This window comes from Pristiophorus japonicus, chromosome 20 (assembly GCF_044704955.1).
Source record: "Pristiophorus japonicus isolate sPriJap1 chromosome 20, sPriJap1.hap1, whole genome shotgun sequence".
Classification (NCBI taxonomy): Eukaryota; Metazoa; Chordata; class Chondrichthyes; family Pristiophoridae; genus Pristiophorus; species Pristiophorus japonicus.
In genome coordinates, this window is record NC_091996.1 from 33,947,831 (window position 1) to 34,082,443 (window position 134,613).

A 134,613-nucleotide genomic window follows, 5' to 3' on the forward strand; every position below is an offset into this window, starting at 1 on the left:
CAGCATGAACTCCTTGTTAGCCCTGTCGCACTGCGAGCCGTAGTGGTGCGCGGCCGCCTTCAGCACGGCCGACGACACGCTCACCTCTGGCACGTTCAGTTGCTGCAGCGACGGCAGATCGCTCGCCGCCATGGCCGGCAACTCCCTCCCCGCCGAGCTCAGGGCCTCTCGCCGACGACTTAGCCCGAGGCCCAAAATGTCAGCGGAAGGTCAAGTTAAGATGTCACCAACCGCCATCCTAACTTGACTTGGTCCCGTCCCCTTCAATCATAATTGGTCAATTTCGGCGCGTCGATGCACTGTGCCTGCCGGTGATTGGACAAGCGGACAGTCAATAACTCTTTTGAGTTTATCTGTGAAAACATAAAAACATTAAACGGTGCCACCCGACCTGGGTGACACTCCAGACATTTACAAGGCCCATTTTTTTTCCCCCTTTTTTGTGTTTTTTTTTTTGTGTTTTTCTTTTTTTGGTTTTTTTTTTTTGGGCACTAAAATCACAATTTTTCCCCAGTGCCCCCTATAAAAGGGAAGGGGACACTAAAAGCACCGGCAATTAAAACAAATTAACTTTAAAACGTAAAATCAAATTAAAATTTGGTTGCCGGGCGTGATGATGCACTCCAGTCCCTCCGGTGCCCACCTCTCGCGGAAGGCCGCGAGCGTACCGGTGGACACCGCGTGCTCCATCTCCAAGGACACCCTGGACCGGATGTAAGAGCGGAAGAGAGGCAGGCAGTCAGGTTGAACGACCCCCTCGACCGCCCGCTGCCTGGACCGGCTGATGGCACCCTTGGCCGTGCCCAGGAGCAGTCCTACGAGGAGGCCCTCGGACCTACCCGCTCCCCTCCGCACAGGGTGCCCAAAGATCAGGAGAGTGGGACTGAAGTGCAGCCAGAATTTCAGGAGCAGCCCCTTCAAATAGTGGAACAGGGGCTGCAACCTTGTGCATTCAATAAAAACATGGAACACGGACTCCTCCAGACCGCAGAAATTGCAGGCGGCCTGGGAGTCCGTGAACCGGCTTAAAAATTTGTTGCACGGCACTGCTCCGTGCACCACCCTCCAGGCCAAGTCCCCGATGAATAGTGGGAGGACCCCTGCGTAGAGTGAGCGGACAGTCAATATCAGCTTGGTTGCCTCGCAGCCGAGCTAATTTTCAATATCAAATTTGTTTTAACTTCCACCTTCAGCTTTCGTTTTATTTGAATATATGTGTGCGTTTAAAATATTAATTGCGCGTAAATACTGAGAAGTTTTTTTTGCGCAGGGTGGTGGGGAGTCAAAGGGCGTTGCCAGGGTGACATTATTGTGTCTTGAGGTGGGCCTGGGGCCTCGGGCTCTGTTTGTGTGTGTGTGTGTGTGTGAGAGAGAGAGAGCGAGCGAGCGCGACCATGGATTACACGGGCAGCAGATACGACGGGGACTACCACAATGGCAGGTAGGCAAATGGCCTGGCTTGAAATGTCCGCTTTATTTGCGAGCAACGAGACGCGCTGGGGCCGGAGGGAGAGGGAGAGGGAGAGACATCATCGACAGCCTCAAGTGCAGAGACAGGCCGTTATTTAAACACAAAGTCCTGCCACTACGCCGCAACATCCCAACACAACACTTCAGAAAGCAAAAAAAATAAAAGATTTGCATTTATGTAACACCTTTCACGACCACCGGACGTCTGTCCCAAAGCGCTTTACAGCCAATGAAGTACTTCCATGAAGTGTAGTCGCTAACATCTATTAACATTAAAGCCTGAAGTTTAATTTGTTTCCTGTAACATATAATAGAAAATAGGTGCAGGCCATTCGGCCCTTCGAGCCTGCAATATTGTTATGTAACTGGACTTGTGTATATACTCTGTACAGCCACCAGAGCGCTCATTCCCCAGGGTCCCCAAGGGATCCCATAATCCCTTGGGAGCAAGTCACAGGTTGGAGAGGCACTCTGGAGACCTGCAATAAAAGACTAAGGTCACACATTACTTTGAGCTCGCAGTGTTCAGTCTGACTCTTTCACTACAAATAAGATCATGGCTGATCATGCAATTTCAGTACCCCTTTCCTGCCTTCTCTCCATACCCCTTGAGCCCTTTAGTCATAAGGGCCACATCTAACTCCCCTTTGAATATATCTAACGAACTGGCCTCAACAACTTTCTGTGGTAGAGAATTCCACAGATTCACAATTCTCCAAGTGAAGAAGTTTCTCCTCATCTCGGTCCTAGATGGCTTACCCCTTATCCTTAGACTGTGACCCCTGGTTCTTGACTTCCCCAACATCGGGAACATTCTTCCTGCATCAAACCTGTTTAATTAACATTAAAACCTGAAGCTTAATTTGTTCCCTGTAATATAATAATCTATTGTACTTTACAAATTGATTATAAAATGCTATCTTTAAATTATTTTCTGAATAAAACATCCACAGAGCCTTATAATGATCTTTTAGTTTATATTTAAAAATACTCTTAGATTTATTCTCCTTCCCTTTTTTAAAAAAAAGAGCATTCCTTTGCAGAATCATAAATCTAGCCAAACTGAACATTAAATTAATTGCCGCTCCGCTAGACTCGGGCAGACACTCTTGCAATCCCCATCTCAAAATTGAGTCCCACCGGATTCCTATTCTTGCTCTTTCGGTCCCCACCTAGCAAGAAAACCTCACACAACTGTCAAATAGTACTTAAAATACTTTAACTACGGACATAACACCAGCAAATGGGACAGAGTCTCATCCTGCGTCCCACACACTGGGCAAGTTGCCACCTCTACTCGCCCAATCTTACATAAGACTATTATGGTAAAAATCCAATTTGAAATCCAGTTCAATCCACTCTGGATATTTAAAATTCGCTCACACTCCCTTCCAAATCCTGTTGAAGTCCAGTTGTAGATATATATTCTGCCAAAACTCCTGACCAGCAGATGTCTTAAATCTCCATTCTCTAAATACCCCATAGAAATCTCGAGTATTACAGTTGTCAAATTGGACCAAATCCTCCCTTTTCTCCAGCAGAAAGCATGGAAAAGTGGGACTCATTATCCCTCCTTTTGGAGATTTGCGTATTTATTTCTTCCATCCAATCCTGTGGCATTGCCCTCACAATCTTCTCAATCATGATCTTAATTGCTTTTCCCTCTATCTCCTGATCCTCCTCCAAAACCATAACTACCGCTTCCGGCAACCAACCTGGAAGTACCTCATATAATACATCTTTCACATATATAATATCAGCTTTTATAAAAGCTTGATCAAATAATACCTCTCCTTCAATGTTGATCGACCTGTTCAAAAATAAGAGCTGTTCTTAAATTCCTCAGCACCTTTGGGCATAAACTGCACACTTTTAAAAAATTGGGCCCAAGTGTCTACAATCCCTTTATAAAACCTAGGGAGAAGTTTAATCGATTTCAAAAACATATTGTTGTATTCCATATAAAATATTCCCTGTCCTCCTATCCCACTTAATTTAAAAAAAAATGCTGGAAACAACTCTTTCAAAAACTTCTATTTGACTTCTGAAGAAATCTCTTCACCCATTTAATTCTAAAGGATTTGTTCTTCAAATCAATATCTGGGAAATTGTATCCTCCCTGATTTCGCTGTCCAATGATGGTATTGTAAGCAACCAAGGCTGGTTTCCCTTCCCATAAAAACTTTACACAAGCCTCTCGGATAGACTTTTCCACCCACTCACGAATATCCTCCACAGTTAATAAGTACCATAGTTTAGATAGCAGGAGAGCTGACACCCTTCCTTGCACTTTCAACCACTTTTTTTCCCGTCTTCTCAAAAGATTTTTAATTTTCATAACCGTTGGTTCCCAATTTAGTCGATCCACTTCATCCCTATCCTTCTTGCATCCCATATGCACCCCTAGCACTTCTAAATCCTCCTCCACCATCTTAAAAGGGCTTTCCTCCAACCACTCCCTCATACTCCTTCCCACAACCAGGCATTGGGACTTAAAATAATTTACTCTGGCTCCTGAAACTCTACAATACTCCTCCACTACTCCCATAGCTTTCCTCACTGAGTCCGCATCTCTCAACGTTAAGGTTGTATCATCTGCATATTGGTGTATCACCGACCCCTGCCCGGAACTGGGAACCGCAATCCCGACTACGCCTTGTTCCTTTCGCATCATGTAACCTAATGATTCTGTTACCAATGTGTACAACAATGGGGACAGGGGACAACCCTGTCTCACTGATCTCTGTATTGGAAAATACTTGGATAAAAAACCATTACATTTAACACAGCTAAATGTGTTTGAATAAAAAATCCTTATTCACTCAATGAAATTTTCCCCAAAACCAAATGCTTCCAAAACCATCAATAAAAACTCATGAGACTCTATCAAAGGCTTTCTCTTGATCCATCTTTAGCACATAAGCTTCCCTCCCACTCTCTTCCATGAACTCTATCGCATCTCGGATTGAGACCACAGAGTCAGCGATGTCCCGGCCTATGACTCCATAGGACTGAGAGGCGAAACTATCTGCGGCATCACCTCCTTCATACGATTTGCCATAACCCTCGCCAAGATCTTATAATCCACATTTAATAATGTGATAGGCCTCCAATTCTTCAGATCCCTTCTATCCCCTTTATTTTTATAAGCTAAGCTTATGATACCTCTCCTCACAGATGGGGCCAGGCTTCCCTCAGTTTTAATTTCCTTAAAAACCTCTTAAGACCAATGGACTTAAAATCTCTAAAAATTCTTTATAAAGTTCTGCACTTAGTCCATCAGACTATGGGCTTCCCCCCGCCCCCTTCATTCCACTTATTGATACTTTTATTTCTGCTAATCCTATTTCTTTGTCACACATGCTTTGCTCATCCTCCATTAAATCCTCTTTAATAAAAGCACTAACCTTCTCCATCGCCAATTTGGAAATGTCTTCTTTTGTATATAACTCTTGATAAAAGCTACTAGCCTCCTCCATAATCACCCCACTTTCATTAATGATCTTTCCCCAACCATCAACTCTCCAATTAATGATAACCTTTGTCACAACTTCTCATGCTCTAGAAAATATCTAGTGCGTCTTTCTCCCTCCAATGCATCTTTAGCCTTTGCGCGGAGAATGGCTCCTTGCATTTTTCAGCTTGCAATAATTCCCACTCTTCCTTTAAAACCTTCCACTTAGTCTCTGCTCCCTTATCCCCTCCATCAGCTGCTTTACAGATATCGGTAAACCTTCTGTTTATATTCTCTTCTTGATGCCAGTTAGCTGTTGCTCTTTCTGCCCCATAACGTACCGAAAAAACTTTTACCTAATATTTGAAATTGTTCCACCAAATTCTTTTTTTCTTTCAAGAATAAAGGTTCCTTCTGAGCATTCTTTATTTTATTTAAAATCCCTTCTTTTAAAAGCAATTTCTTTCGGGTACTGATTGTTTAAAATTCACACGCTTGGACCGATCTTAACTCTGCTGTTCCTAATTTTAAGAACCAAAGCTGAGTGGTCACTAAAAAATACTTTTTTATAATAAATCTCCATCACCTCAGAACTTAACCCTTCCCGCACGAACATAAAATATATTCGGCTCGGTTTTAAAACATCACTCGCACAACCTCTTCTGGAGAACTCTTTTAATGGAGTTCCGACCCCTCCATAAGTCAAATTTAAATTTATAATTTTTACAATCATCTCTTTGGAGTTATCATCCATTAAGGTCATCTGGACTGAAATGTCCATCCGAGATAAAAAAATACATTAAAATCCCCCGCTATATAAGGATTTTTTCTGCCTCTGCCACTTCTGTGAATAGCCACCGAAAAAACTCACAACACTTGCAATGGTCATTCGGCGCATAGATATTAAAGAGATCACAATTCAATGCATCCATTTGTACCTTTAGCTGTAAAAATCTTCCCTCAGTGTCCTCGTCCACCAATGCAATGCTCTCTTATGGACAAACTCACTAAAACAGCCACGCCTCTATGGTTATTATTTGCGAAACTTGCAAACACTTCTCCCTTCCAATCCTTCCAAACTCTTTCTAGGATCTCCTCATCATATAGATGTGCAAATAGATGTTAACAAATATGATGTGATTGGGATTACAGAGACGTGGCTCCAGGATGATCAGGGCTGGGAACTCAACATCCAGGGGTATTCAACATTCAGGAAGGATAGAATAAAAGGAAAAGGAGGTGGGTAGCATTGCTGGTTAAAGAGGAGATTAATGCAATAGTTAGGAAAGACATTAGCTTGGACGATGTGGAATCTATATGGGTAGAGCTGCAGAACACCAAAGGGCAAAAAACATTAGTGGGAGTTGTGTACAGACCTCCAAACAGTAGTAGTGATGTTGGGGAGGGCATCAAACAGGAAATTAGGAGTGCATGCAATAAAGGTGCAGCAGTTATAATGGGTGACTTTAATATGCACATAGATTGGGCTAGCCAAATTGGAAGCAATATGGTGGAGGAGGATTTCCTGGAGTGCATAAGGGATGGTTTTCTAGACCAGTATGTCGAGGAACCAACTAGGGGGGAGGCCATCTTAGACTGGGTGTTGTGTAATGAGAGAGGACTAATTAGCAATCTCATTGTGCGAGGCCCCTTGGGGAAGAGTGACCATAATATGGTGGAATTCTGCATTAGGATGGAGAATGAAACAGTTAATTCAGAGACCATGGTCCAGAACTTAAAGAAGGGTAACTTTGAAGGTATGAGGCGTGAATTGGCTAGGATAGATTGGCGAATGATACTTAAGGGGTTGACTGTGGATGGGCAATGGCAGACATTTAGAGACCGCATGGATGAATTACAACAATTGTACATTCCTGTCTGGCGTAAAAATAAAAAAGGGAAGGTGGCTCAACCGTGGCTATCAAGGGAAATCAGGGATAGTATTAAAGCCAAGGAAGTGGCATACAAATTGGCCAGAAATAGCAGCGATCCTGGGGACTGGGAGAAATTTAGAACTCAGCAGAGGAGGACAAAGGGTTTGATTAGGGCAGGGAAAATGGAGTACGAGAAGAAGCTTGCAGGGAACATTAAGGCGGATTGCAAAAGTTTTTATAGGTATGTAAAGAGAAAAAGGTTAGTAAAGACAAACGTGGGTCCCCTGCAGTCAGAATCAGGGGAAGTCATAACGGGGAACAAAGAAATGGCAGACCAATTGAACAAGTACTTTGGTTCGATATTCACTAAGGAGGACACAAACAACCTTCCGGATATAAAAGGGGTCAGAGGGTCTAGTAAGGAGGAGGAACTGAGGGAAATCTTTATTAGTCGGGAAATTGTGTTGGGGAAATTGATGGGATTGAAGGCCGATAAATCCCCAGGGCCTGATGGACTGTATCCCAGAGTACTTAAGGAGGTGGCCTTGGAAATAGCGGATGCATTGACAGTCATTTTCCAACATTCCATTGACTCTGGATCAGTTCCTATGGAGTGGAGGGTAGCCAATGTAACCCCACTTTTTAAAAAAGGAGGGAGAGAGAAAACAGGGAATTATAGACCGGTCAGCCTGACCTCAGTAGTGGGTAAAATGATGGAATCAATTATTAAGGATGTCATAGCAGCGCATTTGGAAAATGGTGACATGATAGGTCCAAGTCAGCATGGATTTGTGAAAGGGAAATCATGCTTGACAAATCTGCTGGAATTTTTTGAGGATGTTTCCAGTAAAGTGGACAAAGGAGAACCAGTTGATGTGGTATATTTGGACTTTCAGAAGGCTTTCGACAAGGTCCCACACAAGAGATTAATGTGCAAAGTTAAAGCACATGGGATTGGGGGTAGTTTGCTGATGTGGATTGAGAACTGGTTGTCAGACAGGAAGCAAAGAGTAGGAGTAAATGGGTACTTTTCAGAATGGCAGGCAGTGACTAGTGGGGTACCGCAAGGTTCTGTGCTGGGGCCCCAGCTGTTTACATTGTACATTAATGATTTAGACGAGGGGATTAAATGTAGTATCTCCAAATTTGCGGATGACACTAAGTTGGGTGGCAGTGTGAGCTGCGTGGAGGATGCTATGAGGCTGCAGAGTGACTTGGATAGGTTAGGTGAGTGGGCAAATGCATGGCAGATGAAGTATAATGTGGATAAATGTGAGGTTATCCACTTTGGTGGTAAAAACAGAGAGACAGACTATTATCTGAATGGTGACAGATTAGGAAAAGGGAAGGTGCAACGAGACCTGGGTGTCATGGTACATCAGTCATTGAAGGTTGGCATGCAGGTACAGCAGGCGGTTAAGAAAGCAAATGGCATGTTGGCCTTCATAGCGAGGGAATTTGAGTACAGGGGCAGGGAGGTGTTGCTGCAGTTGTACAGGGCCTTGGTGAGGCCACACCTGGAGTATTGTGTACAGTTTTGGTCTCCTAACTTGAGGAAGGACATTCTTGCTATTGAGGGAGTGCAGCGAAGATTCACCAGACTGATTCCCAGGATGGTGGGACTGACCTATCAAGAAAGACTGGATCAACTGGGCTTGTATTCACTGGAGTTCAGAAGAACGAGAGGGGACCTCATAGAAACGTTTAAAATTCTGACGGGTTTAGACAGGTTAGATGCAGGAAGAATGTTCCCGATGTTGGGGAAGTCCAGAACCAGGGGTCACAGTCTAAGGATAAGGGGTAAGCCATTTAGGACCGAGATGAGGAGAGACTTCTTCACCCAGAGAGTGGTGAACCTGTGGAATTCTCTACCACAGAGAGTAGTTGAGGCCAATTCACTAAATATATTCAAAAGGGAGTTAGATGAAGTCCTTACTACTCGGGGGATCAAGGGGTATGGCGAGAAAGCAGGAAGGGGGTACTGAAGTTTCATGTTCAGCCATGAACTCATTAAATGGCGGTGCAGGCTAGAAGGGCTGAATGGCCTGCTCCTGCACCTATTTTCTATGTTTCTATCCCAAAAGGTTTCATGCAGACACAACAGGTCAGTGCCTTTAAAACACTTCAACTACTGCAATTTCTTCTCCCCCCTCAGTCCGTTCACATTAACCGAGACCAATGTAATCATTGCTCCTATTAAAAGAAAGGTGCCTGATAATACCCCCATCATTATTACATTTCTGGCTCTTCCCTCCTCCCGTGCTCCTTCCTAACCTTTTGGGCAGCTGTTGCTTTCTCATGCGGCCTCTGGCTCTTTTTCACCTCCTGTTTGAACTTCAGTCTCTTCCTTACATTAAATTTAGGCCCCGGAACTGCCCCTTCTCCCTCCTTCTGCCCCTCACTCTTTCCCTTTCCACATGATGCTCCCCACCACTTAATTCCATGTCTCCTTCCTCCTCTGACTTCTCACTCTCTAGCTCTTCAGTAATCTCCCATCCCTGTTCCCCGTCAGATACAAAATCTCCCTTAGAGAGTCCTCCTACTAACCTGGTTTCTCCAACAGTGCCACTCCCTTTGGCCTCACCTCCACCGCTGACCCTTGCTCCCCGTTTCTTCTCTCTCTGGGACAATGGTGCGTCTCCACCTATCTTGCTCCCTTTTGGAGTCTTTGTCTCCCCGCTCCCATCCTGCTGCCCCTTTAAGGCTCCTGCCTCTTGCACCCTCTCCTGGTCTTGCCTCCTCCTGCTTCTCAAGATGTACAACTCCCCATCTCTCTTTGGAGCACTTACACTTACCCCACACCTGCCTCTGCTCCCCCCATGGACACCTGAAGGAGAGCCATATTATGGCTCGACCCTGTCCCTGATCAGTGATGTCCTCCGCTGACTTTGTCCTTTTTCACCATACTTGGTGTGTTTTCCACCATCTCTATCCTGTTTACTGCTCCGCAATTTTCTGCCTCTTGCTCTCTTTACTCATTCCGTTCGGCGGCTGTGTCCTCTGCCTGCTCTGTTCTTCTGGCCACTCCACTCACACTTCCTGCTCCTTCTCCTAGCTCCTCGTCGCTCAAGGAGCTTCCTTCTGCCTTACACTCACAGCGGGTGGGGCCTTTGTGACAAACCGCACAGCTCTCTGCCTTGCAGTTCCAAGCAATGTGTCCAGACTTGCCACAGTTATAACAGTACAGATCTGGACAGCTTCTTACTAGATGGTTTTGTCCAATACAGTAATAGCAAACCTTCACCTGGTTATCATGCAGAACCTGGAAGTACTGCACTCCTTCAATTGTCTTGAATTTCATACTGTAGGGTAATGACTTCACCCCCCTCTGGGAATCGCACTTTTACATAACTGGTTCCGTCAGCTACCCGTGTTCCAGGATCGTATCTCCTCTTTATTACTGAGCAAAGTTTAATGTCCCATGAGTTCAATTTTTTTATTAGCACATCGTTCTGAACATAAACCGGCAGGTTTAAGAATGAAACCACCATCTCTTCGGAATACAACAAAGATACATTCAAGAACTTATCATCAAACTTCAGGCTCAGTAAAAGTCTTTCCACCTCCTCTCGCCATTGACCGTCACTTCGAATCCAACATTCGGCTTTGGTCGGTAAGCAAAGCAACTTCCCTCACCGCAGTCCTCATGTACTGCCTGTATCATATCCCAAGCTCACATTTCCTTATTCTGGCAGTGAACCACCACTGTGTTTTCTTTTCCAAACCTCCTGGGGTCCCGGCCCAAATCTTTGGGCCTTTTATTTTCCCTTCTCAAGACATTCTCTCCCCTGGTTAAATTCATATTGGGAGCATTATCCTCTGTGGGGCCTCTCAGCAGCCATCTGGCCAATGTCTATGAGCCAAAAAGGCCCTAAAATTTGAAAAAAAAAAATCCACCATCAACTTTTTACAAACTCACTCCAGCTCCTGCAGTAATCAGCAGTACCTGCTCGCTCCTAGCCCCTCCCACCTAGAGAGTGCTACCCACTGAGCCACAGCTGACACTCCAATTAGTCCTTGATCAGTTGTAGCCCACTAATTTCCTGCCCATCTCAGAAGGAAAATAGTTAGTTTACATTCCTTTGGCATAACAAACAAATGTTCAGGCATTGAAAGAATTAATGATTGTGCTTGTGTCCCAACTATTTTAAATAAAACTATAAATTAAGTGCCCCCCCTTAAAAGGGGGCACTAGAACCGACAAATTCACAAAATAAACTTTGGACATTAAACAAATCAAATTAAAACTTTATTGCCGGGGGTGATGATGCACTTCATGTGCTTGTGGTTCCAGCACTGCATACTTGCTTCCTCCTGTTCCTCATTAGAATATTCCCCAGAATATCATATAAGCAAAGTTCATGTCATACAGCCCAGCATACTTTTTTGATTGGATCAAGTGTCATTCATAAAAAAGCAACACATGAAAACAAATCACTGTTAAATGAATGATGCTAGTATGAAGGCAAGTAGGAAAATTACCAATAAGTGGAAATCTACCAACAAATAATTGGCAAGAAGGAGAAAGTGAAGAAATTAAATCACTCAAAATATGTTTTGAAACTGCTTTCAGCTGCCATCTTGCTTTGTCAGTACCTGTGAATATAGTAGTAAAAATAAGTTTTCTATCATTGCAAACACATAAAACATCTTTCAGCTTACAGATTAAATCATCCATGCCTTGTTGGAAATCCACCCTATAGATTTTACCCTCAGGGCTTCCCTCTCGTCAGGCTGCAGCTCCAGTTTTACTCCTTTCAAACAGCTTGCTGTGTGATGATATTTATCTGAATTTCATGCATGAATGACCATTCAGACCTTTGCGCATTCACAAACTCCGTACACAGCAAAAGGCTAGACTTGCTGCACATAATTCCATTTTATGTGATTAAAATGTTAAATAGAATGCACATGCTTTAAAATGCTTGTAAGACACCCCTTCATCTACTAGTTTAAAATAAATGGGCTAAAGCCTTTCTTAAACAGATTAATGCCTCCGTCATATTAGCTAAATGTCATGCAAATGCATTAAGTGTTGATACTCAAATCCCAACAACAGTAATCTCTCGGCTAATATTTTCTAAACTTGTAGAATAAATGCATTATACGCACGTATTGTTGTTAAATGCTGATCCCAAATCAATGCTCTGCAAGGCTTAATTATAGCATTGCTTCACAAAATATATATTAATGCAAACTCTTGAAAATACAAGTTAAAAAGAATTAGAATGAGTTGTCTTGAAGCACTGTTTTCACAACATTACTGAACTGTTGCTCAATCCCACTGCAGCAAATAAGAAACCATCTTGATTATATAGCCAGCACATAGCTGAGAGTGAGTTCAAGCCTGTCGCATTTTAGGAGGTTCAGATGTAATTAATTATAAACCACAAAAAATAAATCGAGTGATTTATACAGTCACTTGAACCCAGAGAGTTTATTACAGCCCTGCACAAGTCTCCACCCTTTTTTTAGTAGCATGCAGATTTCTTCACACTTTCTCATTCACTTTTACTAGTGAAGTTCTTGCATGCTGACGTTAACACCGTTCAACAATACAGGTCATGCTCAATAAAAATTATTAGTGCAATACCTACTTTCTGCCATGAAGGGCCCGAGATTGCTCTTCTAATGAAAGCCAGGAGAATGCCTATTTTTGTCCATGGGTAATGACTTGCGAAGTTGCAGTGCGTGGAGCTTTGAAGCATGATTTCTGAGAATACAATTTTGTTTGCAGTTTGTTACTTACCAAGAAAAACAGATGTGTTTTTGTTTTCTGGTAAAAGAGGAATTTCACCCTCTAGATGTCATTAGCACTATTTAAAAATGCTGCACAGTAAATTACTATTTCTCAATTGCACCAGAGACATCTACTGATGAAAACTATGTCTACACCGATCTTTCACCCACTGTATAAAATAAAGGGCATTACAAAAGCTAGTGATGTGTTAGATTTGAATCTTGCTGACAATCTTTTTCCTTATTTTCTATGTTTGTGAACGTGGTAAATTTTGGTAACATGAAAAGAATATTTGAACTTGGGACTGACCTTTTGTGGTTGACCTTTCCGTGATATCCCTCAATCCCCTCTTTCCCTAGAAACATATCCAGTTGTCTCTTGAATCCACACACTTTTTCTTCAAAGACCTTATTGGCAACTAATCCCAAATATATCTTGGCCTTTGTGTGGAATAGTTCTGTCTGAATTCACTATTTTCTCTTCTTGATTTTTAAAGCACATCACCTAGCTTAGGATTCACTGATGAAGCACAACGTACTAGGATGTGTTGTGTATGATATGGAATCAACATAATTAAAAAGGTCAACATTTTATTTGGCAATAAGAATTGGGTTGACAAAGAATCCACTGAAAGGAGTGCATCTGTCTGGGGTGCATATTTCATCCTTTTAATGTTTCTGATAGTGAGTAAAAATCCAGTGTAAACAATTTATTGTCAGCTCCCACTTATTGGGGTGGATTTTGCGGTCAGCGGTAAACGAACGGCACCAGTCCATAGACTTTCTATGGGATTTGTACTGAAGTTCCTGTTCAAAAAATGCAGCATTTTCAACAGGGCATCTGGGACCTGTGTGAACAGAGCAAGCAACTATGTATCTCCTTAACCAGTCAGATTGGAGAATCGTTAATAAGCAATGTAGAGACTGAACCAGGAATTGCCAGTTAGAATATTGAATTCAATGCCAAATCAGGTACATAAAGCAAAATAAAGAGAGGGAAAGAAAGATTGAATTAAGAGACAGTAAGAAAATCTTTTTAAAATCTCCAACCATAATTTAAAATCTGTAGGAATGAGACTCCACACTTGTAAAAGTTAATTTTCAGTGCCAAAGAGGTTGTTTGGCAATAATGAAGACTTACCACACTGTTGTACACTGGAATGGACAAGGCCTAACTTTTTCTGGTGAGTTTAGTCCGTATCTATGAGGCAAGTACAGGAACTTCACGACGTTCAATGTATTTGAATGGTGACTCAGACAGTGAAATACCATTCTCGTGCAGTTTTTGGAGGAGCAGGGCATCTCGACCAATTTCTTGATTTCCGTGTGTGGTTGCCAGAAGTTGGTGTCTCAAATCCACGTAAATAACAGTGAGCACTGTTAGCCTGGATAATTCAGACCAAATATTTTTGATATTTTGATAATAGTGTTTAAAATAATTTTCCATTTATTTAACTTTTCACATACACAACCTTTTGTGTTCATCAAAGAAAGGGATGTCAGAATGCTAGGGCTGATGTAACTTAGCCAGATGAACATTAATGGAAATTAACAATGGCCTGGAATTTTGAAACATTTACTGCCATTTTTATGTCGCTTTCTGGGTGGGTGAGTGAAGAAAATATGGCGGGGAGTCATTCTGCCAGATGCTGAATACACCCTTATTTGGGCAGGCATATTCAAATTAAACATTAATGACAGAATATGTTATCTGATACATTAACACCTTAATAAGACTGCCCAGTAGGAATGCAGAGTTTTTAAATGCACTCTGGTCATGGAGATTTTTTTAAAGGATTTAAAAAAAAAATATTAATTTTCTGTGACCAGCATAGGAATCTCCACCCTCTCCTGTCCACCACCTGATACTGGCACCCTGGTGGGGACAGAAGTGCCACCAGGAGCTGGCCTGAATTATTAGAATCAACCTGACCTCACAAGGTCTGTTGGGGTTAGGGCAGAATCTGAAAATACTAGCCAATGTGCCTCAACCCCAACTCAGAAAGCACCCCCTTCTTCACCAGTGCACATTTTCCATAATTCACACCTAAACGTTTTAGCCCTTGCTTGATATAAGGAGCCCGTAGGAAGTTGTGGGCAGGTTTGTACTGTGAGCCCACACCCACTAGAAACAGGGCTGAGACTGCGTCACAGGAGTTTTACAGCTTTGGAAAAAAGACTTCCAATCCATTCGTTTGGGATGGATTCAAACACAGAGGTGAAAGGAGAGTATATATTGTGGGGGGCGGCGAGGGGAGGATATTTAACTGGCAACTATTTTTGTAGAAAACAATTGAATCAAATGTCCTCTGATTAAAGGGGGGTACGGGACACATAGAAACATAGAAAATAGGTGCAGGAGTAGGCCATTCGGCCCTTCGAGCCTGCACCACCATTCAATAAGATCATGGCTGATCATCAACTCAGTACCCCTTTCCTGCTTTCTCTCTATACCCCTTGATCCCTTTAGCACACCAAAGACTTTCAAACAAGTGCCCCCATGTTTTTTTTGGGGGGGGGGTTTAGGGCACTAAAAACACAAATTATACAAGTGCCCCTGGTTAAAAGGTGGTGGAGGGGGGCACTAAAACCAGCACAATAAACAAATTAAACTTTAGACATTTAAAATCAAATTAAGATTGGTTGCCGTGGGTGATGATGCACTCCAGTCCCTCCGGTGCCCACCTCTCGCGGAAGGCCGCGAGCGTACTGGTGGCCGCCGCGTGCTCCATCTCCAGGGATACCCTGGCTCAGATGTAACCGCGGAAGAGAGGCAGGCAGTCAGGCTGAATGACCGCCCGCTGCCTGGACCGGCTGATGGCCCCCATAATTTTCCTGCCCGGGATCGAACCGGGGACCTTTAGCGTGCAAAGCGAACGTGATAATCGCTGCACTAATGAAACCTCCGGCAATAGGTTTCTGGCAGGAACCAACTGGCTTCAGTTATGCCCCTGCCTGCCCGTGGCAGAATGAGGCTGCAGTGATTTTAACGAACAGGCCTCATTAACATGATGCTGGCCACCTATCTGCCTGTTGGTCTGAGTAAATTTGGGCAGCCTTTGGCTGCCCGCTGGCACTCGGTGGTTTCCAGAGTGGAGTCTCAGAGTAAGGAAGGAGGGTGTGCAGGGCAGGGGAGGCCTAAGCGTTCCTTGTGGGACTTGGAGGATCACTCCTGCTTCTCTTGGCTCCACAAAAGGCCTCTTCTGTTTCTGATCGTCCTCTGACCAGAGTTTATCTGGTGGGAAGCTAGGTGTTGGTGTTCGGAGGGACCTGGGTGTCCTTGTACACTAATCACTGAAAGTTAACATGCAGGTACAGCAAGCAATTAAGAAAGCAAATGGTATGTTGGCCTTTATTACGAGGATTTGAGTATAAGAGTAAAGACGCCTTACTGCAATTATATAGGGCCCTGGTGAGACAGCACCTGGACTACTGTGTGCAGTTTTGGTCTCCTTACCTCAGGAAGGATATACTTGCCATTGAGGGAGTGCAACGAAGGTTTACCAGACTGATTCCTGGGATGGGGGGATTGTCTTATGAGGAGAGATTGAGTAGACTAAGGCTATGTTCTCCAGAGTTTAGAAGAATGAGAGGTGATTTCATTGAAACATACAAAATTCTTACAGGGCTTGACAGGGTAGATGCAGGGAGGATGTTTCCTCTGGCTGAGGAGTCCACAACCAGGGGTCACAGTCTCAGAATAAGGGGTCAGCCATTTAGGACTGAGATGAGGAGAAACTTCTTCACCCAGAGGGTGGTGAATCTTTGGAACTCTCTACCCCAGAGGGCTGTGGAGGCTCAGTCGTTGAGTATATTCAAGACAGAGATCGATGGATTTTTGGATATGAAGGGAATCAAGGGATATGGGGATTGTGGGGGAAAGGGGAGTTGAGGTAGAGGATCAGCTGACGATACAAAGATGGGAGGAAAAGCAATGTGTGAGGAGGACACAAAATCTGCAAAAGGACATAGACAGGCTAAGTGAGTGGGCAAAAATTTGGCAGATGGAGTATAATGTTGGAAAGTGTGAGGTCATGCATTTTGGCAGAAAAAAATCAAAGAGCAAGTTATTATTTAAATGGAGAAAGATTGCCGCAGTACAGCAGAACCTGTGGGTACTTATGCATTAAACACAAAAGGATAGTATGCAGGTACAGCAAGTGATCAGGAAGGCCAATGGAATCTTGGCCTTTATTGCAAAGGGGTTGGAGTATAAAAGGAGGGAAGTCTTGCTACAGCTATACAGGGTATTGGTGAGGCCACACCTGGAATACTGCGTGCAGTTTTGGTTTCCATATTTACGAAAGGATATACTTGCTTTGAAAGCAATTCAGAGAAGGTTTACTACGTTGATTCCGGAGATGAGGGGGGTTGACTTATGAGGAAAGGTTGAGTAGGTTGGGCCTCTACTCATTGGAATTCAGAAGAATGAGAGGTGATCTTATCGAAATGTATAAGATTATGAGGAGGCTTGACAAGGTGGATGCAGAGAGGATGTTTCCACTGATAGGGGAGACTAGAACTAGGGGGCATAATTTCAGATTAAGGGGCCACTCATTTAAAACTGAGATGAGGAGGAATTTCTTTTCTTTGAGGGTTGTAAACCTGTGGAATTCGCTGCCTCAGAGAGCTGTGGAAGCTGGGACATTGAATAAATTTAAGACAGAGATAGACAGTTTCTTAGCCGATAAGGGAATAAGGGGTTATGGGGAGCTGGCGGGGAAGTGGAGCTGAGTCCATGATCAGATCAGCCATGATCTTATTGAATGGTGGAGCAGGCTCAAGGGGCCGTATGGCCTACTCCTGCTCCTATTTCTTATGTTCTTATTTTAACTGCTGCTGGATAGGGTTAAAATCAACCCCATTCATCATGCCAGTGCTTGCAACTCCTTCAGAATCTGCACAAGATCACAGCAGCATTAACTGAAAAAAAAGGCCAACCTATTTTGACCTGACTTTATTGAGAAATGGTTCAGTTTGAATGAATGTGAGACAAGCAACATCACACTGGAAGGAAACTCTGTTATTCTTCTGTCACATTTACTGCCACTTGTTATTGTGAATAGCCAGCCAATAATGATACAACTTTTCTTTATTTCTGCTTTCTGTTTCTTTCTTTACTCTTTGTTTTTCTGTTTTCTCTCAGGATGGAAGGGTTTGGGGTGTATACCCTCCCAACAAAAACAAAATACAAGGGAGGAATGAGAGACGGCATGTTTCATGGCAAAGGAACCTTGTACTTTCCGAATGGAAGCAAATATGTAGGCACCTGGGACAGTGGAGCCGTAATAGAGGTCTGATTTGAATATCTTTAGACAGTACCAGAATATTGTCAATCATTGGGAGTGACAATTATTCAACTTGGTTCACACGCACATTTTACTGTTTGTTAGTCGTACAAATAACATCTTTGTGTGATAAGTAATGTTACACACTTTTATTCTTTCTGATCAGAAATGTCCTCCAGGCAATCTAGCTCTGATTTTAACAGTTCTGCAGTGCTACCAGCCTGCAGATGATACTTATTGATTAGTTACACTTACCTTTTAGGGTAACTACATATTTGCAGATGGATTAGAATATGAAGAAGACTGGAAGTACTGTGATGGTTATGACAGGCGCTTTTACACTGAAATATGTAATGGATTGAAACCAGCAGGTATGTTATAAAAGAGCTTCAAAGGTTACATCATATTTCACAAAGCAAAGAGCAAATAATAAATGACAAATAAGTATTTTTATGTACTAAAATATTACTCTGATAGTTTACTTCTTAATATGTGACTGGAATTACTGGTATTCTATACTGTGATACATAGCTTCTACCTTTCAGTTGCCTCATACCATCTGTACCATGCTCAGCATATTTATTGACCCAAAAGAAAAAACATATTATAAAGAATAACAGTTGTATTGAAGGACTAATTTAGACTTGGGAACATTTTATAAACCACTTAAGCTTTGTTCTCGTGGTTTGTGACATGATTAGACTTGATTGCATTAGTGCTGAACTCACTGCCATCCATCTTTTATCCTATATATGTATACAGTGGATGTTGTTGTAATTTGTTGATATTTCTGCACTTGCCTAAGGTCGTTCCCAGCTCACAAACTTGGATCCTCCAAGAACAATTCCAGATGGATATTATGACTGTGGTGACGGCTTCTATAATCCTTCAACCAGAATAATTATTGATTACAACCGGGAATTTCTTCGTAATGCTGGTAAGTTTCTTAAAAACTCATCTCGCCTGCTCTGCAGATTTGAAATATAAACTGGTCATTTGGTTCTTTTCTTTACTAATAACTCTGTGGCATTCAACATTTTTCTTTAGTCTATTTGACTGGCATCAGTCACTTAATAATTCCCCATACCTGCTTCTCTGTTTCTTGTCACCTCTTCAATGCATAAACACCTGTACATAACCCACATTTTTGTGATAATAGTAAATTTTACACAAAGCGTCACAACATGTCGAGTTTGGAGTCATTTTGACTATTTTACATTGAAACATTACTGAAGTATATTGAATAATAGTAAAGTATATCTAATTATATTTCTGAATGAAAACAATTTCATAAGTCCAGAATTGAACAACTTCTTACTGCAAGTTCAGACAGAATTAACAGTCTTTGTGCTTTAAATATTAATTATTTTTTGGGCCAATAAGATGCATGTTTTTCTCTGACACTTCTGGCTTGTTCATGTACTGAAGTAGCTGCCAGTGTTTCATGTATAATTCTAATTTTGCCTGCACAGAAATTGATGACTTCATTTTGTACATCAAATTGCCTTGAGCTTATTCTCAGTTTATAAAAGTCAAATTCATCACCAGGGGCGTTTTTGAAAAATATATATTACCAACAACCTTCCTTCAAGAAAAAAAAAACACAATTGAGAGGCAGTTGGTATCCAATATGCAGAGGAACTGGGTTCCCTTGAGAGAGATAGTATGGGCCAGAAGGCCAGGGCTGTAAAGGAAGAGTAAGTGAACAGCTGCAGGCAGGAGGAACCGAGGAAGAAGGCTGGGATAAAAGGGACAGACCTAGAGCTACTTCTGTGTAGACATTGCAGGAAGGGACAGGAAACACCAAGGCTTCTGGCCAGGGCTTGAAGCTAGCAAAAGCAGATGGTAGGAAATATTCAGGAAATGCTTTACTCAACTCCAAAGACCAGATAGGTTAGCAGAAAGTGCTGCTGTCTCTCTCTTAGGTCTGGGAGTGGCTTTAAAGGATGCACAGGTTTCTCGGCCTTTAACCCATGTGCTTGAATGTACTCTGTAGAGACGTGTTTTTTTCACTGATAAACAGGGTGTAAAACAGTCCCTCCTTTGGCAATCCTGTGCTTAATTTGTTCTTGACAAGGAAAGAGCAGAATTTTCGAATATGTAGCATCTCCATCACAAATGGAACTCTTCATGTTTATTTCAAATGTAGAATACTAATTTAAGAATGTGACTACTTTTAAGTGCAAGTGAAAGTCTGAAGAATATTCTCATTAAAATACTGAAAGCTCCTAAAAGCTTTATGTGGCGAATAATTAAAGGATGCACAAAGATAATTCTCTAATACTCAGGGGCCATTCTGAGTGTTTGAAATAATTTACAAGCGTTTGTGTGCCCAGATGTTTCAAAGAGTTCCAGATTTCTAGGAGTATGTAATATATTCTTAAATCTTATTTGTGCCCATTTTTTTTTTTTCCACGTGCTTCTTTTCCCCCTTACACAGGCCACATAGTTCGCATGCCAGATATGAGACTCCCTAAGCAAATGCTTTATGCGGAGCTATTTCATGGTAAACGAGCCAAAGGTGGGCAGCGGAAGCGTTACAAGGATACCCTCAAAGCCTCCCTGGTAAAGTGCGACGTCACCACTGACACCTGGGAGACCCTGGCCGAAGACCGCCCGAGGTGGAGAAAGTGCATCCGGGAGGGCGTTGAGCTCTTCGAGTCTCAACGCAAAGAATGTGAAGAGGTCAAGCGTAGACAGCGGAAGGAGCGTGCGGCAAACCAGCCCTACCCACCCCTTCCCTTGCCGAATGTCTGTCCCACCTGTAACAGGGTCTGTGGCTCTCGTATTGGACTGTTCAGCCACCAAAGAACTCACTTTGGGAGTGGAAGCAAGTCTTCCTCGATTCCGAGGGACTGCCTATGATGATGATGATGACTTTATGCATCTTCGTCCCAGAAAGCAGGTGATCTGTGGTTGCTGTCGATACCACCCCATCAACAACAAGAGGCACAGTTCAGGTGGAATGGATTGTGTTATGTCAGCGTTTTACTTACTTCTCCTGAAACTCTCTGTACAAATGGTGTCCCGTCTTGCCAAGGTTAGACAAACTTTATTCGTCTAAAATGGGAAAACGCAAAGAGCATTCAACCATGGAACTTCATCTTATCATTTGAAATAAACTGTTTATACGGCCAGACCTCCCTGACACCCTATCTTATTTTTATTGCAGAAAAGAGACGATTTGTAAAGGACTAGTTTTTGATCTTTATTACTGTAAGGCACTTTAACAATGATTCCTGTTTTGCACCATTTAATTGGGATACTAGTTTTTCTCTAAATTAGTCAAGTGTTAACAGTTCACTTACATCTGGTACTGCATGACTTGGATATTTCTTAGTGTCAATTCCAACACTTATAATCCCACAATAACTGCAAGTGGTATCTGAGAGCCGGATAAGCTATGTTGGTAACCTAAGAGCTGGTTTTCATTTTTCGAATATCGCAGCAAAAACAGGGATGCTATGTTGTTTCTTGCAAGCTTCTGTGTTCAGTCATTCTCTACAGATAAAGTTCCCTCTTCTTGTTTTAAGGCATAAGGTATTGATAGATGGGGAGAAACAGAATGTGAAATAGTGATCACTCCTAGCCGTTTTAAGCTGTCTGAGGCTAGAATATGTCATCATCATCATAGGCAGCCCATCAAGATCGAGGAAGACATGCTTCCACTCTAAAAATGAGTTCTTAGGTGACTGAACAGTCCAATATGGAAATTACAGTCCCTGTCACAGGTGGGACAGACAGTTGTTGAAGGAAAGGGTGGGTGGGACTGGTTTGCCGCATGCTCCTTCTGCTGCCTGCGCTTGGTTTCTGCATGCTCTCGGCGATGAGACTCAAGGTGCTATAACATGTATAGTGCAATGCACAGCCAGCAGACATTGTTAGTTACCCATTGATACCCATAGATACTCTGCATGTGTGCACACATCTTGTCACCCGAGTTATATTGCCACTTTTGCATCAATTTGAGCATGTTAGCCTAACAACATGGCTAGACTTAACAGCACAATGTTGCACAATTAGTGCAATATTATGCTGGTGTCTTATGTGTTATCCCACAGACCCTGGTTGGCAAATAACCCTGGTGCTTATTTACATAAAATGTACCCAACCATAATACTGCAGTCTCTTGTTTTACACCCTCCTCCAGATCGGACCAGTGTTTAATTTTTTTTAAGTGTTCATTTTTACTGACGATAATGAACTTTCGTGGTTGTAGCAGTGTCCAAACTCAGAGAAAGGGGGAATAATTTCCAGATGATAGTGTATGAAATCATAAGTGGTAGTGCTGCAGCACTGCCTCATACAACAACAACTTACATTTATATAGCACTTTTAACATAGTAAAGTGTCCAAAGTGCTTCACAGAAGCGTGATCAAACAAAACCTGACACCGAGCCACACAAGGTGATGATATCCGGACAGGTGACCAAATGCTTGGTCAAAGAAGTTGGTTTAAAGGAGGAGAGAGAGGTGGAGAGGTGGAGAGGTTCAGGGAGGGAATAAGGAATTCTGGGATAGCCACCAATGCTGGAGCGATTAAAATCGGGTATGTGCAAGGGGCCAGAATTGGAGAAGCACAGAGATCTCAGTGGGTTGTAGGGCTGGAGGAGATTAGAGATGGGGAGGGGCGAGGTCATGAAAGGATTTGAAAACAAAATCAGAATTTTTAAATCGAGGCGTTGTCGGACAGGGAGCCACTGTAGGTCAGTGAGCATGAGTGATGGGTGAACAGGACTTTGTGCGAATTAGGATATAGACAGCAGAGCTTTGGATAATCTCAAGTTAATGGAGGGTGGAAGATGGGAGGCCAGTTAGGAGAGCATTGGAATAGTCAAGTCGAGATGTAACAAAGGCATGGATGAGGGCTTCCGCAGCAGATGAGCTGAGGCAGGGGCAGAGATAGGCGATGTTACAGAGGTAGTCTTGGCGATGGAGCAGGTATGGGGTCGGAAGCTCACCTTAGAGTCAAATAAGAACAATCTGGTTTCAGCCTCCAACAGTGACCAGGGGGCGGGATGGAGCTTGTAGCTAGGGTATGTAGTTTGTGGTGCGGTCTTCCCAATATTTAGCTGGAGAAAACTTCTGCTCATTCGGTACTGGATGTCAGAAAAGCAGCGTGATAAATCCGAGGCAGAGGAGGGGTCGAGAGGGGTGGTGGTGGGGTGGAGCCTGATGTGTTTCGATAATGTCGCCAAGGGGCAGCACGTAGATGAGAAAAAGGGGGGTTCCTAGGATAGATGCTTGGTGACTCGAAATGTAACGGTGCAGGAGCAGGTATTCAGGTCTGCTAGTAATAGCAGTGTAGTAATACAAAATATAGCATTAGACATTGAAAATGCATTATATATTGCAGAAGGTACTAAAGGACATATTTTATCTTGTCGCTAATATTAGAGGAAAACGTAGACACGAGCATAAAGGAGGAGCACCATTTTATACTTGTACTTACTTTATCACTAAAATTACTGGACTGAGGGCCTTAACACTTCGGGTCTAAGTATTGGGATATAATATTGTAGTGTTCTCTGCCACTTAAGTCATAAAATGAAATGAAACAGAATGTTTCATGGAAAAGTGAAAGTTTGCTTTTATACTAGTCCAGCCCTTGAACACTGTTCTGGGAAAATTATACATTATAAAGAGTGTGTTTTATGTTGTAATTATATTTTATGATGACATTTAAAGAGCAAATCATACACGATGATTATATTCAAAGTCTTGTTATCAGTTTGAAAAATATATAAAAATACTGACTAATATCTTCCTTTGCAAAGTTAAAATGGTAAGACTGAGATCGTGCCAATGATCAATTCCCAGCCAAATAACAATTTCCAGTTGATTATAGTGTTGTGTTATGTTAAAAAGGGAAAATGTAACTGCTGTTTCAAAGAGTAAATTATATAAAAGGTGAGAATATGCAGAGCAATTGTATCTAAGCATTAATTACCGTATGCAAACAATTGCAGTTAAACTAAATGGTAATTATAGTTAGCTGGTAGCTGGTACAAATGAAACCACAAGCATTAATTGTGCTTTAAAAAGTGATAAAATGTGTTTCTTGAGTTTGACCCAGTGTCACAGGGCGAGGGAGAATAAGAGAAAGTAGTTAGTTTCCATGCAGCTGGCAGGAATCAGCCTGGGCATCTGGGATTTAATTTGGTGGCCACACACCCAGGTAGAGTGTGAAAAGGCTAGTCAAGTGGCTGTTAAGGCCATCGTCACCAATTATGAACAATCAGGGAAGGATTTAAGCCTTGTTCATGACAATAGGCCAGTTCATCTTGTTTCATGGGTTACTACTGAAGAGGTTGCAGCTGCACTGATTCAAATTAGGCATAAAACCTACTGCAATTATCCTACAGGGTTCTGCTGAAGCCAAAATATGTTTATCATCCACTATTATAATACAGTACATGGCTACCCTGAGCAGAATGGTCTATGCAACAAAAAAAATGCATGTTAGCAGATGTAATTGCTGCAACAAGGAGGAGGTGGTTTGACATGATGCCCATTGTAAGTCATAAAATAACAAAGAGTGCATTATTGGAACCTTCCCTGATTGCACATGCAAAAAATACAAATGTTTGGGTCTGAAGGATTGAGTCAATTTAAATCTAATTGCTGCTTGCTGCAGCCTGAACTATACTGGCAAAATTCCATTTTCATCTGACAACTTACAAGAAAATGCCTGTCTGTATTTTCAGATGATGATGAGCATGAATGGATAGTCAGGACCTGTCGGAAGGGTTGGGATGAGATAACTGGATACAGGCCTGAACTGCACCAGCAACAACTACCGAGATACCCCTCGTGATTGGGGCTGCGCTTTGTGGTACCCATGCTAATACCTCACTGTATCCTCATTCCTTTGGTGTTTTGCACTACGTAACGAACCTTACAGAATTTGTTAAATGCTTCTCGCACATCATTCTTCATTTTAAAAGTAACAATTAATTCACAAATTACCTTTTTTAGAGTTATGATTTATTGCATTGGAGAGTCTAAGGAAATAATACTAACTGCAATCTTCCTCAATTCTTTATTTTCCACACGTATTTCATGTAAGATACATGATTCATGCTTTCTTCAATTTCACATTTTTCTGTCCTGATAACTGTATTGAACACAGTTTTGATCTGGCACATACTGATTAGTATATGTCCAAAAAGTAACGTGCAGCAGTGTTCATACTGATGTTACATGTGGCCTTAATGTGCATGTGTGTGTGTATATATAGATATAGATATATAATATCCCCAGCTGAATGCTATGATCGTGACTTTTACCTTCTGAGATTCATGATTGTGGATTGGTTTGGAATATTTTCTTTAAATGCTGTGAATATTTTCCTGGTATTAGTTAAGAATAGCTACTCCGTTTTATAGATACGAATATGAGGTGGAAAGTTTGTTGTGCTTCTGTGGTTTACATAAGTCACATACAACTTGCAGAAGTGTTGGTGGGGGAATGGGAAATATACTCATTACTTTGTAAATTTGAATATTATAACCTCTATGTTAAAGCAGATATACATTTACATCTTTCTACAGTTGCTCAGCTAATTGAATGTTACTGTATTTGTAAATTGTAACTAATTAGTGTAACACCTTCAACAGGCAGGAGCTGATAATCTTTTAGGACTGTTTATTGGAATACACAAGCCTTTTCTAGTCTTGTGTATCCCAACAAAAGGTTATCAAGCTACTTAACATAATGACTCACATTACACCCTTTGTCAGTCTTGAATTTAGTAGCAGCTGTACTAAATTATTTATATTATAAACCTGTTAGTGCTCCATGTCGGTCACAAAAATGGAAGGTTGTTGATTCTTAGGGCAGGAAGTTAATCCTACCTCATCTCATTTTGGAAATAAAAGCAATAAATGGACACTGAAATGTTTCTAGTGTGGTGGTGTCAGTGTGTGTGATTGTATTCCCTCATCCTTGGATTCATCTTAATACTCGAATGCTGCGGGTTCTGTTTTGGTCATTTCCAAAGGAAGAAGCAGGTCGACACTGAAAGGATTCAGTCAACAGTGGGGCCAGTTTTGATTCACTACAGTAATCAAGTGAGCGGCCAGAGTTTCGCCTGTGCTATCTGCCCATTGACACGCAGCGAGCGGCCCGAGCTGCTTTGCAAGCACCAATTGATATCTCCAAGTCATCTTGCTAGTTGGGGAGAGCGGGAAATCAGCCAGCTCCTACAACGTGCTGGCTAACCATATGGAGCTGGAGAAGGGGAGGCGATCCTGGGGAATCACATGCAGGGACTGGCAGCAGGTCAGTGTAGTCTTGTAGGGCCAGAAGGAGCAACATTGTTCCTGGCCTCACAAAAATGAAAGGGATAAAAATGCGACCGTTTTTGGAACAGTCACTTTTACGGACCACTGGCTAGGCTGTTCCATGCCAAGGGAACATGCATGGTGCCGGCATACCCATTGGTCCATGTAAATCACAGTGGACTCTTACACGGGCCTAGAGTTCGATTTTAAATAAGATTCCCGCTTGTTTCAGGCAGAAGCGTGGGATCGATGCGCTCTCGACAATTGAGTCCGGGCTGGCATTGAGCGAGACTCTCTCTTTTTATTTTAAAAAAAATTGCATTTGCCTACCACCCCATTTTCTACCATAAACGGGGGAGGAGGCATTGGACAATGGGTTCCTGTAACCTCTGAGCTGGGGTAGCCGCAATGCCCCTGAGCTATGGGAGGGGGGAAATAAACAGTCAAGGTTATTGCCATCCAGTGATCACTTCTGGAAAAATTGCATTTTGGGATGATGGGTGACCACCGGATTTGGCAAATTGTGATGCCTACCACAGTTACTTAGTCTAATCATTACGCAGGCTGATACATGGAGAATGTCCAAATAAGCAAGGTGTCAGAGATGGACTTTATTTTAAATCACCAGCTTCGTCATCATAGGCAGTCACTCGGAATCGAAGAAGACGTGCTTCCACTTTAAAACTGAGTCCTTAGGTGGCTGAACAGTCCAAAATGAGAACCACAGTCCCTGTCACAGGTGGGACAGATAATCGTTGACAGAAGGGGTGGGTGGGACAGGTTTGCCGCTCGCTCTTTCCACTGCGTGCGCTTGATTTCTGCATGCTCTCGGCGATGAGATCACCAGCTTAGATCCACAGTAATTACAGACTCGAGACTTCAGTGTCTTTCTCTTCTCCCCAGAACAGTGAACCTATATGCACCAGAATGGCTCTACTGGACCTGTGGCAAGAATTACAGTGCTGAGTCGCAAATGCAAACATTTAAGGATCGCATAACAAGTGTATAAGAATTAGGAACAGGAGTAGGCCATCTAGCCCCTCGAGCCTGCTCCGCCATTCAAAAAGATAATGGCTGATCTGGCCGTGGACTCAGCTCCACTTACCCGCCCGCTCCCCATAACCCTTAATTCCCTTATTGGTTAAAAATCTATCTATCTGTGATTTGAATACATTCAATGAGCTAGCCTCAACTGCTTCCTTGGGCAGAGAATTCCACAGATTCACAACCCTCTGGGAGAAGAAATTCCTTCTCAACTCGGTTTTAAATTGGCTCCCCTGTATTTTGAGGCTGTGCCCCCTAGTTCTAGTCTCCCTGACCAGTGGAAACAACCTCTCTGCCTCTATCTTGTCTATCCATTTCATTATTTTAAATGTTTCTATAAGATCACCCCTCATCCTTCTGAGCTCCAACGAGTAAAGACCCAGTTTATTCAATCTATCATCATAAGGTAACCCCCTCATCTCCGGAATCAGCCTAGTGAATCGTCTCTGTATCCCTTCCAAGGCTAGTATAACCTTCCTTCAGTAAGGTGACCAAAACTGCACGCAGTACTCCAGGTGCAGCCTCAACAATACCCTATACAGTTGCAGCAGGACGTCCCTGCTTTTGTACTCCATCCCTCTCACAATGAAGGCCAACATTCCATTCGCCTTCCTGATTACCTACTGCACCCACAAACTAACTTTTTGTGATTCATGCACAAGGACCCCCAGGTCCCTCTGCACTGCAGCATGTTGTAATTTCTCCCCATTCAAATAATATTCCCTTTTACTGTTTTTTTTTTCCCCCAAGGTGGATGACCTCATATTTTCCGACATTGTATTCCATCTGCCAAACCTTAGCCCATTCACTTAACCTATCTAAATCTCTTTGCAGCTTCTCTGTGTCCTCTACACAACCCGCTTTCCCACTAATCTTAGTGTCATCTGCAAATTTTGTTACACTACACTCTGTTCCCTCTTCCAGGTCATCTATGTATATTGTAAACAGTTGTGGTCCCAGCACCAATCCCTGTGGCATACCACTAACCACCGATTTCCAACCTGAAAAGGACCCATTTATCCCGACTCTCTGCTTTCTGTTAGCCAGCCAATTCTCGATCCATGCTAATACATTTCCTCTGACTCCGCGTATCTTTATCTTCTGCAGTAACCTTTTGTGTGGCACCTTATCGAATGCCTTTTGGAAATCTAAATACACCACATCCATCGGTACACCTCTATCCACCAGGGTCGTTATAGCTTCAAAGAATTCCAGTAAATTAGTTAAACATGATTTCCCCTTCATGAATCCATGTTGCGTCTGCTTGATTGCACTATTCCTATCTAGATGTCCCGCTATTTCTTCCTTAATGATAGCTTCAAGCATTTTCCCCACTACAGATGTTAAACTAACCGGCCTATAGTTACCTGCCTTTTGTCTGCCCCCTTTTTTAAACAGAGGCGTTACATTAGCTGCTTTCCAATCCGCTGGTACCTTCCCAGAGTCCAGAGAATTTTGGTCGATTATAACGAATGCATCTGCTATAACGAATGCATCTGCTATAACTTCCGCCATCTCTTTTAATACCCTGGGATGCATTTCATCAGGACCAGGGGACTTGTCTACCTTGAGTCTCATTAGCCTGACCAGCACTACCTCCCTAGTGATAGTGATTGTCTCAAGATCCTCCCTTCCCACATTCCCGTGACCAGCAATTTTTGGTGTGGTTTTTGTGTCTTCCACTGTGAAGACCGAAGCAAAATAATTGTTTAAGGTCTCAGCCATTTCCACATTTCCCATTATTAAATCCCCCTTCTCATCTTCTAAGGGACCAACATTTACTTTAGTCACTCTCTTCCAGGAATGGGGTACTGAAGTAGCATTTTCAGCCATGAACTCATTGAATGGCGGTGCAGGCTCGAAGGACCGAATGGCCTACTCCTGCACCTATTTTCTATGTTTCTATGTTTTATATATCGGTAAAAGCTTTTACTATCTGTTTTTATGTTCTGCATAAGTTTACTTTTGTAATCTATCTTTCCTTTCTTTATTGCTTTCTTAGTCATTCTTTGCTGTCGTTTAAAATGTTCCCAATCTTCTAGTTTCCCACTAATCTTGGCCACCTTATACGCATTGGCTTTTAATTTGATACTCTCCTTTATTTCCTTGGTTATCCCCGGCTGGTTATCCCTTCACTTACCGCCCTTCTTTTTCACTGGAATATATTTTTGTTGAGCACTATAAAAGAGCTCCTTAAAAGTCCTCCACTGTTCCTCAATTGTGCCACCGTTTAGTCTGTGTTCCCAGTCTACTTTAGCTAACTCTGTCCTCATCCCACTGTAGTCCCCTTTGTTTAAGCATAGTACGCGCGTTTGAGACACTACTTCCTCACCCTCAATCTGTATTACAAATTCAACCATGCTGTGATCACTCATTCCGAGAGAATCTTTTACTAGGAGATCGTTTATTATTCCTGTCTCATTACAAAGGACCAGATCTAAGATAGCTTGCTCCCTTGTAGGTTCTGTAACATACTGTTTTAAGAAACAATCCCGTATGTATTCAATGAATTCCTCCTCAAGGCTACCCCGTGCGATTTGATTTGACCAATCGATATGTAGGTTAAAATCCCCCATGATTACTGCCGTTCCTTTTTCACATGCCTCTATTATTCCCTTGATTATTGTCCGCCCCACCATGAAGTTATTATTTGGGGGCCTATAAACTACGCCCACCAGTGACTTTTTTCCCTTACTATCTCTAATTTCCACCCACAATGATTCAACATTTTGTTCATTAGAGCCAATATCATCTCTCACAACTGCCCTGATATCATTCTTTATTAACAGAGCTACCTTACCTCCTTTCCCTTCTTGTTTATCCTTCCAAATTGTCAGTTATCCCTGTATGTTTAATTCCCAGTCTTGGCCACCCTGCAACCACGTTTCTGTAATGGCCACCAAATCATACCCATTTGTAATGATTTGTGCCGTCAACTGATTTACTTTATTTTGAATGCTGCGTGCGTTTAGGTAGAGTGTTTTAATACTAGTTTTTAAACCATGATTTTTAGTTTTGACCCCTCCTGCAGCCCCTTTATATTCATACATATTGTCCCTTCCTATCACCTTGTGGTTTAAATTTAGCCCCGTGCTACTCTGCCCACAGGATATATTTAAAAAATCTGCAGAGGAAAATTATTGATCCAAAACAGTTCCACTCTAGAAACCCTTCATTGTTTCATGAAAAAAAGTATTTTTAGGGATATAATTCATTAGAACTTCTATACATGAATCAGTTTTTAATAGGACTATTAACAGTTCAATGCAATACTGTAAGAATTTAGAAAGAAAGACTTGGATTTATATAGCGCTTTTCACGACCACCAGACCTCTCAAAGCGTTTTACAGCCAATGAAATACTTTTGGAGTGTAGTCACTGTTGTAATATGAGAAACGCGGCAGCCAACTTGCACACAGCAAGCTCCCACAAACAGCAATGCGATAATGACCAGATAATCTGTTTTTATTATGTTGATTTAAGTTCCCTTCTCCTCAAATTATTTGTATAAACTAGGATCTGTTGTTGGAGGATTTATTATGTCAGTAATTGTACATTGTGTAAACAAAACAAAGGGTGCTATTTGTTCCAGATTTGAAATTGCTTCCTGTAATATAATAGAGCTTTAAATCACAGACCTGTGCAATCAATGTAAATACCCTCTGGTTTGAAATCTCTTAATTTCTTTATTTTATGACGTGCAACAAGGATAAATTCTGTAGGAGCTATTTTAAAATACTCGAAGGGTATGTCAATCACATTTATGATTCGGATCTGAATGATCGGAGCCCAAGCTTTCCTAAGGTTTTATGTACGGCTGCCTTGGTTTAGCTCATGCTTAATGTGTGCAGAGCTTTTTTTTTTGCTTCAATTGCACAAAGCATAAGAAGATTGCCATCATTCTCGCAGCCTGATGCAAATCTGCATCCCAGCCAGACCAACTCCATTCATTATAAAGAGTGTGGGTTTTAAAATCTATAGTCACAGCAAATAAACATAGAATGCTAGAAATGGACAGGTCAGGCAGCATCTGCTTGGGTAGGACTGTCCTCAGATCTTCTGATGAAAGGCCCTGGTTGTAACATTAACCGATCTTTCTCTGCCCAAAGCTAACTGACCTGATTTACAGCACCAGAATTCTCAGCTTTTATTTCAATTTACAGCATTCTCCATTTTCCTTTTAACCAAAACAAATATCTGCATAATTTATACTAAAAATAGTTAGTGCTAATTGACTATATTTGCAGCATAACCGGAGTTATAGTTTCTACTTGATCGCTAGGATTCAGATAAAAGTATTGCCCATTGGAAATCAAGTGAAGCGTTCTGGAGAAAAAGTAGAATGATATGTTGTAAAGCATCAATAATGAAAATAAATGTTCTGTCATTTGTGCAGTTTCAGTGTTTGGATCGTTAATTTAACTGAATGGTGGAAAATGAAAGAGAAAAAAATTGCTTGGGTGGCAGGACGAAGAGGATGGCGTGGGTTGGAAAGTTCACTTTTAGTCCAACATTAAATGAACAGTCTTTCAGATGTGAGAGTGCCCTTGATGACCTATATTTATTTGAGTTGACCAAACTTTAATTTTACCTTTTAAACTATAGCAATCAATATAATGATCAATGTTGCTTTATGTGCAAGCACTCTATTTCATATTACAATAATACAAGGTTTAATTACCAATGAAAGGAATGCACCGATCTATATTATAGCTATTCTGCTGTGGCCATTTTGGCTTTTTTGTACTGTGTTACACTTGTGTACAGTGATTTCTGTCTGATACAAGTCCTTGAAAACTACATTTTACTTTGACAAGATGTCAATTGCTGCGAAGGTCTTTTAATATTACACCATCCTCTATATAATTAATTCTGTTACAACCTTTTATAGTTAAGCATCTCCACTTCTATTAATTGATAGAAGCCAACCCATTTCAGGGAATAAATTCTATTAAGAACATAAGACACATAAGAAATAGGAGCAGGAGTAGGCCATTCGGCCCCTTGATCCTGCTCTGCCATTCAATAAGATCATGGCTGACCTGATCTTAGCCTTAACTCCACTTCCCTGCCTGTTCCCTTATTAAACAATGCTTGATAAAGATTCTTAGTCATTGCCAAAAGTTTACAGTCAAAACTATATGAAACATAAGAATTATTGCAACAAACTTAGTTGATTTCTGTCAACTGGTATTATTCATTTGGTGAATCTAATTCTGCCATTGATCGGAATTGTGGATTTGTGGATGACACCAAATTGGGGGTATAGTTAATACTGACGAGGATTGCAACAAAATACCAGAAGACGTTAACCAACTTGCAGAATAGGTGTGTAGATGGCAAACTAATGGTGCATTTTGGTAGGAGGAATAAGGCAGATACCTGCTCTTTGGAAAATAAGAGTCTAAATGAGGTAGAAGAGCAAAGGGATCTAGTGGTACAGATACACAAATCATTAAACGTAGCAACACAGGTTAACAAAGCACGAGGGCTCATTTCTAAAGGAATATGATTCAACAGCAGAGAAGTTATGTTAAACTTATATAGAACCTTGATTAGACCACATTTAGAGTACTGTGAATGGTTCTGATCTCCATATTACAAAAAGGATACAAGAGGCACGAGAGAAAGTGCAAAAAAGATTTACAAGGGTGATACCAGAAATGAGAGAGTACAACTATCGGAAAAGACTGAACAGGCTGAGGCTGTTTTCTCTAGAAAAGAAGACTGAAAGGTGACCTGATAGAGGTCGTTATAATTATGAAAGAGTTCGATAGGGTAGACATAAAGAAGGTGTTTGCACTTGTGGGGGAGTGTAAAACTAGGGGCCATAAATATAAGATGGACACTAATAAATCGGGTAAGAAATTCAGGAGAAACATCTTTACTCAGAGTGGTGAGAATGTAAAACTCGCTGCCATATGGAGTGGTTGAGAAAAATAGCATAGATGAATTTAAGGGGAAGCTTGATAAGTACATGAGGTAAAGGGAATACAAGTACTGTATATGTTGATAGGGTGAAAGGAAGTAACTAGTTGGGAGGAGTTTGGTGTGGAGCATAAACAGCGGCAACAGGCTGAATGGCCTGTTTCTTGCTGTATGTATGTGAAAGTCGAAATTTGATCTGCACCCATAGAAGTGTGATACAGGTGCTGGAGCAGAATATCCTTGAGGTCATTGGCTTTTGAAGTGTGTTTAATATTTGAGCCACAAAAATAACAAATGAGTTATCTTCCATCCCATCTACAATTCTGCTTATGGACCATTTAAGATGCAGTAAGGGGCTTGCTTGTGTGATCTGAATTAACATTTTTGTCATCCATTATTTAAAGGGAGGCACTTGTTAAAGGCAGTGAACTTCTGACCTGTTTAAATTAGTTTTTGGTGCACTCGTGTACCTGCAAATGTCAAAATCCTTCTTCCTTGCTGGAAACTTCCCAAGAATCAGTTATCTTTTGTTACTTGTGTGAAACCTATGCATGTTGGGCATTGTTAAGGTTTTCAGTATTCTCAAATAGTTGAAGTACAAACTACTTCTGCTGCTTTTTCCAATGTAAAAAGGAACTCGAGGCCGGGCAATCTGTCTCCGTTATCCTGGATTGTAGTTGGTGGAGTGCAAGGGTGCACCTTGTAACCACTTCACTGGTTGTACTTGCTCTATTTTTATCTGGGCCTATAGCATGACATTGGGCAGGAGCCCAACGCCTCAGAACAAATATCACTTTAAGCACACTTCTTCTTAGGCAGTCCCTCATATTGAGGATGACTTGCTTCCACATCAAAAAGGGATGGGTTCACAGGTGTTTCAATGAAGGATCTAATATTCTGGATCCCGAACTACATGTTGAAAGCTGGAAGACGCCTGTGCATGGATTTTTTTAACGTGTGGTGGCCGTTGCACACCAGCCACCACACGGGTTTGGCAGAGCTAGGTCTTGGTCCAGTGGCAAGGATTACCCAAGACGACTGGAGACCAGCTCTGCTGCACAGACCTAATGTGCACACATATCGCAGTGTGGGCTGGCCCATGCTGCCCCTGGGCCCTCGCCTCTTCTGGGCCCTGATCACATCGCTGTACAATCTCTCGCCGCTCCTTCGCCCCGACCTTGCTGCTCCTCTGCTGTTTGCCGCCTCTCCTACTGTACCTGCCCACGGGCCAAACAGCGACCTGGATTTTAGAGCCGTCCAATCCAGTCACCCTTCTCCAAGTTGTTGCTCTCCTGCACCAGCTCGCACTGCTCCCTGAAGTGGCCTCCACGCTGCTCCCAGAACGCCACACCTCCGATCCTTTTATCCTTTTACCACTAAAACAAAGAAAGTGGCCCAGTTAACTAACAATGTGTGTAGATGTTAAATGATAATCCCATTCCAATCATTGATTAGACAGTGTCCTATGATGCCCACTGGCTGTGGAAGGCTTCGAGCCAACCGGTGCACGCAAAGCATAATCTCACTCCAAGATCACTCGAACCCGCACTAGGGTTTGGAAGCACAGCAAAGGCTTGGAGCAGCCTTCCCCTGTCATATTCCACATACTTTAGTCACAGTACTGCTGTGACATGTGAGATTAGTTGTTTTTGAATTTGGGAATTCCCACTGAGAATCCCTGCAGCACACAGAAATTTTACATCAGTGGCGCGCTGTCTGCACCCATCCGTACGCCTGGAGTTGGATCCATAGACGAAGGCAGAAGCTACCAAGGAATGTCGGAGAAAACCTGCATCTTGCTGCCGGTACTTCATAGGGAGGCTGCCACAGAGTTTTGCCATTTTGTTGAGCTGAACCTTTAGACATCTCCCACAGGATCTGCTCCACTGGTGGTCGTGAAGGTGGTGACACCACTTGAATTGCTACATGACTGGATCATTCCAAGCCATGTCAAGTGATAGCTGCCAAATACTGCATGTACGGACGGAGCAGAGCTTCGCGGGTAACAACATTTAAAAAGAGCTGGGAAAAGTCCGAACACCAACAATAACAACTTGTATTTATATAGAGCCTTTAAAGTAGTAAAATGTGCCAAGGCGCTTCACAGGAGTGTTATAAGACAAAAAAAAGAAAATTTGATACCGAGCCAGATAGGAAATTATGGCAGATGACCAAAAGCTTGGTCAAAGAGGTAGGTTTTAAGGAGCGTCTTGAAGGAGGAGAGAGAGGTTTGGGAGGGAGTTCCAGAGTTTAGGGCCCAGGCAGCTGAAGGCACGGCCACTGATGGTGCCTAAGGATGCTCAAGAGGGCAGAATTTCAGTAATGCAGATATCTTGGGGGGTTGTGAGGCTGAAGGAGATTACAGAGATAGGGAGGGGTGAGGCCATGGAAGGATTTGTAAACAAGGATGAAAATGTTGAAATCGAGGCATTGCTTAACCACGAGCCAATGAAGGTCAGTGAGCACAGGAGTGATGATGGGTGAGTGGGACTTGGTACGAGTTAAGACACAGGCTGCCGTGTTTTGGATGACCTCAAGTTTACGTAGGGTAGAATGTGGGAGGCCAGCCAGAAGTGCATTGGAGTAGTCAAGTCTAGAGGTAACAAAAGCATGGATGAGGGTTTCAGCAGCAGTTGAGCTGAGGCAGGGGCAGAGACGAGCGATGTTACGGAGGTGGAAATAGGCGGTTATGCTGCGGATATGTGACCGGAAGCTCATTTCAGGATCAAATATGACACCAAGGTTGTGAACAGTCTGGTTCAGCCTCAGACAGATGCTAGGGAGAGGGATGGAGTCAGTGGCTAGGGAACGCAGTTTGTGGTGGGGACCAAAGACAATGGCTCCGGTCTTCACAATATTTAATTGGAGAAATTTTTGCTCATCTAATACTGGATGTCGACCAAGCAGTCTGACAATTTAGAGACAGAGGAGGAGTCAAAAGATGGTGGTGAGGTAGAGCTGGGTGTCGTCAGCGTACATGTGGAAACTGACGCCGTGTTTTCGGATGACATCACCAAGGGGCAACATGTAGATGAGAAACAGGAGGGGCCAAGGATAGATCCTTGGGGGACACCAGAGGTGACGATGCGGGGGCGGGAAGAGAAGCCGTTGCAGGTGATTCTCTGGCTACGATTAGATAGATAAGAATGGAACCAGGCGAGTGCAGTCCCACCCAGCTGGACCATGGTGGAGCGGTGTTGGAGATAGATGGAGTGGTGAACCATGTCAAAGGCTGCAGACAGGTCCAGGAGGACAAGGAGGGATAGTTTACCTTTGTCACAGTCACAAAGGATGTCATTTGTGACTTTGATGAGAGCTGTTTCGGTACTGTGGCAGGAAACCAGATTGAAGGGATTCAAACATGGAGTTCTGGGAAAGATGGGCACGGATTTGGAAGGTGACAACACGTTCAAGGCCTTTGGAGTGGAAAGGGAGGTTGGAGATAAGGCGCTAGCTAGCAAGCACAGTGGGGTCAAAGGTTGGTTTTTTTGAGGAGAGGGGTGATGACAGCAGATTTGAAGGAGTGGGGAACAGTACCTGAGGAGAGAGAACCGTTTACAATGTCGGCTAACATGGGAGCCAGAAAAGGAAGTTGGGTGGTCAGCAGTTTAGTGGGAATAGGATCAAGGGAGCAGGAAGTGGGTCTCATGGACAGGATGAGCATGGAGAGGTCAAGAGGGAAGATCAGAGAGAAACTAGAGAAAGATGTGAGGTCAGGGCTAGGGCGGGGGGCAGCTTCAGAGGCAGTTTGGCCCGGTGGGCTAGGAGAAGGAAGGGAAGAGGCACAGGCAGCTGATCGGACGGTCTCAATCTTTGAGACAAAGAAGTCCATGAGCCCCTCGCACTTGGAGGTGAGTGTGGTGGAGACAAGGGAGAGGGGTTTAAGGAGACAGTTAGCAGTAGAGAATACTAGTCGGGGGTTCTCTTTGCCTTCCAGAATTGTTCTGGAATAGTGAGCAGTTTTGACCGACAAGAGTAGGAACCGATAATATTTTATGTGGTCCAGCCAGATCTGGCGGTGAATGGCTCAACCAGTTGTCCGCCACATCCATTCAAGTCTGCGCCCCTTGGACTTGAGGGAGCGAAGATGAGGGCTGTACCAGGGGAATGGCCAGGGTGAGAGAGACTAATGGTTTTAATAGGGACTAGGCATCAAAGGTGGTGGTGAGGGTGTGGTTGAGCAGATCGGTGGCTACAGAAATATCATGGTGAAAGGAGGGCCAAAGGCTGGACAGTTTTGAGTTGATAAGTGCAGCTGTAAGAGAGTCGGGAGAGAGTTTTGTCCAGGGGTGGACGCAGAAGGAAATAGTGTTGGGTGGGGAAGGGGGATGTTGGTGGAGAGCGATATGAGGAAATGGTCAGAGATGGCCTTTTCTGCAATTAACACGGTCGGAATAACGCAGTGAAGGATCTGAACAGTGATGTCATTGCTCACACAGAGGAATGAATGCCAGAGCCTGAGGAATATAAGCTAAGTGTTCAATGTTTTATTCACGCTTTAATAGAAACATAGAAAATAGGTGCAGGACTAGGCCATTCAGCCCTTCGAGCCTGCACCACATTCAATGTGATCATGGCTGATCATGCAACTTCAGTACCCCATTTCTGCCTTCTCTCCATACCCCCCAATCCCTTTACCCGTAAGGGCCACATCTAACTCCCTCTTGAATATATCCAATGAACTGGCCTCAACAACTTTCTGTGGTAGAGAATTCCACAGGTTCCCCACTCGCTGGGTGAAAAGGTTTCTCCTCATCACGGTCCTATATGGATTACACCTTATCCTTAGACTGTGACCACAGGTTCTGGACTTCCCCAACATCGGGAACATTCTTCCTGCATCCAACCTGTCCAGTCCCGTCATAATTTTATATGTTTCTATGAGATCCCCTCTCATTTCTTCTAAATTCCAGTGATCCAGTCTTTCTTCATATGTCAGTTCTGCCATCCCGGGAATCAGTCTGGTGAACCTTCGCTGCACGCCCTCAATAGCAAGAACGTCCTTCCTCAGATTCGGAGACCAAAACTCAACACAATATTCAAGGTGTGGCCTCAGCAAGACCCTGTACAACTGTAGTAAGCTCTCCCTGCTCCTATACTCAGATCCTCTAGCTATGAAGGCCAGCATGCCATTTGCTTGCTTTACTAATATTTAACTATATGGTAGACTAAGGGGAAAGGGCAAAATCCGAAACATAAGCTTTAAGTAAATGAATGTAACAGACCAAATATACTAAATTGAGCAATAGAAATAACTAATAAAGACCAAACTAAATGCAGCCGAATTGCAATTTAGCATAAAAGGCCAATCAGCACTGAGATAAGTAATAACTGTAAAACAAATAAATCTGGAATAGATAAGGGCAGCACTGGGAGTGTGTTGGGATTGCAGAATGTGGGAATTGGTGGACAGTGAGATTGTCCCGGATGCTCACACATATGAGAAATGTTTATCTCTTGAGTCACCCTGGCTCAGAGTCGTTGAGACTCTCTGACATATAAGGGAGGGGGAGGAATATCTAGATACTTTACTCCCGAACACAATCACACCACATGGAAAGATACAGGTACAGGAAGAGGAGTGTATGACTGACAGTCAGTAGGGTAGGGGGAACCTAGTGGAGGCTGGGAAGGAGGAATGGTAGAAACTGGTCCTGTCAAACAGGTACAATGTACTGGATAGCTGTAGGGATAAAGACGAAGGCTGTGGCAATGTTCCCTCTAATGTTGTGTGGCCCACACGGCTCCTTGAAGGCGCTGCATGGGCGTTGCATTGAAAAGCCGGCTGTGCAGGTTCCCTGGAGCGTTGTGCGGCTATGCAGCTTACAGGGAACATTGGGCTGTGGAGAGGATGGCCAGAACAACAGAATAGAAAGCTGAGCGGGCAAAACTGTGGCAGTTGTAGTTTAGCATGGGGGCAGTGTGAGGAATCCAAGAAAGACAAATCAGAATATTTTCTTAATGGCGGGAGACTAGGAACTGTGGATGAGCAAAGGGATTTGGGTGTCCAGGTACACAAATCACTAAAAACTAGTGCACAGGTACAAAAAGTAAACAGCCAAATGGAATGTCGACCTTTATCTCCAGCAGATTGGAATACAAAGTGAAGGAAGTGATGCTTCAGTTCTAAATAGACTTGATCAGATCCCATCCGGGGTACTGTGTTCCGTTTTGGGAACCGCACCTCAGGAAGAAGGGGTTCAGTGCAGATTCACCAGAAAATTACCAGGGCTTAAGGTGTTAAATTATGAGACCAGGTTGCATAAATTTGGCTTGTATTTCCTTTGAGTTTAGAAGGTTGAGAGTTTATCCAACTCAGATATTTAGAATGCTAAAAAGATTTGATAGAGCAGATACAGATAGAGTAGCTATTTCCGCTGGTACGAGAATCCGGAACAAGGGTGCACAATCTATAGGAAGCACTTTTTCATCCAAAGCGCAGTGGAAATCAGGAACTGTCTCCCCCAAAAGGCTGTGGATGTTGGGTTAATTGAAATTTTCAAGACTGAGATCGACAGATATTTTATTAGGTAAGAGTATCAAAGGATAAGGATCAAAGGCAGGTAAATGGAGTTGAAGTACAGATCATCCATGATCTAATTGAATGGAGGCACAGGCTTGAGAGGCTGATTGGCCTACTCGTGTTCCTATGTAAATACTCACTACCTTGGTAGCAATCACAATGCTTTCATTTTACACCAACCCACTAACCCACTGTTACTTGAAAGAGGAAGGAGAATATACCGATGAGCCCTTGGAGCCGAAGGATATTCTCTACAGTCCTGACCAGTGATCTGCTTAAGACGATCATGAACAAGAGGATATATTGGGGCACATGTCTTCACCAGGATCCTTGTTGAATATACTACTGCCATGTTAAAATAGAGGTTCAGAAGGTTGAACTGATCTGGAGTTTTCTGCAGTATAGCTCTGGTGAGGTCTCCAGGATCAGCGAGGTTTTTTGTATGCTTCACAGCTTTGCAATTGAGAGAGGAGTTAACATGCAGCAGGTGGACAAAGAAGCTCACCCTCAATCATTAGCAGCAGTGCACATTGAGAGTAAGGTGGAAGAAATCACTAGTCAACTCTAGTTGTAACCAGGAAATGTAATGCTCCAGGCTCTAAATGTCAGCACTTTTAGCTCAACTACCAATCATAACCAGGACTTTCCACATCTGCACAAAGCAGTGTCCAAATGGCCACCATACCCATCATTAGCCCTTACATTAGCTTAACTACCATCCTATCATTTACTGCTACCTTATTTTCTCCCATTAGAAATTAACTCTCTGAACAAAGTTGAAAGAAAATATAACCATTGTCTTTCCCTACAAGTAAGCAATGTTTGTTTCATTGACAATATTTCCCCCCCAGTGCATCTCCTTCTGTATGATATATGTCTACTTGAACCTATTCTACTGCTCCAATCTCAGTGTCCTCATCCAGGCTAACATCTCCAGCATTGAAGCACTGACCATACTCAATCAGCTTCGTGGGCAGGCCATATAGTTCGCATGCCAGACACGAGACTCCCAAAGCAAGTGCTCTATGCGGTGTTCCTTCATGGCAAACGAGTCAAAGGTGGGCAGCAGAAACGTTACAAGGACACCCTCATAGCCTCCCTAATAAAGTTCGACATCACCACTGACATCTGGGTGTCCCTGGCCAAAGACTGCCCTAAGTGGAGAAAATGCATCCAGGAGGGCGTTGAGCACTTCGAGTCTCAACGCCGAGAGCGTGGAGAGGTCAAGCGAAGGCAGCGGAAAGAGCGTGTGGCAAACCAGTCCCACCCATCCCTTCCCTCAACGACTATCTGTCCCACCTGTGACAGAGTCTGTGGCTCTCGTATTGGACTGTCCAGTCACCAAAGAACTCACTTCAGAAGTGGAAGCAAGTCTTCCTCGATTCTGAGGGACTGCCTATGATGATGACTGCTCCAAGGTGTTTCGCCAGTGGAAGGGTAAGACGTCTGACTGCTGAATGTCAATAGTTGCATTCCCGAATGGAGATGACCCTGTACCTCCTTACGCCAGGTCATGAGCTAGTCATGCAACTGTTGATACCATGTCCAGTGCCACAGAAAGTGACAAAAAGTGGCCTTAGTGCTCCTGCCTGCTTTCTGCCACCATTTCTTTTGTCATTTGAATGACGTGGCTGGGTGGTAGTGATGTCCGGCATCGTCAAGAGACAGCTGTCCCCTTTGTGCATACTCTTGCATTTGCCCTGCTGCCAAGCACTACCCCAGCATGTTCAATAATCAGCACAAAGCACACTGCTAGCCAGAAATGAGGCATGTGAAGCCTTGCATCAAGGTTCTCTCAATCTGCTCTCCTCGCATTTGTATTTGGACAAGAGAGACCTCTGTACATTAGGAGCCAGAGTCCCAAGCCAGAGGATTCAACTTGGAAACCATGACTGAGGTTAAGCCCTTCTGTCATGGGTCTCCACTGCAAATGTATTTGGAATTGCCCACCTTCATCATCATAGGCAGTCCCTCAGAGTCGAGGATGACTTGCTTCCACTCTAAAAGTGAGTTCTCAGGTGTCTGAGGAGTCTCTGTCAAAGGTGGGGCAGGCAATGGTTGAAGGAAAGGGTGGGTGGGGAGCCTGGTTTGACGCACATTCCTTCCACCATCAATGCTTGGTTTCTGCTTGATCTCGGCAGTGGGACTCGAGGTGTTCAGCGCCCTCCCGGATGCTCTTCCTCCACTTTGGGTGGTCATGGGCCAGGGATTCCCAGGAGTCGGTGGGAATGTTGCTTTGGTAGAGCGCTTGCTTTGGGAGTCTCGTGTCGGACATGCAGATGATGTGGCCTGCCCAACGGAGCTGATCGAGCGTGGGGATGTTGGCCTGAGCAAGAACACTGATGTTGGTGCGTCTATCCTGCTAATGGATTTGCAGGATCTTGCGGAGACAACGCTGGTGGTACTTCTCCAGTGTTTTGAGGTGTCTGCTGTATATAGTCCACGTTTCTGAGCCATATAGGAGGGCGGGTATCACTGCTCTGTAAGTTTAGTGCCGGATTTGAGGTCCTGGTGTTCAAACACTCTCTTCCTCATTCTATGGTGGACTGCAGTTCTTGCTAAGTGGCCATGCACCACTGCACACATGTGGGTGCTGGATTCTTCCACAGTTGCTGTCAGACCTTGCAGGGTGCTGTGCATATTCTCAAATTACTATATGAAGCATTTGAAGCTCTGGTGCTCAGATAGCAGCCTTCCTATGTCAACAGGTCCTATGAGGTACCAATCTTCTGGCTTGACAGCTGAGGAAGGTCTCAAGTGGCATTCCAGTCAGCAGTTATATTATCTGGTCATTTATTTCAGTGCTGTTCTTGGGACCTTGCTGTGCGCAAAGTGGCTGCGGTGTTTCCTACATTACAACAGTGACTACATTTCAAAAGCACTTCATTGGTTGTAAAGCACTTTTGGACATCCTAAGATTACGACAGGCGCCTTGGATACTGTTGGGGGGGATGACTCATCAGGGGAGGGCAGCAGCAGCCAAGTTCATGGCACCGTGGGTGGCTCTGCTGCACAGGAGGGCAGGAAAAAGAATGGGAGAGCTATAGTGATAGGGGATTCAATTGTAAGGGGAATAGATAGACGTTTCTGCGGCCGCAACCGAGACTCCAGGATGGTATGTTGCCTCCTTGGTGCAAGGGTCAAGGATGTCTCGGAGCGGGTGCAGGGCATTCTGAAAAGGGAGGGTGAACAGCCAGTTGTCGTGGTGCATATAGGTACCAACGATATAGGTAAAAAACGGGATGAGGTCCTACAAGACAAATTTAGGGAGCTAGGAGCTAAATTTAAAAAGTAGTACCTCAAAAGTAGTAATCTCAGGATTGCTACCAGTGCCATGTGCGAGTCAGAGTAGGAATCGCAGGATAGCTCAGATGAATACGTGGCTTGAGGAGTGGTGCAGAAGGGAGAGATTCAAATTCCTGGGACATTGGAACCGGTTCTGGGGGAGGTGAGACCACTCTGCACCTGGGCAGGACAGGAACCAATGTCCTAGGGGGAGTGTTTGCTAGTGCAGTTGGGGAAGAGTTAAACAAATATGGCAGGGGGGTGGGAACCTATGCAGGGAGACAGAGGGAAGTAGAATGGGGGCAGAAGCAAAAGATAGAAAAAAGAAAAGTAAAAGTGGAGGGCAGAGAAACCTAAGGCAAAAAGCAAATAGGGCCACATTACAGCAAATTCTAAAGGGGCAAAGTGTGTTAGAAAGACAAGCCTGAAGGCTCTGTGCCTCAATGCGAGAAGTATTCGAATTAACTACGCAGATAGCAGTTAACGGGTATGATGTAATTGGCATCACGGAGACATGGCTCCAGGGTGACCAAGGCTGGGAACTCAACATCCAGGGGTTTTCAACATTTAGGAAGGATAGACAGAAAGGAAAAGGAGGCGGGGTGGCATTGCTGGTTAAAGAGGAAATTAATGCAATAGTAAGAAAGGACATTAGCTTGGATGATGTGGAATCGGTATGGGTGGAGCTACGGAATACCAATGGACAGAAAACGCTAGTGGGAGTTGTGTAAAGACCAGCAAACAAGTAGTAGTAAGGTTGGGGACAGCATCAAACAAGAAATTAGGGATGCATGCAATAAAGGTACAGCAGTTATCATGGGTGACTTCAATCTACATATTGATTGGGCTAACCAAACTGGTAGCGATGCGGTGGAGGATGATTTCCTGAAATGTATTAGGGATGGTTTTCCAGATCAATATGTCGAGGAACCAACTAGGGAGCTGGCCATCCTAGACTGGGTGATGTGTAATGAGAAAGGACTAATTAGCAATCTTGTTGTGTGAGGCTCCTTGGGGAAGAGTGACCATAACATGGTAGAATTCTTTATTAAGATGGAGAGTGACACAGTTAATTCATAGACTAGGTACCAAGAGACCGAGGGTCTAGTGAAAAGGAGGAACTGAAGGATATCCTTATTAGGCGGGAAATTGTGTTAGGGAAATTGATGGGATTGAAGGCTGATAATTCCCCGGGGCCTGATAGTCTGCATCCCAGAGTACTTAAGGAAGTGGCCCTAGAAATAGTGGATGCATTGGTAATCATTTTCCAATAGTCTATCGACTCTGGATCAGTTCCTATGGACTGGAGAGTAGCTAATGTAACACCACTTTTTAAAAAGAGAGGGAGAGAGAAAGCGGGTAATTATAGACCGGTTAGCCTGGCATCAGTAGTGGGGAAAATGTTGAAATCAATTATTAAGGATGAAATAGCAGTGCATTTGGAAAGCAATGACAGGATCAGTCCAAGTCAGCATGGATTTATGAAGGGGAAATCATGCTTGACAAATCTTCTCGAATTTTTTGAGGATGTAACTTAGAGAGTGGACAAGGGAGAACCAGTGGATGTGGTATATTTGGACTTTCAAAGGGCTTTTGACAAGGTCCCACACAAGATTGGTGTGCAAAATCAAAGCATGTGGGGGTAATATACTGACGTGGATAGAGAACTGGTTGGCAGACAGGAAGCAGAGAGTCGGGATAAACGGGTCCTTTTCAGAATGGCAGGCAGTGACTAGTGGAGTGCCGCAGGGCTCAGTGCTGGGATCCCAGCTCTTTACAATATACATCAATGATTTAGATGAAGGAATTGAGTGTAATATCTCCAAGTTTGCAGATGACACTAAACTGGGTGGCGGTGTGAGCTGTGAAGGGGATGCTAAGAGGCTGCATTGTGACTTGGACAGGTTAGGTGAGTGGGCAAGTGCATGGCAGTTGCAGTATAATGTGGATAAATGTGAGGTTATCCACTTTGGGGGCAAAAACGCGAAGACAGAATATTATCTGAATGGCGGCAGATTAGGAAAAGGGAAGGTGCAACGAGACCTGGGTGTCATGGTTCATCAGTCATTGAAAGTTGGCATACAGGTACAGCAGGCGGTGAAGAAGGTAAATGGTATGTTGGCCTTCACAGCTAGGGGATTTGAGTATAGGAGCAGGGAGGTCTTACTGCAGTTGTACAGAGCCTTGGTGAGGCCTCACCTGGAATATTGTGTTCAGTTTTGGTTTCCTAATCTGAGGAAGGACGTTCTTGCTATTGAGCGAGTGCAGTGAAGGTTCAGCAGATTGATTCCCGGGATGGCTGGACTGACATATGAGGAGAGACTGGATCAACTGGGCCTTTATACATTGGAGTTTAGAAGGATGAGAGGGGATCTCATAGAAACATATAAGATTCTGATGGGACGGGACAGATTAGATGCGGCTAGAATGTTCCCGATCTTAGGGAAGTCCAGAACCAGGGGACATAGTCTTAGGATAAGGGATAGGCCATTTAGGACTGAGTTGAGGAGAAACATCTTCACTCAGAGAGTTGTTAACCTGTGGAATTCCCTGCCGCAGAGAGTTGTTGATGCCAGTTCATTGGATATATTCAAAAGGGAGTTAGATATGGCCCTTACGGCTTAGGGGATCAAGGTGTAATGAGAGAAAGCAGGAAAGGGGTACTGAGGGAATGATCAGCCATGATCTTATTGAATGGTGGTGCAGGCTCGAAGGGCCGAATGGCCTCCTTCTGTACCTATTTTCTATGTTTATAAGTCTCTCTTTCTTTACTGCTGCTTCTACTTCTTCCTCTTCACTTGAGCTCAGTATTTCACCGAATGCCCTCAATGCAATCTGACTAGCTAAATCCCCAGTGTGAATGTAGCTCTGTTAGTTGGTACTTGAGCCAGGTGAAATGAGTGTTGCAGGATCCTGCGAGGTGCTGGCTTCTTTCCTGATGCTAGGAGCTGTATCATCATTTTCAGCGACACCAATAGAAGCGGATGAGAAATGTAGTTTAGAATGGTGACAGCAGGAACTTTTTGAACATAGAGTTGACATTGCAATATAGAATGGTTACAGCACAGAAGGAGGCTATTCAGCCCGTTGAGCCCGTGCCGGCTCTCTGCAAGAGCACCTCAGCCAGTCCTGCTCCCCCGCCCTTTCCCCAGAGCCCTGCAAATATTTTTCTGTCAGGTACTTATCCAACTCCCTTTTGAAAGCCACGATTGAGTCTGCCTCCACCATCCTCTCTGGCTGTGCATTCCAGATCCTAACCACTCGCTGCGTAAAATGTTTTTTTCTTACGTCGCCTTTGGTTCTTTTACCAATCGCCTTAAATCTGTGTCCTCTGGTTCTCGACCCTTCGGCCAATGGGAACAGTTTCTCTCTATCTACTCTGTCCAGGCCTCTCATGATTTTGAACACCTCTATCAAATCTCCTCTCAGACTTCTCTGCTCTAAGGAGAACAACCCCAGAAATAGTCGAGTGCATGCCTATAAGTGATTATGAGGAAAATAATAAGCATAGGATAACTAACGCTGATCTGTTTAAGGGCTTGCAATCGCAGGGCCCTCCTCCCATCAAGTCTTTTCTTGCAAGCAGATACAAAGTGTTGAGATGTTGGACATTGACAGAGCACAGAAATAACATCCAATTACTTACCCTGCCCATCCCTGTGTACAAGTCAATTCGGCATACATCATGTTATGTTTAGAATAACTCCACAAGACTGAGTACTGTAAGCTTAAATTGATGTGACCTTAGTCTCTTTAATAAAACTCCAGAGTGCCAAAGCAGCATGGCAAAACACCTGTTATACTCGCTTGCATGAGGTGTGCAGGTGACCCTTGGGCCTCCAACAGCTACGCCCTCTGGTGGCAAGTCTTACACAGTTATAATGTTTACATACATAACACATCATACATCTACATTTTGCTGGAAGCTTGCTTTGTGGGCACAGTGTGACAGTGGTTGCATATTTCAGTGTCAGCTACAACGTTTGTCCCACAGCAATCTGGGCATGAATATGCATGAGTAAAGGAGCTGAAAGATTGTCTGATTGCTTTGCATGTGGCTTCAATCAAGCTGCAGCCGGTTGGGAGGAACATCTGTGCCATGGATGATATATACTTTATATATGTGTCCATATATATGTCCATATACTTTCAGTAAGCACATTTTAGACTTGCCTTGGCTAACCTTCCAAAGGCTGGCAAATGTCTTTCTCATTTGCACAGCATTGACCTTTTCAGCCACTTCCTCCCATGTGGTTCGGGCTGCATCATCACTTCCGGCAACCAAATTTTAATTTGATGTTTTGTCTAAAGCTTAATTTGTTTATTGTGCCGGTTTTAGTGCCCCCCCCCCCCCTTTTAGCCAGGGGACACTTGTATAATTTGTGTTTTTACTGCCCCCAAAAAAAGGGGGGGGCACTTGAAAAGTTTTTGGAGTGTGCCCCCCCTTTAATCAGGGGGCACTGGATTATTAGTTTACAACAAAAATACATGTAGTTCGGGCTGCCGTGTGGCGAGGAGCCTCCTTCTGCCCCAAACCCTCTTTTGCTGCAGTTCAATTACCTCTCTTCAAGGGGAGAAGTTTGAAGATGGACTCTTCTTACCTCTGTCATTAGAGTTCCAAAATGACACTTTGCAACATCACAAAAAGCTGCTTCCTTTTAAATTGCAGCAGCAGCAGCGTTTTAACAGTTGCTGCTGCCCAGGATATCCTGCTCGTTCAATTGATGAGCCCCTGGCCCCAGGCCCAGTCTGGATAGGGAGTTCATCATTCATCTGCAAATAAGCTGGCAGTGCAAAATCAATCATTGAACAAGTTTGCAAGGCTCGCGCATATTGCAAATCAATCCTGACCCCTCTTCACTGGGACCAGAAGATTGTCCCTATAATATTTTGTCCAGGAGGAAGGAATATATGCTTTAAAAGTGGAAATAATGTTACACTGGTTTGTGTCTGCTGCACACCATTAATTTGCTAAAGGATCTAGCTTTTTTTCTGTATTTCTTTTGATCAGTGTGAATTATAACGGATTTATTTCACACAGATTTCTGTAAAGTTTAACCTACTTCCAGAAGTCCAGAACCAGAGGTCACAGTCTAAGGATAAGGGGTAAGCCATATAGGACCGAGATGAGGAGAAACTTTTCACCCAGAGAGTTATGAACCTGTGGAATTCTCTACCATAGAAAATTGTTGAGTCCAGTTCATTGGACATAGTCACAAGGGAATTAGATGTGGCCCTTATGGCTAAAGGGATCAGGGGGTATGGAGAGAAAGCAGGAAAGGGGTACTGAGGTTGCATGATCAGCCATGATCTTATTGAATGGTGATGCAGGCTCAAAGGGCCGAATGGCCTACTCCTGCACTTATTTTCTATGTTTATATGTTTACATCTGTACTTTGAGGTTTGTTACCGTTAATAAGTAACTCAGATTGTGTTGGCATTATTCATGCATCGGTTTGTGTTATACTGATCACACATAAGAAATCGAGTTTATGATCCAGTCAAGACACTTTGCTCCTCTTGTATTGTATATAATTCGTGACATTGGTTGAATTGAAATGATTTGCACTCTCTTTACTCAGCACTTGGAAAATGGGCGTGCTTTATATAATAAACAGAAAAAGGTTTTCTCAGGCTCCTCTGGAGCCCCGACATCACTAGCAGCAAACGACTACACGTGCAAAATCTCAGTTGTTGCTGGAATTGTGACATCCGCCCAGCGATGTGATTGAGCTGGATTTCACAGTGCTGAAAGCACCAGCGTACTACAGAACTACATCTACCTAAAGCATGTCTATGTTTTAAAGCACAAAAAGCCAATATAGCCTTTGCCTGATCCTGTTCACTTTTACACCCATAGTCACTAACACCTCGATTATGTTATTTTGACTCTGCCTTTATCAACACAGGTGCTCGACACCATCAGTCTGAGGAGTTGCCCTATAAGTTAGTTGCCTTGCTGCCATCATCAGCATTCACCATTTGTTCTCCTTGTTGTTGTTTTTTGGAGTTAACAGACTGAGGGGCAGGGTGAAATAATTCATCAATTACCCAGCTAAATCGATGATCAAAGTGAATCCAATCCAGTGTCCAACTGGGATTAATAATATGTTGGTTCTGTGATATCTTCTTTACGACATCACAAACCCACACATACAAGATGGCTCCATGACACAGGAACATGTCAGGTGACATTGTCACCTGATGTTTTTTTTGTATTTACAGCAGCAGTTGTATTTACCTCAGTAGTCCACTAGGTGGCGCTATATTACAGATTCATTATCATGTTTCTGCACACGAGTTTTTCCACTTCAGTTGTTTCAAAGTAGGGAGGCTCCAAGCACAGGTTAGACATTTCCCCACAAGCGTGGGTAGAAAACCAGAGAAACAGTCACCCTGGGCCTGGGGCAGCCTTATGCATCTCCAGTTTAGTGAGATTGACGGAGGCCTATATTCTCAGATCAGGAAGGTGTCTGCTGCAGGTCGACTTTGGGGGAGAAAAGCAAAACTTAAAACACAAATTATATTAGCAGAGGCTTCAATTCATCAAAGTGACAGCACTTCTTTTATTGCAGTTAATCACACAAATAATACATTAACAATGCACAACAATAAAAGTCTAAATGTTACAAAAACTGAAAATTTTAAAAGTGCTTACAGAAGTTTATATTTTACAATAAATACTTGATTAACAGTGTCTTGACATTGTAAAAGTAGCATCCATTTTGTAATGGTAATTGTTGTAAGCCAAGACATGTTTAATCATAACATGCTGAAACAAACAATTTACATTTGGATTAAAAACGCTTTAAACATCTATGTACAAGAACACATTTGACAGGACGTGAGTCTATGCGTCAGCATAATCCATTAACTAGACTGAAACCTCCATTTTCAGGTTACAAAGTTGTACATACAAAGACAGTATGCTTGGAAAGAAGTAAACAATTTTTTTTAAATTAAAACAAAATAATTTTGTCATTGTGCTTCTTTGCTCTAGCCTGGATGGTCCCTGTAAACCTTTACATTTTCATTAACATAGAATGATGAACAGTAAAACCTGTCTGTATGAGGTACGATGATTCATTCAACGTTCTGTGTAATTGCTGATACATTACTTGCTGGAATTGCTGGCTGATCCATTGTGCTGTAAATGGTGAGATCTACACAACTTGATTTCCTTTATGGTAAACTGTGTGAAATGCTGACAATAAAGTACTCCGCTAATACCATAGCTCTTATTATTTCCTCACCGCTCTCGCCAGCCAAACATGACAGCAACTCGTTCACATCCTCTAATAGTCACTGCTACCAGTTAAAACATAAGATGACCCACAGATCTAAGTACATTAGACAAAATAAAAGCAGTGGGACTAAAGTCAGGTATGTGAGCCATTAGCCAGCCAAATAACAATTATCTCAGTGAAGAACAGCAAAGGTCTCCTTCTCTACTGTATAAATGCTCACATTGGCTCTGCTACCAGACAGATGAGATAAATGTTATTACACTAGTATTCCAGAAAAAACTCTGGGCTATTTTAAAGTCCAGGAATGAAGGACTCAATTGAATTTTGAAGCATTGCTCAGGATGACTCAAGCCCTCAATCTTACCCCGAAAACTTGGTCCATAGAACACGATATGATCCTCCTGACTAAAAGTGATGGTTGTCTCCCATTCCAACCTACAGGAGGTGGCCTACTTTTGATTCCGTAAAGGTTTGGGGGAAAAAACAAGTAAATGGTGTGATTTTGGAGGTTCTCTTACATTGTGATGTCTTCCTTATGAACTCAAGCTCAGCATGAATAATCCACTGAAAAGGAGGTCTATAGACCATACTTCAAATGGTTTTGCTATAGTGAGACTCTGCTTTTGCATGCTGCAGAAGTTACATTGAAGCCAATGAAACCCGATTTGTGCACATACATATCTGAGACAGAATGATTCCTCTTTTGTTTTTGAAGTTAAAATATACTTGTACAATTTTTAAAAATGTAAATCTCGTCTTTAAAACCCGAGTTTACGTTTTGTCACTCTTGTTTTGTATCACTATCACGCAGGTCCCAAGATCTGGCAAACTCTGGTTACGCTAGTTGCAGTAGCACAGCAGGTTGCATTTAGAAACAAATGGGATTGATTACTCAGGTGAACGGAGCAGCAGAGACCCTTTTAAATTATTTAATTTCCCATGAATATTGACAAATTGGGTAGGACTTGTTTACTTTCACTGAAATGTGTGGCAAATTATTCTGCTGTGGCCTCTGGCCATTTCACTTCTCCTGCACGGTTCATGTTAGCATAGATCCACTCGCCTCATTATGCGAGTTGGCAAACAATGTTCATTTGTTTTGTATTAATTAGAGAAAAATAGTATTTACCCAAGTGCTACAATTTTCCCCTGATTCTCTCCCATGTCTTTCCTCCTCTTATGAAAGGCTCGACTCTTCACGGGGCATGGTTCCATAAATGACAGGAGCTCGCACAAATGACCATTTTTAATGCGTGACTCTAAACAGTGTGCTCACAGACTATTCAACACTGGGACCTTCCTCTCCTCACAGGCACACTTTCCAAACACAACAACAACTTGTATTTATATAGCGCCTTCAATGTAGTGAAATGTCCCAAGGCGCTTCACAGGAGTATTGTGAGATAAAAATTTGACACCGAGCCGAATGAGGGCAGGTGACCAAAAGCTTGGTCAAAAAGGTAGGTTTTAACACAGTCCACCAGGTAGCAGTCTGGAACAGGGTCCTTTGCAGATTTCCCCCTTCCCCAGCTCAGGTCAATGGAGGAAAATCACTCCATCTGAGATCACCAGACAACACTGACCCATGCCCCTCGAAAATTCTGATGGGACTGGACAGGCTAGATGCAAGAAGAATGTTCCCGATGTTGGGGAAGTCCAGAACCATGGGTCACAGTCTAAGGATAAGGGGTAAGCCATTTAGGACTGAGATGAGGAGAAACTTCTTCACTCAGAGAGTTGTTAACCTGTGGAATTCCCTGCCGCAGAGAGTTGTTGAGGCCAGTTCATTGGGAATTAGATATGGCCCTTATGGGTAAAGGGATCAAGGGGTATGGAGAGAAAGCAGGAAAGGGGTACTGAGGTGAATGATCAGCCATGATCTTATTGAATGGTGGTGCAGGCTCAAAGGGCCGAATGGCCTACTCCTGCACCTATTTTCTATGTTTCTATGTAACACAGACTAGGGCTCAAACCTAGAAGCTTGGGTTTGTTTATCGGAGTATCAGAAAGGGTGATGCATTTGCCAACTAGGCCAGAAGGACAGCCCTCCCCCCCCACATGTTTCCATCATTCTCACTGTGCCACTGGGGCAACGACCCTTTGCAGACCATATTTACAATACAGACAGCCCAGTCTGACTCACCCTATAAATAGCTTCACACTGCTCACATGGGACTTCTACATCATGTTCCTTTCATTATTATTTGAACAAATGGAAACAATTAATTTAGGCTCTTTTTCTGTTCAGACATCATTAATTCATGCCACATGAATAAAACATTGTACAACAAATTACAGCCAGTGGCCTTAGCTGGGCTGGTCTGACACACAATTATTCCACCTTGTTCAGATGCAGTGAGATGGGTAAGGACGATTATTTCTGATCAGTCCCTTACTTCAGACTTTAAATAACATCATTTCAACTGAGCTGAACTGGACATTATTGGTTGTTGCTCAAATTTAATAGGCGATATATGATGAAGTCTGTTGTTTACTCAAACAATAAGCCACCATAAAGCACTGAGAGGCATTAGTACATAATCCGTGAGCCCAAGGGATGAATGAGTTTTGTGGGCCTGATTGTCTCCTGGTTTATATTTCTGTAAACCAGAAAACCCCATTATCTTGTTTAAAACACAGTCATTGATTTTAACAGTTTATTTAAATTACTTCTGAAAAAGGAAGGCAGCTAAATAGCGTTATTATGTGGGGGGCTCAACATGGCACAAGACTTGCTGTGTGGTGATGCATTCACATGGCAGTGAGTGAATTCACGGTGTTGAAGTGGACTGGCTGATGTACATGTGATGGAGTAACAGAAAATAGGAGGGAAAGTTTTCATTACCAAGTTATTTTGAAACGAAGGCCCGAGACACAGAAAGTATGTGTGTGAGAGACAGAGAATTATGTCGATCTGTTTCTATTTGGAATAGGGTACTGTGTCCATGGTTCATAGTTGGTGGGCTGAAGGAATGTTTAACTCTGCCATTATTGTGTTATGTGATTTTGGGAGTCAAAAAAGTGCCAACTCAAAAAATGCATAAGTAAACCATCCATATTGGGTCCACATGTGTGATACTCGACCAAGATATTTAAAGGTGACTAGTTGTTGTCAATATTGGGGACATGAGTCATAATGCATAACACTGCATTGTCAATATAAAGAAAATGGACTAAGTCAAAGAAGCTAAACAAAGAAGGTTAACGCCCATGGGATCAAGGGCAAAGTGGCAAGTTGGATCCAAAATTAGCTTAGAGGTAGGAAGCAAAGGGTAATGGTTGATGGATGTTTTGGGACTGGAAAGATGTTTCCAGTGGGGTTCCGTAGGGCTCAGTACTGGGTCCCTTGCTTTTTGTGGTATACATCAATTATCTAGATTTGAATATTGGGAGTATGATTAAGAAATTTGCAGATGACATTAAAATTGGCTGTGTGGTTGATAATGAAGAGGAAAATCATAGACTGCAGGAGGATATCAATCTACTGATCAGGTGGGCAGAGCAGTGGCAAATGGAATTTAATTCAGAGAAGTGTGAGGTGATGCACTTGGCGAGGGCTAAAAAGGAAAGGGTATACACATTAAATGGTAAACCACTTAAAAGTGTAGAGGAACAAAGGGACCTTGGAGTGCTTGTCCACAGATCCCTGAAAGTAGCAGGCCAGGTGGATAAGATGATTAAGAAGGCATACGGAATGCTTGCCTTTATTTGTCGAGGCACAGAATATAAGAGCAGGGAGGTTATGCTTAAATTGTATAATACTCTGGTTAGGCCACAGCTGGAGCATTGCGTGCAGTTCTGGTTGCCGTATTATAGGAAGGATGTGATTGCACTAGAGAGGTTGCAGAGGAGATTTACTAGGATGCTGCCTGGAATGAAGAATCTTAGTTATGAGGACAGGTTGGATAGGCTGGGTTTGTTCTCATTGGAACAGAGAAGCCTGAGAGGAGACCTCATTGAGGTGTATAAAATTTTGAGGGGCCTGGATATAGTGGATAGCAAGGGCCTATTTCCCTTGGTGGCGGGGTCAATTATGGGGGAGGGGGCATAGTTTTAAGGTGGTTGGTGGAAATCAGAGGGGATTTGAGGGGGACTTCTTCACGCAGAGGGTTGTGGGCGTCTTGAACTCACTGCCTGGAAGGATGGTGGATGCAGAAACCCTCACCACATTTAAAAGGTGCTTGGATGGGCACTTGAAGTGCCGTAACCTGCAGGGTTATGGACCTAGAGCTGGTAATTGGGATTTGACCGGATAACCTCTTGTTGGCTCCCGCAGATATGATGGTAAGTATTGCAGGGAATCGAATATGACCAGGGTGATCTCCTGAACTAGTTTCGATCGCCTGAATGGGTCAGAGAGGAATTTTCCCAGATGTTTTCTCCCTAAATTGGCCTTGGTTTTTATCTGGCTTTTGCCTCTCCCTGGAGATCACATGACTCTGGTTGGGGTGGAATGTAGAATGTTTCAGTGTAAGGGGTGTCGCAGTTGTGTGAGGCGGACTGGTTGGGCTGGGTGCTCTTTACCTTTCCGCCATTGTTGATAGGTTTATATGTAACCTTCAGGGTTGCTGACCAAGGACCGTGTGGCTCTTTGTCGGCCGGCGCAGATACGATGGGCTGAAATGGCCTCCTTCTGCACTGTAAATTTCTATGTTTTTATGTTCTAAAGTTCAAAGTCTTCTCAGCTCAGGCTAAGGTTGTGTTACTGATGTAATGCTGGATGTGATTTGATGCGCCCAGCTGCTTTGACCAACTCTGATATAGGAGAACATTAATACTGTTACTAGAAACGAGATGGGGACAAACATTGTTCTCTATCAATCAGTAACATCGCTCCTTATGCTGACAAGAACCAAAAATGTGCAGCCTTCAGACTAGTGATATGTTCGTTAGATAACGGACAAAGAGCAAAATACTGCAGATGCTGGAAATTAGGTCTGACGAAGGCTCCACACCTGTAATGTTAACTTGCCTCCTCTCCAAAGATGCCGCCCGATCGGCTGAGTATTTACAGCACTTTCTGTTTTTGTTTCCTTAGACAATGAATTGGATTCAGTACAATTTGAAAACCAAGCCATGTAAACAGCATATAGACAGGTCCTAGCATCGTAATACATGACTGAGAATGTACACAAGCGGGGTTTATGAATTACATTTTTGCTTGACACACGATCCATGAATGCCATCTGTTCTTCAAAGACTGTTTATTCGGTAGAGGGATCAACGGCTGATTGGCAACTGTGGCAGAGCCAAAGCTTGGTGTGGAATGGACTGTGCTGTCAATACTGAAAATGGATGACCTAAAAATAAAATTAGAGTAAATATACCAATACATTTGAATAGAGCAGTGACTAGTTTCATAAGTATAAGGTCACATTAACATTGTAGGAAGAATTACATGGTTAAAGCATTATATAGTTGTTATGATAGCATAATGGTTATGTTACTGGACTAGTAATCCAGACATCTGCATGAATGATCTGGGGACTAGTTCAAAGATCACCACAGCAGCTGGGGAATTTAAATTCAATTAATTAATTAAATCTGGAATAAAAAATGAATAGTGGTGACTGCGAAAATACTGGATTGTTGTAAAAACTCATCTGGTTCACTGTTGTCCCTTTGGGGAAGGAAATCTGCTGTCCTTACTGGGTCTGGCCTATAACTGGCTCTTAACTGTCTTCTGAATTGGCCTAGCAAGACACTTTATTGTCATCATAGGCAGTCCCTCGAAACGGGGATGACTTGCTTCCTCGCCAAAAAGGGATGAGTTCACAGGTGTTTCAATGAAGGACCTAATATTCCAGATCCCGAACTACATCCTGAAGGGTGGAAGATGCCCGTGCGTGGATTTTTTAACATATGGCGGCCGTTGCACACCAGCCACCACATGGGCTTGACAGAGCTAGGTCTTGGTCCAGTGGCAAAGATTACCCAAGACGACTGGAGACCAGCTCTGCTGCACAGACCTAGTGCGCGCACATATCGTAGTGTGGACTGGCCCGTGCTGCCCCTGGGCCCCGAACTCATGCCTCTCCTGGGCCCCGATCACGTCCCTCTACATTCTCTCACTGCTCCTTCGCCCTGACCTCGCTGCTCCTGCTGTACCTGCCCACGCTCCAATCAGCGACCTTGATGACGTCCCTCTTTGCTGCCGTCACCCTCCTGCACCAGCTCGCGCTGGACCTTGCAGTGGTACATCGCCACGCTGCCCATGGCTGCTGTTCGCCGCTCCTTTTATGGCCCCGGCCTGCCGCTAATGTTCCCTCGCAGGTCGGGGCTGTATAAGGAGGCTCACCACCACCTCCTTGAGGAATATTAGGGGTGGCACTAAATCTTGGCCTTGCCAGCGACACCCACATCCCAGTTAGTGGCTTTAAAGCATCTAAATGAATCTATTGTTTGCATAAAATATGGGTGGGAATATTCAATGACTGCCATCACTTCAGGCAAAAACTTCCAGAAGTGGTGGCTGACATCAAAGAACTGGTGAAATAGGTCATCGCTGTAATTCCTGTCCGTCTTGAATCTACCCTAAAATTGCTAGTCAATCGGCTAAAATTTGGGTCTCAACATTTGTGTAAAATTCTTTTGTTATTTTAACAGAGGTATTGATACTCCATGTCCTTGGATTCTAAGAAGTAAAAGCCTATTTTCAAGGCAAGAGAGCCTTAATTACACCTTAGTGCCTTGATTCAAATTGCCTCCAGATAAGGAAGGATCCAAGACAGTTTCTTCCCCAATCTGAGCAAAAGAAATTCTATCATCATCATCATAGGCAGTCCCTCGGAATCAAGGCAGACTTGCTTCCACTCCTGAAGTGAGTTCTTTGGTGGCTGAACAGTCCAATACGAGAGCCACAGACTCTGTCACAGGTGGGACAGATAGTCGTTGAGGGAAGGGGTGGGTGGGACTGGTTTGCTGTACGCTCTTTCTGCTATCTGCGCTTGATTTCTGCATGCTCTCGGTGTTGAGACTCGAGGTCAGTGGCCTCTCGGATGTACTTCCTCCACTTAGGGCGGTCTTGGGCCAGGGACTCCCATGTGTCAGTGGGGATGTTGTAATTTATTAGGGAGGCTTTGAGGGTGTCCTTGTAGCATTTCCGCTGCCCACCCGTGGTTTGTTTGCCGTGAAGGAGCTCCGAGTAGAGCACTTGCTTTGGGAGTCTTGTGTCGGGCATGTGGACAATGTGGCCTGCCCAGCAGAGCTGATCGAGTGTGGTCAGTGCTTCAATGCTGGGGATGTTTGCCTGAGTGAGGATGGTGTGCCTGTCCTCCCAGGGGATTTGTAGGATCTTGCGGAGACATCGTTAATTCTATAGACCACCAATGACTACAAATCTGGGAAAATCTGTTTCAATCTGCGGAGAGAGCACACTGATAATTGGAAGTGCTCCTAGTTATAATTAACAGCGTAAACAGGATATAAACTGCTGGTTAGAAATAGCCAGCGGACTCACATTTAGTTTGGAACATACTGCTATGACATCATGAAGTTAGCTTCAGTGACATCATGACTAGGCATGAATGTAGTAAAGTCCAATCAAAGATACTGGTAAGTGCACAGATAATATTATGCAACAATTCGCAACATCACAGGATAACTACAGATGAGGTATGACATTGGGCCCAACTTAGTTCACACATCTAGGAAAACAGCCTCAAAAGCCACCCGCATCACATCATCCAACTGGATCTTAAAGAATGAATTGAGTTTCTTCACATTCATTCCCCAACCCAGAATTCTATTTGAAATGATGATCACTCTGTGCGGATAAATTCTTCCTGACATCACTTTCATCAGTTTACTGTGAAGTTGTGTTCCAGATTTACCTTGCTATATAATTTAATATCCTATATACTTTTAATACTCTCAGTCAATGCCTTTCAAGGGTACAGCATCACAGTTTTTCAATTGTTCCTCATAACATAGAAACATAAAAAATAGGTGCAAGAGTAGGCCATTCGGCCCTTTGAGCCTGCACCACCATTCAACAAGATCATGGCTGATCATTCACCTCAAGATACCCCTTTCTGCTTTCTCTCCATACCCCTTGATCCCTTTAGCCGTAAGGGCCATATCTAACTGCCTCTTGAATATATCCAATGAACTGGCATCAACAACTCTCTGCGGTAGGGAATTCCACAGGTTAACAACACGCTGAGTGAAGAAGTTTCTCCTCATCTCAGTCCTAAATAGCTTACCACTTATCCTTAGACTATGTCCCCTGGTTCTGGACTTCCCCAACATCGGGAACATTCTTCTTGCAGCTAACCTGTCCAGTCCCGTCAGAATTTTATATGTTTCTATTAGATCCCCTCTCATCATAAACTCCAGTGAATACAGGCCCAGTTGATCCAGTCTCTCCTCATATGTCAGTCCTGCCATCCCGGGAATCAGTCTGGTGAACTTTCGCTGCACTCCCTCAATGGCAAGAACGTCTTTCCTCAGATTAAGAGACCAAAACTAAACACAATATTTCAGGTGAGGCCTCACTAAGGCCCTGTACAACTGCAGTAAGACCTCCCTGCTCCTATACTCAAATCCCCTAGCTATGAAGGCCAACATACCATTTGCCTTTTTCACCACCTGCTGAACCTGCATGCCAACTTTCAATGACATGTACCATGACACCCAAGTCTCGCTGCACCTCCCCTTTTCCTAATCTGCCGCCATTCAGATAATATTCTGCCTTCGGTGTTTTTGCCACCAAAGTGGATAACCTCACATTTATCCACATTATACTGCATCTGCCACGCGTTTGCCCATTCACCTAACCTGTCCAAGTCACTCTGCAGTCTTTTAGCGTCTTTCTCACAGCTCACAGCTCACTAAACCCTCTAATGCCTGGGAACAGTTTCATGACTCTCCCCTTCACTGGCTTCAGGGCTAGAATGATCAGAACAGGAAAGATGTGATTGCACCAGAGAGGATACAGAGGAGATTTACAAGGATGTTGCCTGGAGTGGAGAATTTTAGCTATGAGAAAAGATTGGATAGGCTGGGGTTGTTTTCTTTGGAACAGAGAGGGCTGAAGGGGGACCTAATTGAGATTTATAAAATTATGAGGGGCCTAGATAGAGTAGATAGGAAGCACCTATTTCCCTTAGTGGGGTCAATAACTAGGGGGCATAGATTTAAAGTAATTGGTAAGAGGTAGATAGGGGATTTGAGGAGAAATGTTTTCACCCAGAGTTTGTTGGGCGATTCGAACTCACTGCCTGAAAGGATGGTAGAGGCAGAAACCCTCACCACATTTAAAAAGTACTTGGATATGCACTTGGAGTGCCATAACCTACAGGGCTATGGACCAAGAGCTGGAAAGTGGGATTAGGCTGGATAGCTCGTAGTCAGCCGGCGCGGACACGATGGGCCGAATGGCTCCCTTCTGTGCTATAAATTTCTATGATTCTATGGACACAGTACTTAAGGTGCTCAATTCAATAGAATACCGTTCCACTTTAATTGTTACATGTAATTTTAAAAAACTGTACCTGCTCCAAAAACTGATATCCTTTGAAGAATTCCACATAACTGAATGTATGAACGGACTGTAGTGTATTGTGCTCTGTAGAATATTATGTAAATTCAAGTGGAACAGAATGTAACATACGTCTACTTACTTTCCACATAGCCATGAAGTGCCACCATCCTGGTACGCTCATGGTGACTGAAAGCTTGGTAATGGATGTCCTCTGGTAGGGACGGAGGGAGTCGTGACCGAGGGGGACCCGGTTGACCGACTGTATGCTGTGGAGTATGCTTTTTGTGCCGGGCTCTGCAGTTTTGAAACCAGACCTGCAATAGCAACAGATACAATCCATCATGGTACTCCATGGTCAAAGCCACAGTTGGGCACAATGAACAGGAAGCTTTTCAACTGTGGCACATGACAACAAGGTTCGCCCAACAAACTTTAAAATAAAAATGAAATCTAAAACTCCATTATTAAGTTACTTAAATATAATTAGTTACCAAGTGCAAATACAAACGGCAACTTAAAAGAAAGACTTGCATTCATATAGCACCTTTCACGACCGCTAGACGTTCCAAAGCACTTTACAGCCAATGAAGTACTTTTTGGAGTGTAGTCCCTGTTGTAATGTAGGAAACGCGGCAGCCAATTTGCGCTCAGCAAGCTCCCACAAACAGCAAAGTGATAATGACCAGATAATCTGTTTTTTTTAGTGATGTTGAATGAGGGATAAATATTGGCTAGGACACCCTGGGGATAACTCCCCTGCTCTTCTTCGAAATAGTGCCATGTGATCTTTTACATCCACCTGAGAGCGCAGACGGGGCCTCGGTTTAACGTCTCATCCGAAAGATGACACCTCCGACAGTGCAGCACTCCCTCAGCCCTGCATTGGGGTGTCAGCCGAGAGTTGTACATGTCCAAATAATTAATAATAATTTATTCATAATGAATAATAATGAGGACTGTAACTTGAGAAGAGGGGGAATTACAACGTACATCCATGTGAAGTACAATCCTGATCCTCAGATAGACAGATAGTACAGATGAGAGTGGCCAGGTTGACCACTGCAGCTCTGTGCATGCATCCTTTATGTTGCCCCAATTTTAACTCCGGGTGGGTTTAGGGCGGGTAGTTGCGGAGTAGAGTTGGAAATTCACCTGCTGCTGCAGAAATCAGACGTAGGCAGTTTTAATTCCCTGGCCCCATTAACATACCGCCAGTCCACTACCGTCCGAATGGAAGTTGGCGGGAAGCAGATGCTGGCCTCTGGAAATGTGTGTGTCCCATGGCTGCCTACAAGCACTCAAATAAGTGAGGGGAAGAGGTATCTGGGAGGGTCTGACGGGACGGAAGGGAGGTGGAAAAGGCTGGGACACGGGTGGCTTTGTGGGGCCTGGACAAGCCCTCCTGCTCCTCCTGGCCCCACAAAAGAAAGTACAAACCCATCGGTTTGGGCGTCTCCATCTCCCTGCCAGATCCCAACTCTCTTCAGCCTCGAAAAGCCGCGGTAGCTACCCCGCTCAGCCCTGAGTAAAAAATGCAGTCATGGCACGATGACTTCATCGGGCCCTGATTTGCATATCTAAAGCTCAGCCGCCCATTCAGAAGCCTGCGTAAAAACCATGGTCAGTGTGAATCGGGTAACTCAAGGGTGAGTGTCCAACAAGAACAACTTGCATTTATATAGCGTCTTTAACATAGTAAAACGTCCCAGGGCACTTATATTCACTGAAATTTAGAAGAATGAGAGGGGATCTCATAGAAACATGTAAAATTATGACAGGACTGGACAGGTTAGATGCAGGAAGAATGTTCCCAACGTTGGGGAAGTCCAGGACCAGGGGTCACAGTCTAAGGAGAAGGAGTAAGCCATTTAGGACCGAGATGAGGAGAAACTTCTTCACTCGGAGAGTTGTGAATCTGTGGAATTCTCTACCACAGAAAGTTGAATGGTGGTGCAGGCTAGAAGGGCCGAATGTCCTACTCCTGCACCTATTTTCTATGTTTCTATGTTTCATAGGAGCATTGTAAAACAAAAGTTGACACTGAACCACATAAGGAGAAATCAGATAAGATGAAAGCTTGGTCAAAGAGGTAGGTTTTAAGGAGGGTCTTAATTGAATACATTTAAGACAGATATAGACAGTTGAGCGATAAGGGGATAAGAGATTATGGGGAGCGGGCGGGGAAGTGGAGCTGAGTCCATGATCAGATTAGCCATGATCTTATTGAATGGCAGAGCAGGCTTGAGGGGCCGTATGGCCTACTCTTGTTCCTATTTCTTATGTTCTTATGTTCTTATTAAAATGGGAAAGAGAGGTAGTGAGGTGTAGAGGTTTAGGGAGGGAGTTCCAGAGCTCAGGGCCCAGGCAGCTGAAGGCACAGCAACCAATGGTGGAGCGATTAAAATCAGGGATGCTCAAGAGGCCAGAATTAGAGGAGCGCAGATAACTCAGGGGAGGTTGCAGTGCTGGAGGAGATTACAGAGATAGGGAGAGACGCGGCTATGGAGGGATTTAAAAACAAAGGTGAGAATTTTAAAATTGAGGCGTTGCTTAACCGGGAGCCAGAGTAGATCAGTGACTGTAGGTGATACGTCCTTACTATACAGTATAAATGCACACGAGGCCCATGCTTGAGAGAAGGTCAGTCTGTGACCTATCCTTTATTCCATAGCACTCAAGTGATGGTAGTGGGTGGAGCTTCCCCTTTTATACCTGAAGGTCCAGGTTATGAGTGTCTCCCACAAGTTCACCACCTAGTGGTCATTGTTCTCACAGTGTACAACTTAGGTCAGATTATACATGGGTTACAATGCTGGTTGAATACATGACTGTAGGGGTGATGGGGTGAGCGGGACGTGCGGTGAGGTAGGACACGAGCAGCAGAGTTTTCACGCGAATGCACTTTCCAGTAGATGTTGCTGGATAAAAAACAAAAGCAGGGACACAGGCTGATTTACCTCTCCCTAACCCACAGATGTTGGTGCCAACTGGGACACCAACCCAGTTGAGCTCAGCTAACTCAGCGCAAACCAAGGATTGAAAACGGAACCTGTGATTTCCAAAGCTCACCTACTTACTGGGCATGCTCACTGAGCCATGGCGAGCCAGGGTTGAGCTTCACAGCCACTTCTGAGTTCAAACTACTCTAGTTCAGATCTAGTCTTTTTTTTCTTGAATACGACAGTTCCAAGCAGGGTAAGCATTAAGCATCATCTCTGAGTGTGTTCCAGGGAAATCCACCCACGCTGTGGAAACCCTCTCCCCCAATATTATCAACAGAAATTGATTGCATTGTTAGTAAATCTGAGCTAGACATTGGATAACACCCCGTCTGGGACGATAAATTTTGCGGGAGCGCGCAAGTATCGGCGGGCGGTAAACATTTGATTCTGTCGGGAACTTCTGCTTTAGCACTCTCAGAGGGAAGTGCAGTGCTAAATCATGTAGTGAGAGGGACGGGCAGTATTGGCAGAGTGCTGGGCAATGTTCCGGCAGCATTGCCCGTTTTACAGGCTCCTTCCCACCATTAAAGGGAAGGGCCAATGCTGCGTTCATTGAAGCCTAAGGCTGTTTTTGTTCGTTGATGGCACCTGCGATACGTGCACAGCAGCCCCACGCACTGGAAGAGAGTGCAGGGCTGAGCAATCGTGGGTTTCAAAGAAATCAAAATGCAACACACTGGGGACATAAATAAATGTTGCCCTACCTGACCACCACTGCCTTTAATTAGCCTGCCACAAGCGGCCAGCCGAGGTGACAACACCTTCCGCAGCTGATGTTGTTGGCGCCCAGCGATGCTGAAGGGGCAGAATCCGAGGCAATAATGGGGCGCTGCGTGCTGGATGACATCACAATCTCCAGGACGCAAGGGATCAAGGCGGTAAGTTTTAGCGCCAGGGAAGAATGTGGGCGTCGGTGATTTTGCGTCGCCCAGTCGGTAACCCCTTAGTGCCCCGTTACCGCCCCCCCCCCCCCCCCCGAGGCGCCAATGGAAGGCACAAAGGAGGCCAATTTCTCCCCCTCAGAGAGCAAAATTCAGATTTGGGTGTCTGCAAAATATCATTCCAAATCCATAGCTGGACGTCAGATTTGGAAACCAGAAAATAACATTTAGAATCAGAAATTTGGATTTAAATTCACTAACGTAGCAAAACCTCAATGTCTAAACAATACTAAACAGTACATCCACTCCCGTACTCTGAGGTAAAGATTGTTTCTATACTCAAGAGATGGTAATTATTGTCAGACATATGGCAAGCAGATACTATGACATCAACAAACATATTAAAACACTGTCATTCCTCCCTGCATCTTGGCTCCCATCTTGTGTCTGTGCTGTATTACTTTCATCGTGAAAGCTGAATAATGCAAGGTGATGAGAACAACATTTGGAATCTGGTGATGTGTAATTCCTTCCGAGCTGGAATTTTCATTGTAAATATTTCTCGTCACTTTGGAACACTTTTCCAAATTTGACATAAATTAACTTTAAGCTCACCAACAATATGAATTGGACTGGAATAAATGAATCTTGGGGAACAAAATGCGCTTTGGGAATAAAGGAGGATCTAGATAGGAAAGAGCTGCCATGGATCACATTGATCAAAAGCTTAGAACCAAACAATTGGAGGGATGAACTCACTGCACTGCAGTCTGTCTCAATTCTTAGTTCATCCAGGGCTGGGAGGTAACTCAACCCAGGCTGGTTGACAAGTGGAATTTTCCAACCCTGATCACTTTATATTATATTCCAACAAAACATGTTTTTACTTACATTACATTCCATAGAAATTGAAAAATAGTTAATACCAGTGAATTTGTTTTTTTTAAAAACAGCATCTACAAGATTAATGGCTGAAAAGTGTTCACTTATCAGGTATATATAGAGCACACATGACAGAAACAGTGGTGATAGAAAACATCGCACTGAGTGATAGTGAACTGTGACAGTGCATGAGCACCAAAGGCTTATCTGAGTTATAATGATACATATCTTAAGAGATGTATGCCGTGCAACACTACTGTCAAGTCAGGTGCTGCATTCACAACCATGCCAATATATGCAGATTGAGAGGAATCATTCCACCATTATACCCATACTTAGAATATTTATTGCATTTTGTAAGCATGAATCACAATTCATATACAGGCACTGCATTTGGAGCCAGACAATTTATAAAACTTCCATGCAACAATTGGTGATAAGAACATACATAAGAACATCAGAAATAGGAGCAGTAGGCCATACGGCCCCTTGAGCCTGCTCCACCATTTAATACGATCATGGCTGATCCGATCATGGACTCAGGTCCACTTCCCTGCCTGCTCCCCATAACCCTTTATTCCTTTATCAGTTAAGAAACTATCTATTTCTGTCTTAAATTTATTCAATGTCCCAGCTTCCACAGCTCTCTGAGGCAGCGAATTCCACAGATTTTCAACCCTCTGAGAGAAGAAATTCCTCCTCATCTTAGTTTTAAATGGGCGGCCCCTTAATGGGCTCTTGAATAAAACTACAATATCTGTGGTTTTTCTATCAAAGGGTGTCACAAGTTGTAATACAGAATAATGTGAAATGGCAAATTTAAAATCAAAATGTTTTTTTTAAATCAGTTTTGGTTTCAGAGTTGATGTTAGCTGACTTAGATTGTGCATCTCATGACTTGGTTAAAAAATTATTAGCCGTTATAATATCCTGGAAGATACTGACCTAAGTTTATGAGCAGGACGATTTACATTTAACTGAGTGGTGACACATTGGTACCATCCTTACTCTCACCCCCTCCTATGTCACTCCGCTATTTAAGAAAGTTGAGAGAGGGAAACCAGGGAATTATGGACCAGTTAGCCCAACGTCTGTTGTCGGTAAATTACTAGAGCCTATAATTAAGGATTAGAGTGACTGAACACCTTTAAATTTTTCAACTGACCAGAGAGAGCCAGAATGGATTTGTAACAGGTAGGTCATGCCTGATGAACCTGATTACATTTTTTGAAGAGGTGACTAAAGTAGTGGGCAGGGGAATGTCTATGGATGTTATTTATATGGATTTCTAGAAGGCATTTGATAAAGTCCCACATAGGATATTGTTAGCTAAAGTTTAAGCTCATGGAATTGAAGGCAAATTATTGACCTGGTTTGGAAATTGGCTGAGGGACAGACAGAAGAACATAAGAACATAAGAATTAGGAACAGGAGTAGGCCACCTACCCCCTCGAGCCTGCTCCGCCATTCAACAAGATCATAGCTGATCTGGCCGTGGACTCAGCTCCACTTACCTGCCCGCTCCCCGTAACCCTTAATTCCTTTATTAGTTAAAAATCTATCTATCTATGATTTGAATACATTCAATGAGCTAGCCTCAACTGCTTCCTTGGGCAGAGAATTCCACAGATTCACAACCCTCTGGGAGAAGAAATTCCTTCTCAACTCGGTTTTAAATTGGCTCCCCCGTATTTTGAGGCTGTGCCCCCTAGTTCTAGTCTCTCCGACCAGTGGAAACAACCTCTCTGCCTCTATCTTGTCCATCCCTTTCATTATTTTAAATGTTTCTATAAGATCACCCCTCATCCTTCTGAACTCCAACGAGTAAAGACCCAGTCTACTCAATCTATCATCATAAGGTAACCCCCTCATCTCCGGAATGAGCCTAGTGAATTGTCTCTGTACCTCCTCCAAAGCTAGTATATCCTTCCTTAAGTAAGGTGACCAAAACTGCACGCAGTACTCCAGGTGCGGCCTCACTAATACCTTGTACAGTTGCAGCAGGACCTCCCTGCTTTTGTACTCCATCCCTCTTGCAATGAAGGCCAACATTCCATTTGCCTTCCTGATTAACTGCTGCACCTGCAAACTAACTTTTGGGGATTCATGCACAAGGACCCCCAGGTCCCTCTGCACCGCAGCATGTTGTAATTTCTCCCCATTCAAATAATATTCCCTTTTACTGTTTTTTTTTCCAAGGTGGATTACCTCACATTTTCCGACATTGTATTCCATCTGCCAAACCTTAGCCCATTCGCTTAACCTATCTAAATCTCTTTGCAGCCTCTCTGTGTCCTCTACACAACCCGCTTTCCCACTAATCTTTGTGTCACCTGCAAATTTTGTTACACTACACTCTGTCCCCTCTTCCAGGTCATCGATGTATATTGTAAACAGATGTGGTCCCAGCACCGATCCCTGTGGCACACCACTAACCACCGATTTCCAACCTGAAAAGGACCCATTTATCCCGACTCTCTGCTTTCTGTTAGCCAGCCAATTCTCGATCCATGCTAATACATTTCCTCTGACTCCGCGTACCTTTATCTTCTGCAGTAACATTTTGTGTGGCACCTTATCGAATGCCTTTTGGAAATCTAAATACACCACATCCATCGGTACACCTCTATCCACCATGCTCATTATATCCTCAAAGAATTCCAGTAAATTAGTTAAACACAATTTCCCCTTCATGAATCCATGTTGCGTCTGCTTGATTGCACTATTCCTATCTAGATGTCCCGCTATTTCTTCCTTAATGATAGCTTCAAGCATTTTCCCCACTACGGATGTTAAACTAACCGGCCTATAGTTACCTGCCTTTTGTCTGCCCCCTTTTTTAAACAGAGGCATTACATTAGCTGCTTCCCAATCTGCTGGTACCTCCCCAGAGTCCAGAGAATTTTGGTAGATTATAACGAATGCATCTGCTTTAACTTCCGCCATCTCTTTTAATACCCTGGGATGCATTTCATTAGGACCAGGGGACTTGTCTACCTTGAGTCCCATTAGCCTGTCCAGCACTATCCCCGTAGTGATAGTGATTATCTCAAGGTCCTCCCTTCCCCACATTCCCGTGACCAGCAATTTTTGGCATGGTCTTTGTGTCTTCCATTGTGAAGACCGAAGCAAAATAATTGTTTAAGGTCTCAGCCATTTCCACATTTCCCATTATTAAATCCCCCTTCTCATCTTCTAAGGGACCAACATTTACTTTAGTCACTCTTTTCCGTTTTATATATCGGTAAAAGCTTTTACTATCAGTTTTTATGTTTTGCGCAAGTTTACTTTCGTAATCTATCTTTCCTTTCTTTATTGCTTTCTTAGTCATTCTTTGCTGTCGTTTAAAATTTTCCCAATCTTCCAGTTTCCCACTAACCTTGGCCACCTTATACGCATTGGTTTTTAATTTGATACTCTCCTTTATTTCCTTGGTTATCCACGGCTGGTTATCCCTTCTCTTACCGCTCTTCTTTTTCACTGGAATATATTTTTGTTGAGCACTATGAAAGAGCTCCTTAAAAGTCCTCCACTGTTCCTCAATTGTGCCACCATTTAGTCTGTGTTTCCAGTCTACTTTAGCCAACTCTGCCCTCATCCCACTGTAGTCCCCTTTGTTTAAGCATAGTACGCGTGTTTGAGACACTACTTTCTCACCCTCAATCTGTATTACAAATTCAACCATACTGTGATCACTTTTACAAAGAGATCGTTTATTATTCCTGTCTCATTACACAGGACCAGATCTAAGATAGCTTGCTCCCTTGTAGGTTCTGTAACATACTGTTCTAAGAAACAATCCCGTATGCATTCTATGAATTCCTCCTCAAGGCTACCCCTTGCGATTTGATTTGACCAATCGATATGTAGGTTAAAATCCCCCATGAGTACTGCCATTCCTTTTTCACATGCCTCCATTATTCCCTTGATTATTGCCCGCCCCACCATGAAGTTATTATTTGGGGGCCTATAAACTACGCCCACCAGTGACTTTTTCCCCTTACTATCTCTAATCTCCACCCACAATGATTCAACATTTTGTTCATTAGAGCCAATATCGTCTCTCACAACTGCCCTGATATCATCCTTTATTAACAGAGCTACCCCAACTCCTTTCCCTTCTTGTCTATCTTTCCGAATTGTCAGATACCCCTGTATGTTTAATTCCCAGTCTTGGCCACCCTGCAACCACGTTTCTGTAATGGCCACCAAATCATATCCATTTGTAATGATTTGTGCCGTCAACTCATTTATTTTATTTTGAATGCTGCGTGCGTTTAGGTAGAGTGTTTTAATACGAGTTTTTAAACCATGATTTTTAGTTTTGACCCCTCCTGCAGCCCCTTTATATTCATACATATTGGCCCTTCCTATCACCTTGTGGTTTACACTTACCCCAGTGCTACTCTGCTCTGTTGCCTCCTGCTTTTGCATTCTTTCTTGGGGTCCTGTTCATCTGAGCTCTCACCCACTCTGACTCGCTCAGAGCCCTCTCCTGGGTTCCGAATACTCCTTGCATTGAGGCACCGAGCTTTCATGCTTGCCTTTTTATTACACTTTGACCCTTTAGAATTTTTCTGTACAGTGGCCCTTTTTGTTTTTTGCCTTGGGTTTCTCTGCCCTCCACTTTTACTCATCTCCTTTCTGTCTTTTGCTTTTGTCTCCATTTTGTTTCCCTCTGTCTCCCTGCATTTGTTCCCATCTCCCTGCCATATTAGTTTAACTCCTCCCCAACAGCACTAGCAAACACTCCCCCTAGGAGACAGAGAGTGGGGATAATGGGCAGATATTTTAATAGGCAGGATGTGACTAGTGGTGTGCCACATGGATCTGTGTTGGGGCCTCAACTATTCATCGTATTTATTAATGAATTAGATGATGGGATAGAGAGCCATCTATCCAAATTTGATGATGACACAAAGCCAGGCGGCACTGTAAGCAAAGTAGATGGAAGCATAAAATTACAAAGAGATATTAACAGATTAAGCGAATGGGCAAAATTGTGGCGAATGGATTTCAATGTTGGCAAATGTGAGGTCATCCACTTTGGATCTAAAAAGGATAAATTAGAGTACCTTCTAAATGGTGAAAAGCTAGCAATAGTGGAGATTCAAAGAGACTTAGGGGTCCATGTGCATCGATCATTAAAATGTCATGGACAGGTACAAAACATAATCAGAGGCTAATGAAATGCTGGCCTTTATATCTAGAGAACTAGAATATATCGAAACATAGAAACATAGAAAATAGGTGTAGGAGTACGCCATTCAGCCCTTCGAGCCTGCACCACCATTCAATAAGATCATGGCTGATCATTCCCTCAGTACCCCTTTTCTGCTTTCTCTCCATACCTCTTGATCCCTTTAGCCGTAAGGGCCATATCTAACTCCCTCTTGAATATATCAAGGGGGTGGAAGTCATATTGCAGCTATGAGCACTGTGAGCAGTTCTGGGCACCACACCTTAAGAAGGATATATTGGCCTTGGAGGGAGTGCAGCATAGGTTTCCCAGAAAAATACCTGGACTCCAAGGGTTAAATTACGATTACACAAACTAGGGTTGTATTCCCCAGAGTTTAGATGGTTATGGGGATGATCTGATCGAAGTTTTCAGGATATTAAGGGGAACTGATAGGGTAGATACAGATAAATTATTTTCGCTGGTTGGAGAGTCTAGGACTAAGGGACAGAGTTTTAATATTCGAGCCAGACCTTTCAGAAGTGAAGTTAGGAAACAATTCTGCACACAAAGGGTGGTAGAAGTTTGGAACTCTATTTCGCAAATGGCAATTGATGCTAGATCAACTGTTAATCTTCAATCTGAGGTTGATAGCTTTTTGTTAACCAAAGCTATTAAGGGATATGGGGCAAAGGTGGGTATATGGATTTAAGTCACAGATCAGTCATGATCTCATTAAATGGTGGTATAGGCTCGAGGGGCTGAATGGTCTCCTCCTGTCCCTAACTTTCTCTCCATTGCAGCTGATGCCTAGAAATTTTTTAACAAATAGATAAAGCTTACATTTAAAAAAGCAAAGCATAATTTGAAAGTTCACACCGTATCAGGCTTACTCAGGAATGATTTCCCCATTCCTGGTCAATGAGAGAAAATCCCACTTTTAGTGTCTGCTGCAGTGAAAACTAACCCTGGCAGCCTAAATAATGGAAGTGGAACAAATGCTGGGAACTGGCTGTGTCTGTAGCTCTGCTGATCCACGGTACCACAAAATAAGAATGAGAATTATCAATAATCATCCCACTACTTAGTAGGGCTTGTCGTTCTTGGTGATCTATGCCCAAAGAAAGAAACACATCTTCTGGTACAGGTATACATTGTTTGATATAATGCAGAGAGTTATTCACTGGCATGTCATTTCAGCAGCTACACAGCTCATGCGCATCTACACGTTCTTCATTATGTGAATCTATTCATACCTGGATAACACGTCTGCTCAACCCAGTCATGTCCGCAAGCTTCTGAAGCGTTTGTGCGTCAGGGTTATTGTCTTGTGCAAACTGTGCCTGCATCACCTGTACACAGATAGCGAGAAAGGTACTGTCAGCAAAGGCGGAGTTCAATATAAGGATTGTAAGACAGTGTCTCCCATTTAAGATCAATTTGTACCTATTAAAGGAAAAGACAATTGAGACTAAAGCAGTTGGTGCGGGATCTACATTATGGCACGAGATGTCACTATAAGGGATAAGAGTTCAATTTGACTCAAAATCTGAAATTAACTTGCAAATACTTGACTTTGTCTGATTTAGATCATTTTGTGATTCACTGTCTCTTCAGTAAATGAGGGCCCCTCTATAAATAAACACCATATTAACATAAGAAATAGGAAATAGGAACAGGAGTAGGCCATTTAGCCCCTCATGCCTGCTCCGCCATTCAATAAGATCATGGCTGATCTGATCCTGGCTTCAACTCCACTTCCCCGCCCGCTCTCCATAACTGTTGACTCCCTCATTGTTCAAAAATCTGTCTATTTCCACCTTAAATACATTCAATGACCCAGCCCATTTCTATATATATATTCACTACTGTCTCACTGTAACGATGGGTTGCTATCCAGGAATATATATTTTATATATTTCATCCAGTAACAGCATGAAGCACTTCCAGTTCAGGTATAACAGAAGACACCTGTAGAATAGAGGCTTGCTCTTTGTTATGTAGGAAATTCATAAAATAAATGAGTGGGCAGAATGATGGCAGATGCAGTTTAATGTAACAAAGTGTGAGGTTATACAATGTGGAGGTAAGAATGGTAGATGGGATATGGTCTACATGGGGAAGTGCTATAATATTCAATGGGTGATTCTGAAATATAATCTTTAGCCCATTGGTTAGTTATCCCATGTTCCTCACTGGTAGATGGCAGTGGTATTCATTAAGTATGCTCCAGGAATAGAAGTAGCAACATGAATGGAAAGTGTCTGATCTTCAATGGACTGCCCTGCGGTAAGAGAGTCGGGGATCCCTGCCGCAATGCTACCTGTAATTGCTCTGCTGTGAATGACGTCCGTGCTCTCTTTGCTGGTTTGGGATGACTGTCTTGGTCTGAAGGTACAGCTCCCTCCAAGGTCAGCCCATTACCTGAATTAAAAAATAAAATATATAAATAAATAGGTGATTTGCCTACTTGTGATATATTATAACACAAACAATTGCACACAACAATTGCAAAACTTGAATATTGTAGGAATTGTTATGATAGTCTTAGTTATAAACTTAGTTCTAAACATATTTTCCAAGTCTTTATTTATTTTATCAGGAATTAGTTTGTCTTGGGTTTGAACATATAAAATAAAATAAGACTTGGATTTATATAGCACTTTTCACGACCACCAGATGTCACAAAGTGCTTTACAGCCAATTAAGTACTTTTGGAGTGTAGTCACTGTTATAATGTAGGAAACACATCAGCCAATTTACGCACAAGCAAGCTCCCACAAACAATAATGCTATAATGACCAGATAATCTATTTTTTTTGTTATGTTGACTGAGGGATAAATATTGGCCAGGTCACTGAGGATAATGCTCTTCTTCGAAATAGTGCCATGGGATCTTTTATGGCCACTTGAGAGAGCAGACGTGGCCTCAGTTTAACATCTCTTCCGAAGGACGGCACCTCCGACAATGCAGCGCTCCCTCAGCACGAGTGTCAGCCTAGATTTTGTTTTGTGCCCAAGTCACCCACAACCTTCTGACTCAGAGGCTAGAATGCTACCCCCACTAAGCCTCCGCTGACACTGTCCGACCTACTTTATGTAAAACAATGTCTTAAGTTTCACAGAGCAGATCCAAGTAATGCTGGGGTGAGTTGCTCACATAACATACCGTTAAAAAAGAACTACTAACAGAACGAATATATAATGCCTGGGGTTCAGAGTGGGGGTAACATTAATTCCTCTATCACACTCACCCCAGTCTGACCCTGCTCAAGTAAATAGTAAGCTTTTTCTCCTTTGATCTTTAGTAAAGGCAATCAATTTAAAAAAGGATTTCTACCCCCACATCCACTATGCACCTAAAGAACCTCAGGACATAAGAAGAACAAGACAACATGGTTCTAACAGAAAAAGGTCCACATCATAGGTGGACACAGGAATTTCCTGGGAAGTGTGAGCACCTGTGTTAAGGAAATAATATATGGAGTAACTGAGGTGGGAACGGAAAGGTTAGAACGTGGGTGTCATGTAACTACAAGGTGCAAGAGGGAAAGTCACTAAAATAAAATAAATGAGGAAAAATGTAACTAAAACAAGTAAACCACCTCCACATTATTTTCAGTTAAAATAATTGTGATTATCCTGCATGGATGCATCAAGGCAGGGACACTGTCCTGTTAAATCTCGGTCCACACCTACATTCGGAGCTTCTGTCAGCTTTGCAAATTTAAGATTACACTTCTGAATCTCTCACCACATATCATCTTTAAAACGTTAAAGTGTAAATAACCAACTTTAAGATACTGGAATGCATGTCAAAAATGCGACGGGATTGTTCTAGCACGGTTTTATTTGGCATTTTTGAAAGGGAGGCATGTTATTGTGGGTATTTATAAATAACACTCAAATGGACGGTGACCGAAATTGTGTCAAATGCTAATAAAGTATTATTACTTTCATTGTTGCAAAAAAGGTTATATTGTGAAAAAGGTTTGTGTCAGAATTGTATATGAGGACTGAAAATGTATTTATGTTAAGTTAATGTATTGAAGCAAACGGTTTATATTGCTGAAATTGTAAGTGTATCCCACCAACATGAAATGTTAAGTAGAAAGAATACAAAAGGTATGAACTGAACACAATGCAGAGCAACACCTAAAGAGGACTGGAAGTGACCCGCCAGTTATTGATTCCCTGAAGGGTGAAGTGAGTTCCAGACACTGAAAGTTTCCATTTGACTTGCGAGTTTCCGTTCGGGAAGAGGAGACTGGGCGTGTTGAAGTGGGTTTGCGATGTTGAGAACCAGTATAAAAATACAGGCTGGCTTTGGACTTTACAAAAATATCCGCAAAGTCAGTGAAATAACTGAATGATACAAAGCATTTTACAAGGCCACATTTTAATCTTCACTTTCATGTTTAATTTCTCTCCGTTAAAATCTAGATATTTTGATTGAAGGTTCTGACCATCTAGTCAAAGAAAATGCTGTTTAAAAATACATCTTATTTAATGTTTCTCCTAAAAGCGGGAGAATTTTACAAGGGGTTGGTCCTGATTAAAGTTCAGAGGCTGCAAACCCGCACAAATGTGTAAAAAACACTTTCAGACGAATGGAGGAAGATTTGCTCCGGCTCCGCGTGTGTCGGGACCTGGTGAATGCGTTCAGTAAAATGTGTTCAGAATGCCCTCACTCACAATGACCAGAGAAATCGCTGCCTTCACCCCGGAATTCTCAACATTATCCCCCAAAACACAATGAAAGCGGTGTGTGCATCAAAATACAGCCACTCGCAGTGATCCCCAGAGCTTTACTGGCTCACACAAACTGCCCACAATTTAAAGAGAGTCCGAGAGAGAAAAAAACAAGCTGCAGACTCGTTCAACATACAGCACGATCAATGACATCTGAACCGCTCCATTACTGATCCGGTAGCGGCGCTAAAAACCTCTAGCGACAGCCCATCCTGAATAAATGCATCTGCCACTAATCCACTGTAAAATCTCTCAATTCAAACTCACGTCACTATGCCACCAAAATCCGTGGCCCACTGTAACTTTGTCTAAAGTACTCACGTTCTCCCAGCAGTGTACCTTATGCTGTTCAAGCATTTCTTTTGCAATTCGCTGTTCAGGCCAGACTGAAAAAAGTGTTGGTGACAACTGGCCTCAGTGCCGGCCTGGGCTCAAGTGGTTATCATCGAATTACAGAAGTATACGGCACAGCAAGAGGCCATTCGGCCCATCGTGGCTGTGCATGAAAATTATATATATATATATATATCAGTAGATATATATTTCAGTATATATAATTATAGTATATTTATTACTATATATATGATTACAGTATATAATTATAGTATATATAATTACAGTGTATGTATATATATATAATTACAGTAGCTTTATATATGATTACAATATGTATATAATTATAGTATATATAATTACTATATAATTACAGTAGCTTTATATGAGTACAGTATATATAATTACAGTATATGTTACAGTATATGTAAACATTCACAGTATATATATTTATGGTATATATGATTTAGTTATATATATAATTCACAGTATATGTGATTACAGTATATATAATTGCATTATATATATAATTACAGTATATATATATAAAATTACTATATATATATGAACAATGACAGTATAGACAATAAATAGTACGAAAAAGTTTTAGTGCAAGTTTGGGCTGTGTAAAATGAGGATTACGCACCCGGCAAGGAGACATTATAGAATTGGATCAAGCAAGGCACTGGTATATCCAGGTGTCTGTTCTCCGTGCACTGTATTAGTTAATGTATAAACAGAAAATGCTGGAAATTCAGATTCCAGCATTCGCAGTATTTTGCTTTTGTATTGATTAATGTGCCGCGTTTAATCCTTTCCCTCTCGGTGGGTCAGACCCACTCTCGCAACGTGAAGCAGTTTCGCATTATTCCGATTGTTACCCGCTATGTAACACGGAGGCCAGATGCCTGCCGAGACCCAACTCCCTTTGCCGCTATCTGATTGGCGTCAAATTCTAGATTTAGAAAGTAAAACTGAGCCTTAAACTAAATTCTAACACAGCGAACCTCTCTCCCAGCACTGGCCGATCAGTGGCAACTCGGATCAGTAAATAGTTAGAATTCTTCCACAATGGTTATCATGGGTAACAGTCAGCCCTCGTTACAGAAGTTTCAGAGTACTGGTCAGAGAGTGTCACCTTTAGATAAATTCTCTTTGGGCAGCGCTTGATGTGTAGCAAAAAGATCAGATTATTTCCCCATTCTCATCACAAAACAATAAGCACATTTTGTACAGCAACCGTGCCGTTTTGTAATTGGGTCAATGGGTGTGTCTGTTGGGTTGCAGACACGCTGGAGACCACACACTGGGAATTATTTAGGGTTGTGCTCGGGATTTGGCTTGCTCCGGGAGAACGCGGTGATCCTGCGGGATAAATGCCCAGTTCCCGTCTAAAACTTGAGGGAGCCGGTAGTCTGGACCCTTCCCTCGCAGCCCACATGGATCAGATATTTAGGCAATAGTGACAAAGAAGGAATAAGGTATGGTTTCTAGTACATCCTTCAGACCATTTTGTCATCAGGGGCCAAGTGCTAAATGTATCTTCAAATGTATCTGTGTTCTATTTCACAGCAGCAACTCGATTGGAAAACTATAGGTGAGAGGCTGTTGAATCCTTTCCCAGAATGTCAGCTGTAGGTTTACTTTCATTTAGTTTACTGTGTTTGTGTTTAAAATTATAAAAGGGGTTAGATAGAGTAAACTATTTGCTCTGGTGAGGAATCCACAACAAGAGGGCATACTCAAAATTGGGAGCTAAGCCATTTAGGAGTGAAATCAGGAACAACTTCTTCACACAAAGGATCGTCAAAATCAAAACTTTCTGCCCCATAAAGATGGAGGCTGGATCAATTGAAATTTTCAAGACTGACATTGATAGATTTCTGTTGGATAAGAGGATCAAGGAATATGGAGCAAAGATGAGGAAATGCTGAGGTACAAAGCGCCATGATTTAATAGACTGGTGAACCGACTCAAGGCCTGAATGGCCTACTCCTTTTCCTATGTTCCAACGTCCTATTCATTAATTGTCCAGCAAAAATCGATCTTAGTAATGTCTCTGTGGCGATCACAGCATTTCAATTGGCCTGTAGTTGAACTGCAGGCTTTCCTTCTGCCCAGCGCTACTCATAACCACACAGCCTGCCTGTGAGCTTCTAATTTATTGTTTTTAACTTTCAGTTAATAACCAATTAAAAACAACGCAATAGATCAACTGGTCTGAACTTTACCATTTCTAACTGATCCTAACCAATATCACGTCCCCTTTACTGCATGGATCTAAATGCATGGCCTCCTGAAATCTGCTCAGTTTCCTGTATTATATAAGGAGTGCAATGTAGATTCACTCGAATGATACTGGGGCTAAAAGGGTTAAATTATGAGAACAGGTTGCATAGATTAGGCTTGTATTCCCTTGAGCATAGAAGATTAAAGGTGATCTAATTGAGGTGTTTAAGATAATTAAATGATTTGATAGGTTAGACAGAGAAAAAACTATTTCCGCTGGCAGGGGAGTCCAGAACAAAGGGGCATAGCCTTAAAAATTTGAGCTATGCCGTTCAGGGGTGATGTCAGGAAGCACTTCTTCACACGAAGGGCAGTGGGAATCTGAAACTCTCTCCCCCAAAAAGCTGTTAAGGTTGGGTAGGTCATTTGAAATTTCAAAACTGGGATTGATAGACTATTGTTAGGTAAGAATATTAAGAGATATGGAACCAAGGTGGGTAAATGGAATTATGATACAGATCAGCCATGATCTAATTGAATGTCGGAACAGTTTCATGGGGTTAAATGGCCTATTCCTGTAATGTGTCAGCCGTGGCTCAGTGGGTAGCACATGCGCCTCTATGTCAGAAGGTTGTGGGTTCAAGTCCCACTCCAGGGACTTGAGCATATACATCTAGGCTGACACACCAGTGCAGTGCTGAGGGAGTGCTGAATTGTCGGAGGTGCCATCTTTCGGATGGGATGTTAAACTGAGGCACCGTCTGTTCTCTCAGGTGGATGTAAAAGATCCCATGGCACTATTTCGAAAAAGAGCAGGGCAGTTATCCCTGGTGTCCTGGCCAATATTTATCCCTCATTCAACATAATAAAAACAGATTATCTGGTCATTATCACGTTGCTGTTTGTGGGAGCTTGCTGTGTGCAAATTGGCTGCCGGGTTTCCCACATTACAACAGTGACTACACTCCAAAAGTACTTAATTAACTGTAAAGCACTTTGAGACGTCTGGTGGTCGTAAAAGGTGCTATATAAATGCAAGTCTTTCTTACTGATGTTCCTAAGGCTTATTGCCATACATAATCAATATTCGTACTATGTAGCTGCACAACTGGTATATGGCAGTGAATAGATCCATAGCAGTGAATAGCCCCTTGCCATAACACACAACATTTGGTAGGCTGGTATAGCACTCATAATATTTCATTTTATGAGCAATAAAACAAATTATCATAAAATATTTTTATTTGTAATACCAATTCAACAATGTAATTCAGATGAAGAACTTGGAAAATTGTTGTGGGCGTTAGCTACTCAACCAGCTGATTCTTTCACTATGCTACTGTACCTATTGCTCAAAGTCAAAGGGAAGACTTGGGAACATTTTAAACATATTAATTCTCCATCAATGTATTAATCTCAAATTGATACATGTTCCTATCATTCTATTTTATAATATGCAGCATTGGAACTGTACCAGAAGTTAGCTTGGTGGTAAAATATTGTGATTTCTTGGGACTTGAGTTGAAATCCAGGCTGGATAAATGGGATGAAAGTCTGCTTTCTCAGTTAATTGTAAAGGGTATTGAGTGAAATGAGGACCCACCCTTTCAATCCACAGCACCAAACTACCCTCATAATGGGCACAACTGGGACTAACTCAGCAATGTCACATACATCAATCTCTGAAGACAGACAACATGAGTGATGCAACACTTGTGTTGGTACCATAAGGGCAGCTCTGTATTGCATCTGTTATTCCTGATCTGTTATTGCTGCTATTGGGCGTGAAAGTCTATTCCCCCAAAATGTCAACCAACCCCTTCCTCCCAGCACCACCACCGCTACATGTGTACACAGAATGAAATGAAGAACTTTTTTTTTTTTTTTTAATTAAATTCGTAGCCAATCGTTCCAATTCTTTGTCAAATCACAAACGCCAGAGGTCACCTTGCACACATCAAGGATCACTCTGCGCCAATGCTCTTAGCCAAAAGGCCTAGAGCCACTGCACCGTTCCTGGAAGTACTACAATACCAGGTTCGTGCCATGGAGGTGGATGGGTCAGGCCCCCCACACACCTCCGTGGAGGTGGATGGGTCAAGCCACCCCACCCTGAAGAACACTTTACTGAGTTGGCATCTGACTCAAAAATAGTATCATTTAATTTGCATGGAGATTCAGAAAGATGGCAGAGTGTGCTGCACAAATAGACGACATCGATCAATCAATTTGATTGGAGGAAGTGGATTCCACACTGTTTCACCTAGATACCCTATTCATAAAATTTGGTTTAATCTCATTCTTTTCCACTTATAAATAGCTAATAGGCATGTACTGTAGCTAGACATAATAAAATGATTAAGTTGCTCATTTGCATAATTCTTCAGGGTGTGGATGAAATTTTGCAAGAGAAAGCTTTGTCAGCAAGGACAGGTCTTTGTTAGCAAGGAATGCTGAATAAAGGGTCAATAGTCTCCCAGTTAAGAGCATAGCCTATATTACAAACAAACAAGAAAACGATCAACAGATCATTAGGAAACTGAAGAACAACTCTTTTTAAGGGATGGCTTGCAAGACTAGAGCTCTATAAAGATTTTAAACTTTCCTTAAATTTATAGAGAGAGACAAGAATGGAAGAATCAATGAAGGTTACAATTTCTATCCAGGGTGAAAGCAGATAATATTGCTTATTTCTTTGTATGACTATTGCTTAAAATATTGAGTGCATCAAGACTTGGTTGAACTCAATAACATTTATTTGCAACCAAAAATTGGTGTCAAGTCTAAGAACCTTACAATAGCAAGACAACAAATAGGGAAAGTATTCATCCAAAATTTTTTAAAGCTGCTCTGAGCAAGAATGATGTTGGAGAACCACCAAGAACCATTGACTTTCCTTGGAGCTACCATTCTGCGATTGAGGAATAGGACATGCATATTCTTGGGTGTTCCAGAGCTCAATTGTGTTTTTTATCCATAAGGAGAAAAACCTAAATAAGCCCAAAAACTACTGAATAATCTCACTGATATCAATGACTCTTAAGGTGTTTTTTGGGGTTGTTGTGCAATGCAAAATGCTTTGGAGGCCCATGAAGTAATCAGAAAAAAAGACTAATGTTTGCTCTCGTGAACAACGTGTAGGACAGGTTATGGCTTTATGCAAGATCATTGAGTATTGTAAGATTAAGAGGAAAGAAATCCACTCACATTCCCTTCATTGATTTTCATAAAGCTTTCTACCTAGTGCTTCATGTTGCCCTCATGAAGAAGCTGGATCTAGGAATGCACAACATGGTGATGGGCTTCCGCACATGTCAGCTAACTAAAAAATGTAAAGAAAGTTTACTGAAAACCAGAGAACTAAATAACGCAGCTCTGCACCTCCAACTGGCAGAGTTACCAGTTGATGGGGTATAATGCATGTCCCTGTTGTGGTGGCTAAATACTCATTATGGTAAGTTGTGTTACTGACAATATTGCTAAGTACCTGCAATGAGTAACTATCCTCCTTGGGAGGGAGGGAAGGTAAATCTCCTTTGTGTCAAGGTTGCGCCAAGATGACACACCTAGCGATGGAAGTTCAGAACTTCTGTGCGAGATTCGGTAATTTGTTACCTGAGCTATGTAGGTCTGCAGTACTCTCAGGCATTGTTGATGATGAATCAGCTAGCCTGGCTCAATAATGGAACTTGGAAGAACAGACCTGTCACTGGGGGCTGATATTCCTCCCATTCTGCACCAGCTAAACTTGCCAGCGAATAATCCAACAGGTAAGATAGTCCTGGCTTGTAAAGCAGTGGGAATATGTTTGGTTTTAATTATTTATATTCTAGGAATACCTACTGCCCACCTGGGGGGACCTTAAGCCTTGGCTCTGCCAACATACACTTATGCTTGTAGGGTGTGCACTTAGAGAGATTGAACAGTGGGCAAACAAGAACCCTAACCGTAGGATTTCTCAGTAGCTTGGTTTAAACACATGCCATCAATTTGGCTAACCAAAGGAAAATATTCACAGAAAGGCATGGAAAAGAAGTTTACTAAAATCCAGAGAAATATATAATGCAGCTCCCAGTCTATGCTTAACCCTCAGAGGCCTGCTGTAGAACTTTTGTAATCCTGAACACCATTGTTGCCCTCAGCGCTCCCATCTCTACCTTTACTAGTCCCACTCCCACGACTTCCATTTTCCAGTTATCGCAGAGAATTCCACATTAGACTGCTGGATATTGTCCATCGGCAAACATTTTGTTTTTGGCAGTGGGTCGATGATAGAATGCAGATTTGAAAGCTGAGAAGCACACGGAGTCCTCAAAAGTTAAATAATAAAATGGTCTGAACAGTTCTGGAAAAAATTATTACATCACTCTCCACCGACAATGAATGACCTCTACATTTACAAGACAAGATGACCAAATGAAGGGAATTCTCCTGCAGCCTACACATTCAAATATATACAAACACAACTTTCCAAATGAAAGGGGTGACTGCCTGCTCTAATCCAGCAGCAAAACGTCTTTCTGTTAAGGAGTACTATTACCACCTATTGCTCTCTATCTACAGAATTTTATCAGCAAGAAATAAATTAATTAATTACACCATCAATCGGGTATATAATGAACACAATAATGCCACGCTGAACATTTATTATATGTGGGTATTTATTCAATGTGGAGCTGACTGTATATTTGAATTGTTGTCTAATTTTTTGCCTAAATAAGATAGGTCAGGCAGGAACACAACAATTTACAATGCAGCTCCAAAAAACGTTCCTAATTCCTCAGTTGGATCCTACCAACTCCTTTATTGGGACTCACATTTGATGCGTGAAACTCATTGGAGAGAATGAGGAGCAAGAACAGGGTGTGGAAGTGGGGATAGAACTTTGCACTCAGCAAAACCTCAAACTTCTCATGGTTCTTTAATCGCAGTAACTATTTATACTAAGTCTCCCTTCTGCGCATGTGTCTCCTGACGCATGTGCAGAAGCGAGAGTTAGGATAAATATCACCGACTCCCCTCCACCCCCCCAGCGCAATTCCTACTAACCCTTTTCAGTGCATGCCTCCACTGAGCAGCCGAACGCATCCCCCGAGCCCCCCCCCCCCCCCCCAGCCCCGAGTCCAGAGCCTCCCACAGCGCTGGGGAAAGCAGGCGGCGGGGAGAGATAGAGGCAGGCAGGGAGAGCGAGAAGTGCGGAGAGAGAGAGCTTGAGGAGGAGAGAGAGAGCTTGGGGAGGAGAGAGAGAGAGAGCTTGGGAGGAGTAAGAGAGAGGTTGGGGGTGCAGAGAGAGAGAGCGAGAGGTTGGGGAGGGGCAGAGAGAGAGAGAGGTTGGGGGTGCAGAGAGAGAGAGCGAGAGGTTGGGGAGGGGCAGAGAGAGAGAGAGGTTGGGGGCAGAGAGAGAGAGAGAGGTTGGGGAGGAGAGAGAGAGAGAAAGAGCTTGGGGAGGAGAGAGAGAGGTTGGGAAGGAGAGAGAGAGAGAGGTTGGGGGTGGACAGAGAGAGAGAGAGGTTGGGGGTGGACAGAGAGAGAGAGAGGTTGGTGGTGGACAGAGAGAGAGAGAGGTTGGGGAGGAGAGAGAGAGAGAGAGAGAGCTTGGGGAGGAGAGAGAGAGGTTGGGAAGGAGAGAGAGAGAGAGGTTGGGGGTGGACAGAGAGAGAGAGGTTGGGGGTGGACAGAGAGAGAGAGAGGTTGGGGGCAGAGAGAAAGAGAGGTTGGGGAGGAGAGAGAGAGAGAGAGAGCTTGGGGAGGAGAGAGAGAGGTTGGGAAGGAGAGAGAGAGAGAGGTTGGGGGTGGACAGAGAGAGAGAGAGGTTGGGGGTGGACAGAGAGAGCGCGAGCTTGGGAGGAGAGAGAGCGCGAGCTTGGGAGGTGAGAGAGATAACTTGGGGAGGAGAGAGAGAGAGAGAGCTTGGGGAGGAGAGAGAGAGAGCTTGGGAGGGAAAGAGAGAGAGAGAGAACTTGGGGGAGAGAGCGAGAGAGAGCTTGGGGTGAGAGAGAGCGAGCTTGGGGGAGAGCGAGAGAGAGCTTGGGGGGAGAGAGAGCGAGCTTGGGGGGAGAGAGAGAGAGAGCTTGGGTGGGGGGAGAGAGAGAGAGAGCTTGGGTGGGGGGGAGAGAGAGAGAGAGCTTGGGTGGGGGGGAGAGAGAGAGAGAGCTTGGGAGGGAAAGAGAGCGAGAGAGAGCTTGGGGGGAGAGAGAGAGAGAGAGAGCTTGGGGGAGAGAGAGAGAGAGAGAGCTTGGGGGGGAGAGAGAGAGAGAGAGAGAGAGAGAGAGAGCTTGGGGGGGAGAGAGAGAGCTTGGGGGGGAGAGAGAGAGCTTGGGGGGACAGAGAGAGAGAGAGAGCTTGGGGAGGAAAGAGAGAACTTGGGAGGTTGGGGAGGAAAGAGAGAACTTGGGAGGTTGGGGGGAGGAAAGAGAGAACTTGGGAGGTTGGGGGGGAGGAGAGAGAGAACTTGGGAGGTTGGGGGGGAGGAGAGAGAGAGAGGTTGGGGAAGCGGGGAGAGAGAGAGGTTGGGGAAGCGGGGAGAGAGAGAGAAGTTGGGGGTGGACAGAGAGAGAGAGAGAGAGAGCTTGGTGAGGAGGGTGAGGAGAGATAGAGAGCTTGGGGAGGAGAGAGAGAGAGCTTGGGGAGGAGAGAGAGAGAGCTTGGGGGGGAGAGAGAGAGAGAGCTTGGGGAGGGAGAGAGAGAGCTTGGGGAGGGAGAGAGAGAGAGAGCTTGGGGGGAGAGAGAGAGAGAGCTTGGGGGGGTAGAGAGAGAGAGAGCTTGGGGGGGGAGAGAGAGCTTGGGGGGGAGAGTGAGTGCTTGGGTGGGTAGAGAGAGAGAGAGCTTGGGGGGGAGAGAGAGAGCTTGGGGGGGGGAGAGAGAGAGAGAACTTGGGGGGACAGAGAGAGAGAACTTGGGGGGACAGAGAGAGAGAGAGAGAGCTTGGGAGGTTGGGGAGGAAAGAGAGAACTTGGGAGGTTGGGGGGAGGAAAGAGAGAACTTGGGAGGTTGGGGGGAGGAGAGAGAGAACTTGGGAGATTGGGGGGGAGGAGAGAGAGAGAGAGAGGTTGGGGAAGTGGGGAGAGAGAGAGAGAGGTTGGGGAAGCGGGGAGAGAGAGAGAGGTTGGGGAGGTGGGGAGAGAAAGAGAGGTTGGGGGGTTGGGGAGGTGGGGAGAGGGAGAGCTTGTTGGGCAGAGGGAGAGCTTGTTGGGCAGAGGGAGAGCACGGGGGGGCAGAGGGAGAGCACGGGGGGGCAGAGGGAGAGCATGGGGGGGCAGAGGGAGAGCATGGGGGGGCAGAGGGAGAGCATGGGGGGGCAGAGGGAGAGCATGGGGGGCAGAGGGAGAGCATGGGGGGGGCAGAGGGAGAGCATGGGGGGGGGCAGAGGGAGAGCATGGGGGGGGGCAGAGGGAGAGCATGGGGGGGGCAGAGGGAGAGCATGGGGGGGGGCAGAGGGAGAGCATGGGGGGGGGCAGAGGGAGAGCATGGCGGGGGCAGAGGGAGAGCATGGGGGGCAGTGGGAGAGCATGGGGGGCAGAGGGAGAGCATGGGGGGGCGGGGGGCATGAGCATGGGGGGGCATGGGCATGGGGGGGCAGAGAGAGGGCATGGGGGGCAGAGGGAGAGCATGGGGGGGCAGAGGGAGAGCATGGGGGGGCAGAGGGAGAGCAGGGGGGCAGAGGCAGAGCAGGGGGACAGAGGGAGAGCATGGGGGGCAGAGAGAGAGAGCTTGGGGGGCAGAGAGATGCTTGGGGGGCAGAGAGAGAGAGCTTTTGGGGGGGGGCAGAGAGAGCTTTTGGGGGGGAGGGAGTGCTGGGGGGGGAGAGTGAGAGAGCATGGGGGGGAAGAGAGAGCTGGGAGGGCAGAGAGAGAGAGAGAGCTTAGGAGGCAGAGAGCTTGTGGGGAGAGAGAGCCTGGGGGGGAGGGGGAGGGGGAGAGGGGGAGAGAGAGACATAGATGAGGGGGGGGGATCGGAGGGGAGAGAGGGAACTCAGAGAAGATGAATCACGTTGTTCTTACCCCCGGGTGCGTGCAAGCTTGGTGCGTGTGTCACAAGGGACATCGTTGGGGTGAATGAAATCCAGAAGTCATGACACTGTCACTATACACTTCATACCCAATAAACCTGTTAACAATCCGCACACAATGCCCCATCTATGGGGAGGGCAGGGGGGTGGGGGTAAGGTCTTGCGCTTGGGTAAGGGTCTTCAGCTGGTGGAGGGATGCACTTGCACTGGGGTCAGGGACTTCGGCTAGAACTTGGTGGCTTTTGGGGAGATCTATCCTCTGTGGCTTCTGAAGTCAAACTGGATCGAATTGCAAATTGGAAATTCACTCAGAACTTGGGCTGGGTGGTTCCAGTTACACATTCCAGAGGAACTTCAGAGTGTGGTTTATCCTCCAAGAAGACCAATCAGCAATAGGTCTGGAGAGCCAATCAGAGAATCGGCTGCATTTCAGTTAGTACAAATAGACACATCCTTCTTTAATTGGCCAGTGACTGAGGCCATCTCCAACAGCACATTCCCTTTATCAAAGCTGTGATGTGCAACTCAAAAATATTTCATTGGCTGTAAAGCACTATGGGACGTCCAGAGGCACTATACACATGCATGTTCCTTCTTTCTTCAAGGAAACATGCCAGCTTTCCAATGTCTGAGAGGGAAAGTAGAAGGCTATGACAACAGATCTGTGAAGGGGGCTGTTATAAGAGGTTTGTGTGTCAGTGAGATGCATGGAAATGTCATAGCTGTTCTTAGCAAAGGCTTCAGTCATTCTGTAATTGCTCTGGGATTTCATTTGTTGCTTTCAAGGAAGTATATTAAAAAAAATAATTGTATAGATTATACTTTTTCATTATATGCGAATACTATTAGCATAAATTGCATTATAGTTAATTTGGCACAGTTCAATCTGTTTCTTATTGTGGGAATTAATTAAAAACAGTTAAACTTAAGTGGGGAACATAGAATATAAAGATTGGAATAGACTATTGCAGTCCATCTGGCCAGTTGCAGTATCCTACTTTGTATAAAGAAATGCAGCACACGTTGTCAATTAAACTCATCAGTATATATAGACATAACAAGGATCAACGTCCATCCATAATGCCTCCATTATTTTTCCCCAATTGAAATGATGCACAAGTATATTATCTTCATTAGAAATATTGGTTCCAAGAAGTGCAACTAGATTCCTACCCTTGGCTTAAAAGAGTGCCTTTTAGAAGAGATCAAATGCAGAGAGGTCTGGGTGGTATCAGATTGCAAGATGAATGTGTCTGTGGGTTTAAACCTTGGCCAATATGTCTCTATTGCCATGACGCCCGAGAAATATTTGGCAAACTATAGCTGTTTCTTGGCCTGGTTAAACAGTATATGCTTATATTTGTGAACACAAGCCTCTTTTCTATTTAGAGTTTTGCCTTGATTTTTCTCCATTTTCTTCTCTCAAGGGCTCTTGCCTCTGGTCAAACTCTATCCATTGGGAGGGCAGACATTGCGGACTCTTACATGACTCTAACACTAACAGTACTCCATGCTAAAGTGCCAGGAGAAATGCAAGAGGGAGTGGAAGAACTGAGATGCACTGTTAGTTTTCCTCTCTTGAGATGTCCTGAACTTAAGCCTTTTATGCAATACACAGGATCCTGCGCACAAAACCATGAAATATACCAAAGCAAAATACAGAAATCTGAAATAAAAACAGAAAATGCTGGAAATCTCAGCAGGTCAGGCAGCATCTGTGGAGAGAAGCAGAGTTAACGATTCAGGTCTGTGGCCTTTTGTCAGAACTGGAAAAGTTCGACATGTAACAGATTCTTAAGGAAGTGCAGGACCGTGAAAGGGGGAGGGGAGGAAAGAACAAAAGGGAAGGTCTGTGATAGGGTGGGAGGCAGGAGAGATTAGAGAGACAAAAGGGGTGATGGGCAAAAATGAGATGGTAATGGGACAAGTTAAGAAACAAAAGATGATTCTAGAAGGGGTGTGAATGGCAGAATCATCACCAGCCACTACGGGAGAGAGAAAAAAATGGGGGGGGTTTGTTAAAAAAAAAGGAGGAAAGGGGAAAAAAATAAGGCAGAGGTTACGGTCTGAAATTGTTGAACTCGATGTTGAGTCCAGAAGGCTGTAAAGTTGCTAAACGAAAGATGAGGTACTGTTCCTCGAGCTTGCGTTGAGCTTCATTGGAACAGTGTAGGAGGCCGAGGACGGAGAGGTCAGAGTGGGAGTGGAGCGGAGAATTAAAGTGATCGGAAGCTCGGGGTCACGTTTATGGACTGAACAAAGATGTTCTGCAAAGCGGTCACCCAATCTGCGTTTGAAGTCAGTGAGTAAATGCACCTTGTGGTGCATTACTGAGCCATATGGACAAGAGAGGCTTCAGATTTGATCCCTGTGTGAGTTAGCTGATCTAAGCTGGGAAACAGTTGGGCACTGGAAACAGCTTCAATGCCTCTGGATCAGGGAGGAAAATAATCAACGAGGGTTCCCAATCCTGATGGCTATCCATTTACCACTATTGGAAAGGGCACATATCATATTAGATGACGCGATGACTGAGCTGTGTTGTGATGCACCCCACAGTCAATTAGTCTGCAGACACACTGTGTAGGTTCACACATAAGAACATAAGAACATAAGAAATAGGAGCAGGAGTAGGCCATGACTCAAGCCTGCTCCGCCATTCAATAAGATCATGGCTGATCTGGTCATGGACTCAACTCCACTTCCCTGCCCGCTCTCCATACTCCATCCCCTTTGCAATAAAGGCCAAGATACCATTGACTTTCCTGATCACTTGCTGTATCTGCATATTCGTGTAACATCCTGAGCCATTATATTTCATGATTTCCCCCCATCACTCAGTTTTCTCCCCTTCTTTTCTCTGAAGGCAACTGAGAGGTGGGGGTATCATGAAATACAGTTTATATTAAATAAGCATGGATGGTGTCACAAATTATGGCAGGAAAATCTATGAACCAATTATTACATTACCCACAAGTTTATCCTATTAAAGAAATATTTCACATATGATTGATTCTTTAAGGGTTGTACCAGCAATTTTGTAATGGAATATTAGCCAATATAGCTAAGATTTATAGCATGGAGGAAATAAATATATATATATATATATATATATATAGGAGGCAAGTGTTGTGCTCAGCAAGGTGAAGGTTGTCACTGGTGAGCAAAGAACACATTTTTCAGCCAGTGTCAACATCAAGTACTGCCAGGTTATGTACGATATAGATCTATATCTAGATCAAGGTGTTGAGTAAAGTTTGTTCTGCAGAACACAACACTGCACCTCACATTGAACCTCAGAAGAACACTGCATACTACATCGGTGACCATCTAAATGATTTATTGGATGGAGCCACACAATTATATACCAAATAGTTCCACAGTAAGGAAGGTTTAGTGCTGCGGATTCATGTCCACTAGGAATTGGGTTAAATTGCTTAACCTCATTTCAAGTAGAACCCTCGGAGGAATGAGAGCAAGAGAAAAATCGGGAGAAGAGACATCCCATCAATCTACGTTGATTTTGAATGCAGGCTCCTGAGGGGAAAGAGCAGGACAGAATTGCTTACAGGAACATTTCTCAACGTGCAAGGAGCAAGCTAAAAAGAAATACATAGATTTATATAGCGCATTTCACAACCACTGGACATCTCAAAGCGCTTTACAGCCAATGAAGTACTTTTGGAGTGTAGTTACTGTTGTAATGTAGGAATCAGCGATGCTAAACCAATGTGCCACTCAGTCTTAAGAGCGCTATGATTTTAATACTCTGCATGCATAGATTCGAATCCTGAGGACACCATGATCTAAACCATCAAATATCACAAATACGTTCCAGAAAAAGATCCCTATTCTTTTGTTTTGCTCAACTTATGCAAAGTTCTGGGACATAGAATTCTGCTCATGACGTGTATCTGATCTCTGAATTTTTAAAAGCCTCAGAATTCACATTGACTGTTTAAAAGTGTAATGCCTAGTCTCAACTGTGCCATCAAGGGGAAATACAAAGCACAGAGGAGAAAAATCTTAGACAGTCACACAAAGACACTTTTGCACACATTCTAGGAGCTGGTACCAGAGTCAACTCATTGGGGGCCTGGAAGCAGATCATTGCTAACCTCTTAGGTAGAGAATGATACGCGGAGCAGAGGGGCAAGAAAATCCAGATGAATAATTACTTTATAATAAAAATACAATTTATTCCTGCTATGTGAACCAAATGCAATATTATAGCCATATCCCATGAATTACCATTCTGGGGTTATGGTTGATTCCAGTCATTGAAAACAGATTTGTTCTTCCTGAAACTGTACGTCACAAAAACATTTGTTTTACAAATGTACCGCCATCTGCTGTCTGCTTCACATGGTCCTACTGCAACTGGAAGGGAGACCAGAGCAAGCCTAGTCTTTGGGTCTCTCTTGCATTGTTTGATTCAATGCCCCACAGATCTTATTCCTTTTTGCTGTATAGGATGCAGAATTAAATTACCTTCTGATGCACAGTGCAGGTGAGGAGGATTAGAACTTAGCCAGCAAATGATTATTTGGTATCGAATTGTAATAATCACAAAACAGTACAAGATGCAGAAAAGCTATCATCACTGGCACAAGTCAATGTCAAAAGTCTAAAATCATTGCAACAAGAAAGGGCTGGGGGAAATCAGAGAGGAAGCACTGACCTCAGGAAGGAAGTGGTGAATTTACGAAGCGAAGCTGTGATGTGGAGACAGGACGAGATTTACGGGAAACCATTGGAAGATACCAGAATCTAACTCAATTAGGTTGGTCTATTTTGCCATTTAGAAGCTGGGTGCAGAAAGCCTGAATTGAATGGATCAGGGAAAAGCTTGTGATGGGCGCAAGCCTTGTTTAGTCTGCAGAGATTGTCCATGAAACTGGATAAAGCAGGCCACAGGTACAGGTCTATAATGTAAATGAAACAATTGTACACTGCTCCAGTCTAGGTGCAACTTCACATCCCCTGCTATTTTGGAGCACACAAACCAGGGTAGATTTTACGGAGGCACTTCTTCACACAGAGGGTAGTGGAAATCTGGAACTACTTCTCCTAAAAAGCTGTTGAGGCTAGGTCAATTGGAAATTTTAAAATAGAGATTGATAGATTTTTGCTAGGCAACGGTATTAAGGGATATGGAACCAAGGCGGGTCGATGGAGTTAAGATACAGATCAGCCATGATCTAATTGAATGGTGGAACAGGCTCAGGGTGCTGAGTGGCCCACTCCTGTTCCTAGATTTTAACTAGCAGCCGGTTGACTGGTGGAGTTTGCTCAATGGTGTCAGCAGGAGGCCCAATCCACTTCCAGGGCCAGGCCTCAATATATATGCGGTGGACTGCAATATTGGGCAGCCCCGAGGCTGTCACAGCCGGGAATAAGGTAGGTCAGGGAACAATTGTGATCATGGACGGGGTGCGGGGGTGGAGAGATGGGGTAACCTGTGTTATGTATGTAGCTATATATAGTTGCCACCAGAGGGCGTGTCTGCGGGAGTCCTACGGTCACCTACACCTTGTGCTGTGCTGGTATAAAAGGCTTGCTACCTTATTGTTTTGGCACTCTGGAGTCTTATTAAAGAGACTAAGGTCACATCAGTTTGAGCTTACAATATGCAGTCTTGTGGAGTTATTCTGAACATTATTCCTGTGGAGTTTGGAGGAGCACTCCTGCCCCTCCTGGGCCCCTCAAAACTAATTTTAGCACTAGAATGGAAGGGTGTTTCTGTCAGGTATTACTGGGCAGAGTATCCATGGTGAACACTCTGCCCAGTCAGCAGTTCAAGTGGCAAAGGACCTTGATCTGCATCGAGTAATGAGCCCCTGCCTGACTCAGGCAACACCTCGGCCACCCAGTGGAAGGGCCTGGGAAACATGCTGGAAGGGTTAGTCTACCACCTCCATTTTAACTCTGCTCCCACCCGGTTTCCTCCTGGCGGAGAGAATTATCATCCACTTTCAGTGAGTTTGATATTTTAAATGCAAGAGCCCTGGGAAAACCATTTTTTCCATCAAGATATGTTCTATGATGATTGGCAAAAATCTGATGCTTAATCTAATAAAACATAACAAGGATCAAAGAACAGGACGAGAGAACACATTTTCATGGGGACACCCCAAAGGACGTTAACACATTGCTCTGACAATTTGCACTGATAAATTGAGTGCATAATGACTTATTTGATACCGCCTGATTAAACTGCAGCATTAGGACGAGCTGGCTACTGTAATGACAAGTGCAAACAAAGGCTAGCTCAATGTGATTTCAGATGCCATAACATGATAGACCCATTAACACTCTGAGCTTCTATAGAATCAACAGTGTACATAAACAGTACCAGAATTTGAGGTTTGTACACACAAGTTTAAAAGTTTTCTTTTTCGAAACGGCACATCACAATATCCAGAACATGCTTTAGCATGTTTTGCACGATGGGGAGCTAAGGTTCATCAGCTGTACACCCCATATTCTCTCCATCCCCAAGACCATCCACTTCTACCTCCGTACCATCACCCGTCTCTGCCCCTGCCTGAGCTCATCTGCTGCTGAAACGCTCACCCATGCCTTTGTTACCTCTAGACTTGACTATTCCAATGCTCTCCTGGTCGGCCTCCCACCTTGCACCCTCTGTAAACTTGAGCTCATCCGAAACTCTGCTGCCATAGCCTAAGTCTGTCCCATTCACCCATCACCCCTGTGCTCGCTGACCTACATTGGCTCCCAGTCTGATAACACCTCAATTTTTAAATTCTCATCCTTGTTTTCAAATCCCTCCTTGAACTTACCCCCTCCCTATCTCTGTAATCTCCTCCAGTCCTATATCCCTCTGAGGTCTCTGCGTTCCTCCAATTCTGGCTCCTTACGCATCCCTGATTTTCTTCGCTGCACCATTGGCAGTCATGCGTTCAGCTGCCATAGCCCTAAGCCCTGGAATTTCCTCCGTAAATCTCTCCATCTCTCTACGGCTCTCTCTTCCTTTAAGATGCTCCTTAAAACCTACCTCATTAACTGTCCTAGTATCTCCTTATGTGGCTCGGTTTTGTTTCATAAATTGCTCCTGTGAAACACCTTGGGATGTTTTAGCACGTTAAAGGCGCTATATAAATGCAAGTTGTTATTGTTGTTGTTTTAACTAACCTGTTATCCTTAGTTGTTGGTAGGATGCACAAGGACATTTATCATGTATGAATAGCTTTTTGAGAAGCTATTAATGAATAGGCATAAGATACTACTGGATTGTCACTGGAAGTGAAAGCCCCTTCCTTTGGGTGACATTGGCAAAGTTAAGTATTGGTCAGGTTATAGCTGTAGAACGGTACAATATTAAAATCTTTTAAATAAAAAGAACAAAAAAAAGATGATTGCATATTTTGGTTTTCAATGATTTTGTGCAGCTAAGATAAATGGACATTGGAGCTCTAACATGAAAGCATTCTTATTGTCAATAAAGTACACTGATCTTGACTGATTTCCCAGCAGAGCCACTAAAAGTAAACATTGTGATTCCACCTAGTACACATTACTGTGCTAGCTAAGACCACCCCCGCACCCGCCGCTGTATAATAAGAAACAATAATAATGAGGTAACATTTCAGAATAACGAGGTAACATTAAGAGGCTTGGAGAAACTTTTGGAAGGGTGTCACTTGCCAGCTCTTTCTGATCAAACACTCCAAGTTGCCCTTTGTGGACTCAACATTCAGTGGGAAACATACCATGTCACCAGATCCAATGTTAATGTATATCTAATATGAGTAACTACAGCAATAAATCATCATTTCTTTACCGATAGATTTTGTTAAATAAAAGTCGATATTTAGAGCTCTGAAGTATTATTTCAGGGTAATTAAGAACGACTGCATCCTGAAAAGGTTAACTTGATATACACAACACAAAGCAAGTGAATGCAATGACGAACAACGTATTGTTATTTTCAAACAAAATACATCAAAATATCCAACTAAAGGGGGTCTGAGTTTGAATTACATAGGAGCAGGAGTAGGCAATTCAGCCCTTCAAACCTGTTCAATTAGACCATGGCTGATTTGTATCTTAACTCCATTTACCTATCTTGGCTCCATATCCCTTAATACCTTTAACTAAGAAAAATCTGTCAATCTCAGTTTTTACATTTTCAATTGACCCAGCCTAAACAGCTTTTTGGGGTAGAGTTCCACATTCCCACTACCATTTGTGTGAAGAAGTGCTTCCTGACATCACCCCTGAACGGCCTGGCTCTAATTTTGAGGTTATGCCCCCTTGTTCTGGACTGCCCCTCCAGAGGAAATAGTTTCTTGCTATCTACCCTCTTGACCCCCACACTGAAGTCCAATCTCTTTGCCAGAGGCAAGCGTCCTATGTGAAAAGTGTTTCGACAATCTCAGTTACAAGTGGTTGTAAACCCTCAGAATATAGATGTCCACAATTCAGACAAATTACTCATCTCAATTCAGCAAGTCACAAGACTGACAGGTGTAGGAAATGGACATTGCAAGGACAGTGGTTAACCCACTGGGTGCCCGAAGTGGAAAAATGTTCCATTCCTTAACACCGACATTAAAAAAATTCAGCAAAGTGAAAATCAAATAAAAAGAAACCCATAATGTTGTTGCACTATCAAAGTAAAGTGGATAAGTGGCTCTTGACCATGCAGTTTTATGACCCAGTGTTTCCTGTGAAACCTCAGTAAGCTGTGTTTAATGCATTTCCCGCTCAGATTATGAGGTGGAGTGCTACATTGGCACAAAGCATTCAACTGTCGGAGGAAAACAAAAAGCCATGACTCACTTCCACATGAATCGTGTGCCCTACTGCCCAGTCATGAATTGGCATCATTGTCAACACCAGGGAGGATGTGTGGTGGTATAAGGGCGACAAGGGGCAAAAATAAGTTTAGCAAAAGTTGGCGAGTGAGCAATGGGCCAAAAGGATGTAAAGACACGACCAATATTGACTCCTTGGCGACACCTATTGTATTATAGTCATTGTTAAAAATCAAATATACATTCAGCTCCAGATAAACTTAACACCTGATTGTAACACGGAATTTCTAATGTACCAAGCCACCTTCCAATTATTCCTATGGTGTACAATTTCCGATTCGAGGTATAGCACAGAATACACTCAGTGCGACACGAAACTCTGAGCCAGACATTAAATGTTACCCGGTTACCAGCACAATAATTACAGCCAAACACTGCCCTGTACCCAGTACCCAGTACCCAGATTGCATTCCAGAAGCCAAATCCCACTTTCATTTCAAGTGTTTTATATTCTTTTTGTTTAGATTGATTTGCTGAATGAGTAATTAAGTGAATGCAGTACAGCGATTCTCAAATTGAACATCTTATCTGCTCTTCAAAAATGTTTTTTCTTTTAAAAAATCAAAGGAATCGCAAACCAACTGTAACATTTCTTGGCTACATATTTGACTGTATAAAGAAAATCGTATTTTTGTGTCGCCGTTGTTTGCTGTTTCGAGGACACATGAATGCATTGGATTAAGAATCTCACTACAATTACCATTCTCCGCTGCTTGCTTGAGGTTTTCCAGCATGGTGTCGTAGTGGATCCTACAAAGTACTTTCTCTTCGACCAGCCCAAACTCCTCGCCTGTGGAGAGCTGCCTCTTACAGGAGAAACAAGCAAAGCATGCCAGGTGGTAGGCATTGCCCCGTGCTCTCCGTACCCAGTCGCTGGCATAGATCTGCCTACCACAGCGGGCGCACTTAGTGCCAAACCGGCTGGAAAATAAAAGAGGAAACAATACATCAGAAATGCAATCAGGTCTCAGCTGTACGGCTGAAGTCATGTATCATAAAATGTCAGGAAATGAAGCTTTAATCGTGGGTGGTCTAAAATATTGCGAGTTTTTGAGCATGACATATAATGAAAAAGTAATCAAAGAAATCTGGTACCGCATGCCCCCGACAATGCCCCAAACATTAATTCCTACCATTAGAAACAGCTGAAGGCGTACCTGCTTCAGTGGAAGTAGTAATCATCATATGACTCTTAAAGTAGGGGCCTGATAAGGGTTTCACGAAAGGGCGACCCTCGTCTCTGGATCAAAGATTGACCTTGGGGTGTGCTTCCCCCCTCCCAGAAAAAAATAGTCATACTTTTGAAAAGTTACTCTCCTGCAACTTAGAATTATATTTTCCTGGAAAAGGCATGTTTCCCTCTTTCCCACTTCCACACCACAGTCAGGCACAATCAAGCGTTACTCATTTGGAGTGCGACTCACTCATCTGATTTTTAAAAATGTGACATATTTTAATGTACCTAATTTATTTTTAATCTGTTCCATGTGTTTTAAGTGGGTTTGTGACCTGATTCTCTTTTTGATCATGAATCTCACTCAGGACTTTCTTTCCCCAAAAGTTGACGGCTGTGGTTATTGTATTGCCACAATGGATTTTGCTGTTGTTGTTGGTCCTATTTGTGAACAACAGTCCTGTGTGTACTGCAATTCCACAACCTCGGTTATTGCACAGTCCTGGGATTCAGGAGCAAGCGTGTAGTGTGGGAGGAGGCCAAGAGAAGCAAAGGCTCGACTGCAGTCAGGTGTTTATAAGACAACCTGCAGAGGTTATTTTTCATGGATTTGTGTTTATTTGTGTGAGAAATGCCCATGACGGTATTAATCATCTCTTACAGGCATGAGAGTCAGTAACTGCTCCGTCCATACAATCCAACTCTTAACTCTTTCCGTGCTGAATCCCAGAACGTACAAATGACTATATTCACATTGCTAGCTAAACAGTTTGAGTTACTCAAGTACATAACTTGCGGGCTTTATAATATTAATTTAATTTGAGAAACTGAATCTAAGGTCAACACTAGATTCCAATTTTCAGTTTCTCCCTTTCATTCTTCCCTCGTCTCCAATTCCCCCAGCCATAATCTGGGGATCATAGCTAGCACACGTGGATTGGATTGAAAAATATTATATCAAACAAAATTATTTAATTTTAGTGCAGGGTAGATTTTTCAAAAGGTGAAATCTTTGTAACTATTTGCTTTATAGCATTTTAAATATTATTGAATCAACTTTAATTACATCTTAGCATAACAGGCTTTTCTGTTGAAAAATGAAGGCTGAGGGATGATTTCATAGAGGTCTTTAAAATGATGAAAGGTTTTGATAGAGTGGATATAGAGAGAATGTTCCCACTTGTGGGGAGAAGCATAACTAGAGGTCATCAATGTAAGATAGTCACCAAGAAATCCTATCGGGAATTCAGGAGAAACTTCTTTACCCAGAGAGTGGTGAGAATGTGGAACTCGCTGCCACAGGGAGTGCATGAAGTGAATAATATAGATGCATTTAAGGGGAGGCTGGACAAGCATATGCAGGAGAAGGGAATAGAGGGTTAGCTTTAGATGGGGAAAGACGGGAGGAGGCTGGAGTGGAGCATAAATGCCTGCATGGACTGGTTGGGCCGAATGGCATATTCTATGACATATATCCGATGTAACCCTATGTAATATCAACAGATGACTCCATTGCACAAATATATTAATTTATTGACGAGGGTGCTTCAAGACTTAATTTTCAGAAGACTGGCAGAGGGAGCAGGGGGTTGTGAAGTCAAGGATGAGGGCCGTGGTTAAATGAGGTCAGGACTCACGGGATAGGAGACGTGGGCCAAGAAAAGCAAAAATGGACCAGCCGCGAGCTGCCAAGGTGAGTTTTCGTTGACCACTTTTACCACTTAATTTCTAAAAGCTAATATACCACTGCCAATATTTAATTTGGTGGCCCACATGCCCACAAATTTATGATCTTTCCACAGTAAACTTAAAGACAATCTTTACGCATATTTGAAAAAAATACAAAATACAAATCTTACCATGCAAAACAGTAATATTTTGACCGCAGTTTGAAATTTTCAAGAGAGTTTGTATTTTGTGCTTATCTATTAACAATTTAAGTAATTAATATTCAGCGATGATTACATAATGAATCCAGGTAGGGACGCAGCATTTAATTGCTATTAAATAAGTTCTGTCTTCATTTGTTTCATTTTCAGTTCTTCTTTGTTTTCTATACATGTTTTTAATTAAAAAAACAACGTTCTTATATCTGCGGTTAGACCGAAAAATCATTCCCTATCAGTCACTTTTACTTCTGTGTCTAAATAAAGTTGATGATGCATTAAGCTTGGAGACTTTAAGATTGAAGTAATGCCTTTAGGCTTTACTTCTCGAACGCCCCTTTTACAGAAAGTGCCAACACAGCACTGACTGTGAAGAGCAGAACGTCCTGTTGCAATTTCAATTTCTTCTAATTGAATTGGAATAATATATAAAACCAATTTGTGGACTCTTACATGATTATGTAAAGGTAACAAACTTTAAAGGTTTAAACAAATATAAGCATCTTGGCTTACTAAACAGAGAATGATCTGACGGGTGTAGAAGAGAAAAATGTTATGATGTCTCAGAATCCAACAAGGCAAATATCCAGGCCCAGCTACCAGTAGCTGCATTCAATTGGACAAACAAAATCCAATTGGACAGTGACCCTTCAGCCTCTCCACGCCTGTAATTTGGGTGCAATTGTCCTTTAAACCATTGGTAATTGCTTTGATTTTGTGAGATTTGTTTTCATTGGAAGCAGGGCTTTTTCAGTTTAGGTGCTCTCAGCACATGCCTGCCGGGGACCAAGACAACACACTCCTTACACTTGAGCAGGTCTTTATTCATTGTGTACTTTAACAAATTGCCAGCATTTATGTACCATCTTAGAAATATGTACTCCAGCTTTGTTTTGGCCAAAGGCAGAGACTTAAATGTAGTTTCTCTGCCAAACTGTCCAAAAAAAGAAGAAATACATTAAACAGAAACATAATTAGCATCCTACAATAACATCTCTTCTCCTTGACCCAGATACTGGCGTAGCACCTTCCAAAATGAGTGTACGTAGAGCTATAGTCAAGTGAATAGAAACATTACAATTTTACCTATTAGATTCAGTTCTTCTCTTTCCCTCCCTCCCCCCAATTTACAAACCCTCCTTCCACCCCACCCCACCAAGTGCATGCAGTCCTCCAGTGCCTCATCCAGTGTCAACAGGTTATTTGACTGCAATGGGCATCAGAGTTGGGGCCAATCCTGCTCTGAATTGAATTTTCACTCACACCCTCACACACACTTCACAGTATAGGTCACTGGATAGTAAACAGAAACATATTTGAATTTATTTTATAGCACCCCTGCTGCTCCAGACGTCACCTAAGTCAGCACCGCCTAAGAAACAAATTTGGGCTCTTTCTGATCTAAATGGTGAAATGCTACATCAGATAGAAAGAACAAATCCACATTTATATAGCAACTTAAATGTTTCTCAGAGATGTCCCAAAATGCTATATGGACAGTGAATGCATTAAAGAGCGGTCGTTATTATTATGTAACTGAAGTGCTGAAGTGCAGCTTGTGCATTCATTCAGGGAGCACTGCTTTCATTGTTCTACCAGTGGAAATATATCAGCACTTGACTCCCTTTTTTGGGGGGAAAGAATTTTAGTGGACTGGCAAGTTTATAAACCATCGAGTATTCTAAAGCTATAATGTTCAAAGGCGACTGCCCCATAAAGGCGACATATGTTTGCTATGTGCTTTGTTCTTGGTTGGTTCAGTTTCATTCAGCCTTACGTTCATGTGGAATATTATTGCAGGAAGCAATATGTGATGGGAAACATAACAGTTTCTCACAAACTAAAAAAAGGAAATCAGTCTTTAAAGGGTAATAGAAGCCAGAACTTGTTATTGTTGCAATTTTTCCTATCAATCAAAACAAATAGGAATTCAAGTTATTTTCAAAAATCAACATTTGTAACAATGAAGGGTATTTTTAGAAATTTGCTAAAATGCTTATAGTGAGCATATCCTTAGCTTACAGACTAGAGTTTATTTCTTTTAAGGTAAGGACACATTTATTTAACTGCCAATGCTGCAGATTTATTGTCAGAAAAGTGATAAACCAGGCTTCCTCTTACACTGCCAAAGTACATCTGCAAGAACTGTATTAAAGCAGTAAATCCCAGAAGATGAATATACTCTCTATTAAGCACACATTCTGCAAAAAAGTTTAATTACATTTTTCCACTGTATTCTCAAATCAGTTTATCATTATCAAATATATTCTATGAAGTCCTCACTTACATAACGGGAATTGAGGGTGGCTCAGTGGGTAGCACTCTCGCCTCTGAGTCAGAGGTTTGTGGCATCAAATTCCACTCCAGAGACTTGAACACAAGTCTAACACTTCAATGCAGTACTGAGGGAGAGCTGCACTGCCAGAGGTGCTGGCCATCAAATGAGATGTTAAACCGAGGCCCATCTCAAATGCAAAAATTCTCTGGCACTATTTCAAAGAAGACTAGGGGAGCTATCCCCAGTGTCTTGGTCAATATTTATCCCTCAACCAACATCACTAAAAAACAAATTATCTGGTCAACATCACATTGCTGTTTGTGGGAATTTGCTTTGTGCAAATTGACTGCTATGTTTCCTACCTTACAATACTGACCACGCTTCAAAGGAACTTAATTGGCTGTAAAGCGTTTTGGGACGTCATGATGTCATGAAATACATTATATAAATGCAACTCTTTCTTTCATTTACCTGCTTAATTCATATTCAGTATACATAATATCAGATTGACTCAGATTGCATTGATAATAGCCGTTGCAGAATAGCTTTAATCTGTTTCTGATGACATTACATAAACACTTAAAATGATTTTATATTAACTGATCAATATAATGTAGAAGATGAATGATTGCCCAGCAGATGCTAATTCCTGTGGCAGTCATGCATTCTGAGATTGTGCTTTAACTGTAGCTGCCAACATTATCTTGGAACTTCCTAATAATTCACATTGGCACCACTTGCATTTGAATGCATTTTGCTGATGGGACAGATGTTGCAGGTAAACCTTCCAGCTCAAAGCTGGAACCCGCAGCAACTGCACCGAGATGTGCAGCTGCGATGCAGGAACCCTGGCACAAAAGACATTGCCAAGAAGTGTAGTACAAAGGTATGGAAAAGCTTTGTTGTTGTGGATATATCTCTTGACAAGCTCCTCCCTGTTTGTGTCTATTGAAATTATTTTCCATAAATTCAGTGTTTTCAAATCTGAATTAATAACAGCCCACTCACAAAGATTCGCCCCAGTGAAATCATGAGCAGTAGGTGCTCATTCTCACTCCCTTTGTCATGAAGTGAACTTCGCTGATGGGGCAGATGTCAGTCAGAGTCAATGCTACCCAAAATATCTACACCACACTACCTTAAGCACGAAGTTATAAACCAGCAAATACCTCCACAAAGGTTATCTGAGAGTCAATGATAACTATTTAAATGCATTCCTTTAGAATATTTATTATCTGACAATTCCACTGAACACACTTTCCTTTTAAGAAGTTTAATTGTGAAAATCTAAATTTAATTGTGAAAATCGAAATTTAATTGTGACGGAATTTTAACAGTTTGAATAAGTTTATATTTTTTTGCTCAGATGAGCATCAGTCAGTGCAATTGGAAAAAAATTACAAATAAAGAGAATAAAAGATATTTAAATTCCAAGACTCAAATTTCAATCCAATAGGAATATCCTAAGGCTTTGAGATTCATAGTTAAAATGTCTTTAGTTTCTGAACCTTCAGTCACATGCATTTTAATTTTGTTCTTTACAGTTAAATCTTGAGATTACAGCCAGTCTCATTGATAGCTGTTGGGAGTTACTGTGGACCAGCACAACACAGCAGCAAGGACAGCCTGTACTAATGCACAAAAATAATTAAATAGAATATTGCCAAATTGACTCAAGTCAAATTATGAAATGTAGTTTAGAGTTATCAATACCTAAATATAATTAGACTGATTGAGTATCTTTACTGAATGACACTGCATCATTGTATAAAGCATTTGATTATTACTGATTTGTGGATCCCTATCACGTTTCTCTTTCAGTCTAGTTTTGATAACTTGTATATTTTCAAGCTTTGTTTAATATATCTATTTCAATGAATTTCTTACACATGAAGCATTCTGTTACCCAAACTATGTGTTGTTTTAATAAAAGCTAGCTTTCCGGAGTGGCTTGTATTTTGATCATATTATCTCAATATGTTGTGATCTCCTGTTGGGTTATTATATTATCATTGTAGAATCTTGCCAACCCAAACTGCAAATGAATGCTGTTGTGTCCCAAATGGTTACTGCAATAAATAATTCCTTTAAACTATTCTGTCCAAATACACAAAGTAAAATTCATGCAAGAGTGTAATGTTATTTGTATTTAAAAATATTTACATTGCAGTTCAAACTATACCAGAACTTAGGCTACAGAGTAGTTTAATATTTTGAAGAACCTATGTGTCCCATTATTTTCTGCCAGTCACGGGGCGATAGATCACGTGCTGTGTTTGAGCAGATGTATGTTGTTTCATTTTTAAGTTTGAAAAATGATTCTTATTGACTTTTTAAACTAAGAAAATTGATATGGGTTGTCACTGTTCTGTCATGACATCAGTATTAAGGAAATATAATATTTATTTCTATAATTTTTGGTATTACATGAATGTTAAAAAAAAATCTTGGCTGCCATTTTCAGACTATAATTGGTAAGATATTCTCTTGTGGGCATTTGGCTGCAGCCAGTACAATACATTCACCAGTCACTTGTGAAACTTAAACTTGGTTGGCAAAGAGAACCATGCCTGAAGCCAAGCAGTTACCAACTTTGGCTGCAACACCAACTATATGGCATCTTTAGAGCCAACTGCTTGGCTTCCGTTTATTTTCCTGTGTGTGACCTGCCCTTTCACTGCTTCCATAGGACCAAAGACTTTGATTGATGACTCGGTTTACATCCAGCTAACTATTCAGACCTGTGTTTTTAAAAATTGCTGTTGTTCCCCTTAGTGTATAAGACATAAAATGTATGATTTATACACTAGATTTTACATTTTCTGTTAACTGGGAAATCCAGGTGAAGGCCCAAGGTCCATATAGTTCGGGAAACAACCCAAATTGAAAAGAATAGAACAGAAGGTGATGTCAATCAGGAAGTAGTGTATATGGAAGCCCAAATGTAGGTTGTAAAGGTCTGAAGATCATGAGTGTTAGGAAAGACTGGGGAAGGTAAGTACTTCAACAAGCGAGAGATGCTGAAAATAATGAGTTAGACTATGCAGATATGTCACCTGGGGTAATGGTGCCATGTTGAAGAATATATTTGCTTGTTCTAACCGTATTTTGAATAGCATAATAGCAACAGACTGACAGAATTACTTCAATACATAATTTAGAAACATATTAGTATAGAGAAGGGCAACACATTCTATGTCATGTGTAGTGATGGAATTCCTCACAGATGTTTTAGCAGCAAGGGAATAGGAGAACCAGTTACGAGCATTCAGTCCTTCTGTGATCAATGTATGGCATCCAAACATTATAGGATGCAATAATATTTTTGAAATAGTTGAATTTTTAAAATGAAACAGCCAAAACAATTAGTTGACTTCACAGAAACAATTACCAGCAATATTTCCCTTATGATGTGAAGTTCTTGCATCTATACTATAGGAATTTGAGTGTTCATGGTCACCCCACCATGGTGAACATGGTTTGTCAGCTGGAACTTCAGTGTAAGTGTGAACATTAACTGTAACGTGGAGATACTTTGTCAATGGGACCAAGAGCACTGAGTATTATAAAGTTTTATTGGGACAGAATGCCATGGATCATTCCTTTTATTGTGCATTATTATTTTTGTCATGCAATGAAAAAGCGTGTCCCTTTTTCCACTCTTACTTTTATTTCAGTATTACATAATTACATTCATCCACATATGTTTTGATGTCCTCATAAAATTAGATTGCAAAGTGCTTATGGAGAATAAATTGATGTTTTTGGCTGGCTGTGGGGTGATGTATATATTTGAGGCAGTGCATTGTTAAGTGTCAAGGCAATTTTGCCATGGCCTGTGGGTGTGTAACTTTTAACTAGTGCTTCAGAAACATCTTATAAAAGTTATACTGCTCATTTCTTCAGTAATTTAAGCGTGTGTTTTTTTTTACATAAACTCTGAGAATGACTCATTGGACATAAGACTAGAAAGCCTCACATCATAGGAGCAGTGATGTGATTCCTATATCACTGCACCTGACAAAAAGTATGAACCCTCTAAACAATAATAAAGGCCAAACATCTAAACCTGTTAATAAACTACATGATCACAGTATTTAAAGTAACATTTGCAATTTGGAATTTTAAGGAAAAAAAATGAAAACTCACACGACTAACTAACTGCACTATTGTTTTTATTTCCTTAAAATTGGTTTTAATTTTGCCTTAAATTAAGGCTGCAATACTGCAATAAAATATATTCTTGTATGTGTATGAATTAATACTGCAAGAAAAGAATTGAAATTAGGCTGTGAAATTTAGCTAACCGTGTGTAAGTTTTTTGTAGAAGTTGCTGTGAGAGTGGTGAGCTAGCTTTGGGAAACACAGCTGTTGATTCTTCTGTGAAAGCCCAGTTTAATTAGGAGGAGAAATAAGATTGACAGTAATATTATTTTTCACATTTATAAACAAGGCTAACTATAAATAGGCTAAAGGAATCAAAAGAAAAGTTTGTTGTAGTACCTGATTTAACCTACATTAAAAGCATATTGAGGACACTGTCATTTTAAACTATTTTGTATTCTCTGCATTCGTAAGCTTGTGTAGATCAACGACACTGCCCACGCAACACTGCATATAGCTCATATACCAAACATCTGCAGCACAATCCAACCACGTGAATAGGTTAACTTCCAAAGTTCTAGTGACACAACCCATACCCATGGGGTACTGACACAGCAGACAAGCACAGCAGTGCAAACTAACACCAACACCACTTCCTGCAATCAATTTCCAGAGTCATCCACAACCCAAAGCTCACTCACTTCCACAATGTACCATGTATTCTAATATACCACATTGTAAACAAAAAACAATTTCTTTCAAACTCAAAATAAGTATTGCAAATAAGGAATAGAAAATCTATGGAGCAAAGTAGTTCCTCTACAATGCCCAACTTTAAACTAAAATACTGCAAAACTAAGCTCATTTTAAAGCATCTGAAATTTCACAATTGTTACTATTCAGACATAGAAACATAGAAACATAGAAAATAGGTGGAGTAGGCCATTCGGCCCTTCGAGCCTGCACCACCATTCAATATGATCAAGGCTGATCATGCAACTTCAGTACCCCATTCCTGCTTTTTCTCCATACCCCTTGATCCCTTTAACCATAAGGGCCACATCTAACTCCCTCGTGAATATATCTAACAAACTGACCTCAACAACTTTCTGTGGTAGAGAATTCCACAGGTTCACAATTCTCTGAGTGAAGAAGTTTCTTCTTTCCAGTGCACCATTGATATGGGGCTCAATAGTGCTTTACTTAAGTATAAATGAACAAAGATCAGAGAAATTGTTGAGTGAAGATTCATCTCACTTTGAATTGCGGTATAGCATATACACTCAAGCACTGAAAGAAGAAGAACACTGATTGCAATAAGGAGTGAGATGTGCTAGGGTTGGATTCTAAGACTAGATCAAATGATGAAACAACAGAGATGTTCCTGATGGGACAATCTCCACGATAAGGCTACAGTTTGAATGAGTCTCATCAAAAAAAAACCTGTCAGGTAGACCTTGGCCTCTCAGCTCTGGGAGCTGTGTTCAAATGCAACCCAGGCAGACTGGGTGAATATGATGTCACCTGTCTGTTGGTTTTAAGGGTCCTACATGAAATTAGTTTGAGGTTATCTCAAATTGCTTATCTCAAATCAAAAATACTAGCTTGATTCCTGGGATAAGAGGGTTGTCCAATGAGGAGAGGTTGAGTAAATTGGGCCTTTACTCTCTGGAGTTTAGAAAAATGAGAGGTGATCTCATTGAAACATATAGGATTCTGAGGGGTATTGACAGGGTAGATGCTGAGTGGTTGTTTCCCCCGGACTGGAGAGTCTAGAACCAGGGGGCACAGTCACAGGATAAAGGGCCGGCCTTTTAAGACTGAGATGAGGAGGAATTTCTTCAATTAGAGAATTGGAAATCTTTGAAATTCTCTGCCCCAAAGTGCTGTGGATGGTCAGACATTGAGTATATTCAAGGCTGAGATAGATAGATAGATATCTAACTCCAGAGGAATCAAGGGATATGGGGATCGGGCGGGAAAGTGGAGATGAGGTGATCTTATTGAATGGCAGAGCAGGCTCGAGGGACCGTATGGCCCACTCCTGCTCCTAATTCGTATGTTCTTAATTCTTATGTAAATCGGTTTCACGCCACAAAGTTGGCTGGTGATAGAGCATGATGATGAGAAAGGGAAGCTCTTCTGAAACGGTGGTTCATGTAGTGGGGCAGGAGCTTTTCTCTGCATCTAAACATGCTAAACCTTACCGGGAAGTGCCTAATGCAGATATGGGTTACCAGTTCTGATAGTATTCGCTTAAAGAGCACAAAAGCCCACAAAAATAGATCTAAATATATACCCTGTGAGCAGTTACTTTAGCACTGTTCTTTATTCTATAGGCTCAGCTGTGAATGTCATAGTCCTTGAAAGAGATTGTTCACAACACTGAAAATAAACCAGTCACCTAATGATACATACTTATTAAACTGACAATGTTATTTTATTTATTTAATTAAGTTATATATCTCACCAGTCTTTCCCACTCTCCTCCTCTTCTTTTCTCAAGATTGGCTTGCCCAAGTACAGTTTCAGGGATGCTGGTCTTTGTCCAGATCTTTGCCCAAGTGGCCATTACTTATGTGTGACGAGGACATCACAGCCAACCCCGTTTCTGATCTCCCCTCGGACTTTTCAGGTCTGTACCGCTCAACGATGATGTATTTATCTCTAAGCCACAGGGAAAACTTGGAAACATTCAGGTTATCCCCATTTAACAGAATATCATAGTGGGTGACTGTGTGTTAGGATGTGATTGTATAAAGAAGGTTCCCTAAGCAGCTCACAGACGATAACGTCATAACATCACGTGCTTACGATTTTATAGCATTTTTTTCAACCAACAAAAAAAACAATTTTAATTTTACTAAGTTTGTGAAGCCCTAGATGACAATTTGGAGCTGCTCAATGTTGACATTTTACCATCCCAATATCATACCTACAGAGATATGATTTACATTCTAAATATGTCATTCGTAATTTATATGGTTGGTCTCACTTGAAAATACATTTTTATTCAAGACTTTTAGACTTTCTATTCAAGACTTGTTTTAAGCCTGGACGTTAGATATTCTACCACATGACGCATCACAACGTGCATTCCTTCTAGCTTAGTCACTGGTTAGCCATCGAGAGGGGGGAAACTTAGTTGGTTTATTACATTATACCAGGAGCAAGGAGCTCAATTGTAATGTCCTAGTTTCCTAGATAGTTGAGCCCAAGGAAATTTGCTGAAGATCACGAGGAAGAGTCTCACGAGGAGGCTGCCTGCTCTGCTGAATATTTCAACGACAAAAACAACTTAAATTTATATTTCCTGGGTTTTGTTCTGTTTCTGTTTATAGCTGAAGGTGTTTTGTGATATTGTTCTGTCAGGATGAGGTTCACGCCAGCAAAAATCTATCCCCGCTGGTATATCACCATTCTAAATAAAGGTGACACCTCACCTCCTCTGTCGCTAGGACATTCAATAGGTTCCCAACACAGTTTCTGCTTATCTGTGAACAGGCCGGAACTTACACATACAAGTAAACTCACATATTTCAGAAAGATAGATTTAGTATGGACTAAGACTATGTGGCACCGAGTAATGTGATGATATCACGTGAAATCATTCATTGTGTAATTGCAGTATTTATATTATTAGGTACTTTAGCTCTTTGGTGGCAGCATGGTTGCTAAGGGAAGGTGCTGGAACATGCGGGTGAAGGTCTGCTTTTGTTTAAACATACAACACATTCCGTGATGCCCAGAAAAGGAGTGGAAATAGTATCATTAAAAATGTTCATAATATAATGAGCTGTCATACAGCTCCTGATATCAGCAATGTTTTAATTAATAGGACTGGGTTTTATTACTCAGATAAGAATGGTAAGAATGTGCCAATCACACTCAATATTCTATTTATACCACAACACAGTGAAATACTGACTAACGCCCTAGCACTTATTGCATTATTTGCTAACATCACGGTGCTTTGCAGGATAATGTGATTTTGGTTATGTCATGGCATGGCTAACTTACTAATACAGCTGACCTATTGCTCCAAGGCCACGTTTGTCTTTTTAAATAAAAGCGGAATTTGCTTGTATTTATATAAACTAACATCCCTGGGGTTCAGGTGACAGATATAGTCACTGTTGCTCTTGTACTATATGAAGCACTTGATTCTGTCTCCTTCTATCTGTTCGATACTTAACCCCTGAACACCAATACACCGAGTGTGACCGTGGGTGAAATATATGCCCACTATCACACCGCGATGCTGATGACCTCTGTTAGCCACGATGCGAGTGCGGCCTGGATTCAGGCCGCAGATTAATGTTTTAACAAAAGTCTGCTATCCTCAATATTCCGCAGTCCCACCAGAAAGTCCATACGCACAGAATCTCTGGACACAAGCACTCCCATTCTGCCTGCAAATTCACACGCACAACAGCAACCATCATTTCGCCCATAAATGTGGGCAGATAGTGACAAGCCTGCACTGGGACACTTCCCTCTCGTCTATTAAAAAATACTTGTATTTATATAGCGCCTTTCACGACCACCGGACGTCTCAAAATTCTTTACCGCCAATTAAGTACTTTTTTAGAAGTGTAGTCATTCTTGTAATTTAAACTATAAACACCCAAAGTGTTTTTCGTGATATATATTATGCAGTTGTCCCCATTGTCTTTGACTAACAAGTATTTCAATCCTAATTCAGTTATTCTTTTCGCTGCTGGTCATGTTTTCCAACGAGTGTATTGGTTATTTTAATTTCAATGCTTTAAACGGGAAAGTGATTGGTTTGTAAAAGGATGGCGCAGTGGGAAAGACATCCCATCCACAAATCGCACGAAATATAACTGCACGGTAATCACTATAGAAATCACACCTCGGGGTCGTCAGGTTCCCGACTCTGTAATCTTTAATATATCCCATTTCACAACCTGCACAAATGCTCATATAACCGCGAAAGGTCAATCCCATACAATTATTTTGAACAAACCAGGGTTTAAAATCGTAGCGTGATGAGAGCTCTCGGTGCAATGGCATAACGCGGCGTGGGGTAGCATGGTATAGTGTATCACCGCTTTTAATAAATCGCCTAAACTCGCTATTTTGTATGATTTACTGAATCCGGTATGTTTTTGAAATGAACACACCAACAGCGAACACGCTCAGTATGATGGAAAATAAGGAAACAGTCCCAATTAACTTCATGTTACGCTGGAAAATATTCATATTTCTCCAGGACAAAGGTTACTCAGACGTGGTTATTTACGCGCCCAGGCGCTAAATGTGGTGCTCAAACGCATAATTACCACTACCCTCGGTCATTTATTACATTGCTTTCAATTATTCCCAGCTTTAGATTCTCCTGCAAACACCGATTGGATGGCAAGCATGTCAAATGTCAACACCGATCTTGGTGGTGTTTGTTTTTACCTTGGTTCATAAGGTGCGGGTTTATTCCGACTGTCCCCAAACACACACAATTGGTTTGTGAAAAAATCTCATTTGGTTCAATAAGAATCCAAATTACAAAGTTATTCCTATATATAGTTTTATTTGTGTCTATTAAATATATATATAGATTGTATAAAAGCTGTTTTTAAACCGATTCCTATTTTAACTTATTTATTGATATGATCAATTATTCTTGCTTAAAAGTTAGCTACTTTATTCTGCTGGCCCAATTTCTGAATAACTGATTAGAAGAATCGGTTATTGGCCAAATGTTAGATACAATATGAAATTGCTTAACTAGGCAGCAGGTTATTACAAAGTGAAATAAACGTATACGAGATTTCCAAACCTAACAGTGTTTTTTAAAATTCTACCAAAACCCAATGTTCCAAGGTCTGAAATCTTAAATCTGCACCTTAAATGTTACTGAATCTTTTGTGAATATGAGCAATTCAACTTTAACCGATTTAACTCATCAGTCGAACAGACTACATGAAGTAAATGAAGTGACGTAAATTTGATGACACACACACACGCTGACGGATCCATACTTTTGGGTGGGTTAACTATTTTACCACTTGAATGCATTGTTTGAATGAGAGCTCTGACAGTCCAACCATGTTTGAAATTTGACGGGAATTAATTTAACGGGCTGTCACAACACGTGTCATGTGTCATGATATATTTGTTAAACATGTTTGCTCAAAGCTAAAACATTGTTCATTTGACGGCGCACAAAGCCAGAATAAAATATTTGCAACAAGTTTGAAAAGGATAAAAGGCTGAAGACATGAAAGGAGATTTTTACTGATGGGTTTGGTCAAATTGTCCATATATTTTAGTGGGACAACTTAGACGTGCAAAACACCCGTTATAATTTACAGCATGTAAAGGTCATTTAGCTGGCGGAATGTAAATACTTCTTGCTGGACCGACACAACAGAGATTGCATTCAAGAAATTCCGGATCGAAATAAAATATTCATATTTTCATATAGACAGACTATCCCTGGTACTTATTGTGGCAGCTTTAGAAATGCCTCCTATATGGACTCTAACAGTTTAAGGGAAAATATAGTGATATCTTTCACTTTGTGAATATATGCATCAACTAACAGCAAAATAAGAAGACATATACTCCCTATCAGAATTTCTGAAAATTAATTCATCATAGTCTTCACCCCTGAAATTGCCATTAACTTTTTTGTATCAATAAATGTCATCCCAGTGACTAAATCCCCACAGCACTGTATAACAGGACTAATATCACACAGGATTTGATCTAAAGACACCAGCAACACTCTGCTACTAAATGCGCTGGGATGTGCTGGAAATCGTGCACACAACCCAGCTCCAGAATATTCACAACTTAAAATAAATGATTCATAAAATATGAAATCCGTGTCCAGCCTGAGGTAGATTTTATGATTTTACACTTATATTCCACTCGCTGCTTAAGGGTGCTACACGTCCCACAGACGTTTTTGAAAAGTGAAGGTAACAGTGCACTCTAGCAATGGCAATCCGGATTCAGAGCAAATATCGCATACAGCACAGTGACTGGCTGGGAATTTAAATTACAACAGAGAATTTAAATTGACAAGTTGATTAATAAAAAGGGGCAGCGTAATTTCCCCCGATGAGAAAAAAAAATGGAAAATCCTGACCTTCTAAAATGTTTCAATGTGGCACACAATACCAATACAGGCCTCGCTTGGCCCACACAAAGGCCCGTCTGTTCCTGTCTAATAATTACATTACGTACATTGCACATCACGGAGGGAGTTGGGATTATTTTCATGTAATTGTCTAAATGAATCGCGCAGTTATGAATACGGCATTTAAAACACAGCAATGGGCAAAACATTCGGCGAATGGCAAGAAACTAAAATAGTTCAGATCGAGTGAAAAATCAAAGGTAAATACAGTAGGTAGCAGGAAGGGTGAATTATTCGGTACTTTAGACCATTCGTCGGGTTTTTTAACGTGAACATTGGTTATGGATGAGAGCTGAGAGAATCTTTGGAACTGATGAATAGAGCTTTTAAACTTTGTCTCAACTTTCGAAGCGACACGAATCTAAAGGACGGATTGTGGGTCACCTGTTAGGATACCTCACCGCATCTCAGCGCTTCGTCTCATCTGCTTTGGTGATTTACACTCTCACACACCCTCACACACACACACACAGAACCCCCCATACAGACAGACATCCTCACACACCCTCACACACACACACAGAACCCCCCATACAGACAGACACCCTCACACACCATCATACACACACACAGAACCCCCCATACAGACAGACACCCTCACACAGTCTCACACACACAGAACCACCCATACAGACACCCTCACACACCCTCACACACACTCAGAACCCCCCCCCCCATACAGGTAGACGCGCTCACACCCTCACACACACACACACACACACAGAACACCCCATGTAGACAGATACCCTTACACACCCTCACACACAGAAACCTCCATACGGACAGCCACCCACACACACACACACACACACAGAACCCCCCATACAGACAGACACCCTCACACACCCTCACACACAGAAACCCCCATACAGACATACACTCTCACACACCCTCACACACACACACACAGAACCCCCCATACAGACAGACATCCTCACACACCCTCACACACACACACAGAACCCCCCATACAGACAGACACCCTCACACACCCTCACACACACACAGAGAACCCCCCATGCAGACAGACACCCTCACACACACACACAGAACCCCCCATACAGACAGACACCCTCACACAGTATCTCACACACACACACACACATACACAGAACACCCCATACAGACAGACACCCTCACACACACACAGAACCCCCCATACAGACAGACACCCTCACACACACACAGAATCCCCCATACAGACAGACACCCTCACTCACCCTCACACACACACAGAACCCCCCCATACAGACAGACATCCTCACACACCCTCACACACACACACAGAACCCCCCATACAGACAGACACCCTCACACACCCTCACACACAGACACAGAAACCCCCATACAGACAGACACCCACACACACACAGAACCCCCCTCATACAGACAGACGCCCTCACACACACACACAGAAACTCCCAAACAGACAGACACCTCACACACATAAACCCCCATACAGACAGACACCCTCACACACCCTCACACACACACACACAGAACCCCCTTACAGACAGACACCCTCACATACCCTCACACACACACACACAGATCCCCCCCACACAGACAGACACCCTCACAGACCCTCACACACAGAAACCCCCATACAGACACCTTCACTAACACACACAAACACACACACAGAACCCCCCATACAGACACATACCCTCACACACCCTCACACACACACAGAATCCCCCCATACAGACAGACACCCTCACACACCCTCACACACAGAAACCCCCAAACAGACAGACACCCTCACACACCCTCACTCACACACACACAGAACCCCCCATACAGAGAGACACCCTTACACACACGCGCACACACACAGAAACCCCATCCAGACAGAGACCCTCACAAACCCTCACGTACACACACAGAAACCCCCATACAAACAGACACCCTCACACATGCACACAAAGAACCCCCATACAGACAGGCACCCACACACACCCTCACACACACACACACACACACACACAAACCCCCCATACAGACAGACACCCTCACACACCCTCACACACACACAGAACCCCCCATACAGACAGACACCCTCACACACACACAGAACCCCCCATACAGACAGACGCCCTCACACACACACAGAATCCCCCATACAGACAGACACCCTCACTCACCCTCACACACACACAGAACCCCCCCATACAGACAGACATCCTCACACACCCTCACACACACACACAGAACCCCCCATACAGACAGACACCCTCACACACCCTCACACACACACACACACATACACAGAACACCCCACACAGACAGATACCCTTACACACCCTCACACACAGAAACCCCCATACAGACAGACACCCACACACACACACACACACAGAACCCCCCTCATACAGACAGACGCCCTCACACACACACACAGAAACTCCCAAACAGACAGACACCTCACACACATAAACCCCCATACAGACAGACACCCTCACACACCCTCACACACACACACACAGAACCCCCCTTACAGACAGACACCCTCACATACCCTCGCACACACACACACACACACACAGACCCCCCCCCATACAGACAGACACCCTCACAGACCCTCACACACAGAAACCCCCATACAGAGACCTTCACTAACACACACACACACACAGAACCCCCCATACAGACACATACCCTCACACACCCTCACACACACACAGAATCCCCCCATACAGACAGACACCCTCACACACCCTCACACACCGAAACCCCCAAACAGACAGACACCCTCACACACCCTCACTCACACACACACAGAACCCCCCATACAGAGAGACACCCTTACACACACGCGCACACACACAGAAACCCCATCCAGACAGAGACCCTCACACACCCTCACGCACACACACAGAAACCCCCATACAAACAGACACCCTCACACATGCACACACAGAACCCCCATACAGACAGGCACCCACACACACCCTCACACACACACACACACACACACACACACATACAAACCCCCCATACAGACAGACACCCTCACACACACACAGAACCCCCCATACAGACAGACACCATCACACCCTCACACACACACAGAACCCCCCATACAGACAGACACCCTCACACACACACACAATCCCCCATACAGACAGACACCCTCACTCACCCTCACACACACACAGAACCCCCCATACAGACAGACACCCTCACACACCCTCACACACACACAGAACCCCCCATACAGACAGACACCCTCACACACACACAGAACCCCCCATACAGACAGACACCCTCACACCCTCACACCCTCACACACACACAGAACCCCCCATACAGACAGACACCCTCACACACACACAGAATCCCCCATACAGACAGACACCCTCACTCACCCTCACACACAGAACCCCCCATACAGACAGACAGACAGACACCCTCACATACACGCACACACAGAACCCCCCATACAGACAGACACCCTCACACACCCTCACACATAAACACTCACACAGAAACCCCCATACACACACATACACACACACACACATTACGTTTAATTACGTGCTAACATCAATTTCTTTTTTGAAATTTACAACTTTCGGTTTAATAAAGATCCAGTAATTCATAAAACGCTACCCTTGACAGAGCTTGAAAAGGTTGGCTGTGAAATATTAAGAGGCCGGCTCCAAATATTTCACTCTCTGAAGCGCGCATTACATTGCGTGTTAAACATCCTGACACACTTTAAGAGTCTTTGCCAAACGGGGATGAAACCAACGGTGCACATTCCCAACGGGATGAAGGTCCTCACCTGAAATAATCCACTTTGCAGAAGATTTCTTTGTTTTTAATGTAACAGCTGGTATGTCTGCGAAGGGATGTCCTGCAGACTGAACACGCCAAGCAACGAACGTGCCAGATCAGATTATTCACCTGCAATTTAATGCAGAAAATCCATCAACTGTCACCGAGTCAGATTAAGCACTTCAGTCACTTAACCTGAACACAGCAAATGCGCAGAAACTGCGAATTGAGGCCCAAAGGTCCATACATTCGCTATTAACCTGTTTAGGATTTATTTCAGGTAGTACTTGTGAATCTTTGATCTATTTTATAACCAGCGACACACTACAATGTGGTTGTAACATCATACAGAGATGAGTGTGCAAAACTCACTGAACATACTTTTCGAAATATTAAATGCGGACATTAGCATTACTTTCTGATAATATTTTTAGATACATCATGCATATAATTTTATTTGACAATTCCTTATTTCGTATCATAGGTTTATCGCGTACATTGAAAGCGCAAACCAAAGTAATTATGCTTAATTTGCGGTTATCATTACATTTATTTATTAAATATGACGCAAAATTATTTTAATTTAACTGTAACATATAATGGGAAATAACGAGATGGACTTGGTGCCGCCATCTCCCCCACCTCAGATTAAAAAAAGGATTTGATAAGGTTCAAAATATCCAAGGAAGGGGGAAAGTTTTAATTAAGTAAGTTACCATTTAATGTTGCGCATTCAGCCATTTTCTGCTGATCAATGATTCCATCAGCCAATGTGGACAGTGTAGCCACCCTGTCACTGTGTGCAAGCTACAAGTGGAATCTCAACTATTTATTGGTGATAAAAGAGGTTTAGGCTTGAGGAGTCACACTGGTAATGCAGACTCATGTGGTTTTGCCTAATATATATTTTAAAATCTACAAGAATTTCGTGCAAAATAGATGTATAATGCGTTCTGCACCATTTGTTTTCAAAGGCGTTCGGCAGAGTTTGTCATAGTTTTACACTAATCCATCATTCTCTTCCCCCGCTCCCACCCCTTGTCAAATAGTCTAAAACAGTCAATTCGACATGATTTTGAACTCGTTGAACTTTAAAGTTTAACAGGAACTCCAGTTATTACTGTTCCAAGCAACACACGATGTATGTATTGATGGTAACTGCATCACTAAAATTAATCAAAATTCCGTATCTATAGAAAACCAGCTAGAAAGTCACAGGGTCAAGATTGAGAAATCCGAATACTTCCCTTTTAAATAAACGGGAGTCCCTTTCCCCGAACAGTTCGGGTGAAACCACGTTCTGCAACATTATAATCATCTCTGAAACAGCGAATATAACTACATGTGTAGATTCAAGGAACTCTTCTCTCTTTCGTTAGAATTCATGAATTTAAAAAAAGTATTTAATTTTACAAATTCGATTCAGTCAATATTTTTGTCTAGAGTGATTAGTATTTGCAGTTAGCAAGAGTTAACAGCCAACAAACAGCTAACAAATCACACTGCCTGCATTGTAAATTCTGTAATTTAATGAGTATTATTTCCTTACTCCCATTTATTCTAACCCAACTCCGATTTATTTTCCATAATCCTTATTTATCCAGCATGCATAACGCCTCCTATATCGACATAAGGGCCATTGGGACTTTCCCAACACAATTCTAACTTGGATGTTGATTGCGCGCTCAGTGTGCGTTTATGAATCGGCCTTTTTCTGCATTATGTTGACATTTTAACACGGTGTTTCGAAGCATCCTTTAGATGCTGCATTTCAAAGTCTGGAAATTATGCTAACATCCCTCACTGTGTTTGTACAGTGAAATAAACCAATGCATCTAGATACCGCAGTTTCACATTGATCAAGTTTGGAGAGTTTGAAAATCTACTACATTGCTGAACAGTAGATTCAAAGTACATACACATTATTTTTCTTGCAAAAGTACAAAATAAAATAAGTAAATATATAAAATTGGAACTGACGCAGTGATTAATCTGAACCAGCGTGACCTATTTTCAGTAGCCACACTTATCAGAGATCAGCACTTAAAGACACGCGTTCTCCTCTTTGTGCCTACTATCTACTTAACTTTTCTAATTCAATTGAGATTTAAGACTATTTGCTTATTAAATGAGCGCGCCTTATTTGAATTGCATGTAAGCGATTACTCTCTATGGAGGTGTTATTCTGGCGTTGGTCTCCTTGTGACCGTTAATTAGAATACTCACCTTTAACAGATATTTGTCTAGGATTTCTAAGCCACAACTGGCACAGATGTTTTTGTCGGCAGAGGCGATGGAGTACGAAGATGAAGGCGGAGATGAAATAGAGGGAGTGGATGGAGGACTGGGCGAAGATCGAATCTCGTCTTTCTCCACGTTAGTTCCCAACGTGTCACCATCAGCGTGGGACTGTAGAAAAGAACAAAATGAACAATTAATACATTTCATCCAACTGCATATCTGTTAAAGGTCTTTTGTCCGTTCGAGTGTCCTTTCACAAGCTTGCAAAAGACACTGCCGTCCCTAGTTTAGATTTAGGGGAAGCCATTACATATCATTTTAAAATGTTATACACTATGTTTTTTGCCAGTAACTATTTGCTATCAGTACTAGTTCTATAATCAGACCGAATATAAGATTGGATTACAAATGTTTAATTAATGAAAATAACTTTCACGTTGAGAAATGAAGTATACCAGATAAATACAGATGTTGGTTTGCAGTTAACTAAATCATTATCCAATTCACGTATTTTAGACTCAGCCAGCTCTAAACAAGGATTGAAGTTGTTTGTATACATGTCTACTTTTATAGACCAGTTCCACCATAGCATTGATTATAACGTTTAAAATGCGCCCATCAAAAATTATTGCTGATCGATTTTGGATTTTTTCACCCTCAGAAATCATTTGAAAATGTCTGTTATTGTTTTAAGTACAGAGGGCCGGAGAATTAATACATTTTACCAATAAGCACTCGATCAGTGTGCGGCACTGCACTGTAGGACCAATCGTTCACCTGTCTATAACCAGCGGATTCCACATTCATAAACCAACATGGTTTACTCGCTATTCCGATGGTGTTTGCCATTGATGGCTTCAAATGTTGTCCGCATTTTACATTCAGCATCGTGCAAACATCTATCGAAAGGCCGATCGGTGTACGTGTTTATTATGGTCGATCTTGAACTAGATTATGCATCACCAGCAACACTGCAGCTCAGGCTGATCAAGTTTGTTTTGCACTGGGGAGTTCGAAGGGAAACGCATTCTGTGACACGGGTTGTTACAAAGGATCTAAATATTATGAGTGTAAGCCAATAATATGCACTTCATCGTGACAGCTGGGCTGACTTGTGTCTGAAGATCATGCTTTGATCCTGGTCATTTAAAATTACAAGTATATTCGGGTTCCTGTCTTATACACCGAAACAGCTGAAGCGTTCTAACAGTTAATAATTACTATCCACACATGTGTCTCTTTATCCTATAAAATCTAGCACACACCAGCAAGGCTAAAATCAAATTTGTTTTTTAAAATGTTGCTGGAGGGGGGTATTTTCACGTTTCAGCTGATCTGATCATTAAAATGACAATTTCATACGGGAAAATAATGGTCAGCTTTAAGAGCCAAATCATAGTGATTAAGTTCAAATAGATTCCTAACAGTAAATGATTTATTTCCTAGCAGTGGCATAAAGCCGTACTGAACACACGAGAACACAAAAAGTGATGCCGTTAACATAGGCTGTAATTCACTATTACTTGTCCTGTTCAAACTTTGATTGTGTTACTGTGACGGCCCCGCTTGTAAAGGCACCAATTGTTTAATCTCTGACATTGACACGTACAATACAAGAGGGATCTTGAAACTGCAAACCAACACAGGATTTGCATGAAAAAAAATCTATAGCTACATAGTCAACCTTGAGTGAATGAAACACGTTCTGACTAATCATGTTCAGCTTAAATGTTCTCTTACTCACCATGATCTGAGAAATGTTGCTTTCCACACACCGCGATGTGCCTTGTTTATGCTGACTGTCCTGTGACATTACCTTTAAGAGAGATTTTGAACCAGAAACATGAATGCAATGCTTGCTGCAGCAGTCTTATAAACGTCTTTAAAGAAGAACTGGACGCTTATATATGCGCCTAAAATAATAAATAATATTTTTTCTAGTGGGCATTTAAATCTGTGCAACAATACGGCATTTAATGAAGCAATTTTAATTTTGATTCGATCTTTTCTCCACTTAACCCTGGGCTCTTGAAGTAATCGCTCACTTTCTGTGCAATCCAAGGCAGAGGAATAAACTACCTGCAATTAGAAACTGGATGAAATCCGGAAGATAAGTGCCAGCCAGGGTGTCAATTACAGCTGTCAATCAATAAGGCATCCGGGCACCACAGAATTGGAAATTTGATTTCCTAAATGGCAGTAATTAAAAATCTAATATTTTTTTGAACGAACGACTGGGAGATGAGAGTGTGAAGTGGACAGTTTGAAAGCTTTCCTTTCTATTTAGAAAACCTCTCCCCCCCCCCACCCCCACCTTTTTAATTTCAGATGGAGATTTACAATTGCAAACGCTCCTTTTTAACCAGCTAATACTGGGAAGGAAGGTAGTAATTTTTGGATCTATAGTGCTGAGTTCAATGGAAACTATTAGTTGCATTTAAGGAGACGGCACGACTTGCATGAAGTCTGGCAGTGCAGTAATATCGAAGAGATTTGTTTTGGCACACACACACAGTATCTTGACATTGCATCATACATTTTACAATACGTTTTGTTCCAAATGACCTTATAAATACTTGTTTGATTATATTCGCTAAACTTAAATGGTTATGGGCGCTATGACAATTTAAACAGTTACTTTGAAATGTATACAGACCTAACACTACACTGCAATACTCCGCCGTGTCTAACTTCCTAGTTGAACAATCTCACTGATATTACTTCGGCCCAATGGTTATTACCCCACCCCCCCCCCCCCGCCCCCACCACCACCTCTACACCCCTAACATATATTTTTGAAGGGCCGATCTATTTTCAATTCAGTTTTATGTTTGAGCCGTTCGCTCTCCAAGTTCGCCTTTTTAGCTATATTTGGAAATCTCTAACGAATCCCACAATAAGCTCGCAGAAGACACTTGGGACACACTTCAGCCCCATTTAAATGATTTGCAAGCCATTCGTATCCAACAAGTTTTTGCAACCGGCTGCTTTTCTCAACTTAAAATATAAGGGAGACATACACCGGCTGTCTAGAAAGTTACTGAAACTCCCAGTTAACATAGCACCACACAATTGTCCAAAGTAACATTTCTCGCTCTCCCTCCCTCTCTGCAAAAGCGAAGTATTTTACCTTTTCGGCTGGGATTCCTTCAGATAGAACCTTGTTGCCCTCTGGCAGGGGAGCCACGGTTTCACTTTTCCAGTACATGGGGAACGTCGAGTCTTAACACAACTGGTTCCGCAACACCCAGGAAACAGCTCGAGAACTTTCGGTGTCGATCAAAAGATTCCCTCTTTTTTTTCTCTCTCTCCTCTTCCCCCTTGCTAGATAAAAGAATAAAATCCACTTGTGGACAGCTCCAGCAGCCGCTCCTGTGTTTCGGGAGCACTGCACGGTTAGACAGCATCAGCATTTAGCAGAGGCGTACCAGAAAATCCTGTTTGCGCTGAGGTATGAGAGGGCATTCAATGTGATTACGTTTCGAGACTGGACATCAACGCTGCGCTTGCGATTTTTTTTTAGCTGTGGAGAGAGAGAGAGAGAGAGAAACGCACACACACACACACACACCGAGTTTCACATCCTCGACTTCAGAGAACTGATCGTAGACAGAGGGCTTTTTTTCAAGAGCTAAATGTTTACTGAACTTTGTAAGAGAGAAAAAAAATTCTTCCTTCCACTTTTCCGTTCGGAGATGAAGTTGGTGCAAGCCAGGAAGTGAAGTGATTCGATCATGTAGAGCACGTCTGGTCTGTCAGCTTCTAGAGAAAGTCCATGTGGAAGTAGGAAAGGGTTTAGGGATCTGTTTAATCTAACTGTGTAATCAGGATTGACCGGAGGTGACTGAGAAGTTTAACTGGAGTGAGTTCAACTTCAGCCAGAAGCGCCCACGGGGTTATCAGTGGGTTAGCAGGCGTTTCAAGATCGGTGTATCCGTTTTCCAATACATTTTCATGGGCCCTTGCTGAAATGTATAATCGTGCAGTTAAGTTCCTACCACAGTTTATTTTTAATCATGGAAATTCATTGCGGTAATCTATATATTAATGGCTCGTCTCCTAAAATCAGATCAAATAAGCTGAACTTGGGATTAACAGCCCTGCCGCATTAAGTGTGTCCCCGAGCGGAAAATGCAATTTGGGGAGTTGGTAAGTTATTGCACTTGCTAGGTGTGCACATATCTCGAAATAAATGCAAGGCAGGCCCTCTGGTTGACTGACAATGTATAGGTGTGTGGTTCGGTACGTGATGAAAGGTATCAGCCCGTGCCTGGACTGGTACAGTAATCCGTGCACATATAACTGTTGCTCTTCACTCCACCCCCAAAACGCAATCTGAATCGATGTTTTTTTAACGCAAATTGCTCGCATTATTTTCGCTCAGCCCAGACTCCATACGATATGACAGATCTTCAGTGTAATCATTTTGATTTGATGTGCTTTTTTTCCTTGGGTCCACGATCTTGCTATGATACTATGATAAAATGGAAATGCGTCAATGGAGCACTATAAATGTAGTTACACCTCGGCACTTATTTTATAAATGACAATGTATACCAAAATATGTGGATGCGTATATTTCTGTGTGCGGCTGCATCTAGGTATGCAAGTGTTTGTATCTGTGGGTAGCTAGGCTTTGTACCTGTATGCAGGTGTGTGTGTATATATATATGTGTGTGTGTGTGTGTATCTAACTGTGCACTGCGTCTGTGAAATTTTGCATGTGCTCATATATTACTCGTCAGGCAATACAAGCCATTGCCTTTACTTTTAATATTGAGTGCTCTTTCGCATGTATAATAGACTGGCGCTACTTTCCTCTGCTGCCAGCACCAACCCCGTCAAAGTTCTGAAAGAGTGCATTTGATTAATTTGTCACAGGGCCAATTTGAATTTCTGGCTCCCTGGTGGAATTGGCATCACACATTTTATAAGTATATATAAAATATAAAGAACAAAAGGGCATGATCTTAAACCTAGAGCTAGGCCATTTAGGAGTGAAATCAGGCAGAACCTTTCACACACAAAGGGTAGTGGAAATCGAAAGCTCTCTCCCAAAAGGCTGGGTCAATTGAAATGTTCAAAACTGAGATGGATAAAGAAAGACTTGCATTTATATAGCTCCTTTCACGACCACCGGACGTCTCAAAGCGCTTTACAGCCAATGAACATAAGAAATAGGAGCAGGAGTAGGCCATTTGGCCCTTCGAACCTGTTCCGCCATTTAATAAGATCTTTGATGTGCTTTGAAATACTCTTCAAGTGTAATTCCTGTTGTAATGTGAAAAACGATAGAGTTAGGACAGAGTTTCGTTAGGTGAGGGTATCCAGGGATATGGGGCAAAGGTGGGTAAATGGAGTTAGCCATGATCGAATTGAATGGCGGAGGGGCCGAATGGCCTCCTCCTGTCCCTATGTAAACACATATTAACAATTGCCAATGAAAGCAGCAACATCAGTGGGATGTGTCCCTGTTACCAGCCACCGACCAGCAGGGCTTAATTCCAGCTTATTTTAATAGTTAGAGAGCTAAGGAGGGATGGAGCTAGAAATCTATTCGCTCGAGGTCAGATTATTAAGATGTGTCGAGACTACCGATACTCCGCACACTTTCTAGTTTCAATCCCCACTTTGAGATTTTGCAAGATGGCAGACAAAATTCTGGGCAGAACCTGAAAATATTTTACATAAAGACAGTGAGCCATTGGAGGGTCTCGGTGCCCATAATAACGCATTCGTTGCACGCACCGATTCCTCCCTGTTAAATAGTTGAGCAACAGTTTATCCCAATGGGACTGCAGTCCCAGGTCCGCTTGTGCATCGCCAGTGCCTCTCCCACGGGTATGTGTGTGTGTGTGTGTGCGTGTGTGAACTCCGCTCTATCCATACGAGGAATGCAGACTCCCTTTGAGCACTGACTTCTCCGATGAGGTCAGTTGTCACTTGGCATCCGTTCCTCTCCCCTCACAACGCCCTAGCCCACACTTTCACTTCTTGGTAGCCCGAAGGACGAGGTTAGTGTGTCTCCATTAGGGGGAATGGATAGTTTATGTTCAGTGTAGTAACAAGTCAATTTGGAAATGATTGCCCTTGTTTTGAAATGTATTTTTTTTTACATTCGTGATGTGGGCTGATATTCAGTGAATGGAGGAAGAGTGACAGTATTAGTGACTTGTCATTTTTACACAGCGGGTTGTGATCTGGAAGCGTGGTGCAATAGTAACTTTCAAAAGGGAACTGGATAAATATTTGAAGGGGAAAACTAGGAGAATGGGACTAATTGCATAGCTCTACCAAAAGTACATGGGCCGAATGAGCTTGTGTGCTGTATAATTCTATGCTGCTACAAGTTTCTGTATCAGTAAATCTTGGCAGTGTTTATAAAGGACGTGGTCCTTATAGCGGTGCTATTTCCTTGTTCAGCTGGATATTTTTCTCGAAGTACATTAATTGATATTAATGATCAGCTTTCCAAGAGAAAAACAAACATTCAATCGCCCATTTCATCTACTTCGGATTTATTTGGTGTTTTTTTAGGAAATCACTATTTTGCGCACGGTCAGCGGATCAGTTTGGCCTGAAGCAAAATACTGCGGCCACCAGTTCAACTATTACAGCACCGAGACACAACTCACTCAAATCTCTCAGCGGAGAAGTCACAGGAAAGAAATAATTCGCAACTCTCACATGCAGCAAGCCAGCTGCCGGGACTGGACCGTCAGTGAGCTGGTCACTGAGACCGGCACACTGGCAGTGCGCTGCAGACTGGTCAGCCGCTCACGGATACACCTGGAAGCCGGAGCAATCTCTCCAGCTCTGCCGGACCGGTGGCCAAAATGACAAAAAAATCAATGTGAAAGGCATTTAAAAAATATATTTCTCCCAGCCACGGATCACTATGGTTTGGGGGTGGGGGGGTACGTTCACCAGATAAATACGCAGCGGCAGCATTTCTCTGCTTAATCTTGCCATTTCCGATTGAAATACTAATTGTAGAGCTTAAAGGGCGACCCGCAATGACTAATGAACGCATCTATCATTGAAAAGAAGAGGCTGAATGGCTTAGCCCGTTTACTGAGTGGGTAGTTGGCCCATACAGAGGAGGGAGATCCTAGGTTCCTTCTGTGCCCTGCACCGAGTTGGTTGCTGGATCTGGGCAGAAAGAGGATGCTGCAAGCGGCGCCAGTGCCCTTGTGCTCGGGAGGGGTGGGGGCAACCAGTCAGGGTTGGGATCCAGTGGCCTCTGCTAGAATTGCAAGTGTGTGGCCCGCGAGTAAGGACACGATCTGGCCAGGTTGTGATGCACCCCGCGATTAAATAGCCTGTGTTGCTTGCCAAGATCACAAGTGACCCTGTGGAATTCTCTACCACAAAAAGTTGTTGGGGCCAGTTCGTTAGATATATTCAAAAGGGAGTTAGATGTGGCCCTTACGACTAAAGGGATCAAGGGGTTTGGAGAGAAGGCAGAAATGGGGTACTGAAGTTGCATGATCAGCCATGATCATATTGAATGGTGGTGCAGGCTCGAAGGGCCGAATGACCTACTCCTGCACCTATTTTCTATGTTTCTATAATAGGCACCCGGAAGGCTGCTGGTGCCTGGGGGAGGATGAACTCTGCCTCCAGGATAGGAAGGAGTGCAGACTCACTTCCCTCAAAAATGAAGCTCAACTGATAAAATCTCCTAGAAATTATCCATCGAACTGGCTCAATTCCGCCCGTGCACCTCCTCTCACCAGCTTGCATAGGGAGGCAGGACTTGCAGTTACAGTTAGCACTGAGTGTATCTGCTCCGTCGCCATATCACTAGGTAGATTATAATCACTAAGTGCCGACTATAGAGATCAATCATTGTTTTTACAATAAGCAGTATTATATCAATGTTATACTCTACACATGGAATGATCATTCGCCGATGAATAAACACAAGCAAACCAGTTCGCCAAACTAATGACTGATCCGCAATAATTCAATTCCCGAGCTCTTTTGGAAAGGAGCTTCTCTGATCGGTACCACTCATGCTCCCATATGTTTTCCTGCACTTCCCAAGCATGGCTGTAAAGTGGGATTGTGATTTTGTAATAGAACAGAAAATGCTGGGACTACTCAACAGGCCAGGCAGCGTCTGTGGAGAGAGAAACAGAGTTAACGTTCCAGATTAACGACCTTTCATCAGAACCATCTGATTTTGTATGTTTGACACAGAAAATGGTTTCTAACCTATTGCAGTGCTGTTAGTCTGGGATCTGTATGGAGCAACACACCGTGCTGACTGTGGAAGTTAAAGGAAAGCAATAACTAAATTATTCGCATTAGGAATAGGACGAGCGATTTAAACAACACACATACCTACCAAGGGCCACAAATCAAAATCGTCGTTACCCATTTAACTATGGGTTGCTGTGAACTTTAGGTATACTGTAGTGACTTGTTTGAACTTCATCCAGAAAGTAATAAGTGAAGCGTTCCTCTGCCATGGTGCTGGTGTCATGTGTGGGCCAGCGGTCCGAATTGTTACAACGGTTCTGTGCGACACCTTCTCCCAATAGTAAATGCATTGATCATTTAACGCAGCTAAACCCAACCCGCTTGTGTGTTTACGGTGCAAGTCATGTTCTTGAGATTGTTCATAGATGCGAAACAAATTATTTGATGAAAAAGCTCCAAATTGTTTTTAATCTGTGACTTTCTTGTCATCAGTATATTTATAGGCTGAAAGCATCATTTAGCAACCCATCTGTGATCCGGCTTGCACTTGTGCTGGAATATTATATATTATAGTGTTTAGACATATTATAACAGTGTGTTATATAAACCAGATAAACACGGACAATCACACCGTTAAACTGGTGTTGGACAACACGCTGATAATTGCAGCAATGTCTCCCAGTCACCACATATTCAGTACTTTATTTTCCACCTGCTGCCTTTTTTATGCTTCGCAAAACATATCCTTAAAACGGAGATAATTGGTTCAATCCAGTTGTGTATTTTGCTAGGATTTCTGGTGACCTGTGCAACTACAGGGATTACATAAATATAATGATCTGTGGCGTTGGTCTAATCTCTGTATTGTGCACAGATCATTACATCTGTAGTCTTTTCCCGCCAAAAATGAAAAGTTTCAACATACTAAATTAAAACTAGTCGAGTTTTATCTTACAACCTTCTCCTTTAACTTCAATATAAGTTTGAGCGGTCCACCTTTTGTTGGTCTCTGCTTGTGATGGTGGCGGTTTCTGACTGGAGGATCTGAGTCAGTTTTCCCTCTTCGGTTCTTTCTTTGCATCCTGTATACGTTTGCTCTGAGCAGCTGCAGTCGGTTTTTCTCAGCAATACACAAACCGTGCCTCTGTAAGATCCACATCCACCATCATCATCATAGGCAGTCCCTCGGAATCGAGGAAGACTTGCTTCCACTCTTAGAATGAGTCCTTAGGTGGCTGAACAGTCCAATACAGGAACCACAGTCTCTGCCACAGGTGGGACAGACAGTCGTTGAGGGAAGGAGTGGGTGGGATAGGTGCCTGCGCTTCTGTTCTGCATGCTCTTGGCGATGAGACTCAAGGTGCTCAGCGCTCTCGCGGGCACTCTTCCTCCAATCAGAGCAGTCTTTGGCCAGGGTCTCCCAGGTGTCAGTGGGGATGTTGCACTTATCAAGGAGGCTTTGAGGGTGTCCTTGAAATGCCTCATGTGCCCACCTGGGGCTCGCCTGCCGTGTAGGAGTTCCGAGTAGAGCGCTTGCTTTGGGAGTCTTGTGTCGGGCATGCAGAAAATGTGGCCCGCCCAACAGAGCTGGTCGAGTGTGGTCAATGCTTCAATGCTGGGGATGTTAGCCTGATCGAGAACAATGATGTTGGTGCGTTTATCCTCCCAGGGGATTTGCAGGATCTTGCAGAGACATTGTTAGTAGTATTTCTCCAATGATTTGAGGTGTCTACTGTATATGGTCCACGTCTCTGAGCCATTCAGGAGGTCGGGTATGACTATAGCCCTGTAGACCATAAGCTTGGTGACAGATTTGAGGGCCTGATCTTCAGGTGACCGAAGGCTGCGCTGGCGCATTGGAGGCAGTGTTGGACCTCGTCGTTGATGTCTGCCCTTGCTGATAGTAGACTCCCGAGGTATGGAAAGTGGTCCATGTTGTCCAAGGCCATGCCATGGATTTTGATGACTGGGGGCAGTGCTGTGTGGTGGGGTCAGGCTGGTGGAGGACCTTTGTCTTATGGATGTTTAGTGTAAGGCCCATGCTTTTGTACGCCTTGGTGAAGATGTTGACGATGGCTTGGAGTTCAGCCTCTGAATGTGGGCAGATACAAGCGTCGTCCGTGTAGTGTAGTTCGATGACAGAGAATGGGACGGTTTTGAATCTAGCCTGGAGGCGACGAACAGGTTCAGGTTCCCACTGGTTCTATAGTTTAGTTCTACTCCAGAGGGGAGCTTGTTGAGCGTGAGATGGAGCATTGCAGCGAGGAAGATTGGGAAGAGGGTTGGCGTGATGACGCAGCCCTGCTTGACCCCGATCCGGACGTGGATTGGGTCTGTGTTGGATCCGTTGGTCAGGATCACGGCTTGCATGTCTTCCTGGAGAAGGTGGAAGATCGCGATAACCTTCTGGGGGAAGCCAAAATGGAGGAGGATGCTCCATAGTCCCTCGCAGTTAACAGTGTCAAAGGTCTTTGTGAGGTCAAAGAAGGCCATGTACAAGGGTTGGTACTGTTCCCTGCATTTCTTTTGCAGTTGTCACGCCGTGAAGATCATGTCTATTGTACCCCGTGGCAGATGGAATCTGCACTGTGACTCCGGGAGGAGCTCCTCAGCCACAGGGAGAAGACGGTTGAGGAGGATTCTAGCGATACTTTCCCAGTGCATCTTTCTCTGCATCCTGTATAAGTTCTGAGCAGCTGCAGTTGATAGTTCTCAGCAATATACAAACTGTGCCTCTGTAAGAATCCACATCCACTTGGCATCTGGTAGATCAATCAGGAGATTCCTTTGTTTTCACAAGTTGTCTACAATTCTGTTTTGTGCTGTTCCTAATGCTCTTCACTTCATAGGACCAGCCTTCTTCACACGTGCTGCCTTTCGCACTGATAGTTGCTATTTGTTGATCATGTTTGTATTTTCTTCATTTAGCTTTAGTTACTCTCCTATTCCTCTTTTGTAATAGTGTGAATGTTTCTTTTCACCCCTTTGAGCTTCTGAGAACACCTTCCATAATTCTTGGCTTTGAAAGGGAAATTGCATGATGGTTCTTTGTTCCATTAGTATTTGCACTGCACAAGAGCCAAATCCTTCTGTTGGAGTATTTCTCCAGTCAATCAGCGATAAGTAAGGACCTTGATCTGCCTCAGCTTTCTTCATCAATCCTTTAATTGTTTTAACTGCACTCCCCACTCTACCATTAAACTGCATAATTTGAAAATTATGTTATATGGATAAAATCCTAATCTATTGCAAATTAAACTCCAAGTTTAAGATCAGAAATCCATTGCCACCCAATACTATAGGATGGAAATTCTTCTTTGCACTATTTTAGCAAATTGGTTAACCTGTTTACAAGTTTCTGTGCGTACTATTTCAACAAAGACAGTAATGTAGTTAAATGAATGTGTTAAAATGGAATTAAAACAGCACACAGTGGAATTTCTACCTCTATCTGGTATGCCACGAGAAGTAAAATGTGATTTAAGACCTGCAATAACAGAACTCCTAGTAATCTGTTGTAAGTTAATCTTAAAATTCTTTGAATAGCAGTTTAATTCAATGACATCATTTTTTTCTATTTAGGGTGAATTTAGAGTTGGCCACAGCCTGTCAGGGAAATCATGAGGCACCAAAGGTTCTTCAATCTATGATTTACAATATGTAATACAAAAGCTACATGAAGAGACATAGACTTATATCAGCATTCATGCTGTGCCATCATATAACATCTCTCTGGCATTGCACAGACATTCTTCAATTCCAATATGGCTGGAATGGAGTTTCCACTTCATCTCTGCCCTCCAATAAACTCAATTTCCTTTGAACAAGACCTCTTTTTGATCAGACTGGACAGGTTGGAAATGGTTACATCCTTTAATCTCATAAGGATCACTATTTTTTGCACTTTGGTCATCCAGTCAAAATGATATTTAGATTTCTGTAGGGCTTGAGTTTTTGAACTTTCAGCTGGATTTCAGCTTGCCAATGTTCTAAGATAGGGGGATATTGTAAGATCGGGGGATGTTCCAACATAGCATGATGTTAATGTTCCTGATTTCTTCAATTAATTCATCTTCAGCTTTGGTCAGGAGTACTTCATGATTACCTTATTTATTTGTCCAGGCAAGTAAACTCTACTGAAAATGACAGCAATGTACATATCTCTTCCTTGCTTCTATTATAATTTCAACATGTACTTCTGCAAACATAACAGCATTCTTTGTAATTTGCAGAAAGGATTAATTTCTTATAATATTCTCAAAGGGATTATGCTCAGTCTCTCTCAATATGCTTTTTCAGTACACATATTTCTGAAACAGTCATTTCTCTTGACAAGCATTGCTATCTCACTTTGTACATAATTCCTTCCTGGTAAATACCTGAGGCATATGTCACTGGCAATCCTTTTGAGATCAAAATTGCACCAAGACCTGATTCCAATGGATCACATTGTAACCCGATCTCCTCCTTCAAATCACAGCACCTACAAACTGGATGTTTTGTGCTTAGCTTTTTGACTTCTGTTAAAGCTTGGTCATGGGTCTATATCCAGCTCCATTCCATACCTTTATACATTTCAATGGCTCAGTTACAGTCAACAAATGGGGAACAACCTTTGAAAGATAATTCACCATACTCATGAAGTGTTTGAATGAATGAACATTAATTGGTTTAAGCAGCTGCTAGGAAGCTCTAACTTGTTTTCATGTGGCTTCAGTCTACTAAAAGTTAATAAGTGATCCATATATTTAACCTTAAGCTGTCTCATATGATCGCTCAAATAGACTACAGAGAAGAGAACCTTGCATGCTAGTCATAAGACTACTTCCTTCTTTGTACACTAAAATGTCATTGCAATAACTTTGAATAAAGGAAAAAAATTTCAGGTCTGCGACCTTTGGTCCTAACCATTTTCCTTTCTCTACAGATGCTGCCAGACCTGCTGTGTGTTTGCACCATTTTCTATCTTTATTTCAGATGTCCAGAATCTGCAGTATTTTGCTTTTTGTTTTATTGCAATAACTTTTACTGATCAAGTTCCTCACGAGTTCAATGCATTTCATTTTGTTACTCCTCTGAAGCCAAATGCGACAGCAAACACGACCACCACTGCCTTTTAAATGAAGTATTGAAGGTTGCCAATAGACTTGCTTCTTTGCCCATCTTGATTTGCCAGAATACATCTTTAGCATCTAGTACAGGCAAAATCTTTCTTCATTGGCTCCTTATTTTCAACAGTAATTTTGTCCAGGGTGTGCAGTTCCAGTTTCTACTTCCATGTGATATGTATCTTGTTGGCAACCCTGATTTTCAAATATATGTTCAGAATTTTCTTTGGCTGCCACCATACTACAGATATCAGTGTACATTTGTAAACATAGAAACATAGAAACATAGAAAATAGATGCAGGAATAGGCCATGTGGCTCTTTGAGCCTGCACCACCATTCAATATGATCATGGCTGATCATGGAACTTCAGTACCCCATTCCTGCCTTCTCTCCATATCCCTTGATCCCTTTAGCCGTAAGGGCCACATCTAACTCCCTTTTGAATATATCTAACGAACTGGCCTCAACAACTTTCTGTGGTAGAGAATTCCACAGGTTCACAATTCTTTGAGTGAAGAAGTTTCTCCTCATCGCGGTCCTAAATGGCTTACCCCTTATCCTTAGATTGTGACTCCTGGTTCTGGACTTCCCCAACATCGGGAACATTCTTCCTGCATCTAACCTGTCCAATCCCATAAGAATTTTATATGTTTCTATGAGATCCCCTCTCATTCTTCTAAAACCCTGTGAAGCTACCTCTGGGCTTCAGTGCACAACTGAATTATACCACTATTTTTGGATCAAAAGTAACAGCCTTTTTTGGTTATATTGGTTCATTAGCTGTCATAACAGTATTTGCATAATAGAAACATAGAAACATAGAAAATAGGTGCAGGAGAACATTCTTTCTGCATCTAACCTGTCGAGTTCTGTCAGAATTGTATATGTTTCTATGAGATCCCCTCTCATTCTTCTAAATTTCAGTGGATATAAGCCCAGTCGATCCAGTTGATGACACTCTGCAACATCAAGCAGGGTCTTTGGAACATTTTTCATTTCTGACACATTTCTGCACTTAACAATAGTGTGACATCTTTATCTGGAGCTTGGATCTCAAGATTGTGTTTGACTCCTCTGGTACTGTTCAATCTACATTTGCCTATTGGAAATATCACACCTTCATTGCAGAGTTTTAGCCTAGTTTTATTCACAATCTAGCTGAAATTCAGGATCCATGGGAAATGTTAACCTTGTCCTTTTAAAAAAAAATCTAAAAGCAGTGAATAGAAATGTAAATTAATTCAGTTTTATTCCATTGGATTTTGTTAGCTTTATAGATAGATATCTGGCCAATCAGCAGGTGTTCATTTTGGGCTTCCCAAGTAGTTTAACAGCCACCTAACCAGTCAAGTAACAGCCAAGGACATTAATCCAATTCTAAAGAGCAGGAAACAGTGCATAATTAAGCAGACCAATGGATTTGTATAACTTTATTCACTAACACAGCCATTTCCATATTCTGGAAGACTGATTTATAGAGCTAGGGCATTAACAGTTCCTCTTATGTGTGTAATCAACCTCTGGGTTTTGAAATCAGAAGCAAATTACAATTCAACTTTGAAAATAAGCATGCATCTGCTTCTGAAGTTTGTATTGAAAATTATATTTATTTCTTGATGAATTGACCTTTATACTCATTACAATTTAAATATTTAAAAACTAAAATTTTCAAATTCACATGACAGAGAATGAAATACAATGCTGAGCAATGCATTGGAGCTTTTTAAAAGTTTCTGCTCACCGTTGTAGGTGCGTTAAGCTGAGCGTTGCTCATCTGATTAAATGCCGACGGTTGTGGCACGGTAGATTGTTTAACAGTCTGATGGTATTTGTTGGGGTGGGTACTCAGTCTCCAGTGAAGCCTGTACTCCTTGGCAACCTTCACCCATCACCAGCAACATGGAACCAGTTCATGAAATTATTGCAGCAAAATCTACGTCAATAAATACTGTGCCAAAAGGGTTGGGTGCTCCATCATTGAATTAACTGCAGCTAAACTAATTCAGACCTAGTGATTTTAATTTCTACCAGTGGAAAATTTCTGGTCCTGAATATTTACTAAACCAGGTCTGAACATGTGACAGATTGGACAAATATAATGAGCCACCAATTTCACTCCCCCTTTTTTGAAGATGGAGCAGAAAATGGAGTAGCACCAAAAAGGGAACACATCTGGCAGTTTCCACTCATCTCCGAAAACTAATTTAGATATCGGACTCTGCTGTTGCTGCCTTTAAATTGTAGTGGGAGGCAGCCACTCAGATCACTGACCTCCAAGGCCATCTAATTTTTTTTTTCACATCTCCTCTATTCCAAGGTGTCAGCCGCAATTCAGCGCAATGCAGCACTTACATAACAAAAACAGATTATCTGGTCATTATCACATTGCTGTTTGTGGGAGCTTGCTGTGCGCAAGTTGGCTGCTGCATTTCCCACATTACAACAGTGACTGCACTCCAAACGTACTTCATTGGCTGTAAAGCGCTTTGAGAGGCTAGATGCAGGAAGAATGTTCCTGATGTTGGGTAAGTCCAGAACCAGGGCCCACAGTCTAAGGATAAGGGATAAGCCATTTAGGACCGAGATGAGGAAAAACTTCTTCACTCAGAGAATTGTGAACCTCTGGAATTCTCTACCACAGAGAGTTGTTGAGGCCAGTTCGTTAGATATATTCAAAAGGGAGTTAGATGTGGCCCTTACGCTAAAGGGATCAAGGGGTATGGAGAGAAAGCAGGAATGGGGTACTGAAGTTGCATGATCAGTCATGATCATATTGAATGGTGGTGCAGGCTCGAAGGGCGAATGGCCTACTGCTGCACCTATTTTCTATGTTTCTATGAGACATCCCGTGGTCGTGATAGGCGCTATATAAATGCAAGTCTTTCTTTTTTCTTTTGAGTCAGAAGGTTGTGGGTTCAATTCCCACTCCAGAGATTAGAGGACAATCTAAGCTGACACCCCAGTATGGTACTGAGGGAAGTGGATTTAAAAAGATCCCATGGCACTATTTCAAAGAAGTGCAGAGGAGTTCTTCTTGGTCGGCATCCTGGCCAAAATGTATCCCTTGAGCGACATCACTAATAACGGGAATGAATATCTGGTCATTATCACATGGTTGTTTGTGGGGCTTTGCTATATGCAATTTGGCTGCCGCATTTCTACATTACAACAGTGACTACATTTCAATAGTATTAATTGGCTGTCCTGCACTTTGGGACGTGCTGAGGTTATGAAAGGTGTTATAGAAATACAAGTTATTTTTTTCTAGTGTAATCATTTTGTTCATTTACCTCACATCAAATCTTCAGGAACTTCTTGGTTGGATGAGTAAAAAAATATCCACATTTAGAATTGTTACAGTATCACTTTTTTTCCTTCAGTTGTCTCAGTAAGTATATTCTTGCGAATGGGACAAGTCACCCTATGTAACCCTTTATCTAACACAGCACAATTTTTAATTTCTTGCGTGATGGAAATTAGTAATTGGTCTGAGAAAGTTATCAATTTTGGAGGGAAAACTTCCATCTCTTTATTCATAAAGTAAGCAAATCCTTTACCTTGGTATGGTCCAGGTAAATAATCTATCCCTTTATACATTTTAACGGTAGTTAATGAAATGATAAAGTTGAACAAAGTAAATGCCACAAATACCTTAAGATAAGGCTTTTGAAGAATTGTATTTCTTACCTATAAAGCTAACTAATAATTTTAGAAAATGATCCCTCTTGGCCAGTAGCTCTTGGGGGTTAAATTGGATCACTCCCACATATGGGCGCAGGGATCGTGACGCGCGATTAACCTAAGCCTGTTGATTGAAATGCAACTTCGTGCTGCCTGCACATAATCATGATTTCTGCATGCTGTTCAGCAGGGGACCCAATATCATGAGTGTCTAGCACTAGCACTACTTAAAGCTAGCCTGTAGGGGAGGTGCATTGTGGCTGCTGGAGGTGCTGAGATTATTGGGAATAATATGCTGTGCAACAATCAACAATGGCTGAATTGGAGAGAGCAGACACCAAGATTTTTGGATGCTGCACTGGAGGTCTTGGTTGAAGAGGTGGAAAGAGGAGAGACATCCTCTACCCTCCTGGGGGGCAGAGGCCCTCCATAAAAATGCTCAGAAGGCAGTAGAAGGTCAATGCCAGGGGTTCAGCGCCAAGAACATGGAGGCAGTACAAGAAGAAGTTTAATGATCTCGGATGAGTGGTCAAGGTCAGTGAATGCATCTTCAAATGCCATACCCTACCGACGGCACCACTAGCCCCAGTCACTGCTCAATTCACAACACCCCCATCACTCACCTACCAACAACATCTAGCAATTGGGACTCACACCTAACATTCATATGCTTCACCTCACCCTCAAACACTATGCATGGTTTCAAGTCTCAAACCCACATCTCACAGCTTGCACACACTGGCAGCTATTCAACTATTACAGCCACATCGCCCAAACAGATTGCACGACACTCAGTGACACATTTCCCTTTCTCTTGCAGGAGAAGGTGGCGCATAATTGGAGACAGCAGGAGTTAACATGAGGGGGAGAGGGGAGAGGGGAGAGGGGAGAGGTGTGCCTGCATGTTCTAACCTCCATGGAAGACGTGTTGCTGGCCATTATGGGAATGGCCATTGCTGAGGTTGTGGCCACTGGCGAGGCTGAAGCGATTGAAGATGAGGGTATCCACATAGCTAATCTTCCTTTTCTCATCCCACTTCTCCCTCATCCCTAACTCTCTTCTGCCAGAAAGCCTGCATTCAATGTCAAGGAACATGGTGGCGTCTGGCACCAACTTGGGACAGGGCTTTGTGCAGAGCTTGGAACTCATCCTTTCCAACATGGAATGGGTGGCTACCTCCAGCAGCACACCTGTGGAACCAACCATGATATTCCATCTGATGACCAATATTTCAGGTTCCATTGCAGCACCAGTA

The 134,613-nt window shown here is 42.7% G+C and overlaps 3 protein-coding genes across 3 annotated transcripts in view; 1 reads left to right on the forward strand and 2 right to left on the reverse strand.

The window, feature by feature from the left end:
• Positions 1-257, reverse strand: part of ndufa8 (NADH:ubiquinone oxidoreductase subunit A8) — a 20,768-nt gene extending 20,511 nt beyond the window's left edge. The window contains exon 1 of the mRNA XM_070863400.1: positions 1-257. This exon is cut by the window's left edge and continues 80 nt beyond it. Within this exon, the coding sequence (XP_070719501.1) occupies positions 1-132 (132 nt within the window). The 5' untranslated portion in view covers positions 133-257.
• A 987-nt stretch (positions 258-1,244) lies between these two features.
• On the forward strand, positions 1,245-25,712 carry morn5 (MORN repeat containing 5). The gene is made up of 5 exons (XM_070863401.1): positions 1,245-1,441; positions 17,684-17,831; positions 18,088-18,196; positions 18,631-18,762; positions 24,533-25,712. The coding sequence occupies exons 1-5, from the start codon at positions 1,395-1,397 to the stop codon at positions 24,640-24,642; spliced, it is 546 nt and encodes a 181-aa protein (XP_070719502.1). The 5' UTR covers positions 1,245-1,394; the 3' UTR covers positions 24,643-25,712.
• Positions 25,713-55,357: 29,645 nt separating this feature from the next.
• lhx6a (LIM homeobox 6a) lies at positions 55,358-119,566 on the reverse strand. Its single transcript, XM_070863402.1, has 9 exons — positions 119,489-119,566; positions 118,103-118,174; positions 116,344-116,526; positions 114,125-114,246; positions 94,428-94,648; positions 71,889-71,989; positions 70,822-70,917; positions 59,761-59,935; positions 55,358-55,437 (listed from the first exon to the last, which is right to left on the reverse strand). Exons 1-9 carry the CDS (start codon positions 119,564-119,566, stop codon positions 55,358-55,360), a joined length of 1,128 nt encoding a protein of 375 aa, XP_070719503.1.
• Between the last annotated feature and the right edge of the window lie 15,047 nt (positions 119,567-134,613).

What these genes read in the sequence shown, in the direction of transcription:
- lhx6a (XM_070863402.1), bottom strand. Translation starts at nt 119,566, where the DNA reads ATGTACTGGAAAAGTGAAACCGTGGCTCCCCTGCCAGAGGGCAACAAG. An exon ending in GCAACATTTCTCAGATCATG is followed by an intron (nt 116,527 to 118,102) that starts GTGAGTAAGAGA and finishes TCTTTTCTACAG; the next exon opens with TCCCACGCTGATGGTGACAC. An exon ending in CAAGCAAGCAGCGGAGAATG is followed by an intron (nt 71,990 to 94,427) that starts GTAATTGTAGTG and finishes TTTTTAATTCAG; the next exon opens with GTAATGGGCTGACCTTGGAG.
- morn5 (XM_070863401.1), top strand. Translation starts at nt 1,395, where the DNA reads ATGGATTACACGGGCAGCAGATACGACGGGGACTACCACAATGGCAG. An exon ending in ACAGTGGAGCCGTAATAGAG is followed by an intron (nt 17,832 to 18,087) that starts GTCTGATTTGAA and finishes CTTACCTTTTAG; the next exon opens with GGTAACTACATATTTGCAGA. An exon ending in GGAATTTCTTCGTAATGCTG is followed by an intron (nt 18,763 to 24,532) that starts GTAAGTTTCTTA and finishes CTGTATTTTCAG; the next exon opens with ATGATGATGAGCATGAATGG.